The sequence below is a fragment of the Salvelinus namaycush genome, chromosome 23 (genome assembly GCF_016432855.1).
Source record: "Salvelinus namaycush isolate Seneca chromosome 23, SaNama_1.0, whole genome shotgun sequence".
Taxonomy (NCBI): Eukaryota; Metazoa; Chordata; class Actinopteri; order Salmoniformes; family Salmonidae; genus Salvelinus; species Salvelinus namaycush.
Genome location: NC_052329.1, coordinates 23,388,739 through 23,507,331, shown reverse-complemented (window position 1 = coordinate 23,507,331; position 118,593 = coordinate 23,388,739). Strand labels below are relative to the sequence as shown.

General features: G+C 43.3%; 2 protein-coding genes across 2 annotated transcripts; both read right to left on the bottom strand.

Moving 5' to 3' along the window:
- Positions 1-3,670: 3,670 nt before the first annotated feature.
- Positions 3,671-79,291, bottom strand: LOC120018206 (nectin-3-like protein). Its single transcript, XM_038961277.1, has 7 exons — positions 79,168-79,291; positions 34,350-34,697; positions 27,213-27,397; positions 20,790-20,904; positions 17,478-17,595; positions 17,081-17,232; positions 3,671-7,209 (listed from the first exon to the last, which is right to left on the bottom strand). The coding sequence occupies exons 1-7, from the start codon at positions 79,259-79,261 to the stop codon at positions 6,545-6,547; spliced, it is 1,677 nt and encodes a 558-aa protein (XP_038817205.1). The 5' UTR covers positions 79,262-79,291; the 3' UTR covers positions 3,671-6,544.
- A 34,221-nt stretch (positions 79,292-113,512) lies between these two features.
- LOC120018205 (diablo homolog, mitochondrial-like) lies at positions 113,513-116,434 on the bottom strand. Its single transcript, XM_038961276.1, has 6 exons — positions 116,070-116,434; positions 115,782-115,914; positions 115,532-115,657; positions 115,248-115,358; positions 114,827-114,923; positions 113,513-114,167 (listed from the first exon to the last, which is right to left on the bottom strand). The coding sequence occupies exons 1-6, from the start codon at positions 116,195-116,197 to the stop codon at positions 113,965-113,967; spliced, it is 798 nt and encodes a 265-aa protein (XP_038817204.1). The 5' UTR covers positions 116,198-116,434; the 3' UTR covers positions 113,513-113,964.
- Between the last annotated feature and the right edge of the window lie 2,159 nt (positions 116,435-118,593).

Sequence of the window (118,593 nt, the reverse complement as noted above, 5' to 3'; positions counted from 1 at the left end):
GCTCCAGCATTGGAGAACAATGCCGGGGGATGTGGGGGTCTTGTTGTCACGTCCCAGTGCGATGGCTGCCCACCCATTCTGATCACAGCCCCTTGCATGCCATGAGCCCAATTAGAAGTTGCTTAATCCCTCCTATGTGAAAGCATGCAGCTCTCTGCCCCTGCCTGCATTCATTGTAGCATGTCAATGTTTTTGTGTTGAAGTAGCTTTTTCATAGCCTGGTCCCAGATATTTTGTTCTCTTGCCAACTCCATTGTTGTCATTGGCATGACAATGAGTTGGCATGATAGCACAAACAAACTGGCACTCAGGCTAGCTATTGCAGGCATGGGATGTAGAGATGCATAGTGGTGGATTTTATCAAAGGGGCATTTGGCCCATGGCTGTCATAAGACCCTGATCTACAGACCTATGGTTTCCAAAGACAGTTCTGACCATACTGCACATCCTCTGGACTCTGAGAATAGAGTAGACACAATATGCCTGAAGTAGATTATTGTAGTACTGTCCTCGGAGGGATACTGTAAGCTCCAATCACTCTCCACCGTCTCTTTACAACTTTCTGACTCAGTGGGAAAGAGACAAACACAGCTATCTTCTGATCCAGCAGAGAGCGAGAGCAGGCTGGGAACTGCACAGCTATGGTAGCGTATAATCTGTAAAAGGCCCTCAGTCTGAACTGATCTCAAGGAACAATGTAGTTCATCAATGAAACCTTCATTGTCCTTGCTCCCAGTCTCAGAGTAGGTGCTCAGTACAAAGGGGCTTTTGTTTTGCTGTCCTTACTCAGTCTTTTCCCAAATGCAAGCCTTTATCCGAAAACAATTAATATCCACCAATTCATTAAAACAAAAAAAGGCTACTTCTTTCTTTCCTAAATTGCCCTGTTCATTTCGCGGTAATTGTTAAATGAACGCAATAAGTTTCACTCATGCAAATTACTTAATGTACTCCACATCTAGCCACGTCTGATTTCAAAAGGTAAAAAGGGACTAAGGGAGGATAGAAACTTATGGGCAAGGAGTCATACAATAGAGACTGCATGTTTCCAGGTTTACATAATGTCTGCCAAACACGTAAAGAAGGAGAGATGTCAGTTTTATAGAGGAGAGGAAAATGGTGAAAAACAAAGGCTTCAGAAGTATACCCTAAACCATCTTCATGGCCTGGCCTGCTGTATGGAATGCACTGAACCGAGTCGCCGTGGAGACAGCACTCCACTGCTGATGTAAGGAGAACCTCGTCTGTCGACCCGCTTCTCTCAGAGGTGGAGTGTGTTAATCTGGGACTGTGAGGCTCCTCTTTCCAAACTGGGCAGTATGATCAGATCACGACACCCATCTGACAGACAGCAGAGAGTTGTTTCTCACTCTGCCATGACATAGTATCTCTGCTGTTGGTGTTCTGCAGTCCGCAGTTCTCATTACAGCACACCAATGAGAGCTGGCCCGGCCGGCGATGGCCACGTGACAAAATATTTGTTGTAACTCAAATCAAATCAAATCAAATGTTATTTGTCACATACACATGGTTATCAGATGTTAATGTGAGTGTAGCGAAATGCTTGTGCTTCTAGTTCCGACAATGCAGTAATAACCAACGAGTAATCTAACCTAACAATTCCACAACTACTACCTTATACACACAAGTGTAAAGGAATGAAGAATATGTACATAAAGATATATAACTGCTCTGCACTCTCCCACCATCTACAGCATTTCGTTATTTGTCAGCTTTGGCCTTTGATGTTCTCTCCTTTGTGCTCGGGTCGTGTTCATTAGCTAATAATTGTTGGGTTGTTTATTTGAAGGCAGTGGAGGGATAGACGCAGAGACTGGAAGTTGCCTTCTCTCTACTCTTATCTAAATGATTGGGAGCCAAATCCAGTCCAAAAAAACCCGAGAAACCTGGCCTTTGATCTGCTTTCATTATTGGCTACTGGTAAATTTCAAGATATCCTGCAGCATGACAAAATAACACACAGCACATCTAAGCAAACAAACCGCCCTTTTTTCTACCAGCATAGTTGCAATGGACTATTAGAAACCACCGCATGGCAAGACTCAAACATTGGGTGGGGTCTACCAAGAATATTGAAAGTGTTGACTGCTGTTTTACAAGGTAACAAAAGCAAAACACATTTGCCGACAGATTCATTAAGTGTGAAAAAACACAAACCAAGACAGCTGCGGAGATGCAAGAGAGAGAGAGACAAAGAGCAACTGAAGCCCACCAACAGAGCTATTTACTCCTGCAGCCTGCACAAACACGCAGATAGTAACAGTGATGAATTAGGCCGGGGTTATCCCAGTTAGGCAATGTGACGGTAATAGAGAGCGGTACAGGGTGTGTTTGGGCCACTGTTACCAGTCAAGTGATGAAAGCAGAGAAAGGCTGTGGACCAAATGGCTCCTTATTCCGTATGTAGTGAGCCCTGGTCAAAAGCAGTGTACTATACAGGGAATAGGGTGCCATTTGGGACACACACCAAGACTGTAAGAGGGAAGATTTCAGCCTGACATGCCAGAGAAGATTAGGGATCTGGTTTCTCTCCTCTCTCTCTCTTTACCTGGGATGGAGGGAAGTGAGTGTCACTCTGGCTTCATTGAATAACAGACAATGATACTCTTCATGCCACCTCCAGAAGCAGGTTAACACAGAGGATTAGATACCAACACTTAGAGGAAGAAGAGGCCAAACTGGGGAGTATAGAAACTTATGGGCGATTAAGTAACAAAGGGGCCCTTTAGTGAACATCACGCAGTTTGATAGGATACATTTCTTTTTTCAACTCAAGTCTAACCAGTCATTTAATATGGTAAATAAAAGTGGGATATAAACACATTATACAATTTCCTATTGGTGCAGAGGAAAAGCCCGCCCTGAAACATCATGCAATAAGGCTTTATTTTTACGCCAAATCAAGACCAACAAAATAATGCGACTCGTCTTGCAGCAATCACTCAAGACCTCATTGGTGACAAATGGGCTTGGAGACAGGTTAATGTCAATAGATACAAGAGGAAAACCTGCTAGGACTGTGGGTGGTCAGCAAACAAACTCAACCACCTATCCCAGTACAGGTGTGATCCATTTGTCCATCACAAAGGCAGCGGGTGGGTCTATTCTCTATGTCAGTGATGGAGAGGGTGCTGACTGGGACAGGAGAGAGGTGATGGGTCAGTAACTGATCACCACAGGTGTGGAGGCTGCTGAGGGTGACAGAGATAGATGGGTTAAGGTCTGAGTGAGGGGAACACCTTTGTCCCTAGTTTTTTTCTTGGCCCATAAAGTGTCATCTGATTGCATTGGAAGATGCTGAACTGTGTCCCCCAAATGGCACCCTATTCCCTATATAGTGCATTACTTTTGACCCGAGCCCATTGGGCCTCCACCCTTCTCTTCTGTCCCATAGAGCACTGGTCAAAAGTAGTGGACTATATAGGGAATAGGGTGCCATTTGGGACACAAAATGCAGCCTCTTCCAATGCAATCAGATGACACGTTATGGGCCAAGAAACAAAAAGATTAGTAGGAAAACAAAACACCTGTTCTTATATCCATAAAGCGTATTTGTTCCTGATATGTGATTTGAGGTTAAAGAAGATATTGCAGACTATCACTGCAAAAGAGGTATGAATATAAACCTATGGGACAACACAGTTCAGTATGATTCAGATAAGATGCTCTTTTATTACAAACAGAGAACAATTATCTATCCCTTGTTTCCAATGTGATTTTTGACAAACCAATTAATAGCACAATGGCAACAAAATAATTAGTCAAACCTTTGAGAACTAATATCTTGTAAAATGAAGTGAAAGAGGAAAACTCCCCAGTACTAACAGACTAGTGCTCGTATTTTAAATGACCTTCAAATAATCGAAATGCTCTGTGACAATTTCAGACAAAAAATACATTTTTTTTAATAAAGAATAATAAAAAAACAGCCAGCATATTTACAAAACAATAATATTGACTATGATTCTGGCCTGCTTAGTACTAACAAAGTACTACCCATGTAATTTTCCAGTGAAATACAATTTTTAGGTACATTGCAACTTGAGCTGCTACAAGAGCTGCTACAAGAGTCTGTGTGTATAAGGCTAAACAATTCACCTTAAGTCAACTACGCTGGTTTAAAAACAAGCAACAAAATCATAAATATTACAAAGAAAGACATAAGGCACCAACCTTTCTCTCCAGAGGCATTCAGGACTTAAAATCAACACATGAATCAAATGTCTTCCCGACAATCAGGCTGATATCATCACACATAAAAACCATGAACATATATACATAAGCAGAAGAATAAACAATAAAGGATTCAAACGAAAGGAAGGCAGTATAGGCACAACAATAACTTAATCTCTTCCCCTTCCAAACATGGTCAACTTGAAAACAAAAGCTTTGCCAAAAAAATAAAAAATAAAAAAAGAATTTCATTAGACATTCAATCACTTTCTTCTACTCCAAATGAAATGACATGTCAAAGACCAGCCTGTATTTGAACAAATGTTCAAAATAGGGAGTAAGACCAAGCTAACCTCATATTGTGTGTACAGACAGACAGTAAAAGACATGAGAATGTATCCCTGCATTGTATTTAGCCTACGTGCCCACAACCCCTGGGGGTGGATGTCTGAGCAGTAGCTAAGTTAAGAAAAGTTTTCAGAGGGGCTCTGTTCATTTTAGTCAGGCACACGCTGGAAGCCTTGAATCAAACAGATAAAAAACGTGAGTGTGCTTGCATACACAGATGCTCTACACATCACTGAGGTCAAACATTTGCGATGTCCATCCAAGGAAGAGAAGTTAATTAAAAAGCTAAAACTTTGAGGTGAGGGCTGGGCTTTGAACATGGCAGGGTTGGAGTGGTCTAGGCAGTAGGCAGCATGTGGTGTGTGTGTGTGATATGCAAGTGTTTTATAAACCACCAAAGGGTTGGGAGCAAAAAATAATAAGGATCAAATTAAAAAGAGTGTGCCCTCAATCTGCAAAACCCCACAAGGAGAAACAAAGCAACCTCAGGCAAAAACCAAGCCCCACCAAGCCCCATCTGGAAATGCCACAGGGAGATTACCACCTCTTTAACCCCCTCCTCCAACAGTCAGTGTATACATAAATGCTCTCCACCCCCTGACCCGTTGACTGAAGAGATCGCTTTCCTTTAATGGCAAGGCTTTAGAGAGGCCACTTTGATCCTTTAGTTTCTCAGGTAGAATGAAGCAGCCGGCTGAGAAGGAACAGGAAATGCTAGGTCAATACAAGCTAATGGTGATGAGACCATTGGTGATGTCAACCCTTTAGTAGCATTAACATCATGGTCAGTGTCCCAAATAGCACCATATTCCCTATATAGTGCACTACTTATGACCAGGGCTCATATGGCTCTGTTCAAAAGTACTGCACTACGTAAGGAATAGGGTGCCATTTGGGACACAGACCATGTCATGGTGCCTGGTTGTGTACTGGAAAAAATCCATCACAGATCACAATGACACACACTGTACCAGGTTCCACTCCTATCAGCCAAAAACAAGAAGAAGTGGTCACCAACACTGGACAATTGAGGAGTAGAAAAACATTGCCTGGTCCGATGAATCTCGGGTTCCTATTGCGTCATGCTGATAGCGGAGTCAGGACTAGATGGGTGTACCTAATAAACTGGCCACTGAGTGTATAGGGAATAGGGTGCCAGTTGGGACACAATGCTAAAGAACATGTCCAATAAACTGTCCTAAATAGATGCAAAGCTTGAGATTTGTTCCTCCGATGTGCCTAATGGAGTCCTGTCACGTCCCATAGTCCTGACAATATCACTGTACATCCTGCTCACATCAACATGTGGATATGTTCTATTGTCATCTAGAACCATAAACTTGTCAAATTGTCATATTGTTGAATCCTTTTCCCTTTCACATAACAGTTTCAGCACTCAAATATAACAATCTGATTTAGGTGTTCTCAACAGCAAGAAGCAACCAGAATTGCACCTTTATGAAAAAGTCATATGATTACAGGCAAGCAATAAAGTGTACATTTTGGGGGAAATGTCATTGAATATGAGGGGTTTGAATTGATGCAACATAGTTCAGAATGTTAAAAAAGGACAGAAATATTTCACTAATGAGGGCTAAAATGCCAGACAGGTGTTTACATACATAAAAGCAGAAAGACACAAATGTGAACTGCTCACATCTGTTGAAACAACGTAGTACAGAGAAACCCTTGCCAAATGAACCCTAGTTCTAAAGTTAAGCCGATAATGACAGCAGATTACTGCCATTCCCAGCCTGCGATCATCTGTTGAGATGCCACGACGTTATAACACACTCCATATGGAAGTCATATAGAAGTCCTTAGGGTCAGTGGTTAGAGTCAGAGCACAAAAATGAACCGGGAATGTTCATTCTTGTCTATTAGAGTCTGTTTATTGAATTGATATAAATTCTCTATAATATATCTATTTTAACGCTTGTTAAATTATTGTCTCACCAAGTCTTTTTGAGCCAAAAGGTATTTTCCAGCTCCCCTAGAGCTCTCAGACATACCACTCCCTGCGTGAGATCACAGACCCATCCATGTGGGACACATATTCGCTGTCTGTGCCGTTGTCAAAGCAGTCCTCCGGCAGGTAGGGAGAGCCGTTGGTCACTGTGGGGGTGTGAACGGGCAGCCCTCTGGGGTGGTGGATGGTGTTTTGGTTCTCAGCAGGGAAGTAGCTGCCCTCCCGGAGGCCCCTGTGGCCGTCGCCCCAATCATCCCTGTCCTGGATGTCGTTAGGGTAAATTATGTCCCCTCCCAGTCCCGGCTTGGGTTTCAGCTCCTGGCTGCCCTTGTAGGTAGAGTTCTGCCCGTCCCCGTAGACCTCCTGCAGCTCGTGGGGCTGGAGCACGTCCAGCTGGGACTCCTTCTGCATGTCGGAGGGGCCCAGGTACTGCTTGGTGTAGTAGTCCCCCCTGAAGGTCCTCCGCTGGCGCATGAAGCAGGCTCCGGCCAGGATCAGCAGCAGCACCAGGAACAGGACCCCACCCACAGCCCCGCCCACTATGGTACCCAGGCTGCTGTCTGACTGGGAGGACAGAGTGGGTGAGGTGGAGTGGCCGCTCGCTCCTCGACGCTTGTTGGGGGCCGTGCTGGTGTCACTAGTGTCCAGGAAGAGGGGAGTAGAGGTTGTGGCGACTGGTGCCGTGGTGGGGGGAGGATCTGATGGATGGATAGAGGATGGGTGTGTGAGAGAGAGAGGAGGGGGGGCAGAGATGAGGGTTTATGGAGGGAGGGAATGGCATGACAGAGAAGAAAAAAAACAATGTCAGTTAATAATGTCTTTAGTATGAATCTGACAGGTGACACAGTATAATCATTGAATACAGAACAAATAGAATACACAAATGTTTATATCCTGTGAAAATAACATTTAGAAAATGAAAGTTCACAAAAAAGCTTTAGTCTTAATTGAAATTCTATCACGGAACCCAAACTGGCTAGGCGCGTGCTCCATCATGCATAAATGTATTTTGTCCCCCCACACCAAACGCGATCACGACATGCAGGTTAAAATATCAAAACAAACTCTGAACCTATTATATTAATTTGGGGACAGGTCGAAAAGCATTAAACATTTATGGCAATTTAGCTAGCTAGCTTGCACTTGCTAGCTAATTTGTCCTATTTAGCTAGCTTGCTGTTGCTAGCTAATTTGTCCTGGGATATAAACATTGAGTTGTTAGTTTACCTGAAATGCACAAGGTCCTTTACTCCACCAATTAATCCACACATAAAACGGTCAACCGAATCGTTTCTAGTCATCTCTCCTCCTTCCAGGCCTTTTCTTCTCTTGACTTTATATTGCGATTGGCAACTTTCATTGGCGCGCGCGAGCAGTGTGGGTGCAATAATTGAATAATATAGATTTCTACATTTATTTTGCAACTCTGTAACACTGTTGTTTTGAAAGAGCATATGAATTAAATTATTAAAGTGTCTGGACAAATACCAAAGGCTCTGTAAAGGAGTGAGGCTCTGGTAGAAAGTCAAGAGAAAAAGGAGATTTAAGAGGGTCAGACCAGAGTGTGTGTGGGTGTGTGTGTGTGTGTGTGAGATTAGTTAATCTCCTCTCTCTGGGAAGTCATGTGAGAAGATTAAACCGTGTGTGATCGATGTGAGGTTCGGCCTCTGATTTGTCCTTCAGTGGTTAATTACTGTGATGACACCCAGAGACAGAGAGAGAAAGAAACAAAGACAGAGACAGAGACATCATTACAACACTGTATATAGACAAAATGACATTTGAAATGCCTTTATTGTTTTGGAACTTTTGTGAATGTAATGTTTACTATTAATTTGTCATTGTTTATTTCATTTTTGTTTATTATCTATTTCACTTGCTTTGGCAATGTAAACATATGTTTCCCATGCCAATAAAACCCCTTGAATTGAAATGAGAGACAGAGAGAGAGAGATAGAGAGAGAGGGGGTTACTGTGTCTGAATATTGACCTCTCTTCAGGACAAAAAGCAGCCTGACCCTGTTTCTCTAGAAACATCAAGAGCCTGACTACAAAGAAGCAATAAAAGCTGCACTAGGACTGCTTTGTATCTTCACTTAACACTGGAGTCTAAGCTGCACTAGGACTGCTTTGTATCTCCACAACACTGGAGTCTAAGCTGCACTAGGACTGCTTTGTATCTCCACTTAACACTGGAGTCTAAGCTGCACTAGGACTGCTTTGTATCTCCACTTAACACTGGAGTCTAAGCTGCACTAGGACTGCTTTGTATCTCCACTTAACACTGGAGTCTAAGCTGCACTAGGACTGCTTTGTATCTCCACTTAACACTGGAGTCTAAGCTGCACTAGGACTGCTTTGTATCTCCACTTAACACTGGAGTCTAAGCTGCACTAGGACTGCTTTGTATCTCCACTTAACACTGGAGTCTAAGCTGCACTAGGACTGTTTTGTATCTCCACTTAACACTGGAGTCTAAGCTGCACTAGGACTGTTTTGTATCTCCACTTAACACTGGAGTCTAAGCTGCACTAGGACTGCTTTGTATCTCCACTTAACACTGAACACACTCCTTCCAGTTCTCTGCTGCCAATGACTGGAACAAACTGCAAAAATCTCTGAAGCTGGAGACTCTTATCTCCCTCACTAGCTTTAAGCACCAGCTGTCAGAGCAGCTCACAGATCATTGCACCTGTACATAGCTCATCTGTAAATAGACCATCCAATCTACCTCATCCCCATACTGTATTTATTTATTTATCTTGCTCCTTTGCACCCCAGTATCTCAACTTGCACATTAATCTTCTGCACATCCTACCATTCCAGTGTTTAATTGCTATATTGTAATTACTTTGCCACCATGGCCTATTTATTGCCTTACCTCTCTTATCCTACCTCATTTGCACATGCTGTATATAGATTTTTCTACTGTATTATTGATTGTATGTTTGTTTATTCCATGTGTAACTCTGTGTTGTTGTATGTGTCGAACTGCTTTGCTTTATCTTGGCCAGGTCGCAGTTGCAAATGAGAACTTGTTCTCAACTAGCCTACCTGGTTAAATAAAGGTGAAATAAAAAATAAATAAACTGAAGTCTAAGCTGCACTAGGACTGCTTTGTATCTCCACTTAACACTGGAATCTAAGCTACAACTGATCAAATGCAACCAGGATGGCAGCAAGCATAGCCTTTAGCTAATTACATCTTGGCTGCAATTTACCTGACTTAGCAAGAATCTAACTAACCTGCAATTGTAAAGCAGTGACTAAGAGACCAGTGATAATGTAAAGAGGGAGAAGGGGGAGGAGAGAGGCAGCTCAAGGTCAGTGAGCTGATCTATAACGCCTCCTCCTTAGCCTTAGACAACCACCTCCAACCTCCCCAGCTGGATCTCCTCATATCAAATCACATTTTATTTGTCACATGATTCATAAACAACAGATGAAATGCCTACTTACGGGTCCTTCCCAACAATCCAAATAAAAAAATAGAAACACAAGGAATAAATACACAATGAGTAACGATAACCTAGCTATATACATGGGGTACCAGTACAGAGTCAATGTGCAGGGGTACGAGGTTATAGGAAATGATGGCGGGAAAATTATGTACAAAAAAAGTTTATCTCAGCGAAAAAATAAAGAAAATTAGCAGAATTGGTCAGGAGCACGTAAGACGGCTGCTATCCACTGCAGAGCCATCTCATCCTGGTAGCTAGAGAGGGACATGGTGTATGATGGGGAGCACTGAGCACCAGGGGACAATATAGGCACAATATACACCCTCCATGGTCGAAGGTAATGCACTGTATAGGGGATAGGGTGCCATTTGGGACACATCTCCTGCAGCCCACCATGTAGGACACTGTGGAAACACCACTGTGTATCTGAGACAGCCACGAAGGAGAAGGGCGGGGATGAAACATGCTCTGGCTGCCTGCTACTGTGGCTTAGGTCTGAATGCATCCATGTCCACATGGGCTCAGAGTGAGAGAAGCGGCATATGCCGGACTCCTCCATGTTGTTGGCTTGGAGGCCAAATTGCTCAGTGCAAGTTCTTCCTAGACAGGGTGTCAACCAAGCTTTAGACTTTGTCCCAAATGGCACCCTATTCCCTGGAGTCCTGCTTGCTCGAAAACTATGTGTGCGCCTCTATGGGTCCTGGTCAAAAGTAGTGCACTATATAGGGAACAGGGTATAATTTGGGGCGTACACATAGTTTTCGAACGAGCAAGACCGGTCTAAACCCGGCCTACTCACAGATGAAGACTGACCACCTGCTTTAGTTTGAGGCTCCTCCAGCCTGCTCTCCCTCTCAGTGAGAAATCAGAGAGATTGTGTGCCAGGGGAGAATGTGTCCAAGAGTAGGAGTCATTATGTTAGAATATAGATTAGAAGGAAAGGGGAAATTAAAATACAAGGGGAGCACAGTTCTCATGCTCCATACATAAAGAATAATAGAGAAGCCAAACATGAAAAGAAAGGAGGGAGATGAGAGGAGGGAGACGAGAAGAGGGAGACGAGAAGAGGATTTTTTATTTTATTATTTAACCTTTATTTAACTAGGCAAGTCAGTTAAGAACACATTCTTATTTACAATGACAGCCTACCAAAAGGCAGAAGGCATCCTGCGGGGACGGGGTCTGGGATTAAACATTTAAAATAAATAAATATAGGACAAAACACACATCATGACGAGACAACACAACACTACATAAAGAGAGACCTAAGACAAAACAGCAAGGCAGCAACACATGATAACACAGCATGGTAGCAACACAACATAACAACATGGTAGCAACACAACATGGTAGTAGCACAAAACATGGTACAAACATTATTGGGCACAGACAACAGCACAAAGGGCAAGAAGGTAGAGACAACAATACATCACACAAAGCAGCCACAACTGTCAGTAAGAGTGTCCAGGACTGAGTCTTTGAATGAAGAGATTGAGATAAAACTGTTCAGTTTTAGGGCCCTATGAAATCTGTTTTTCCCCCTCCAAATTACATTTTATTTATCCCAAATTCCGTTTTTTCCATTTTTCTGAATTCTGTGTTTTACAATTTACGCTAATTGTATCATCAGAAAGAGTGTAATAATGTGAATGAATAAAACGTCAACAATTTAATAAGATATAACAGTACATTTGTAATGATGCAACACAACATTGCACTATTTTTTATCAAGGAAAATGCTTCAATTCAGTGTTTCATTATAAATGAAAAAAGTAATGCAAGAATCTAGACAACAATGCAGCAACCTTCTCCTCCATTTCCAGCTGGCTGAGGATGTTTGTGACTGCCTGGGATGATGACTTTTCTGCCAACAAAAACTCTGTACAGATGAACATGCTCTGCATGGTACTTCACTGCCTCACACCAGCTATTCCATCGGGTGCTCACTGCTTCAGGAGGAGCCTTGACCTGCACAAACTCCTTCACAATGAGGAAGCTCACCTATCTTCTCTTTCTGACAGGCTTCTTGAAGAAGACAGATCTCATCCATGTCACAAGTGATGCAACTTCAGAGAAATATTTGTAGCGCTGCCAGGTCTCACCCACCAGATTGATGACATGGTAGAGACAAGTTACATGGACACTGTTGGGCATCACTCCTTTCAGAACCTCCTTGTATGCCTTCAGGCAGTAGGAGTCATTATCTGTGACCACTGCCCAGGCATCATTCAGGTTCAGATTGTTGCTGTGGAGGGAGGCTAGTGCCTTGCAAAAGTATTCATCCCCCTTGGCGGTTTTCCTATTTTGTTGCATTACAACCTTTAATTTAAATGGATTTGATTTGGATTTCATGTAATGGACATAGACAAAATAGTCCAAATTGGTGAAGTGAAATTTGTGGTGTGTATTCACTCCCTAAATAAGATCTACTGCAACCAATTTCCTTCAGAAGTCACATAATTAGTTAAATAAAGTCCACCTGTGTGCAATCTAACTGTCACATGATCTGCCACATGATCTCAGTATATATACACCTGTTCTGAAAGGCCCCAGAGTCTGCAACACCACTAAGCAAGAAGCACCACCAAGCAAGCGGCACCATGAAGACCAAGGAGCTCTCCAAACAGGTCAGGGACAAAGTTGTGGAGAAGAACCGATCAGGGTTGGGTTATAAAAAAATATCTGAAACCTTGAACATCCCACGGAGCACTGTTAAATCCATTATTAAAACATGGAAAGAATACAATAAACCTGCCAAGAGAGGGCCGCCGACCAAAACTTACGGACCAAGCAAGGAGGGCATTAACCAGAGAGGCAACAAAGAGACCAAAGATAACCCTGAAGGAGCTACAAAGCTCCACAGCAGAGATTGGCGTATCTGTCCATAGAACCACTTTAAGCCGTACACTCCACAGAGCTCGGCTTTACGGAAGTGGCCAGAAAAAAGCCATTGCTAAAAGAAAAAAATAAGCAAACACATTTGGTGTTCGCCAAAAGGCATGTGGGAGACTCCCCAAACATATGGAAGAAGGTACTCTGGTCAGATGAAACTAAAATTGATCTTTTTTGCTATGTCTGGCACAAACCCAACACCTCTCATCACCTCCGAAAACACCATCCCCACTGTGAAACATGGTTGTGGCAGCATCATGCTGTGGGGTTGTTTTTCATCGGCAGGGACTGGTAAACTGGTCAGAATTTAAGGAATGATGGATTCAGTCTTCCAGAGATTTGAGACTGGGACGGAGGTTCACCTTCCAGCAGGACAACAACACAAAGCATACTGCTAAAGCAACACTGGAGTGGTTTAAGGGGAAACATTTAAATGTCTTGGAAGCCCAGACCTCAATCCAATTGAGAATCTGTGGTATGACTTAAAGATTGCTGTACACCAGCGGAACCCATCCAACTTGAAGGAGCTGGAGCAGTTTTGCCTTGAAGAATGGGCAGAAATCCCCGTGGCTAGATGTGCCAAGCTTATAGAGACATACCCCAAGAGACTTTCAGCTGTAATTGCTGCAAAAAGTGGCTCTACAAAGTATTGACTTAGGGAGGGGTGAATAGTTATGCACACTCAAGTTTTCTGTTTTTTTGTCTTATTTGTTGTTTGTTTCACAAAAAAATAAATAATTGTATCTTCAAAGTGGTAGGCATGTTGTTTAAATCAAATGATACAAACCCCCACAAAATCGATTTTAATTCCAGGTTGTAAGGCAACAAAATAGGAAAAATGCCAAGGGGGTGAATACTTTCGCAAGCCACTGTATAGCTGGGAAAACATTGAGTAGTTGCATCTGTCCATGAAAATGACATCCACCAGAAAGTACTGGTTTTCAACGCCTGCAATGAAAGATAAGGAACAACTTTAATTATGTTTTAACCTAAAAGAATTTTGTGACAAAATAAGTGTTATTTAAATTAAGTGTAAGCACAATATAGATACTGCGATAGTTAGCTAGATGGAGAGGCAGACGGCTGCTGACATTATGCATTGCTATATTTCACCATGATAGCTTGTCGTTTGGAATATCACAATTTGCATGCGGACAATTCACATTGCAGAATGTAAATGTAGTCTATTGCAACGGTATATTAATAGACTGTCAATTTAAGTTAACTCACCAATAACGATGTTAGAACGCTGCAATCCCTTGCATCTGTTGTCTCGTCAACAACCACCGTAAACCTCTTCCCACGGATCTTCAGTAGAACGGCAGTCATATGTTGGTCGAACACACGGGGCAGGTGAGTTTGACGGAGGCTGCTCTCATTTTCTGGTAACTCTCCTCCCTGTTTGCAATGCTTCACTAGAAACGGCCGTAGCTTTCTTAGCTTTTCTAAGGGGATGTCAGACTCGGCGCACACAGCCACACAGTCCTGAATAAATTATCGTATTGAATCTGCTGATGCACTTGCACTAGTAATTGTCGTTTGAAAAGGCATGCTCTGGCTAACAGGCTGACCACACCGCTCGCGTCGCATGCGTGAGCGTTGCAAAATAAATGTAGAAATCTTTGTTATTCAATTATTGCACCCACACTGCTCGTGCGTTTCATCTTCTCACATGACTTCCCAGAGAAAGGGGAATAACTAATCTCACACACACACACATACACACACATACACGCACACACACTGGTCTGACCCTCTTAAATCTCCCTTTTCTCTTGACTTTCTACCAGAGCCTCACTCCTTTACAGAGCCTTTGGTATTTGTCCAGACACTTTACTTATTTAATTCATATGCTCTTTCAAAACAACAGTGTTACAGAGTTGCAAAATAAATGTAGAAATCTATATTATTCAATTATTGCACCCACACTGCTCGCGTGCGCCAACGAGCGTCTGCGTTGCCAAGAGCTAAAATAGAAGTCAGTTCTATTTCTGACACAGATCGCGCTGCAAGTCCTGCCTCTCCCATCTCCTCATTGGTTTATAGAAGCAGGTACCCACGTGCCATCTCCTCATTGGTTATACCCACGTGGGTGACTGAAAGACAAATGAGGTCAGTGGCGGTAATGCACCTAATTTACGAAAGTTGCCAATCGCAGTATAAAGTCAAGAGAAGAAAAGGCCTGGAAGGAGGAGAGATGACTAGAAACGATTCGGTTGATCGTTTTATGTGTGGATTAATTGGTGGAGTAAAGGACCTTGTGCATTTCAGGTAAAATAACAACTCAATGTTTATATCCCAGGACAAATTAGCTAGCAACAGCAAGCTAGCTAAATAGGACAAATTAGCTAGCAACAGCAAGCTAGCTAGCTAAAATTGCCATAAATGTTTAATGCTTTTCGACCTGTCCCCAAATTAATATAATTGGTTCAGAGTTTGTTTTGATATTTTAACCTGCATGTCGTGATCGCTTTTGGTGTGGTGGGACAAAATAAATGTATGCACGATGGCGCACGCGCGTAGCCTGTTTGGGTTCCGTGTAACACGGTGCTTTTCCCTGTTCTTCACATGGGCTTCAGACTTTAAGTGGTTGTCACACGTATTTTTACGGGTCCAATCAATAGTATGTTGACAGAATTTGCAAAACAGCTTATCGCCTGACTCATAATAGTCCATTGGGTTTTGCTCTGCTCTGAATATAGGGGTCAGGGTCGATTTTTTTTGTTTTGTTGACGAATTGGCGCCTCTTCGACATGTTTCTCAAAGTGACAGCCAAGTTGTGAGGTGACGTAAGGTTCCCACGCACGATCGACCAACCCCCCCCCCCCCCCCCCCAAACACCCCAATCGAAAATGGAATTATTACTCGCCTACTCGTCTGTAATTTTACAATTATGAAATAATTTAAGTTACTACAATAATCAGCCAAACTATGTAAATTCTGCAATATTCCAAGTTTTACAGTTGATTCCATTTTTATTACCAAATTCCGTGATTCCGTCCGCATTTTCCTTATCGCGGAAATCATAGGGCCCTACAGTTTGAGCGTTTGTTGCAGCTCGTTCCAGTCGCTAGCTGCAGCGAACTGAAAAGAGGAGCGACCCATGGATGTGTGTGCTTTGGGGATCTATAACAGAATGTGACTGGCAGAACAGGTGTTATATGTGGAGGATGTGGGTTGCAGTAGATATCTCAGATAGGGGGAAGTGAGGCCTAAGAGGGTTTTATAAATAAGCATCAACCAGTGGGTCTTGCGACAGGTATACAGAGATGACCAGTTTACAAAGGAGTATAGAGTGCAGTGATGTGTCCTATAAGGATCATTGGTGGCAAATCTGATGGCCAAATGGTGAAGAACATCTCGCCGCTCGAGAGCACCCTTACCTGCCAATTATTAAATTATTAGTCTCCGTAATCTAGCATGGGTAGGATGGTCATCTGAATCAGGGTTAGTTTGGCAGCTGGGGTGAAAGAAGAGCGATTACGATAGAGGAAACCAAGTCTACATTTAACTTTAGCCTGCAGCTTTCATATGTGCTGAGAGGTGGAGGAGGGAGACGAGAGGAGGGAGAGAGAGGAGAGGAGGGAGCGGGGATGGGGAAACTGCTGGCTGTGTGTTCTACAAGCAGTGCTCGCTTGCATCAGAACAGCCTGGTACTGTAGCCAAGTGAGGCCAAATTTAGAAAAACAATGTTTATAGAGCTTTGGGGGGGGGTCCGCTGTCTGTTTTGCGAGTCAGTCATTAATTAATGTGTATTCAATTAAAGTAAATATCATTAGTCATCTCTTGATGAGTGGAACGGAAACAACATCCAGCTCTTACAGCAGAGCATGGAGCACACATGCCCTTTTACGGGGTGGGAACATACTAGCGTCTGTTACTGTATCTGTGTGTTATTCATCGTGTCCAACCCTGAAAAATTACCTTGGACAACAAACAAGAGAAACAAAAAAGGGCAAATTGCTGCACACTGTGCTCCCATTGACAAGTAGGCATATTGTTGCATATTAGTGCATACTGTGTTCCTAAAAACAAAGGGTGAAACAGTCACTCTCTAATGATATCACAGATATCTAATGTTGCCAAAACCACAACAATTTTAACGTTTGGTGTTGCTCTTTTCTCCTCTGGTGTCTGAAATGTGTGCAAATGGAGACAGGCCCTGTTTAATCTCATGGTGGGCCTGAAGGGTTTAACCAAGGCCATACTTTCTCACCTTGTATCCAAACATGAACGTCCTGACCGCGTGGACCGATGTCATTGGACACCTCACACCTGTACAGTCCAGAGTCATTTCTCTCCAGAGGACGAGTGAAAGTAAAAGTGTTGTTCACTATATCCACACCGTCAGGCATCGGCCCATCCAACCTGTTAAGAAAGGAGATCATATATAAACACAGGGATACAAACATTGCTGGATATTACTAGCCAGCAATGATCACAGTAGTGGTACGTCCGAAATGGCACCCTATTCTCATTATAGTGCCCTACTATGTGCCCTGGTCAAAAGTAGCAAACTACATAGGGAATGGGGTGCTATTTGTGACACGGCCAGTGTATGGCATGTTGTGGGGTGTAGTGGGTGGGTAAGCTGCTAGCTAGAGGACCCTGACCTGGTCCAGGAGAAGTGGTGGGCAGGTGGGTTGGCTTTGGCTCCACAGTCCAGCTTCACATTGTCCTGACCAACAAACCAGTTCTGGTCATATCCCACCACCGTCACCTCAGGAGCAACTGGAAAAGAAGCACAATCCTATTATAATTATTATAATTATTATTTGTTACTTAGCTACTTTGTAATAAAGTAGACTAGGGTACATACCATGTAGGCCTATTGTATAAGATACACTATGATCAGGATCCTTTAATAACACAACTGACCAAGAATATTTGTTCATTACAAAACAAGAGATTCATAAAAAACTTTTTTTTAAATGCTCTAGTGTGCATTGTACACAATAGCCAATGTGCTCCCTTGTAGCACAGCGATGACAAATTAGCTTTCGCCCCAGGGGGAAAAAGCAAGCAATATAAGAACAAAACAACTGATAATCAAAATGAAAAAGCAGAGGAAAAGGATTCTACAGCACAGGGGTTTTGTTGGATGAGAGAGAGAGAGAGAGAGAGAGAGAGAGAGAGAGAGAGAGAGAGAGAGAGAGAGAGAGAGAGAGAGAGAGAGAGAGAGAGAGAGAGAGAGAGAGAGAGAGAGAGAGAGAGAGAGAGAGAGAGAGAGAGAGAGAGAGAGAGAGAGAGAGAGAGAGAGAGAGAGAGAGAGAGAGAGAGAGAGAGAGAGAGAGAGAGAGAGAGGCTACATCAGACAGGTCAAAATGAGGAGATACCAGAGTCACCACCAGCAACAAACAGAACAGAGAGAAAGAACCAGAGGTTCCAGAGGTAGAGGTAGGACAGATGCCACTGACTGTACTGTAATACATGTAGTAAACAATGACTCTGGTATCCAATTTCCCCCTTTGACTTTTGAAGAGTGAGCAGGCAGAACGTATTACAGTACAAAGCCACAGGGAACAAGACGTTATGAATGCGTCCTGTTGACCTTTGCACTTTGTTTGTGGAGAAATTGTGCTTCTTTGGCACTTAAAATCCACCGCCTCTGCATTTGACATGATTTATTGAGTTCCAAAGCCTTTCTCTTCCTGTATTAACCTCGCCTTTCTGCATCTCCACCCTTCTGCACCCACCTCTCTTGCCCCTGCTGCTGCTGCTGCTGCTGCTGCTGCTTGATCAATATTTCATAAAACGCCTTCATTAACCTGCACTCACATAGTCCAAACAGATACTATACACTATTCATCAGTTCAGGTTGCCAAGGAAGCATGCATCAATGATTATAAAATTAAGATGACTCTTTAATGGCCCTTTTATGAGGAAACGAGGGAAGATGGGGAGTCGGTCCGGTCTCTGAGCATACTGCACTGTAAAACAGGCTATTGACATGACAGGTTATAGATCAGATACAGACAGCAGCCCTTCACTAATACATGTGGCAGTTGTCTAAATCTTTATGTAGTCAGAGAGCGCATGCTGAAACATGAGCAGCAGCTGTCTCTGAGACAAGACAAATCATCTACCATAAAGCCCACCTATCAGCACAGCAACCCCTCTCAAACAGAACACAAAGATAGCGAGCTACCCCTCTCCTTGTCATAGTGGCACACAGCTCTATATACAGTGCATTCAGAAAGAATTCAGACCCCTTGACTTTTTCCACATTTTGATACGTTACAGCCTTATTCTAAAATTGATTAAATTGTTTTTCCCCCCTCATCTACACACAATACCCCATAATGACAAGGGAAAAACACGATCAGACATTTTTGCAACTGTATTTAATTTTTTTAATGAAATAACACATTTACTTAAGCACCTTTTGCGGCGATTACAGACTCGAGTCTTCTTGGGTATGATGCTACAAGCTTGGCACACCTGTATTTGGGGAGTTTCTCCCATTCTTCTCTGCAGATCCTCTCAAGCTTTGTCAGGTTGGATGGGGAGTGTCGCTGCACAGCTATTTTCAGGTCTCTCCAGAGATGTTAGATCGGGTTCAAGTCTGGTCTCTGGCTGGGCCACTCAAGGACATTCAGAGGCTTTTCCCGAAGCCACTTCTGCATTGTCTTGGCTGTGTGCTTAGGTTTGTTGTCCTGTTGGAAGGTGAACGTTCACCACAGTCTGAGGTCCTGGAGCAGGTTTTCATCAAAGATCTCTCTGTACTTTACTTTGTTCATCTTTTCCTCGATCCTGGCCAATCTCCCAGTCCCTGCCGCTGAAAAATATCCCTACAGCATGATGCTGCCACCACCATCCTTCACATTAGGGATGGTGCCAGGTTTCCTCCAGACATGACGCTTGGTATTCAGGCCAAAGAGTTCAATCCTGGTTTCAACAGACCAGAGAATCAGAGAATGTTTCTCATGGTCTGAGTCCTTTAGGCGACTTTTGGCAAACTCCAACCTGGCTGTCATGTGCCTTTTACTGAGCAGTGGCTTTCGTCTGGCCACTCTACCATAAAGGCCTGATTGGTGGAGTGCTGCAGAGATGGTTGTCCTTCTGGAAGGTTCTCCCATCTCCACAGAGGAACTCTGGAGATCTGTCAGAGTGACCATCGGGTTCTTGGTCACATCCCTGACCAAGGCCCTTCTCCCCCGATTGCTCAGTTTGGCCGGGCAGCCAGCTTTAAAAAGAGTCTTGGTGGTTCCAAACTTTATCCATTTAAGAATGATGGAGGCCACTGTCTTCTTCGGGACCTTCAACGCTGCAGAAATGTTTTGGTATCCTACCCCAGATCTGTGCCTTGACACAATCTTGTCTCGGAGCTCTACAGACAATTCCTTCCACCTCATGGCTTGGTTTTTGCTCTGACATCCACTATGAACTGTGGGACCTTATATAGACAGGTGTGTGCCTTTCCAAATCATGTCCAGTCAATTAAACTTACCACAGGTGAACTCCAATTAAGTTGTAGAAACATCTCAAGGATGATCAATGGAAACAAGATGCACCTGAGCTCACTTTCGAGTGTCATTGCAAAGGGTCTGATAATACTTATGTAAATAAGGTAGTTCTGTTTTTTATTTTTAATACATTTGCTAAAATTTCTAAAAACATGTTTTCGCTTTGTCATTATGGGGTATTGTGTGTAGATTGATGAGGGACATTTTTTATTTAATCAATTTTAGAATAACAAAATGTGGAAAAAGTCAAGGGGTCTGAATACCTTCCGAATGCACTGTACTAATCACGTAAAAGGTGATCTAATTGTTCCATTTCAATGACCCTACTGCTCTGCTGTCCTATCCGCCTGGTCCCCCCAAACACCGTCATTGTAAATACAAATTTGTTCTCAACTGACTTGCCAACTAGGCAATAAATAAATAAATAAAGGTTAAATAAAAGAAATGTAAAACACTCACACTGCACATTGAGCACGTAGGGTATCCTGAACTCAGTCTGCAGGGCTGGGTGGCGCACCACGCAGGTGAGCGTGTGGCCCTGGGAGTGTCTCCGTGGCTCCAACACGTAGCGCACCTGGGTGGTGGAGGCGACATGTTGTTAGACGTGTAAATATTTAAGCATGTTTAAAGAGTGTTTGTGTGAGCTTTGCATGCCTGCTTCATGATCTATATACAGTACCAGTCAAAAGTTTGGACACACTTACTCATTCAAGGGTTTTTCTTTATTTTCTACATTGTAGAATAATAGTGAAGACGTCAAAACTATGAAATAACACATATGGAATCATGTAGTAACCAAAAAAGTGTTAAACAAATCAACATATATTTTAGATTCTACAAAGTAGCCACCCTTTGCCTTGATGACAGTTTTGCACACTCTTGGTATTCTCTCAACCAGCTTTACCTGGAATGCTTTCCCAACAGTCTTGAAGGAGTTCCCACATATGCTGAGCACTTCTTGGCTGCTTTTCCTTCACTATGTGGTCCAACTCATCCCAAACCATCTTAATTGGGTTGAGGTCGGGTGATTGTGAAGGCCAGGTCATCTGATGCAGCACTGCATCACTGTCCTTCTTGGTCAAATAGCCCTTACACAGCCTGGAGGTGTGTTTTGGGTCATTGTCCTGTTGAAAAACAAATGATAGTCCCACTAAGCGCAAACCAGATGGGATGGCATGTTGATGCAGAGTGCTGTGGTAGGCCTGCTGGTTAAGTGTGCCTTGAATTCTAAATAAATCATTGACAGTGTCACCAGGGAAGCACCCCCCCCCCCCCCCACACCATCACACCTCCTCCTCCATGTCTCATGGTGGGAATCACACAAGGGGAGATCATCCGTTCACCTACTCTGCGTCTTCAGACCATTGGACAGATTTCCACCGGTCTAATGTCCATTGCTTGTGTTTCTTGGCCCAAGCAAGTCTCCTCTTCGTGTTGGTGTCCTTTATTAGTGGTTTCTTTGTAGCAATTCGACCATGAAAGCCTGATTTATGCAGTCTCCTCTGAACAGTTGATGTTGAGATGTGTATTTTACTTGAACTCTGTGAAGCATTTATTTTGGCTGCAATTTCTAAGGCTGGTAACTCATGAACTTATCCTCTGCAGCAGAGGTAACTCTGGATCTTCCTTTCCTGTGGCGGTCCTCATGAGAGCCAATTTCATCATAGAGCTTGATGGTTTTTGCGACTGCACTTGAAGAAACTTTTAAAGTTCTTGAAATTTTCCGCATTGACTGACCTTCATGTCTTAACCCTTGTGTTGTCTTAAGGGTCTTAAGAGAAAACTCCTTAAATTATAATTTTTCAACTTGAAATTTGATGATGTTTCCTAGTGTTCATTTTTTTTGTCCAGGTGGAACAAGAGAACAATGATTTAGAAGAGGAGGAGGTATCTAAAGAAGAAGATGGGGAAGAATACAACCCAGAGCACGATGCATCATCTTCAGATGAAGAAAAATCCCCCAAGCGGAAAGAGAGACATTTTTGTCAAAGAGCAGCAAAATAACATGGTCCTTGTCACCATATGACAACCAGGGCAGGATGGCGGCACAACATGTCATAAGAATGACCCCAGGGCCCACTTGACATGCAGTTGCCCAGGACATCGCCTCAACATTCTACATGTTCATCACACCAGCCATCAAAAAAATCATCCTGGAGACAACTGGAAAAGGATGGATGAGATTGACCTGCGTGCCTACATAGGGCTCCTAATCTTGGCGGGTGTGTATAGGTCACAAGGCTACATGTAGTCTCTGGGATGCAGAGAGTGGAAGGGCAATTTTCCATTCCACGATGCCACTGAAAGTCTACCACACTTTCTCAAGAATGCTACGATTTGATACCCGTGAGTAAAGACCTGCAAGGCATTCAGAGGTAAAACATTTTTTCAAATCTGCTATGTAAGTGATTTTCACTGTTAATTGTATTATGTATTGCTGTAATATCATGTATTTATGTGATTGTTTTCTGTGACACTGATACTAATTACTGATAGTAATCTCTTTTGTCAAAAGGTCGCTGTCCTTTCCGGCAGTATATGCCCAGAAAGCCAGCAAAGTATGGCATCAAGATATGGGTGGCCTGTGATGCACAATCCAGCTACCCTTAGAAGATGCAAGTCTACACAGGGAAGCTGACCAGTGGAGGCCCGGAGAAGAACCAGGGGATGCGGGTTGTGCTTGATGTGACAGATGAACTGAGGGGGCACAATGTCACGTGTAACAATTTCTTCACCTCTGATGAGCTCAGCCAGCAGCTCCTGAAGAGGAAGATCACCATGGTTGGCGCAGTTAGAAAGAACAAGCCTCTCTCCCCCTTGCACTCCTCGCAACAAGGGGGAGAGAGGCCTTCTCATCAAAGTTTGCCTTTACCCTCACCACCACTCTAGTTTCTTACCTCCCAAAGAGGAACAATAATGTGGTCCTCCTGAGCACACTGCACAAAACGGCTGAGATCAGTGATCGCGAGGACAGGAAGCCAGCCATCATCCTGGACTACAACCACAACAAAGGAGGCGTGGACAACCTGGACAAGGTGATTGGAACTTACAGCTGCAGGAGGATGACTGCCCGCTGGCCCCTGGTCATCTTCCATAACATCATTGATGTGTAAATGCCTTCATGATATTGAACAAGATCAACCCTACCTGGATGCCTGATAAGCGGAACAAGAGGAGGGTGTTCCTGGAGCAGCTGGGAAAGACACTTGTAACCCCACACATTCAAAGAAGGGAGCGCCTCCCCCGCACAGCAGCCTCTGCAGCGTTTGTGAAAGCTGTTCAGGGGGCTGACTCTTGTCCTGATCCACCTGAGGCTGCAGCTGGTGCAGGCAAGAGGAGGAGATGCCAATTATTCCCCCCCAAAGAAGGACTGTAAAACAAATACTATGTCCTGCACATGTGAGAAATACATCTGCAAAGTCCATGCACACACACTTGCATACTGTCCTACATGTGCTAATTAGAGTTTATTGATTTATGTTCTTCACGTTTTTGTTTTGTATCTATTATCTTATTTTATTCTTATTTATTGTTGTTGTTTATACACCTTGTGGATAGGGGCAATGGTTAAAAAAATGGGAGAAGACTAGTATTTTGTAGTTGAATTCCTCATTGTACAGTATATAAGAATATATCACTATGTTGCCAAAAAAGTTCAAGACTGTTATTATTTCCCTTCAATAAAATGCATTCAAAACTACTTTCTGCTACTTTCTTAGGCTATACAAGTGCTATCTATTGCTAAAAATGTATGTTTACACCTACGCAGTACCTTTAGCAATAAAGGAAAAGAAAACAATTATGACAGGTGTGTTGTAATAAAAACGAGTGGTGTCCACTGATTAAATGCAATCTTTCTGCATTGTGAAGAGGGAAAACCCAGATATTCACAAAGTTTGTGATGAATGACAGGTTGTTTCTTCATGCAAAATAGATTGGGGTTTAAAATTCAATTAAGCTGCTTTATTTTTGGTGTAGGGGAGTATACAGAATGTTAAGACTATACAATGTTAAAGTAATGATAGACTGTCGTTTTGCTTTGCTTATTTGAGCTGTTCTTGCCATAATATGGACTTGGTCTTTTACCAAATAGGGCTATCTTCTGTATACCACCCCCTACCTTGTCACAACTAGGGCTGCTGCGGTGACCGTATTACCGCCACACCGGCAGTCACAATTCATGAAGGCAGTCAAATTCCACATGACCATTTAGTCATGGTAATTAGGCTTCTCCAAGCTCTGATGCTGCTGCTGCTGGTCATTAGTAGTCTACCAAACTTACTAACTGCCTGGTACTCAGCACTCTTTTGTCCCTCTAATTACTCTGACATCAAATCTTTTTAAAATCTAATCAAACCCTTCATGAGAGCCCATGAACTCATGTTGCTTAACATTTCTTTAGGCTATGCAATTGCGGGAGATGGCCGCTATTAAAAAGAGGAGGATTCCCTCAGCTTTCTATAGGCTAGGCCTACTATATTTACTTCTCAACTCTCCTAATATTAAGCACATTGCTTATATTTACAACAGGAGTATAGCCTACCAGGCTGGCATGAAAATAAACCAAGGGGAAAAGCGTCCTCCATTCGCTATTTAAGTGCATAGATGACATTTATTTTTTCCCGGGTGCCCGTTTTGGTACAGGTGCATGATAATGGTCCATTCTAAATCAAAACAAATGTCACACATATATTATTTAGTATATGTAAAGACAAGAATAAATCAAGAATAGTCTGATATTAATATTAGCCTATCACTTGTGAATTATATATTATCACTTGTGAATGATGCCCAGCATAAGAAACAATGCCTTTTTTTGCGACTTGTTCGAATGATAGTCGCACACCTCATGTAGCCTAGCCCATAGGCCTATATGTTTTAATAAGGTTTGTATCACAACTAAAGTGTCCAAATAACTTCTTAAAGTTAAGCACATTAATCCGCTTTACAACTGGCATATATAGCCAGCGTGTGAGTTTCAAGTTTGGGGAAGATCATTTTCACAATAAAGATTGCATAATGCATAAATGCATTTGCGGTCACTTTTGATAATGGTGTTTTCCGCTAATGAAACATTTGCGCTTATAGCCTTCTATAATGTGCGCACTGCTGCGCTTATAATGTGAAGAAATAGCCTAATAGTTTATCAACATTTTAAGCTAAATATTCTGATCTGTTGCATCAGCCACACTGCATAAAAAAGTTTTGGGGATGCTAGTGGTTGTATTCATTTGGGATCTATCGCATCCCACTGTCCCAGACTATGTATGGATTATTTATTTCTCGCACAGAATAGAATAGGTCGACTTTTGTATTATGGGGGAGAGTAGACTGAAATAGGCTAGTGCTTTAGCTGTTCGTTAGGCCTACTCATCTTGTCGACACTTCTTCCAATATCTTCAATTTGCACCTCGGAATTGGATAAGGAAGCACGCAGTTGCGTCCCTGATGTGTCTGTCTTCACTTGTAGCCTGTGAGAAAGACCCGATCACGTGCCGGAGAGCTGTGTGAGTGATAGATGCTTCGGATTGCGCAGCACACTCAGGGAGAAGGGCACAACGCAGCACTCCGGGCTGCAAAAGGCTTTAATTTTTTTAGGGTGCATTACGGCCACAAAGGGGATGCCGCTGTGAAATTCGAGGCATTATCAAGTGGTTGTCAAATGATGAATTAGAGACTATTGGAGTGTGTACAGCCTGCACAAAAAAACAAAGTTGAGCTCATGCCTTTCAAGCAACGTTTTTCAAATCACCATTTGTCTCATCGTGCAGCTTTACAATGTATAAAAAATCTACACATATAGGCCAAACTTTGTAGAATAACTAAAGTTACATGAATAACTCTAAATTAAGCATATAGGAGTACCTATGTCTTTGTTAACTGCTCAACACAGAATAGCCGCACCTGCACACTCCCTCAAATCACTTGGAAAAAATATTTCTATCAATTGTATTCTTCATACTATATAATAATGCCACGGAATTATAAGCAAATCTTGTCTGCTAAATGAACTAGTGTAGCCCACAGCCATTTGGCATAGCCACATCAGGACCTAACATAAGGACAACTCAGAGTATGCTATTCTTTTCTTCTGAAATAGACTACATTTTCTTCATATCATGCTTCTTTAGGCCTATCTAAAATAAATAATGGATTTATTGTGAAGGTGTAGGCTATACTACATGGATTTATTAGACTTTTTAAAATGGCTTGCAGGCGTGGAAGCCAGGAGAAGCTAAATGTGTTTATGTTAATTAACGCTCAATTACCGTGAGGCCGACAGTTATTTGCTTGACAATCACCGACTGAGAATTTCGCGACCGCCACAGCCCTAGTCACAACACAACTGATTGGCTCAAACGCATTAAGAAGGAAAGAAATTCCACAAATTAACTTTTCACAAGGCACACCTGTTAATTGAAATGCATTCCAGATGACTACCTTGTGAATCTGGTTGAGAGAGTGCCAAGAGCGTGCAAAGCTGTCATCAAGGCAAAGGGTCGCTACTTTGAAGAATCTTAACACTTTTTTGGTTACTACATGATTCCATAAGTGTTATTTCATAGTTATGATGTCTTCACTATTATTCTACAATGTAGAACAAACTCTGGAATGAGTAGGTGTGTCCAAACCTTTGACTGGTACTGTACATATACTGTATATACACCCCATGAGGAGGTTGATTGTGTGTGAGACCATGGCTGTGTCCCAAATGGCACCCTATTCCCTTTATATTTTGCACTACTTTTGACCAGGGCCCAAGGGCAAAACTGACCAAAACTGACCTTAGTCAAAAGTAGTGCACTATGTAGGGAATAAGTTGCCGTTTGAAACACGGTACTGTGGTGTAATGTCAAAGCAGTAGCTCTGTTCTGTTTGTACCTGCGTGGTGGAGGTGCCGTTGGGCTCGTCCTGCGTCTGGACCTCAGAGCGGCCAAACAGCTCAGTCTCCCAGGACACCTCGGCTGCAGGTCGGCCGCGCTCTGCTATGCAGGTGGCCGCCACCGATTCATTACCACCATCCACCAGGGCCGTAGAGCCGGCGGAGACGTAGACCTTGGGCTCCACTAGGGGAGAGAGAGATAAGATTAAAAAACTATAATGTTCCCAATGAGGCAATTCATTTAGCGGCATAGAAAATATACTGTACATACAGACAAAAAACATTGAGAGAGAGAGAAAGAGAGAGAGAGAGATGGAGTGGGAGAGAGAGGAAAAGGGGCTCGCGGAGAGATGACAAAACAGAATAGATTACAAAATGAGTATTGATATTTTGTATATGATGATGAATAAATAATGTGCATCATAAAACAGGGACGGGGATATGGACAGAGAGCAGGAAGTGGCCACGGGACACTCATACACTCTCCTGCCAGACACAGTATACTGATTTCCTGCATTTCACAGATATCTATTAAAAATTGATGAGCCAAGCCATCGGATACTATAGGAGCACTTTGGAGGGAACTCAACTCTTTTTATTGTTATTGTGCTGGAGATGGAGACGTCTGTGAGAGATGTTTCTGTGTTCGTGAAAGGAATATTACTGTGCAGCATCGACCAAGACATTTCTATTAGAGTGACTTTTGGAGCATCTCCATGAAGCTGTTTGAATTATATTCTCTTCCTACTAAACCAAAACAATGGATTTTGTGTTGTAAATGCTGTACTTTCAAACTGGCTTGCTAATACGGTTCATAATGACTTAGAAAAACAGTTTAACACAGAGCAATGTCAGACATAATACTCCGTGCTGTTGTGTGTGTCTGTGTTTCATTGTGTGGTGTCCAGTCCTGAACTGGGGAGTTGGGTTGCTGTTAATGTGTGCTGCTATTCAGTGCTTTAGAGCTAGGGTTATGTTACACTGGCTTCCTGTGAGGATGCTGAGTTACTGTGGGTTGAGACATCAGTCGTGACACAGATTTCTCTCAATAGAGCAGCATAAACAGATCCATGTAAACGGACAGTGACCGCTGTAACATAGCACTCTACCTGTTTCACAGAGCACTACTTTCACTGTTCTAGTGCACCGACAGACATAATACTAAAGATAAAAATAATTCATATTTATCCCGAGAGTCCAAGGAAATACCGCAAAGAAATACCGCAAAAATCAGAAGTGCCCATTTAAAGGGTTTAAAACCAAGATAAGGTCACTATGCCAAGGTTCTCCTCAAATAAGAGCAAATGAAACTGATATTTAGTAACTATCTTTGATCAGCAATGACATTGTTGTGAATTGCAAAACAGGCCGTCCATAAATTCAAAGCGTTATCCTGTTCCTCAATTAAGCGCATTTCACAGAGCACACCCAGAGTATAGCGTTGTTGAATCATACAAACTTTGTGACAGTAGTCAAACAAAAGTCAAATGACCAAAGTTGCTAAACTTGCTAGATAACCTCCTTTTAACGAATGACGGAATATCTCCTATATTTGGCAAAATCTAGTTTATGATTATACAGATAGCAGATCAACTCATGAATAACGGGGAGATGAAGAGTGGAAATATTTTCAATATCAAGGTACGTATCTTAACAGGGATCAACTCTTGTTTTAAAATATCGATATCTACTCTCATATCGTTTGTTGATAACACATTCTCTACCGAAGCGCTCACTTGGCTAGCAAGTACGAGACTGCGCAGAGAAGAGGGGGAAACATTATAGCGGTATTTTGACATGCATAGGAGAAAGATGTGCTTTGATAATGCAACCTACAGAATACAGAATAAAGTTACGAATTTTCATGCGAGACAGGAGTCAGGACTTTTTAGTAGGATTGGGACTGGATAGGAAAATAGCCTAGGCTCTCGGACAGGAGAAGATAGAAATTTCCCTCGTGCCTCTGAATTGATAACAGGCTTCATGTCTGTGACAGAGATGCCTATGTAGTGAATTGTGCCTAGGCCTACCAAATTTGTGACTGTCTGAAGAGTCACAATGACTGCTCAAAGAGACACAAATTATTTTATAGGATATACTGTAGGCGTTTCCTGTAGGGTTTATTAACTGCGTTCGCGTCTGCAGTACCGCAATGCCAATTATGCGTGTGCTTTGAATTTATGGCAACTTTGTGTGAAGTAAATACGCTAGGCTAAAGGCTTTCATGCGTCAACCTGTTTGGATAATGTGCAATTCCATTTTTTTGCTAATCTGGTGCTGCGCATGTTGTGTATTTTGTGGAATTTCATTAGCACAATTCCACAGGTTCAGGAGAGGGAGAGAGGCTAGAAAGCACTACTCCACTTCCCAAATTGGCTCTAGTGTTTAAATCTATGATTCAGAGAGCTGTCAGGCTGCCTTTCTTTTCCATCATTACTCATCTGAATCGTTTGCCTGGCTACCCAGATTCCTTGCTCCGGCCAACCGCTACGCCACACCCACGGACGTTAGTTTCTTCTCTGCAAGGAGTCTGGATCTGAGTACCTCCCCGACCCTTCACCGAACGCAAACACATTTGGGACAGTCTGATTGGTCCAGAAACCAATGTGTTGGGCCAGAGCCAGAACACACGTGGGTAAAGCAGTGGTTTGAAAATGTGGCATTGGCTTTGATACTCAGATTGGTTAGAGACAACTTTATTTTGTACAACGCCCCTCCTGCCCCTTGTCACCACAAACAACTTCAATGAAGGTAGTCTCAGACTAAAGTTTGTAGCGAATGACAGAGCAGCAGAATAATTTAGTGTCAGTTGTCAGGCTACTGAATCTCCCCTACCCTGCTCTCTCTTTGCCATGTCCATTTCTCCCCCCCCCCCTCTTTCTCTCTGTCCGTGGTCTCCTTCTCTCCTTGCAGAGGGCACGGCACTAACACTAACAGCTGCTGGACTTCATTTCACAGTGACACTGTGGCATGTGGGTCACACATACAGATCCTCCAGACAAGGCCATCGCCCCCAGACATCTGCCGTACCCCTCCTCACAGTGAAACGACACCCCAGAGACTCCCTCTTCTAAAAATATACCTGTGTCTCCTACGCCCGGGCATCATGCAGCCATCTCAGTCAACCTGCTCATATTGTGCCCCACACACTCATCTAATCAACACTCCCCCCTCCCCACCCCACTGACTGACCGCACACAGTAGCTCTGTTGTGTTAAGGTGGCATCCTGGCACCCCATAGCCCACCCCCCTATCCCCTTCCCTCCAGTGTAACCAAATCAGGGGTACGTGCTAATTTGGAGAGGCTGTCGGGAAGGGAGGTGGTTCAGATCTATCTTGTTGAGTGCAGAGGGTAATGATTTTCCGTCAGACAGGCAGAGAGCAGGCATTGGGAGCCGTGTTGGCCCTGTCCCACCCACGCACTGCCCAGTTCCGCTATGCTCCCATGAACGCGTAGGGCTGGGCGGTATACCTTATTTTCCGATATACTGGTGTCACGACTTCGGCCAAAGTTGATGCCTTGTTGATGCCTCTCCTTGTTTGGGTGGTGTTCGGCGGTCGAAGTCACCGGTCTTCTAGCCATCGCCGATCCATTTGTCATTTTTCCATTTGTTTTGTCTCATTTTTCCACACACCTGGTTTTCATTTCCCAATTACTGGTCATGTATTTAACCCTCTGTTTCCCCCATGTCTTTGTGTGTGATTGTTATTTTGTTCAGATCGGTATGTTCCGGCTGGTTTGTATCGGGTGCTGTTTATCACCCATGTTTTTGTGGCAACCGTTCTTTTAGCACTTTGTAAATTGTTTACTTTGTGCTGTCGAGTAAAGTGCGTTGTTTCACTCATCTCTGCTCTCCTGCGCCTGACTTTCTACACCAGTTACACCCACCAGCCTGACAACTGGTATTGATGCACGAACCAGTTTGGGTTTTTACTTTACCTTCTATAACGGTATTTGAATGTTTGGTTTGTTAAATGTGATACAGTGTATAACATCAATTTTTATAGTTTACTTCGCTTCTTGAGTCATCTCTCTCCACGCCGCTTTCCACGCTAGCCCCGCCCCGTCACTCAAGGAGCGCATTTGTTGTTCCTCGAACACGAGACAGACACTTGCGTTCAGTCTGAATGGTCAATGCAGCACATGCAAAAAAGTTGATGAAAACAATGCAGTTTTCACTTTGCTTCTTAATATAAATCCACTAGCGTTATATAATTATACTATTTGTTTGTGTTTCTTACATATGCAAACAGCTAGATTGTATTTTCTTAGCAAGTTGGGCCGAAATCTTGTTAGCCACTAATGCTAATCGCTAGTTAGTTGTTTAGCTAGCTAATAAATGTAATGAGTCAGAGCAAACAGAGTGATACAGCCTGATAATACCAGTGATGGTGTAGACCTAAATCAGCATGTTGTTTGTGCAGCAAATGGTCTACCCATACAGGTTCCTTCTTCACCACCTGCTAACCATGAGTATGTGACCAATAACATTTGATTTGATTTTATAAATCAAAGAGGAATAGGCAAAGCATGAATATGTTAGCTACATGAAGTAGCTGTAACCAAATCAGGGGGACGTGTAATTTCATTTTCTTTACATTGAGTTTACCACCCACTTTGGGTTGCATGGAGTAGCTAAGAGAAAACATTAAATGTAGCCAAAGATTATAGGGTTCCTACCCTGTCACAATAACTCCTCCCTGGCATTTTCATTCATTGTCATGTCAAACAACACTATTCAAAGTGCCCACTACTATATTATAACTATAGAATTAGAATAATCAGTCTATTTTCATGATTCCAACAGTTCACCGAAGTGTTTTGCTCTAAATCTCAAGTCAAATCGCAATTGCAACATTTGGTTAAAATTAAGGACAAGATTGTTTGCCCATATCGTACAGCCCTACATGGAAGTGTGGAAATTATGTCAAATTAGTGCAGAAAATGCAGAAATGAAATGAAAATGCTGCAAATTATTTTTGGTTGAACTGAATAGTATAAAACAATCAGAATGGAGAAAGACCCATTGAAATCACTTAGAATGTATGTGCTGCCCCCCTAGGGTCACACACTACACAAAGCAAATAAAGATCTTTAGTTATTCAAAAACATTTAAAAAATGTATACTGTGATATGATATTTTGGCCATATCAACCAGCCCTATGAGAGCGCAGCTGACAAAGCCAGCCAACCAGGACTACAGTTCAACTGTAAGGCTAGTGGTCAAACCATGCAGTATCTCCACAGTTTTGACATATCAATCAGTACACTTAAGAATAATTACAATTATCACCAATCTCTGCATTTATGGGGCTCATTGGATGATCAAGTAAATCATAGAGAATGGATATTTTGATTATCTAATGAAACAACTTCTAACAATAAAACATACAAATTTAATTTGACCCTCAACAATTGAACAAGTCTTGCCATGGCACTGCACTGCTGCGAGGTTATGTTCTCTTTAGTTTTTATGACTCAGCTGAAAAGAGAAGATGTTATTGCTCCACATCAAATGCATGTCATGGACAGTAAAACATGGCTATCAGTGAGTCATACAGAGAGATCTGGGCCTGAGTAGAAGACCGCTTATGGTTTGATGATACAATAACTCAGAAAGTTAAAGTGGAACTGGGCCAGACTGTGGAGTTTGCCGCAATGTCAGGCCTAGTATCATCAGTTGACATTTTCATTAATGCAGCTTTTTTAAGTGTTGTCTTGTTTTCTCTTAGAAGTCTTAGCAGAAACTCAGTCTCTTAGAAAACTGCATAAGGTTTCTCACTTCCTTGTCAGCAATAACAATCCCAAACAAAAGGTCATTCTAATTCTCAGAGTTTCGGTGGTGGTGTATTATTCCTTTGCCATTGTTTACAGGTGGGGGCTTGAGGCTCAAGTAGCAAAGCTCCTCCTACCATTAAAATGTAACCCTTTGCCTTTTGTAAGGTTAGGAGGAAGGGGGTGGGAGAGAGAGACAGAATGAGAAAGAGAGAATGGGGGGGTGGGGGGGGGTTTCATTACCTGAATGTACACTGCACTCCTCTTATAAGATTCAAATCTGTCCCAGACTATTACATTCTTACAACCGTTGTTGAAAGGGAAGCTATGAGCGTTTTGTTTTTATATCAGTGATTATTCTCAGAAGAGGAGTGTACCCACTCACAGTGTTAAGATATAAAACACCCCCAATAAACAACAACACAGAGTAAAGGAAGGCGGGTGGAAGCCCAGGTTGCGTCCCAAATTACCCTATTCCCCATGGCCCCTGGTCAAAAGCAGTGCACTAGAGAAGACCGTGCCATTTGGGACACAGCAAGACTAAAGGTAGATGTGGGCTAATGGAAGGCTGTGGAGGCCCAGACACTGAGTCGAGGCAGGCAGCCTCCTGTCACAGCAGCACTTAATGTAGCCCTCATTAGTCATCAGAGCCAGCCTGAGGCCGAGTGTCAAATGGCACCCTATTCCCTATATTGTGCACTACTTTCACCAGTCAAAAGTAGTGCACTACATATGGCATAGGGTGCTATTTGGGACTCAGTCTCAGGAGAGATACACATGAATCCTGGCTGGCTGCAGCTTTCATCACCGTCCACAATCCAATCAACCATTATAGGGGTGGAAACACATGCTGACCGCACAACAATCCTTAAAGTTCACTCTCAGTAAGGTGCTACTTTATAATGTGTCCATACGAGTTGGAACCTTTACGTGTGGATTTGTTTATATTAAGTCAGTAAATCTATGTGGCATTTGGCTCCTACAGTAATAAGGCTAGCTGTATGAATATTTATCAAGTCTGAACTGACCTCCTATAATTCATGGGGATAATGAGAACATTTTCTGAGAAAGGACATTCAGGTAAAATGGAGCTGGTGCTGTATGCTTCTACAGTACAAAAAGTAACTGTATCTTTATGGTGGACGCCAAGTGTCTGTGTCCCAAATGACAGCCTATTCCCCAATTAGAGCACTACTTTTGACTAGGGCCCATTGGGGCTGCATCAAAAATGGCACCCTATTTCCTCTATAGTGCACTACTTTTGACCAGAGCCCAATGCGGGCCCTGGTCAATAGTAGTGCACTATAAAGGGAATAAGGTAAATTGACCAAGTCCGAAGCAGTTTAAGAGTTCCACATACCTAGTATATTGACGGTGGTGGATGCCTGCGTGTTGCCCAGTGGGAAAGTCGCCACTTTACACGTGTAAGACCCGATGTCCTGAAATCCCACGCCTTCCAGGACGATGGTGGCATCGTGCACGGAGGGGTTCAGGAAGGACAGGCGCCTGGCGTAGTCTGGAGAGATGGAGATGCCAAACTGGGGGTTGAAAACGGCCAGGGTGATGGTGCCTGAGGGCAGGCGACGCTCCCAGGAGCTCTGGGTGAGGCTGAGGTTGGTGCCCACCTCCACCCTGCAGCCCAGAGTAATGTTCTTCCCCAGCACAGCACTCACCCTCTCTGGGACCAGCACCTCGTTACTGCACACACCTATAGACAGGGGGAAGGGGAGAGACACAGTTACTTAGATATAGACACAGTTACAGGAGAGATCCATGTTGAGAACAGTCATAAAAATAAAAACTGTAATCAGGACTGAACCTCAGTCAAAAAGGAGAACATGGGCTTCTTTTCAACTTTTATCTTTCATGCTTTTATTCAGAAACGACAGCCCCTTCCAAACCATAGAAACCAAACCGCCTTGACGAGTTAGGCCTACATTATGAAACATACTATATCACGTCACTTCCCTCTCATGTTACTCTTCCCATGGGAATGGGCTGACCGGACTTCTTTCTGGAACAACTAGTCTTGCCGTGTGTTTGTGATATTAAGGTGGTATTTCAACAGTGTAACAACGGATGGGCTTTTAGCTTTATGATGAGGTTTATCAGGGAGATGTGTCTGAGTCTGGAACCCCTCAATGTGTGTTCACTCCTAATGAGCAACACACACCGCAACACACAGCAACAGACATTTAGCCTCCCTTTTCACCACAGGACGTCCTCACTGTCACTGCTGCTAATTGTTAGAGCACCTTGCCATATAAAGTAAAAGCATTATAAAGAAAAAAACTTTCTGGAAGAAGATGAAACATAAAAAGCAATTTGATGTTTTTTTACTGTTTTTAAAAGGCCCTTTCATGTCTATGCATGTAGGGAGTTATTTTCAGCTTGCTGTAACATGTAAAATGTGGGTTTTTCATGGGGGCTGGCTAGTTCAGATGCTGTGATTGAGTAAAGGTGCAGAAAGCCAATAAGGAGAGAGGATGAGCAGTGAGCACATTATTATGACAGGCTGTATCACAACCGGCTGTGATTGGGAGTCCCATAGAGCGGTGCACAATTGGCCCAGCGTCGTCCGGGTTTGGCCGGTGTAGGTTGTCATTGTAAATAAGAATTTGTTCTTAACTGACTTGCCTAGTTAAATAAAGGTTAAATAAATATTTATTTTTTAAAACAGTGGGAATCAGCTGCTTCAATGGACGGAAAAGAGGCAATGAAGCCTAACATGATTCAGAAGTATTGTGTTCCTCTACTTTTTGTTTTCCTTTGATTGGAAAGTAGAAGCTGCATGATACAAGCCTACTAGGCTAATTTGATTTATAGTAGATAGGAAGCTAGTCTGTCTAGGGGGTGTACTAAAACATCAAGCTGCCTCCCGCTACAGAAACAGAAGATACCGGTAGGCGCCTCCTGCCCTATGGACTATTCTGGCTCGAACAAGGCTTATACAGTAGGCCTACTTCCTACTAGATAGGCCTAACACCTCGTGCTGGATGTTTGCAATAACTAGCTAGTCTAACCATTTAAGAAATTGAGCAATACATGCCTACTGTAACATTTAGAAGCACCACAGGCAGCAAACTCTGAATGAATCACTAGCCTACAACTTGAGGGAAATGAATTTGAACTTGAAACACATCTTAAATTACAGGTTAGTCCAATCCCTAGAATCATGGGCAAAATATATTCCAACCAAGAAAGACCAGAGTCAAATGTCTCTAAACATAATAACACAAATGAGTCATTGATACCCACATACTGTATAAATTTAAACATTAAGTTCATATGAACTTTTACAACCCTGTCGTCTATATTGAATTGTTGGGGGCACACCTCGTTGTAAATCTTGCACTAGCCTTCATGTTTTTGCATGAATTGAATGCCATTCAAAAGAACATTCAGTGTAAGGTCTGAGTTTTCTTAACGCAATTTAAAGTTATATTTGGGAGATCTAAATTTCCACCTACCAATGTGTGTGGAGTAAGCTAATATAAGCGGCCTACTGGCTGATGCTTTAGGGTCCTTGACATGAATATGAGAGGGAAACCACAGCTACGCTATCCTGGCTAAGAGGGAATATAGGCTCTCCCTGCTCCCTTGCCTCCCCTGTAATTTCAGGGATCACATGTATATGTGCGCGCACACACACACACCCCCACACTAGGGCTGTCCCAGACTAAAACAAATCTTGGTCGACCAAGAGTCGTCTGTTCTTTCGACCAATCGATTGGTCTAATTTTAAAATGTTTCTTTTTCCATGTATAGACACATCCTATGTGTTTTAATCATAACAAAAAAAATGCACTGAGCTTGTCTGATGCTTTAAGCAAACTGTTTGATGAAATAATTAAGTCACAGAAATGACTAGAGGGACACAGACCGCAATTGATTTGAATGTGCCGGGCCCGACTCAGACTTACTGCGATGTGTTAAAAAATATATACAGCGAGTGACTGTGACTAGAACCCTTTGGCTCTCTCTCCACCCTTCTGCAATGACCACCACAGAACACCAACAGTGTGTATTGCGTGATATCCAACTGTGTTGCTGGAGCTGCAACATACAGTGCATTCAGAAAGTATCAGACCCCTTCTCTTTTTCCACACTTTGTTACGTTACAGCCTTATTCTAAAATAGATCTCACACATTTTTTTCTCATAAATCTACACACAATTTAAAAACTGAAAAATCATACTTACATAAGTATTCAGACCCTTTACTCAGTACTTGTTGAAGCATCCTTTGCAGCGATTACAGCCTCAAGTCTTCTTTGGTACACCTGTATTTGGGGAGTTTCTCCCATTCTTCTCTGCAGATCCTCTCAAGCTCTGTCAGGTTGGACGGGGAGCGTCGCTGCACAGCTATTTTCAGGTCTCTCCAGAGATGTTCGATCAGGTTCAAGTCCGGGCTCTGGCTGGGCCACTCAAGGACATTCAGAGACCTGTCACTAAGCCACTCATGCGTTGTCTTGGCTGTGTGCTTAGGGTCGTTGTCCTGTTGGAAGGTGAACTCTCGCCCTAGTCTGAGGTTCTGAGCACTCTGGAGCAGGTTTTCATCAAGGATCTCTCTGTACTTTGCTCCGTTCATCTTTCCCTCGATCCTGCCTAGTCTCCCAGTCCCTGCTGCTGAAAAACATCCCCACAGCATAATGCTGCCACCACCATGATGCTGCCACCACCATGCTTCACTGTAGGGATGGTGCCACATTTCCTCCAGACGTGAGGCATGGCATTCAGGCTACAGAGTTCAATCTTGGTTTCATCAGACCAGAGAATTTTGTTTCTCATAATCTGATAGTCCTTTAGATGCCTTTTGGCAAACTCTAAGCGGGCTGTCATGTGCCTTTTACTGAGGAGTGGCTTCCGTCTCCGACTCTACCATAAAGGCCTGATTGGTGGAGTGCTGCAGAGATGGTTGTCCATCTCCACAGAGGTTCTCCCAACTCCACAGAGGAACTCTGGAGATCTGTCAGAGCGACCATCGGGTTCTTGGTCACCTCCCTGACCAAGGCCCTTCTCCCCCGATTGCTCAGTTTGGCCGGGCAACCAGCTCTAGGAAAAGTCTTTGTGGTTCAAAACGCTTCCATTTAAGAATGATGGAGGCCACAGTCTTCTTGGAGACCTTCAATGCTGCAGACATTTTTTGATACCCTTCCCCAGATCTGTCTCGGAGCCCTATGGACAATTCCTTTGATCTCATGGCTTGGTTTTCCCCCTGAAATGCACTGTCAAACATCTCAAGGTTGATGAATGGAAACAGGATACACCTGAACTCAATTTTTGAGTCTCATAACAAAGGGTCTGAATACTTTTTTATAGAAAAAAAATGTGGGGGTACTTTTTACCCCTTTTTCTACCAGTTACAGTCTTGTCCCTTCACTGCAACTCACGTACGGACTCAGGAGAGGCAAAGGTCGAGAGCCATGCGTCCTCCGAAACAGGACCCCGCCAAGCTGCACTGCTTCTTGACACACTGCTTGCTTAATCCAGAACCACCAATGTGTACAGGAAACACTGTACAGCTGGCCACAAGGAGTCGCTAGAGCGCGATGGGACAAGGACATCCCAGCCGGCAAAACCCTCCCCTAACCCGGACGACGCTGGGCCAATTGTGAGCCGCCTCATGGGTCTCCCGGTCGGCTGCGACACAGAACGGGATTGAACCCGGATCTGTAGGGAAGCCTCTAGCACTGCGACGCAGTGCCTTAGACCGCTCTGCCACTCGGGAGGGCCAAGGGTCTGAATTCTTATGTAAATAAGGCATTTCTGTTAGTTTTTTTTATAAATCTGCAAACATTTCTAAAAAACTTTTTTTGCTTGGTCATTTTGGAGTATTATGTGTAGATTGATGAAAAAATATATAATTGTGGGATCCATTTTAGAATAAGGCTTCAACGTAACAAAATATGTAAAAAGTCAAGGGGTCTGGATTCTTTCCCGAATGCACTGTATAGCATATCATAATCAAATCAATATATTGGTTATAACAAACTCTGAACACCGTAACACGTGACAGCAAAATGGATGCAGATGACGTGACAAATAAACTCGAAACGGGGGAATGTTTACTGGTTGCTCAGGAGGTAAAGGGGAAGTCAGATGTGTGGAATAAATGTGACTAGTTATGGAAAATACTGGAGATCAACAAAAAGAAAGCAAGGAGCAAGCTCTGCCTGCATATTATGTGTGCCAAATAGGTGCTGTATAGATTACAATATAATTTTTCTGACTGTTTGGAACAATGTAAACAACACTAAATAAATTATAAAACAACACTAAATAAATTATAAGCATACCAGAGTCTGTCGTACGTACGTTTTTTGTTGTACAGCCTTTATTACAGCAAAGACTAAAAACAGTCACATTCAATTGTGAATAACATTTCTGAATATGAACGTTTTAGGCCTATTTACTGTTTACGCTAATATTTCAATGGTCTCCATGTTATTTTATTTTAAAGCTAAAATGCTTGATTGCATTTCAAATCATGAATGACGCTTATGTTATGTGATGACATTGAACAAATAAATTATTGATTGATACAGTAGCCTATATACAATTGAAGTCGGAAGTTTACATACACTTAGGTTGGAGTCATTAAATGTGTTTATCAACTACTCTACAAATTTCTTGTTAACAAACTATAGTTTTGGCAAGCCGGTTAGGACATCTACTTTGTTCATGACACAAGTAATTTTCCCAACAATTGTTTACAGACAGATTATTTCACTTATAATTCACTGTATCACAATTCCAGTGGGTCAGAAGTTTACATACACTAAGTTGACTGTGCCTTTAAACAGCTTGGAAAATTCCAGAAAATGATGTCATGGCTTTAGAAGCTTCTGATAGGCTAAATGACACCATTTGAGTCAATTGGAGGTGTACCTGTGGATATATTTCAAGGCCTACCTTCAAACTCAGTGCCTCTTTGCTTGACATCATGGGAAAATCAAAAGAAATCAGCCAAGATCTCAGAAAAAGAATTGTAGACCTCCACAAGTCTGGTTCATCCTTGGGAGCAATTTCCAAACACCTGAAGGTACCACGTTCATCTGTACAAACAATAGTATGCAAGTATAAACAGCATGGGAACCCCTCAGCCGTCATACCACTCAGGAAGGAGACACGTTCTATCTCCTAGAGATGAACGTACTTTGGTGCAAAAAGTGCAAACCAATCCCAGAACAGCAAAGGACCTTGTGAAGATGCTGGAGGAAACAGGTACAAAAGTATCTATATCCACAGTAAAACGAGTCCTATATCGACATAACCTGAAAGGCCGCTCAGCAAGGAAGAAGCCACTGCTCCAAAACCACCATAAAAAAAGCCAGACTACGGTTTGCCACTGCACATGGGCACAAAGATCGTACTTTTTGGAGAAATGTCCTCTGGTCTGATGAAACAAAAATAGAACTGTTTGGCCATAATAACCATCGTTATGTTTGGAGGAAAAAGGGGGAGGCTTGCAAGCCGAAGAACACCATCCCAACAGTGAAGAACGGGGGTGGCAGCATCATGTTGGGGGGTGCTTTGCTGCAGGAGGGACTGGTGCACTTCACAAACTAGATGGCATCATGAGGAGGAAATGTATGTAAATATATTGAAGCAATATCTCAAGACTCAGGAAGTTAAAGCATGGTCGCAAATGGGTCTTCCAAATGGACAATGACCTCAAGCATACTTCCAAAGTTGTGGCAAAATGGCTTCAGGACAACAAAGTCAAGGTATTGGAGTGTCCATCACAAAGCCCTGACCTCAATCCTATAGAAAATTTGTGGGCAGAACTGAAAAAGCGTGTGTGAGCAAGGAGGCCTACAAAACCTGACTCAGTTACACCATCTCTGTCAGGAGGAATGGGCCAAAATTCACCCAACTTATTGTGGGAAGCTTGTGGAAGGCTACCCGAAACGTTTGACCCAAGTTAAACAATTTAAAGGCAATGCTACCAAATACTTATTGAGTGTATGTACACTTCGGACCCACTGGGAATGTGATGAAAGGAATAAAAGCTGAAATAAATCCGTCTCTCTACTTATTTTTGACATTTCACATTCTTAAAATAAAGTGGTGATCCTAACTAACCTAAGACAGTGAATTTTTACTAGGATTAAATGTCAGGAATTGTTAAAAACTGAGTTTAAATGTATTTGGCTAAGGTGTATGTAAACTTCTGACTTCAACTGTAGGTATTGAAATATAGGCCTAAGTAAGTTACGTATTAAGACTAACAAAGATGCGGTCTTAGGCCTAGAGCTCGATGGTAGTTATACAAGGCTGCTATACTAAGGCTACTAATGATAATGACATTAAAAATTATTATAATGATGATCATAATAGTAATAATAACCAGAAGGAGATCAAGGAAAAAGGAGGGTTATTATTATTATAAATATAATTTCTGACAATTTGGAACAGTGTAAACACTAAATTAATTATAAATAATACCAGAGGCTCGTCTAACGGGGAAAAAAGTGTGAAGTCTTTATTACAGCATAGCAAAGATTAAAAACAGCCGAATTTGTGAAATCGTTTATCCGACATGTGGTTGCGTGAGGCTTGGTGTAGTAGTCAGTAGGCTATTAAACAAACACTCAAACAGGCAACAGAAGCAGGATCTGTCTTGTTTCTGTAGATATACTGTACCAGTCAAAGGTTTGGACACACCTACTCATTCAATGGTTTTTCTTTATTTTTACTGTTTTCTACATTGTAGAATAATAGTGAAGACATCAAAACTATAAAATAACACATATGTAATCATGTACTAACCAAAAAAGTGTTAATTCAAAATATATTTTAGATTCTTCAAAGTAGCCACCCTTTGCATTGATGACAGCTTTGCACACTCTTGGCATTCTCTCAACCAGCTTCATGAGGTAGCAACACGGTCTAGGAAAAGGCGTCAATTCAACAGCGCACTGATGTGTTTCAGAATCGAGGACAGCGACCACTATCCAACGCGGGAGAAAGCGCATTTGTATATTATATTTATTTGTGCTGCACCATTGTTCTTACATAATATAGCTTAACCATATACAATTTCAGTAGCGCATGTCTTAGACTGATGGACTGTGCCATCCCCACGGCCTCCTCAATGGATCAGACCACTCAAACAGGCGCGAATCAGACAGGTGTCTTGTTCACCGTGATTTATTTATTTTTTGCTACTGCTTGACGAAAGAAATCTCAGTCGACCAACAGCCTATCGACCAAACAATCGACAAGTCGACTAAATTGGGTCAGCCCTAGTACATGCACACGCACACACACACACACTCTTTCCACTATGAAAACTGGGGGTGAGTGTGTGAGCAATCTGAGAATGTGTGTATGATTCAGGGATTTTTTTAAGGTAGAAGATATGTGAATCATATAGCAAGCCTAGCTGGTGAGGGGTTTGTAAGAGCTTTCCATGGCCGAATAGATGTGTGTGTATTGCAACGCATTGAGTTGTGTTGTGCTTTGTTTGTTTAGCGTCAGTGTGCCGTGCGGTCACAGTATCCTCTGTGTCTATTGGTGTGGTTGAGTGTCAGGGTCAGTGTATGCTATGCAGCCACTCAGAACACTGAGCCGGGACAACAGCTGCTCCTGCACTCTGACTATCCCTGGGACCAACGCACCCGGAACGCCATGTGCTTCTACTGGCCTACCTACCATAACAACGTCTCACACACACACACACACACACACACACACACACACACACACACACACACACACACACACACACACACACACACACACACACACACACACACACACACACACACACACACACACACACACGACACACACGAGCAGGAGCTATACATAGCCATGAAAACACAAGCTACTGTAACATGGGAATACATCAGTCAAAATAGACAGGAGGACAGGACGGTAATAAAAAGAAAATACAGCTTTTTCTGTGCAGCAGTAGCAGGAGAGGGAATACACTGACATGCTTGGCATGTGTGACAAGCATGTTGATCCAGGCACAGGCATGACACACGTCTCAGACTGACTGAGACTGGGCCACTACGCTCCGCTAGGCTAGCAGCATGCCCCACATACTGTACCTGCCACACAGTGCCACCATTCCTACATGCATAGCTAGGCTACTACAACAAGCAATCAGCAAGACAGTCAGTGTGTCTGTCTGCCTCTGGGACTGCCTCTGAAATAGGACCCAATTCAATTCCCTATATAGTGCACTACTTTTGACCAGAGCCCTATATAGGGAAATGGTGACATTTGGGACACCCCCCTAGTCCAAGCAAACATCAAGGCAGTGTGTCTGTTGGTTTCAGCCTCTGGGTCTAGGCCTGTCAAAGCACACAGGGAAACTAGACTCCATCCATGTTTGTTTTACAGAACAGCATTTAGCATTTAGTGCTGTGCCCACCACCCTCCTCCACCCCCACCACCACAGGAGAGGAGTGAGACAGATGGCTTCTGCCTGGGACACCTATACTACAGCCAGGAGAGTGTGGCCGGCTAGGTTGTCTCCCATTTATAGTCCACTACTTTAATTGACAAGAGCCCTATGGGCCCTGCACTATATAGGAAATAGGGTGCCATTTGGGACACAACAGGAGTGTGGCAGGCAACTTGGGAGTCCCTGGCTCAGAACGCACTGTAGATGAAGGCCCGCAATCAAAACAAATAATACAACTATGAAATGGAATCTGAAAAAACTGGAGGTAAGAAAATGGGAACAGGGCGTTAAACAAAACAAGGCATGCTGTTCCACCAGGGAGGGAGAGAACCTTTAAAAACAATGAGGCATCCCTCTGGACCGGACTGGAGCCACTGTAGGCTGCACTATGTCCCTAATGGCACCCTCTGCCCTATGTAGTGCACTACTTTTGACCAGGGCCCATAGGGGCACTATATAGGGATTTGGGGACGCATCCATTGTCTCAGTCCAATCCACTGCCTCTCTATAAAGACACAATCTGTTCACTGTTCTATTCTAGGAGAAGTAAGCTACTTTTTATTTCAGATCTCACTCAAAACAAAACCATGCTCTTCATTCCTAGGCCTATGTTGTTATGCCTTACTTACAGTTGATATTTTACTGCATTCTGCACCTCACCAATTTTTTTCTAGTTTTTGATTATCCTCTGTTCCTTAACGTAGGAAAATAATAAATCACCTAGCTCTGTTGCCACCCTCCTAAATTATGTGGTTTCTATTGGTTTCAATGGAATGTTTTGGAGTTTACAGCCCTGAATTTGCCTGACCAAGGAAAAAGACTAGGGGAAACACTGAAGCCTTCATGCATGGTAGTAGTCCTGGAATCAAATGAACAAGATGACTAAGGGAATGAGGCCCAAACAATCAATTGATGATTGTTATGACAACTAACATATTATGAGGACTCTCTCAGAGAATAGCCTAAACCTACTAAAGACAGGAGATTACAAAGACAGAGGAAGCAGAACTAAAATTGATATTAGGTCCCTATATGGATGGAAACCCTGAGAACCCATCAGGCAGGGCAGCAATGAACTCATGAAAAGGATATGCTATGCTGGCCCTTTGAAGCACGCTTTCTGTTTGTTTCTCTCCTTCCTGACGCCATTAATTGTGACAAGCTGCTCTGAACGAAGACGCTGTAATGGTAAATCAAAACCTTCCAGTTTGCTTGGCAACCAACTCAAACATTGCACACTGGCCACTTGATGAGCCAAAATCCCCCACCCATCCACCCAGAGTTGACACGGCCTCAATCTTCCCCAAAGAACCTGCATGTTCCCTGGGTTGTAGTCCTCTCCTCTCCACAGTCTGGTCTGGAGGAAGCAAGAGACTGCACAGAGATAGAGACACAAAGCTACAGTACAAACATGAGCAATGGGATAAACACACCACGTAGATGTGGGCAAACTCCATGAATCGATTAGCATGTCAAGTAACATTCACGCAGGACAACACTAGATCTAAAGACCTTACAGTTGAGGAATGCAGACAAATGAGATCTGTGCAGAAGGGAGTGTTGTTAGTACAAAAACTAAACAGAACTAATGTGTAATGTGAGGAGACAAAGAAAGAAAGAAAGGCTATATACAAAGGAAATTATGGAAGAGTTGGGTTAAGATTTGAGAAGAAGAGAGGCAACAGAGACGTTGTCAGGCAGTGAGGTAGAGTGGAGGAGAGGAGAACAAGGTCATGGCTGCAGTCAGGCAGTGAGGTAGAGTGGAGGAGAGGAGAACAAGGTCATGGCTGCAGTCAGGCAGTGAGGTAGAGTGGAGGAGAGGAGAACAAGGTCATGGCTGCAGTCAGGCAGTGAGGTAGAGTGGAGGAGAGGAGAACAAGGTCATGGCTGCAGTCAGGCAGTGAGGTAGAGTGGAGAAGAGGAGAACAAGGTCATGGCTGCAGTCAGGCAGTGAGGTAGAGTGGTGGAGAGGAGAACAAGGTCATGGCTGCAGTCAGGCAGTGAGGTAGAGTGGAGGAGAGGAGAACAAGGTCATGGCTGCAGTCAGGCAGTGAGGTAGAGTGGTGGAGAGGAGAACAAGGTCATGGCTGCAGTCAGGCAGTGAGGTAGAGTGGAGGAGAGGAGAACAAGGTCATGGCTGCAGTCAGGCAGTGAGGTAGAGTGGAGGAGAGGAGAACAAGGTCATGGCTGCAGTCAGGCAGTGAGGTAGAGTGGAGAAGAGGAGAACAAGGTCATGGCTGCAGTCAGGCAGTGAGGTAGAGTGGAGGAGAGGAGAACAAGGTCATGGCTGCAGTCAGGCAGTGAGGTAGAGTGGAGGAGAGGAGAACAAGGTCATGGCTGCAGTCAGGCAGTGAGGTAGAGTGGTGGAGAGGAGAACAAGGTCATGGCTGCAGTCAGGCAGTGAGGTAGAGTGGTGGAGAGGAGAACAAGGTCATGGCTGCAGTCAGGCAGTGAGGTAGAGTGGTGGAGAGGAGAACAAGGTCATGGCTGCAGTCAGGCAGTGAGGTAGAGTGGTGGAGAGGAGAACAAGGTCATGGCTGCAGTCAGGCAGTGAGGTAGAGTGGTGGAGAGGAGAACAAGGTCATGGCTGCAGTCAGGCAGTGAGGTAGAGTAGAGGAGAGGAGAACAAGGTCATGGCTGCAGTCAGGCAGTGAGGTAGAGTGGAGGAGAGGAGAGGAGAACAAGGTCATGGCTGCAGTCAGGCAGTGAGGTAGAGTGGTGGAGAGGAGAACAAGGTCATGGCTGCAGTCAGGCAGTGAGGTAGAGTGGAGAAGAGGAGAACAAGGTCATGGCTGCAGTCAGGCAGTGAGGTAGAGTGGAGAAGAGGAGAACAAGGTCATGGCTGCAGTCAGGCAGTGAGGTAGAGTGGTGGAGAGGAGAACAAGGTCATGGCTGCAGTCAGGCAGTGAGGTAGAGTGGAGGAGAGGAGAACAAGGTCATGGCTGCAGTCAGGCAGTGAGGTAGAGTGGAGGAGAGGAGAACAAGGTCATGGCTGCAGTCAGGCAGTGAAGTAGAGTGGAGGAGAGGAGAACAAGGTCATGGCTGCAGTCAGGCAGTGAGGTAGAGTGGAGGAGAGGAGAACAAGGTCATGGCTGCAGTCAGTCAGGCAGTGAAGTAGAGTGGAGGAGAGGAGAACAAGGTCATGGCTGCAGTCAGGCAGTGAGGTAGAGTGGTGGAGAGGAGAACAAGGCCATGGCTGCAGTCAGGCAGTGAAGTAGAGTGGAGGAGAGGAGAACAAGGTCATGGCTGCAGTCAGGCAGTGAGTCAGAGTGGAGCAGAACAAGGTCATGGCTGTGCATGGAGTAACAGGCAGGGTACACAATGACAGTGAGGACTCAGACACAGACAGACACACGCACACACACACACACACACACACACACACACACACACACACACACACACACACACACACACACACACACACACACACACACACACACACACACACACACACACACACACACACACGCTAGGCTAAATAGCAATGTCAGAATTACAACTCATGTCGTTAACTCATCCAATAGGATTTGCATTTAGAACACATTGTGATGATGAGTACAGCAGTACAGGAAGGTGTTACCAGTTTGATGTTAGAACATGCTGTAGGCCTGCATACATTTTATGATGCGTTAACAGGTTTTATTCAAGCTGGTGGTACAAGCTCTACAAGAGAATGGAGAGAGTGGAGGAGTAAACAAACACAAGTTGAGCCCTTGGAAGGTAGTGATCTGCCTGATTCTCCTTTTAAGTGTAACCTGGTTGCCATCATGCAAGCCGGGACAAAGGTAGGCCAGTTCTGCTGGGACAAAGACATGCCAACTCCCTGACCAAAATGGCTGACATTTATCCGATCATAAGAAGGTTCATGTCCATTCTAGTATTCTAATTCCTAATTCTATGCCTACCCCCACATTGTTTCCTTTGGGAGAGGTGTCCTCACATTACTGATGAATAACCCACGCAAATAGAGACTGACAATTTAAGTTCTTAAATCAATTGAATTGATTTAAGAACAACAATTAGCAGCCATTGAGCTGAGCTGCTCTACGGTCCTGATTGAATTTGTCCTCCCAATAATCTGTATGCACACACACACACACACACACACACACACACACACACACACACACACACACACACACACACACACACACACACACACACACACACACACACACACACACACACACACACACACACACACACACACACACACACACCACACTTCACACTCCCTGAGAGATGACTAGAGGATGAAAAGGAGAGCAGGGTAGGGGAGTACTCAAGTTGGGCGCTCCCTCCCTCACATGTTTGATGAAACGCAAGACAGTTTAGTGAAGGCCCAGTAGTAACAATAGTTTAGCTCAAACAACAGAGAGACAGATTAATTACAGTTTTTTACAATCACTTTGGCACTAATTTTGGGAACCTTGATGTCATTTTTCAAAACTCTAGACACAAAACTCAACCAATGATCAAAATGCACATTTTTCAAAACTCTTAACACTTTTTCCAATTGCTTGGATACAATACACATAAAGTTAAGATAATTTGTTCATTGAACTAAAATCACCTGTTCAAAATGACACAACTTAACCTCAAAGTATTACCATTTCAAAATACAATTCACACATTACATCTGAGATTACTGTCTATTCATTTCATTACAATTATCTAACTATCAATTGATACAACTGATCAAAATGATAAGTAACTGTTGCATTACTCTTAATGCATAGTTTTATGGAAACTGACTAACAATATTCCATGTTTAGATCATGAAAGTTTCAGGATAACGAGATCCATTGACACCAATTACCGTGGAACATGAACCAATTGGACTACATTATCTATGGATGTAATATTTCATCATCATTCTTTATCAGACACTGTTTCTATGGTCCCATGTACCACTTTTCCAGACCATGTTTTCAGATTTGACATTACTGTACACTCACCGGCCACTTTATTAGGTACACCTATCTAGTACTGGGTAGGACCCCCCAGCCTCCACAACAGCCTGAATTATTCACGGTGTTGTACGTTAAGAGATGCCCTTCTGCACACCACTGTTTTAAAAAGCTGTTATTTGAGCATTTGTGGCCTTTCTGTTAGCTTGAATGAGTCTGGACATTCTCCTCTGACCTCTCTCATTAACAAGGTGTTTTGCCCACAGAACTGCCGCTCACTGAATGTGTTTTGTTTATCGCACCATTCTCTGTAAACTCTAGAGACTGTAGTGCGTAAAAATCCCTGTTTCTGAGATGTTGGAATCACCATGTGTGGCATCAACATTCATATCACGGTCAAAGTTGCTTAGATTACGCATCTTGCCCATTCTAATGTTTGGTGGAACAACATCTAAAGCTATCTACTCTATATACTCTATATATTGAGTTGCAGGCAGCCACATGATTCGCTGTTCGAATGTAACCTTCTTTTATGAGCTAAATCAGGTCTGTAGAGCTGATGGCATGACCTATGTCATTGTGTAGGATAATGTCAGGTTCCACCATGCTCAAGCATAGTTTCAGGCCCATCCACAATTTACCACCCTGTACTTACCCCCATACTCTCCTTTCCTTAACCCGATTGAGTCATTTTTCTCCACATGGAGGTGGAAGGTATATATGATAGGCGCCCTCATGAACAAGCCACCCTTCTCCAGGCCATGGATGACGCATGCAATGACATCACGGCAGACCAGTGTCAGGCCTGGATTCGCCATGCCCGAAGATTCTTCCCAAGATGTTTGGCTAATGAAAACATCCATTGTGATGTAGATGAGAACCTGTGGCCAAATCCACAAGACAGTGTTGATGGAAATATAGAAGTACAGTAATCAATCTTTTGTTTTGCTTTCTACAGTAAGCCAGGTGAGGAACACTGCAGTTGACCTTTAACTGTTTTTTCTTTTTTTGTAGCTAATTATTTTTGCTTTGATTCAAAGAAACCTATGTTGTGATTTTATTGTATTTCATCAATAAATTTTATATTTTGTTCAATGATTCCACTGTGTCTGTAGTATTCTCTCTACTAGTCATTTTACAGTGATGTATTTACGTGTAGTAGCATAATGAAACATGTATCACATATTTTGTACTACAATATTTAATGATTGTACGAACAACTACACAGTGAAACTATCGTTATCTTGTGTGTGGGTGATCTAAATGAATGTTCCTATGGTATTTCATGATAAATAAGTTATTTGAACCAATGATTCTGCAAGTGCAAGGTTTCTTTAAAGATATGAATGCACAATGCTATGTTTTGAACATTGGACAGCCTGTGTTACAAGTGATGACCGTTTTGAGTTTTGTGTCTAGAGTTTTGAAAAATGACCACAAGGTTCTGAAATTAGTGCCAAAGTGATTGTTAAAAACTATAATGAATTCAGACAACGAATGTGAGAACTGAGAATGCTCTACTGGCAAATAAATAACTTCCACAACCGGATACCCTCTGTCTGGCAGTGACTTATTAACCAAGGCACAGAGCTTTCACGATTAATCACTAGCTTTGAGAAGCTTTCCAGTATACTCACTCAATTCTTAGAGTACAGAATTGGCAGACAGTTGTCATACATTTACCACAGCTTTTTCAAACATCATCCAATTCACCCTTTATCTTGTTTCCGTCATTCTATAATCATTTTTCATGTCCCTCAGACATAGGCCCTACACTAGGCCTAGTGCTGGAACACCAGGTGGTCACAAACAGTCACGATTATTTATTGTAGTGAAGGTAAGAAATGTGGTACCACAAACATGGGAAAGGAAGTAAATGGGACAATACAGGACAACATTTGTTTAAAACAAACAATTTGCTTACTGTTGAAAAGATAAGGTAGAACGATGCACATTCTAAAATGGTGACATCAATGCACTGTTGTCAGGGCATGAGTGTGAAGCAAACTGTTCCCACTGCTCATCTACACGACTCAAGAGGTGGAAAGACGTTTACACTTAGAATCTGCCTAAATGGCTGACATGCTTTTGGGAAAATCTTTACCTGAAGTTTCCAGTTTCCACCACCCTCAAGTCTCTCCATGGAATGAGAGGTAGAAAAGTGGGAGATAATCACTTATCTCTAAGGGTGATTTACTGCCGTCGGCTTTCTTTCTAATCCGCGCCTCTTAAAATATTGCACACTCAGGAGACTCAATGGCTATTGAGTAGGCTTGGGCAGTATACTGTATATCCTGTATCCCTGGGTATTTGAAAAAAAACACGTGATGGTTTTTCAATACCGTCAAAACTAAAGGTCGACCGATTATGATTTTTCAATGCCGATACCGATACCGATTATTGGAGGACCAAAAAAAGCCGATACCGATTAATCGGTATATTTTTTTTATTTGTAATAATGACAATTACAACAATACTGAATTAACACTTTTATTTTAACTTAATATAATACATCAATCAAATCAATTTAGCCTCAAATAAATAATGAAACATGTTCAATTTGGTTTAAATAATGCAAAAACAAAGTGTTGGAGAAGAAAGTAAAAGTGCAATATGTGCCATGTAAAAAAGCTAACGTTTAAGTTCCTTGCTCAGAACATATGAAAGCCGGTGGTTCCTTTTAACATGAATCTTCAATATTCCCAGGTAAGAAGTTTTAAGTTGAGGTTATTATAGGAATTATAGGACTTTTTCTCTCTATACCATTTGTATTTCATATACTTTTGACTATTGGATGTTCTTATAGGCACTATAGTATTGCCAGTGTAACAGTATAGCCTCCGTCCCTCTCCTCGCCCCTACCTGGGCTCGAACCAGGAACACATCGACAACATCGAGCAAGGGGAACAACTACTCCAAGTCTCAGAGCGAGTGACGTCACCGATTGAAACGCTATTAGCGCGCACCCCGCTAACTAGCTAGCCATTTCACATCGGTTACACCAGCCTAATTTCGGGAGTTGATAGGCTTGAAGTCATAAACAGCTCAATGCTTGAAGCATTGCGAAGAGCTGCTGGCAAAACGCACTAAAGTGCTGTTTGAATGAATGCTTACGAGCCTGCTGCTGCCTACCATCGCTCAGTCAGACTGCTCTATCAAATATCAAATCATAGACTTAATTATAACATAATAAACACACAGAAATAAGATCCTTTGGTCATTAATATGGTAGAATCTGGAAACTATAATTTCGAAAACAAAACGTTTATTCTTTCAGTGAAATACGGAACCGTTACTTATTTTATCTAACGGGTGGCATCCATAAGTCTAAATATTCCTGTTACATTGCACAACCTTCAATGTTATGTCATAATTACGAGCAACGAGCCAGGCGGCCCAAACTGTTGCATATACCCTGACTCTGCGTGCAATGAACGCAAGAGAAGTGACACAATTTCACCTGGTTAATATTGCCTGCTAACCTGGATTTCTTTTAGCTAAATATGCAGGTTTAAAAATATATACTTCTGTGTATTGATTTTAAGAAAGGCATTGATGTTTATGGTTAGGTACAGTCGTGCAACGATTGTGCTTTTATCGCAAATGCGCTTTTGTTAAATCATGCCCCGTTTGGCGAAGTTGGCTGTCTTTGTTAGGAAGAAATAGTCTTCACACAGTTCGCAACGAGCCAGGCGGCCCAAACTGCTGCATATACCCTGACTCTGTTGCAAGAGAAGTGACACAATTACCCTAGTTAAAATAAATTCATGTTAGCAGGCAATATTAACTAAATATGCAGGTTAAAAAATATATACTTGTGTATTGATTTTAAGAAAGGCATGGATGTTTATAGTTAGGTACACTGTTACGTCCGTCGTTAGAATGAGACCAAGGTGCAGCGTGGTAGGCGTACATCTTTCTTTTATTAAAAATGACACACAAAAAAATATATATATAAACGAACGTAAAGTTCTGCAGGGCTAACAGCAACTGTGCAAAAACAAGATCCCACAACTGAAGGTGGGGAAAAAGGGATCCCCAATCAGAGACAACGATAGACAGCTGCCTCTGATTGGGAACCATATGTCACGAATCCCGCTTCCTGAGTCTGGGTTTGCCTGTGTGTCTGTCCTGGAGTGTGTTTCAGGTGTCCTGGAACGCACCCTGTCTGGTTGCCGGGCGAATTAGCTCATTGGGAGATTGATTTCACCCGCACCTGTTTCCCGTCAGTAATCTGCACACCTGTCCTGATCATCATCTCTACCCTTCAAAAGCTCTGACCTGACTTCCATTCCCTGCCGGATCGTTAGCCATGAACAGTATGTTGTGCCTGAGTACCAGACTCCAGTTGGATAGAATTTGTTTTGTTGTTTTCATTTACGTATTGCTTGCCTTGAACTTACCTCCGTTTGTTTTGTCTTCAGTTACTCACCTGGATCATTCACTCCATTCCCGCCTGGTTGACAGAGGATTCTGCTACTACATTGGATTCACCTATTTCCTCTCATCTACTCACCACCGCTGCCCGCTACGCCATCTGGATATATCTACCTTTTCACATTTCACTGTAAATAAATACTCACCTTCTTCCTACGCTCCTTGTCCTGGTCTGCTTCTGGGTTCGATCTTGAAAGATCGTGACACCATACCCGGCCAACAAAGAAATATACAAACTAGAATGCCCACCCAAATCACACCCTGACCTAACCAAATAGAGAAATAAAAAGGCTCTCTAAGGTCAAGGCGTGACATACACGTTGGAGCAACGACAGTGCTTTTTCGCGAATGCGCACCGCATCGATTATATGCAACGCAGGACACGCTAGATAAACCAGTAATATCATCAACCATGTGTAGTTAACTAGTGATTATGATTGATTGATTGTTTTTTATAAGATAAGTTTAATGCTAGCTAGCAACTTACCTTGGCTTCTTACTGCATTCGCGTAACAGGCAGGCTCCTCGTGGAGTGCAATGTAAGGCAGGTGGTTAGAGCGTTGGACTAGTTAACCGTAAGGTTGCAAGATTAAATCCCTGAGCTGACAAGGTAAAAATGTCGTTCTGCCCCTGAACAAGGCAGTTAACCCACTGTTCCTAGGCCGTCATTGAAAATAAGAATGTGTTCTTAACTGACTTGCCTAGTTAAATAAAGGTGTAAAAAAAAATATATAAAGATTTCCGATTGTTATGAAAAAATTAAAATCGGCCCTAATTAATTGGCCATTCCGATTAATCGGTCGACCTCTAGTCAAAACTATTAAATTGAAGTTTTTCAATTAAATTTGAATATTTGTAGATCCTTTTTAAGTTAAGACCTTTAGTCAACTTCTGCAATACGTTAGAGGAGATAAAGCAGATTGTGTTCTTAATTTCAGCTGTCACATTGAGCCAGTCAAGTGTTTGTTTGTAAATAGCACAACGGGAGATGAAGGGAGCTCGTGAGTCCATAGCGTTCTATATCTATCAGCGTCTCTGGTGTGCGGTGCACATGAGGTGATGAAGTTACAGTTGAAGTTGGAAGTTTACATACACCTTAGCCAAATACATTTAAACTCAGTTTTTCACAATTCCTGACATTTAATCCGAGCAAAAATTCCCTGCCTTAGGTCAGTTAGGATCACCACTTTACTTTAAGAATGTGAAAAGTCAGAATAATAGTAGAGAGAATGATTTATTTCAGCTTTTATTTCTTTCATCACATTCCCAGTGGGAAAGACATTTACATACACTCAATTAGTATTTGGTAGCATTGCCTTTAAATTGTTTAACTTGGGTCAAACATTTCAGGTAGCCTTCCACTAGCTTCCCACAATAAGTTGGGTGAATTTTGGCCCATTCCTCCTGACAGAGCTGGTGTAACCGAGTCAGGTTTTGTAGGCCTCCTTGCTCGCACATGCTTTTCCAGTTCTACCCACACATGTTCTATAGGATTGAGGTCAGGGCTTTGTGATGGCCACTCCAATACATTAACTTTGTTGTCCTGAAGCCATTTTGCCACAACTTTGGAAGTATGCTTAGGGTCATTGTCCATTTGGAAGATCCATTTGCGACCAAGCTTTAACTTTTACCGCCTCTCAACCCCGGATCCGGGATCACCCCCCACCCCCCCCACACTGATTAGCATCGCTAGCATAGCGTCACAATTAAATAGTAGCATCTAAATATCATTAAATCACAAGTCCAAGACACCAAATGAAAGATACAGATCTTGTGAATAAAGCCACCATTTCAGATTTTTTAAATGTTTTACAGGGAAGACAAAATATGTAAATCTATTAGCTAACCACGTTAGCAAAAGACACCACTTTTCTAACTCCATCAGTTTCTTACTCCATCAGGTGCTATCACCAATTCGGCCAAATAAAGATATTGATAGCCACTAACCAAGAAAAAACCTCATCAGATGACAGTCTGATAACATATTTATTGTATAGGATAGGTTTTGTTAGAAAAATGTGCATATTTCAGGTATAAATCATAGTTTACAATTGCACCCACCATCACAACTCGACTAGAATAAATACAGAGAGCAACGTGTATTACCTAATTACTAATCATAAAACATTTCTTAAAAATACACAGCTCACAGCAATGGAAAGACACAGATCTTGTGAATTCAGACAATATTTCAGATGTTCTAAGTGTTTTACAGCGAAAACACAATAAATCGTTATATTAGCATACCACATGTGCAAACGTTACCAGAGCATTGATTCAAGCCAAAGAGAGCGATAACGTAATCATCGCCAAAATATATTAATTTTTTCACTAACCTTCTCAGAATTCTTCCGATGACACTCCTGTAACATCATATTACAACATACATATAGAGTTTGTTCGAAAATGTGCATATTTAGCCACAAAAAAACGTGGTTATACAATGACAATACTAGCAAAACTAGCCTGAAAATGTCGGGCGCCATATTTGACAGTGATCTTGTCTCATGAAAAACTATTCATAAACTTGACTAAAAAAATATAAGTTGGACAGCTATCGAAAGACAAATTAGTTCTTAATGCAATCGCTGAATTACATTTCTAAAATTATCCTTACTGTGCAATACAGGGTTCGCCAAGCGAAGCTATACCAAAGAAAATGGCGGAATATGCGTTTAACATTTTTCGACAGAACAACGATTTATCATCTTAAATATTTCTTACTATGAGGTGATCTTCCATCAGAATCTTGGGCAATGTATCCTTTCTTGGGTCTAATCTTCTTTTGGTCGAAAGATGTCCTCTTGCCCCGTCGAAATGGCCAATTACGTTCACCATGCACTCGAAAAGTGCCCAGCTCCTCAAAGTGCATCACACAGAAATGCCATAAAATCGCCCTAAACGGATATAAATTGCTATAAAACGGTTCAAATTAACTACCTTATGATGTTTTTAACACCTATAACGAGTAAAAACATGACCGGAGAAATATTACTGGCTAAACAACAGCTTGGAAGGAGGCAAGTCCGATGTCCATCGTGCGTCAGGCGCAGGCAGGAAAAGAAAGCTACTTCCGGTCTTTGGTGTTTTATAGAGGCCCTGATTGCGCAATCGACTCCATTCAAAGCGTCACCACGTACTGACATCCAGAGGAAGACGTAGGCAGTGTTTGTTTCTCCATAGCATTTACAGGGACTTTACAACCGACCTGGGAACAGGGGCCAAGATTTCTGAAATCTCACTCCCTGTCATGAAAAGTGCTGTAGAAGGAGTTCTGTTTCACTCAGAGACAAAATTCCAACGGCTATAGAAACTAGAGAGTGTTTTCTATCCAATAATAACAATAATATGCATATTGTACGAGCAAGAATTGAGTACTAGGCAGTTTAATCTGTAGAGCAAATTATGCTAATGCGAAACAGCACCCCCTATAGTGGCAAGAAGTTAACTGTTGCTTCAATATATCCACATAATTTTCCTCCCTCATGATGCCATCTAGTTTTGTGAAGTGCACCAGTCCCTCCTGTAGCAAAGCCCCCCCCACAACATGATGTTGCCACCCCCGTGCTTCACAGTTGGGATGGTGTTCTTCGGCTTGCAAGCATCCCCTTTTTCCTCCAAACATAATGATGGGTATTATGGCCAAACAGTTCTATTTTCTTTTCATCAGACCAGAGGACATTTCTCCAAAAATTACGATCTTTGTCCCCATGTGCAGTTGTAAACTGTAGTCTGGCTTTTTATGGTGGTTTTGGAGCAGTGGCTTCTTCCTTGCTGAGCGTCCTTTCAGGTTATGTCGATATATGACTCGTTTTACTGTGGATATAGACACTTTTGTACCTGATTTCTCCAGCATCTTCACAAGGTCCTTTGCTGTTGTTCTGGGATTGATTTGCACTTTTCGCACCACAGTACGTTCATCTCAGACACAAGAGGTATGTGGCAGGGTCTACAGTCAATCACGGATTACAAAAAGAAAACCAGCCCCCGTCGCGGACCAGGATGTCTTGCTCCCAGACAGACTAAATAACTTTTTTGCTCGCTTTGAGGACAATACAGTGCCACTGACACGGCCCGCTACCAAAACCTGCGGGCTCTCCTTCACTGCAGCCGAGGTGAGTAAAACATTTAAACGTGTTAACCCTCGCAAGGCTGCAGGCCCAGACGGCATTCCCAGCCGCGTCCTCAGAGCATGCACAGACCAGCTGGCTGGTGTGTTTAAGGACATATTCAATCAATCCTTATCCCAGTCTGCTGTTCCCACATGCTTCAAGAGGGCCACCATTGTTCCTGTTCCCAAGAAAGCTAAGGTAACTGAGCTAAACGACTACCGCCCCGTAGCACTCACTTCCATCATCATGAAGTGCTTTGAGAGACTAGTCAAGGACCATATCACCTCCACCCTACCTGACACCCTAGACCCACTCCAATTTGCTTACAGACCCAATAGGTCCACAGACGACGCAATCGCAACCACACTGCACACTGCCCTAACCCATCTGGACAAGAGGAATACCTATGTGAGAATGCTGTTCATCGACTACAGCTCAGCATTTAACACCCTAGTACCCTCCAAACTCGTCATCAAGCTCGAGACCCTGGGTCTCGACCCCGCCCTGTGCAACTGGGTCCTGGACTTCCTGACGGGCCGCCCCCAGGTGGTGAGGGTAGGTAACAACATCTCCACCCCGCTGATCCTCAACACTGGGGCCCCACAAGGGTGCGTTCTGAGCCCTCTCCTGTACTCCCTGTTCACCCACGACTGCGTGGCCATGCACGCCTCCAACTCAATCATCAAGTTTGCGGACGACACTACAGTGGTAGGCTTGATTACCAACAACGACGAGACGGCCTACAGGGAGGAGGTGAGGGCCCTCGGAGTGTGGTGTCAGGAAAATAACCTCAGACTCAACGTCAACAAAACAAAGGAGATGATTGTGGACTTCAGGAAACAGCAGAGGGAGCACCCCCCTATCCACATCGACGGGACAGTAGTGGAGAAGGTGGAAAGCTTTAAGTTCCTCGGTGTACACATCACGGACAAACTGAATTGGTCCACCCACACAGACAGCGTTGTGAAGAAGGCGCAGCAGCGCCTCTTCAACCTCAGGAGGCTGAAGAAATTCGGCTTGTCACCAAAAGCACTCACAAACTTCTACAGATGCACAATCGAGAGCATCCTGTCGGGTTGTATCACCGCCTGGTACGGCAACTGCTCCGCCCACAACCGTAAGGCTCTCCAGAGGGTAGTGAGGTCTGCACAACGCATCACCGGGGGCAAACTACCTGCCCTCCAGGACACCTACACCACCCGATGTCACAGGAAGGCCATAGAGATCATCAAGGACAACAACCACCCAAGCCACTGCCTGTTCACCCCGCTATCATCCAGAAGGCGAGGTCAGTATAGGTGCATCAAAGCAGGGACCGAGAGACTGATTAACAGCTTCTATCTCAAGGCCATCAGACTGTTAAACAGCCACCACTAACATTTAGTGGCCTCTGCCAACATACTGACTCAACTCCAGCCACTTTAATAATGGGAATTGATGGAAATTATGTAAAAATGTATCACTAGCCACTTTAAACAATGCCACTTAATATAGTGTTTACATACCCTACATTACTCATCTCATATGTATATGTATATACTGTACTGTATATCATCTACTGCATCTTGCCATCTTTATGTAATACATGTATCACTAGCCACTTTAAACTATGCCACTTTATGTTTACATACCCTACATTACTCATCTCATATGTATAGACTGTACACTATACCATCTACTGCATCTTGCCTATGCCGTTCTGTACCATCACTCATTCATATATCTTTATGTACATATTCTTTATCCCTTTACACTTGTGTGTATAAGGTAGTAGTTGTGGAATTGTTAGGTTAGATTACTTGTTGGTTATTACTGCATTGTCGGAACTAGAAGCACAAGCATTTCGCTACACTCGCATTAACATCTGCTAACCATGTGTATGTGACAAATAAAATTTGATTTGATCTCTAGGAGACAGAACGCATCTCCTTCCTGAGCGGTATGACGGCTGCGTGGTCCCATGGTGTTTATACTTGCTTACTATTGTTTGTACAGATGAACGTGGTACCTTCAGGCGTTTGGAAATTGCTCCCAAGGATGACTTGTGGAGGTCACCATTTTTTTTCTGAGGTCTTGGCTGATTTCTTTTGATTTTCCCATGATGTCAAGCAAAGAGGCACTGAGTTTGAAGGTAGGCCTTGAAATACATCCACAGGTACATCTCCAATTGACTCAAATGATGCCAATTAGCCTATCAGAAGCTTCTAAAGTCATGACATCATTTTCTGGAATTTTCCAAGCTGTTTAAAGGCACAGTCAACTTAGTGTATGTAAACTTCTGACCCACTGGAATTGTGATACAGTGAATTATAAGTGAAATAATCTGTCTGTAAACAATTGTTGGAATAATTACTTAATTAAGCTGATGTCCTAACCGACTTGCCAAAACTATAGTTTGTTAACAAGAAATTATGGAGTGGTTGAAAAACGAGTTTCAATGACTCCAACCTAAGTGTATTTAAACTTCCGACTTCAACTGTACATTCATGATTTCTTATTCCAAACGGGCGTTGGTTTGTGTGCAAGCTATATGAATAATGTGAGAATACTTCTGAAATGTATCGACGATAAGTGTTTCTTTCCCTATCTCTTTCTCTCCATGTCGTTGTGTAAAAAGCCATATTGCAAAAGTCTGCTAGGGACCTTTGTTTCATGTAGTAAGTGTGTATGTTTATTCCGTGTTATTATTTAGTCAGCTAGTAAATAAATAATTAAACCAATTTGTGTAGTACTGAATCATGAGTAAGGCTGGGGTTTTTGCAGGGTACAACTGTTCAGAATGATGATATGATAAGAGGTCATGATTAATACGTTGACTGTTTTATGGATGTGATAGGTAAAGATCTTGAGAGTTTAATTCGGGAGATGGTAACTCTTTAAACAACCTCTTCCGTGGTGCCCCAAATTCCTAATGAGTTAATTGTTACATGATTAATTTAAATTGGGTAACAATTAAACATAGTTAGTGGATTAAATACATCATCACATTAATGAAAGTAAAGTCACGACAGTTGTATTGCTGCTTTTATGGCGATGTCTTTATCCAAGGTCATATTACATTTACATTTAAGTCATTTAGCAGACGCTCTTATCCAGAGCGACTTACAAGTACATACATTCATACTTTTTTTTGTACTGGCCCCCCATGGGAATCGAACCCACAACCCTGGCGTTGCAAGCGCCATGCTCTACCAACTGAGCCACACAGGGCCTATCTGTGCAGTGTGAAAAAGACATTCGGCCCAACACTAACTGTAATCTGCATCCTTCCTTCCTTGCATTGTAACTTGGAGAGGGTGTTTTTCAGCCAGTTAATTCATGGCAGAAACAATCACACTCTGGCAGGCAGGCCTTTCAGAGGGGCAGGCTGACTCTTTTAGAACCACATTCCCAGTTGGTCCTCTCCAGGATTCTTGGATGGGTCCCAAATGGCACCCTATTCCCTTTATAGTTCACTACTATTGACCAGGGCCGTAGGGTGCTGGTCAGAAGTAGTGCTCTATAAAGAATAGGGTGCCATTTAAGACACTGTCCTTTTCTCCTTCCTCCCCCAGAGCACCCCGCCTGACTGCAACCCCTCTCAGTCTGTCACATTTAATTAAAGATCAGCGCTTAAACAGAAAACAGAAATCAATAGTGTTAGTGTACATAGTGTCAGGATGGGTTGCAACCTCTCGACACAGTGGACAATAACTATACTCTCTAGGATCTGTGAAGAACGATGTCTGCCAGTGTCCTTAAGCAAACCAATACATCCCTGCAGTACTCAGCAGTCTAGGTCGTGTGTTATGGTTGGTTGCAGGGAGAATGTGGGACATGTTGATGAAAATATGCAGTCACAGGGATATGAGTATTAGCCTAATTCAATTCCTCAAAGAAAACTCTAGCACAACACAAAATATAATATATATAGTAAAGAAACACTTAGCATCTTGGAAGCTCCAAATTAGGACTAAAGGGATGGCAGTTGAGGGGAGTGAAAGGAAGGGAAGAACTGAAGAAGGACGACTCATGGTCTAGGGGTTCACACTCCGGTGTTTCTCAGCATGTTGTGTGAATAATATGGGCTAATTTGGTATCTGCAGTGTCATAGGGTTAGGCTATGTTATCACTCCAAAGGGTGTTGAGCTGTCCCCGTTACAGGCCTTTCGTACATTGGTGGTAGGCCTACATCTTCCAGTAAATGTACAACTAGTTTCAACACAAGGCATGAGTTGTAAGCCTAATATGCCAGGCTTAGCTGACACACAGACTGACTATTTGTGGAAGTTGGGTTTTCCTTTTCAGAATCAGAAACTCAGGAGCTGACATTACTAAGGCCTGGAAACATTCTCTCTCCACCCCAAACTCAGTCAGACAACCATGAAATTCTTGGGCTAATGCATTGTAATGACATATGCGACAACCAGAAAATGTAATTGCGTCTATTCAGTCAGTCTTTGGAGACAAGTGCTTTATGATTTGTTTTTGATACATTTAACTGAATCTATAACTGAATCATTCCTAAACATCACATTACAGAGTCATGACAAGACAAAGGTGTGGTAAGCTGAGCTATTTTTGGGCTGTAATTCACAGATGTTGTCAAACTCATTACAATCCAGCCGATCATGTAGGCTTCCATACCACAGACTGAACACTATACCAAACAAGCATCTCCCATCCCACTACGCGCTGTGTCAACAGTTGGGTGAAGGAGTAGAGCCGAGTGGTATGCTGTTCATTCCAGCAGTCGCTCTGGATGCATCGCAAATGGCAAACTATTTTTCCTATATAGTGCACTACTTTTGACCAGAGCCACATGGTCCTGGTCAAAAGTAGTGCACTATAGTGTTAGTGAACTGTTTTGGATACAGTCTCTCTGACAATGCTCAAGTGTAAATCCAGCAGTGAGCCGTGCCTAGAAACACACACAGATACAGACGGATGACACTCCAGGCGACAGTATACTATCTGAGCTAACAAGGGCTGGGCACTGGACTTCCTTCCAAAACTCACAACACACAAGAGTCTCTTTTGAAGGACTAGGTACTTTCTCTGGTTCACAACCTAAGTTAAAAAATCACAACCTCAACTCCACTAACAATTACACAGACAGAAATAGACTGAAATACATCAAGCCAGAGTCTTAGGGAGATAGGTGGGGACTCACTGTCTGGGAGACTGAGGCCTATACAAATCCCAGCAGATAGTAATTAGTTAATGTGAAAAAACAAAAACTCATCCACATCCTCAACTAAATACTGTTACTGTAGTTTCATTAATTTCTCACAGTTTCCTACATGCCACAGAGACCCTGGAGGAAATGGGATTGTTTTTCTTCTGGCTTTAAGATGATTCCCAGGGATTTTTCTTGCCCTTTTCAGATTTCTTAAACTGTTTGCCTGTATTTTAGTTAGCAGTAGCTAACAAACTCCTTCAAAAATCAGTAATCTAGCGGTCCTGACTAGAGGTCGACCGATTATGATTTTTCAACGCCGATACCGATACCGATTATTGGAGGACGAAAAAAGTCGATACCGATTAATCGGCCGATTTTTTTTATTTTTTTTATTGAAAATATATTTATATATATATATATCATACACACACACACATTTTTGTAATAATGACAATTGCAACAATACTGAATGTACAATGAACACTTTTATTTTAACTTAATATAATACATAAATACACACACACACAAACACAGACACACAAACACAAACACAAACACAGACACACACACACACACACACATACACACACACACACACACACACACACACACACACACACACACACACACACACACACACACACACACACACACACACACACACACACACACACACACACACAGCTCTGAAGTGACAATGATACTGAAGAGTCTGCTTAGGAAACAAATACTCTCAACTGTTTGAATAAAATAGAGTTTAAGTTACCTGTGATGAATGTTGAAAACAAAAACTGTAATTTCTATATGCAGGAAATCCTATTTTAATAATGGGCATGGTAAGAATTGACGACCAAAGTGCGAGTCATAATTCCCATGACAGCTTCTAGCTAAATCTGAAAAGTGGTTCCTTCATTTATTCCATAGGAAATTTTTAGATTCAATTCAAATAAGGTATGTGTTTCGTGTAGGCTTACACCACCTTGCCAATTTTATAACTGCGTAGATATCCATAGGACAAGGTAACTCTGATCAATATTGGCTAAATATAAGCGAAGATCATTTTTTTTGTAGAGTGGATTTATGAAAATATGTTGACAAACGTTACCTTATCCTAGTGAGATTTACACAGGTATCAAAACGTCGAGGCGGTTTAAGCCTGCACGAAACACAGACCTTATTTGAAGTAGATCAAGACATTCTCTATGGAAGACATGAACGGTAAAATAACGAAGGAACCCCTTTCAAGTTCAGCCGCAAGTTATTACAGGAATTATAACGCGTCGACTATTTCTCTCTAAACCATATACCTTTGGCTAATCCGGAAACTATCACCTCGAAAACAACAAGTTTATTCCGTTCCGTATTTTATCTAACGGGTAGCATCCATGAGTCTAAATATTCCTGTTACATTGCACAACCTTCAATGTTATGTCATAATTACGTAAAATTCGGTCAAATTAGTTCGCAAAGAGCCAGGCGGCCCAAACTGTTGCATATACCCTGACTCTGCGTGCAATGAACGCAAGAGAAATGACACAATTTCACCTGGTTAATATTGCCTGCTAACCTGGATTTTTTTTAGCTAAATATGCAGGTTTAAAAATATATACTTGTGTATTGATTTTAAGAAAGGCATTGATGTTTATGGTTAAGTACACAATGACAGTCATTGATTGATTGTTTTTTATAAGATAAGTTTAATGCTAGCTAGCAACTTACCTTAGCTTACTTCCTTTGCGTAACAGGCAGGCTCCTCGTGGAGTGCAATGTAATCAGGTGTTAGAGCATTGGACTAGTTAACTGCAAGGTTGCAAGATTGGATCCCCCGAGCTGACAAGGTTAAAAATCTGTCTGCTGTTCCTAGGCCGTCATTGAAAATAAGAATGTGTTCTTAACTGACTTGCCTAGTTAAATAAAGATTAAATAAAGGTGTAAAAAAAAAATATATATATATTTTTTTTTAATCGGCTAATCGGCGCCCAAAAATACCGATTTCCGATTGTTATGAAAACTTGAAATCGATTAAAACCATTCCGATTAATCGGTCGACCTCTAGTCCTGACATTACTTCAGTCTAAACTGCTACATGACGACGATGGAGTCAGTCATATTTCAGACAACATCAGAACGGAAACACGTGGGAGAGTCGTAGAGTCTGAAGACATGCGATGGGGACACAGAAGGGAAAGAGATCTCAAATAGAATGAAAACATTATGATTCAATCTTATGGGGATGCAAACACTTTGGATAATGAGCGTGGCCTTTGTATTTGAGAGAGACAATTCCTGTGATGCTGTGAATACTGATTTTGTTTAAAATATTTATGAGCCAGGGGGTTTCCGTTATTTGGACGAGGGATACCCATGTGACAATGGATATCCATGTTCATTATGCTACGTACATACTCAGATCCCACCTTCCTTCTCATCTCCATCTCTATGGGTGTGTTCCAAGTGGCAACATACTGTCCATTCCCTATACTCCCTCCAGAGGGTTCCGGTCAAAAGTAGTGTACTATAGGGAACAGGGTGTAATTTGGGACACACACCATCTCTATCTTTACTACATTATGTGCATTCCTTCTCCCAGCAACTGTATGCTAAACTGAACACTTGAGAGCTATGTCATCTGTCTCTGTGTAACATCTATATAAAAAAAACACAAAGGACAGATTCTAGTCCTTTTATCCATCTCAAAGTAACACAAACATCAACAAGGCTACACAAGTGTCTCACCAATTACTTTAATCAATGGTACATAGGCTATATACAGGATGTATTGCATTTATATAGGATATGCTTATACCTCAAACGTGTTACTTTGTTATACAAGAAATTACAAAATTATTCAAAAACAGAATACAGGGTTTGGAGGTAGAAAGATTTGCTTTCGCTCCTTCCTAATTGAAGCCTTTCAGCATGGTGATTTCAGCAGAGGAATGGGTCCTGAGAGATTTGATCTGTATTTGTGACAAGCTATAGGCAAAACATTTTTTTTTTAATGATCGCTTAAATTCACAGGCCTATTAACGATGTCTGCCTTTGCAGTGCCTGGCTATAATTAGAAAATGGTCTTTAAGAATCTTGGCAATGGGGAGGGATTAGTGAGCGAGCACAATGTTGCAATCGTTCCCATGCCCCAGAGTCTTCTTTTGGTCAGTCAGCTTGAGGAAGAGCAGGAAAACAAGTCCGTCATCTGATTTGTGTCTATAACCAAAATACAATCTGTTTAAATTTACTAGTTCAATATCAAAAAGGATGTAATTAAACCATGTCCACGCTTGTGTAGACAACATCAGGTAATAGGCTACTTTATTTCTCTTCAGGTCCTACAGTAAATCCATTATTTTGACAACTCTATCGTAAGGGACAACAGGAGCATTCCTCTTGTGTGGAGGGAGGCAGGGAGCAGTCTTTTCCCTCATTGTAGTTGACAAGCATCCTCTAACTGAGACACAGATCACAAAATATATTGTTTCCTAACAGTCCAAGAAAATAGTTCATCTGTATATTTCCTTGAGAATGCCTTGATAATTTAGGCTAGAAATATAGGATATAATACCAGGCTTGATGGGCTGCATGCAGGCCATTGCTTTAGAGAAATTATTCTTAATAAGGGGATGCTTCTAGTGAAGCTATGAACTTGTTTAAACTTAGAAAGTAAATGGTTGATATAGATCATCATTTTACTTAATGTCACGCCCTGAGTTTGACGGTTGTAGCCATCAATTGTCCCATTAACAACCACCCTTATTAGCAAACCTATTTCAAATCAAATGTATTTATATAGCCCTTCTTACATCAGCTGATATCTCAAAGTGCTGTACAGAAACCCAGCCTAAAACCCCAAACAGCAAGCAATGCAGGTGTAGAAGCACGGTGGCTAGGAAAAACTCCCTAGAAAGGCCAAAACCTAGGAAGAAACCTAGAGAGGAACCAGGCTATGAGGGGTGGCCAGTCCTCTTCTGGCTGTGCCGGGTGGAGATTATAACAGAACATGGCCAAGATGTTCAAATGTTCATAAATTACCAGCATGGTCAAATAATAATAATCACAGTAGTTGTCGAGGGTGCAGCAAGTCAGCACCTCAGGAGTACATGTCAGTTGGCTTTTCATAGCCGATCATTAAGAGTATCTCTACCGCTCCTGCAGTCTCTAGAGAGTTTCAAACTCTGGTTTCATTTCAAACTTCACATTTCTCTAGTATAAGCTACTTATCGTAATGAACAATATCAGCTGAATGCCTGCAATAAGTGATCGATATGGTCGGTGTCAACTTTCGGTTTATCGTCCCAGCTCCATTGCAGTGCACAGTACTGTGCCAATCATTTGACGAAGACCCAGTTTGGGGTTGAAACATTGTCCTATTAAACACGTAGGGAGCATTACACCAGTATACAGATTTACTTTTTGTTCTGCGTCAATCATTCCTGGTGCTCTGGCTGTTCTCAAACAGTCTACATCACTGCCCATGTCAGCAATCAGCACAAACAATTGTGGAGGAAGGGAAACCAAACACAACAAAAACAAATCCAGTGAACTGTGTGTGCTCCAGTGCCCCGTAAAAGCAAAGGTTTGGTCAGCGTGGCATCCTACCAGAAGGCGTGTACTTGCTAGCCACTCTGACTCTCTCCCTCATGCTCTCTTCGTCTCACCCTTTTCCTCCTCCAGATTAGTGCAGTAATCTGTCTTGATACACTGAACCACCCACTTAGTTAGAACAGTTAGGATTGCTATGATTTGCTTATTCTGCAATTTTTTTTAAGGAGAGATGTGTAACCACCATCGCTCGGGACACATATTAAACAATCAAAACTGTCTGGACTAAAACACGCCCAGAATGACAAGTGTCTATTTATTGTCCTAATCCTTCCCAGCCAAACGCTTACTACTCCTCCCATTCACAGATGGTACTATTGTCCTTTCTTCCCTTTAGTTCTCCTTGTCTCCTTGACTTTGTTTAGGGTGATTCGTGGATAAGCCTAATTAGAAATATAACAGCATTCCTTTTTAAACTTTAAATAGAACTGGCCAGTTGTTTTGTTCCCTTGCTTTCACAATTCAAAGAGTAAAGTCACAATAAAAACCACAGCTAACTGACAATCATGTCGTAAGACAGCAGAGCAATCATCTATCATCCATCTCCCCAACTGCTTGTAAAGAGTAGCCTAGTTGGGTTGTTGACATGTGGACCAATTTCATCAACACAATGACAGTCACAGAAGCCTCAGTCTGCACCCCATGTCACCATCAAAGCCTGTCAGATTATATTCAAACTCAAAGCAGCACGAGGATCCATCCAGCTTTTTTGTCACATAAGCCTCACTGTGAGCTGGGAATGAACGCAGAAAAGGAGACCAGGTTTGCGCTGGTCAAAAGTAGTGCACTTTATAGGGAATAGGGTGCCATTTGGGATGCAATGCAGTCTAGAGATGTCTGGTGAGTGGTGAGTTGAAAGTACCTACAGAGCCAAAGAGGGATGTGAATAGACCGCTAGCCTAGCTGGGATAGCCTAGCTGGGATTGCCTAGCTGGGATTGCCTAGCTGGGATTGCCTAGCTTGGAGAAGTAAACTAGGAAAGTAAAAGTTGGCAGAGCCCCAGTTGGGACATGGTGGTCTGAAATCCCACTAGAGACATAGCTGCTGTATATCTTAAACAAGCGGCTGGGTCGCTCTGAAAGCCAAATCAATTACTCCATGTTAGTGGACAAGGTCTTTTGGCTGCCTCACAGTGCCTGGGTTTGGGTGTCTGACATCATTTGAGACACGTAGGCTTCAGGCTTGTGATCTGGGGCCCGGGAGGGAGGATTTAAGCCTTGTGCCATTCTTATGATCTACCTCGCTTTTCATCACTGGTGGTCAACGACCAGGCAGAAAGTAGTCCTATAAGTCAGGCTACTTGAAAGGTATTCAGCTGAGAAATTCCTCAGTGGTAGTGATGGGGGACGAAAATGCTCTTTGTCAAATTCAGCAGTGGTGACAGGACTTGAAGAGCGAATGTCCATCACATGCACAGCATAGCTTGACCATCTGGCAAATTTTGCACTAATTACAAATTACAACCAAATGTACACTAGAATCCAAAGTTTCACACAAGGCCAGATTTCCTTGTAATTGTGATCCAAGCTCAGAATGTCAGAGAAGGGCAATAGTAAATAGCATTTGAATAGGTATTTCCTAAGTAAGACATTCTGACAGGCATCATTCACCATGTAGGCCTAGACTCAAGGATGGATTATAAAAGTAATGAGTCAGACTAAGCTCACAAGTAGTCCTAGGATAAAGCACTTGGTAACAGTGCCTCCATGATCAGCCTCAGTCCAATATGCTTTTCACCATGATAGTGCAGCAACAGTGAACATGACCATGCAACTCAGTCTGCACCAGGGTTTCTGTTATGAAAATGTGGCGCCGGACATTTGACTGGCAGCATTTTTTATTTACCGGACCCATATGCTGTTACATTCCCCAGCAAGAAAAACAAAAATGTCGCTCAAAAACAAGAGGGAACTAACAAAAAGTCACTGAACAACAACCAAAAAGAAACGATTTTAGGAAGGGTTCTGAAAGACACTTGGCGTCCACTGAAAGTTGACTAGCAGTGTTACGCTCGTCGATGGAAGGAGTAGACCAAGGTGCAGCGTGGTAAGCGTACATCTTTCTTTATTTGTTGAACAACAAAAAAACAACAAAAGATAAACGAACGTAACGTTCTGCAGGCTACACAGTAACTGTACAAAAACAAGATCCCACAAACTAAGGTGGGGAAAAAGGCTGCCTAAGTATGATCCCCAATCAGAGACAACGATAAACAGCTGCCTCTGATTGGGAACCATACCCGGCCAACAAAGAAATATACAAACTAGAATGCCCACCCAAATCACACCCTGACCTAACCAAATAGAGAAATAAAAAGGCTCTCTAAGGTCAGGGCGTGACAAGCAGCAACAACTGGAACCTAAAAGATGCCCACAATGAGTGTCCACTAAATTTGCCCAAGAAGAGTCAAAAAAGAAAAACCCACACCAAACGTAAAAGATAGGAAGCAAACCAAAAAGATGGAGCAAAATGAAATTAGGGAAATTAGAAAAAGGAATGTTTTTCTAGAAATCAAATCTACAAATCTACTACTCTTAAATAGCTCCTGGGCCAGCACAGGTGAAACACCTTCCCACTAACGAGATGGCAACCAGCACAGGTGTAACACATACTGACTAACGAGTTGACAAAAATATGTGCGCCCTACGTGCTAACGAGCTATACGTGCTAAGGTCCAACCTCAAAACATAAATGGAAAAACCAAAACCTGTAACAATGCATTGGGTGAGTAACCTGACTGGGGCATCCACCCACGGTGCTCAGAATGACAGTAATCACATTTAGATTATGGTAATTCATCTTAACAGAACACGCAAGTCGAGGATGCAATGACATGCGTCCTTACCGCACACTTTGAAGATGTTAGAATAACTGTCCACATTTACTTTTCCTCAGCCAACAAGACGAGTAAAGAACAGCAAAATCACTAGCCTATGCATAGGAGGTGCTTCAGTTTTAAGTTTGGGGAAGTACATTTTAACCATAAAAATGCACCTTTATAATAAGCATTCCATGCATCATCGCATTTGCAGACTTACTATTTGTAATGTGATGAGTAGATTGGATAGTCATAATTTAGGCTAAATTACAGGGAAGCCTACTCTGCCGACCCTGATCAATAAAAACGACATTGTCCATATAATAAGCCTACGTTAAGGGGAGACAAATAGAATATGACATCGATCTAAACTGGAGGAGGAATGATTGTCCAAAAACAAACTTTTAAGTGGCACTGACCCAACAATGATAAAGAGTGAATATGCGCAGTGCGCACTCACCGGGGATACGGCCGATGCTCTCCTCTGGTGCCAATAAGATAGGAATAGGGTGCCATTTGGGGGAGACTGAAATTGTACTCTGTACCCTGCTACTCCGACAGCTTTGCTCCCAAGATAGCTCCCTCCACATGGCAGTCCCCTGTTAAAAAATTCCAGTGTAACTACAAAGAGAGAGAGGAGCGCTGCAAACAAACAAGCTCTTTGTGTAATGTCCTTGGTGACAGGGACGAGGACACAGTAGCTCCCTGTTTGATTCACATGGCCCACCGAGGCTCCAGTACCTACCTGTGAGCTATAAGATGGCGCCAAAAGGGATGGCTGCCGTTGTACGAGCTCCTGCTACTCTGTGTGTTTTTTTCGCGTTGTTTGTAACTTTTTTTGTACATAATGTTTCTGCCACCTTCTCCTATGACCGAAAAGAGCTTCTGTACATCAGAACAGCGATTACTCACCTTGGATTGGACAAAGATTTTTTCTTTAATGAATCGGAGGCTAAATATTTACAGCTCCTCCCGGACCAGGCCCAAATTCCCGTCATACGCATGAAGAAGAGACACCGATACAGGGTGCACAGATTCGGGTGCTTGATGAGAATTCATTGGTGAGTGGATAATCCGCCTATACCATCCGTCCTACTGGCGAACGTGCAATCACTAGAGAATAAACTGGATGAGCTCCGTTCGAGACTATCCTACCAACGGGACATTCAAAACTGTAATATCTTATGTTTAACCAAGTCATGGCTGAACGAGGACATGGATAATATGCAGGTGGCTGGGGGTTTCGTGCATCGGCAAGACAGAACAGCAACCTCCGGTAAGACGAGGGGTGGTGGTCTGTGTCTATTTGTCAACAACAGCTGATGCGCAATCTATAATATTAAGGAAGTCTTAAGGTTTTGCTCACCAGAGTACCTCATGATAAGCTGTAGATCACACTATTTACCGAGAGAGTTTTCATCTATATTTTTAGTAGCTGTCTATTTACCACCACAAACCGATACAGGCACTCAAAGAGCTGTATAAGGCCAAAAGCAAACAAGAGAATACTCACCCAGAAGTGGCACTCCTAGTGGCCGGAGATTTTAATGCAGGAAAACTTAAATCCGTTGTACCTCATTTCTATCAGCATGTCACTCTTGCAACCAGAGCAAAAACATTTTTGACCACATTCACTCCACACAAAGCTTTCCCTCACCCTCCATTTGGCAAATCTGACCATAATTCTATCCTCCTGATTCCTGCTTACAAGCAAAAACAGGAAGTACCAGTGACTCGCTCAATATGGAAGTGGTCTGATTACGCGGATGCTAAGCTACAGATCTGTTTTGCTAGCACAAACTGGATTATGTTCTGGGATTCATCCGATGGCATTGAGGAGTATACCACATAGTCACCGGCTTCATCAATAAGTGTATCGATGACTTTGTCTCCACAGTGACCATATCCCAACCAGAAGCCAATGATTACATGCAACATCTGCACTGAGCTAAAGACTAGAGCTGCCGCTTTCAAGGAGCAGGACACTAATCTGGATGCTTATAAGAAATCCCGCTATGCCCTCCGACGAACCCTCAAACAGGCAAAGCGTCAATACAGGGCTACGATTGAATCCTACTGCACTGGCTCTGACGACTATGTGATCACGCTCTCCGTAGCCGATGTGAGTAAGACCTTTAAACAGGTCAACATTCACAAGGCCGCAGGTCCAGACGGATTACCAGGGTGCGTACTCAGAGCATGCGAAGTCCAACTGGCAAGTGGCTTCAGACATTTTCAACCTCTCCCTGACCGAGTCTGTAATACCTACATGTTTCAAGCAGTCCACCATAGTCTCTGTGCCCAAGAACACCAAGGTAACCTGCCTAAATGATTATCGCCCTCTAGCACCCACGTCTGTAGCCATGAAGATCTTTAAAAGGCTGGTCATGGCTCACATCAACACCATCAACCCAGAAACCCTAGACCCACTACAATTTGCATACCACCCCAACAGAACCACAGATGACGCAATCTCCATTGCACTCCATACCGCCCTTTCCCACCTGGGCAAAAGGAACACCTACGTGAGAATGCTGTTCATTGACTGCAGCTCAGAAATCAACACCATAGTGCCCTCAAAGATCATTGCTAAGCTAAGGACCCTGAGACTAAGCACCTCCCTCTGCAACTGGATCCTGGACTTCCTGGTGGGCCGCCCACAGGTGGTAAGGGTAGGCAACAACACATCTGTCACACGCTGATTCTCAACACGGGGGCCCTCAGGGGTACGTGCTTAGTCCCCTTCTGTACTCCCTGTTCACCCACGACTGTGTGGCCATGCACGACTCCTATAACATCATTAAGTTTGCCAACGACACAACGGTGGTAGGCCTGATCACCGACAATGATGAGACAGCCTACATGAGGAGGTCAGAGACACTGCCAGGACAACAACCTCTCCCTCAACGTGAACAAGGCAAAAGAGCTGATCATGGACTACAGGAAAGAGGGGTCCGAACACACCCCCATTCACATCGACAGGGCTGTAGTGGAGTGGGTCGAGAGCTTCAAGTTCCTTGGCAGTCCACATCACTAACAAATATCATGGTCCAAACACACCAAGACAGTCGTGAAGAGGGCACGACAATACCTATTCCCCCTCAGGAGACTGAAAAGATTTGTTATGGGCCTTCAGATCCTCATAAAGTTATACAGCTGCACCACTGAAAGCGTCTTGACTGGTTGCATCACCGCTTGGTATGGCAACTACTCGGCATCCGACCGCAAGGTGCTACAGAGGGTCGTGCGTATGGCCCAGTACATCACTGGTGCCAAGCTTCCTGCCATCCAGGACCTCTATACCAGGCGATGTCAGAGGAAGGCCCTAAAAATTGTCAAAGACTCCAGCCACCCTAGTCATAAACTGTTCTCTTTGCTACCTCACGGCAAGTGGTACCAGAGCACCAAGTCTAGATCCAAAAGGCTCCTTAACTTCTTTGATATAGGATGAATTGCAAAAGGCTCCTTAACTTCTTTTCACTTTTGGATGAATTGTGTGCCCATAGTGAACTGCCTCCTACTCTGTCCCAGATGCTAATATATGCATATTATTATTACTATTGGATAGAAAACACTCTGAAGTTTCTAAAACTGTTTGAATGATGTCTGTGAGTATAACAGAACTCATATGGCAGGCAAAAACCTGAGAAAAAATCCAAACAGGAAGTGAGAATTCTGAGACTGGTCGATGTTAAAGTCATCGCCTATTCAATTCCCTGTAATATATGGATCAGTTTGCACTTCCTACGCCTTCCACTAGATGTCAACAGTCTGTAGAACGCTGAATGAAGCCTCTAGTGTGATGTGGGGCTGGATGGGAGGTGTTTCAGTCATTGGTCTGGCAGATTGCCAGTTCTTGCTCACGCGCTTTCCTCATGATATCGCCTTGCGTTCCATTACTTATACAGACATGAAGGAATGCTCCGGTTGGAACGTTATTGGATATATATGATAACAACATCCTGAAGATTGATTCTCTACTAAGTTTGACCAGTTTATTCGACTTGTAATATAACTTTTTAAAGTTTTCGTCCGACGTTTGCCTGCAAAAGCTAGCAAAAGTAGCTAATTGGACATAAGTAATGGACATTATCGAACAAAACAACGATTTATTGTGGAACTAGGATTCCTGGCAGTGCATTCTGATGAACATAATCAAAGGTAAGGGAATATTTATGATGTAATTTCGTATTTCTGTTGACTCCAACATGGAGGAGAAATGTTGTTAAATCTGAGCACTGTCTCAGATAATTGCATGGTGTGCTTTTTACGTAAAGTTTTTTTTAAACCTGACACAGCGGTTGCATTAAGAATAAGTGTATCTTTAATTCTGTGTAAAACATGTATCTTTCATCAAAGTTTATGATGAGTATTTCTGTTATTTGACGTGGCTCTCTCTCACTCCGGATATTTTAGAGGCATTTCTGAACATGGCGCCAATGTAAACCGAGATTTGTGGATATAAATATGCACATTATCGAACAAAACATAAATGTATTGTGTAACATGATGTCCTATGAGTGTCATCTGATGAAGATCATCAAAGGTTAGTGATTAATTTTATCTCTATTTTTGCTTTTTGTGACTACTATCTTTTGCTGGGAAAATGGCTGTGTTTTTCTGTGGCTATGTACTGAGCTAACATAATTGTTTGGTGTGCTTTCCCCGTCAATCCTTTTTTAAATCAGACACGTTGGCTGGATTCACAACATGTGTAGCTTTAATTTGGTGTCTTTCATGTGTGATTTCATGAAAGATTGATTTTTATAGTAATATATTTGAATTTGGCGCACTACATTTTTTCTGGATTTTGGCCAAGTGGGACGCTAACGTCCCACCTATCCCAGAGAAGTTAACAACTTCTACCCCCAAGCCATTAGACTGCTAAACAGTTCATCTAATGGCTACCCAGACTATTTGCATTGACCCCCTTTTTTACGATGCTGTTATTCGCTGCTTATTATCTATACATAGTCACTTTACCCCTACCTACGTGTACATACATATTTACCTCGACTAACCTGTATGCCTGCACATTGACTCAGTACCAGTGACTCCTGTATATTGTTATTTTATGGTGTTACTTATTTAGATTTTTCTTATTTTAGTTCATTTCATGAATATTTTAGAAAATATTTTCTCACTTTGTTTTTTAAATTCTGCACTGTTGGTTAAGGGCTTGTAGTTTAAGAAATTCACAGTAAGGTCTACACATGTTGCATGTGACAAATAAAATTAGATTTGTTTTGGTTTAGCTAGGACTATAGGGGAGATAAGAGTATGATTCAAATGGTAATTTATTCGCTTGGGATACATACTACCTAAACTGTCACTCTAGGAGCTGATTACTTGCGGAAATCAGGAAGAAGCTAGCCTACTTTTTGTTGATTGAACTTTGATGGTCTCCCAGCTGATGTGCTTATGATGTTTGAAAAGTGTAGCTTTTTATCCCAGAATAAAAGTATTTTTACTTTTGGCATTTAGGCTTTGTCATAAGTGTGAGGGTTATTAGCATGTGGAAATCAAATCACTGCAAACAAAGGTCTGTTGTACGTTAAAAAGCACTGTCTCCTTAAATCACATACATCAACAGAGCATGTCTGCAGGAGTTACCAAGGTCTACGTGACAGAGTTAACACTGCATGTGTGTGGGTTCATTACAACTGACAGTTGAGTGAGTGAAAGGTAGAGTGAGTGGTGAAAAAGGAGCCGCACTAGTTTCCCATAACCCATGAGCTCCTATCCTAGAGGGACTACTCTGCTGACTGTGCACATCCTGTCTACCCTGCTCCACTCTTTAATACCTCACTGTTATACCACAATGCCCCATTTGCATCAGGTGCGTGCTGTGATCTGCTCTCCAGGTGGAAAAACTAAATTCCTGACAGCGGTAGGCAAAATAGTTTTTGAAGGTTGCCTCTATTCATTCACAGTATGGTCATTAACTGTGACGAATATCTGGAAGCCATTTATGCCACCCACTTATAGCTATGAAAGACTCAAAGAAGAAATGGCAACACTTAGGTTGCCCGTGTGCCATCATGTTGCCTAGTTACTTTGCATGAAACTACAGGTAAATAAGACCTACATGAAATAGCCTAATGGTTGAATTGTAAGTTAAAAACTTAGCCTCGTTACTGTGTAGTTAGCCTAGTGCACACCACAAAATGAAGATGTAGGCCAACTAGTTTAATGGAATCTTTACAACTTTATAGTGACTGAAGCATTCAGATTGACTTTGATCATTCCAGAACAACAGAGTGCTTCGAATCTAGCAGAAAAAAACATCACATCAGAACAGTATAGCCTACTTCCTAAAGCTATATTAAACAGCAGCATGTTATAAAATAAACGAATCAAATATCATGTCACTGAAACGGATACCGATTCTTTTCTAAAAGGAAAATAGAGCTCTGGAAGAAGTGCTGTGTCACAGCCTAACAGGCAGCAGCATTGCTTACCGGTAGAGCCATGTTCACGAGCGGACGTCCCATGATGCCAGGGCTGGAGGTCACTCTGTTACATTCGCTAATGGACTACTACTCTAGTACTGGCCAGGGTGCTGCTGTACAGCCTGCATGGCTACGACTGCGTCCCAAATGGTGCCCATAGGGCTGGTCTAAAGTAGTGCACTATAGGGAATAGAGTGCCATTTGGGAAGTATGGCTACCTCTGTTCTGACAGTCTGTCAGGGGTGGAGGGTGGGCGCTCAGTAGCCTCAGTGGCCACAGCTAGCCTGCTCCCCACACAGCCAGCCTGCTCCCCCCACAGGCCAGCCTGCTCCCCACACAGCCAGCCTACTCCACACACAGCCAGCCTACTCCACACAGCCAGCCTGCTCCACACAGCCAGCCTGCTCTCCAAACAGCAAGCCGTCAGCCGCCACTTCCCACAATAAAGCACAACACTCATCTGCTGATGAGCCTTCCTTCAAAAGAGCCTTTTAATGTGACTGGGTGATTTCAGACCGAATCTGCTGCTGCCTCACAAGTGAGATTAAGAGAGGATCAGATGGGATACAACAGCTGCTCATCATAGATGTGCACCCCAAACACAGCTTCTTTTGAAGCCTTGTATAGCTAAGCTTACCAATAGCAATTATAATGTCTTGCTTTTCCAAAATATAGCATGGCCAGAGTTGATGTGTCGTGTGCAGACTTATTGAAATTGTTTCAAAATAGTTTGGGTGGCTCTGAAGACTTTGTCCAATAAGAGGAAGAAAAATAATGGTAATTTATTAGTAACATAGAGACTAATACAGAACATCAGTAATGGTGCCTTTTTGTAGGCACTAACGGAGGCTAACTCTGCCATGGCTCGTTGGCCAAAGCCTATGGGGAAATTAATGGGGTTGTTGACGGGTTTTTGGTTAAAAAACGAAAATAAGGTATTCGGTAACACAGGCTTAGGATATCTTATACTTGTTGTTCTATGAGATAATCTTCATCAGCTAACATCACTGTGAATTTTGAAGCATTTACGTAATCAAAACAAGCACATAACGCACATAAAGGCTTCATAATTCATAAAGGTCATGTTACCTGACTGACATTATCTCATAGAACAAAAACGTATAAGATCTCCGAAGCCTGTGTTAACCTCAGACCTTATTTTAATTTATCCCAGAACCTCATTCTTTCCCCATTAATGGCCAACGAACCAGAGCTAGAAAATGCTAACTCATTTCTGGTTTTTAGGACTACAAACTGGCGAGCTCGATAGTGTGATGTCCTCCAACTTCAAAGTCACAACAAGCTAAAGGCCAAACTGATGCTGTAGTACGGTGCATTAGACCTGTTCTTTGCATGTCTTTTTTCAAATCTATTTTCATCTTGAGCCTGTAATTTAGGTGGCTCCATTACTACATTATTTATTTATATTGCGAAGGAACCACACAGCCCTGAAAAAAGAAATCACCAAACTACGGTCTTCAATTACAGACCTCAGAGTATGGTGGAACCACGCCTGTGACTGTCCCCTCCCCTCCTCAGTCGACATCGGTCTTACTACACTGGGTGCACTGAAAATGACACATTCAGGGAATTTCGCCTACCCTCCATCTCTATCAAATCTGCCCTTCTTAAAATCCCCCACAGTCCATAGAAGAATCCCTAGCACACTGTCCAACACTAGTCTACACACTACATCATGTTTTACAACAAAAATATAGCTCCTAAGCATCTACTGTCTGACCGGCAAGATTTATGAACCCCATAAATAATGTGGTCGTAAAGAGAGTGAGAAAGATGGCATACATGCAGGTGTGGGTGTGTGTGTGTGGGGAAGGGGAAGGGGAAGGGGAGTTATTACCAATCTAGGCTATAATGGGGTCATATCAGATTTCTAAAACAACAATAATACAGATCAGTGATTTACTGTTATTTGCTCTGGTTAATGATCTGCCCTGGTTCATCTTTTACTATAATAAAATAGTACAGTATGTGTTGTGTCCTGCTATGAGTATGAGGTATAGTATAGGATCTGTCCCAAATTACACCCTATTCCCTATATTGTGCATTATCTTTGATCAGAGCTCTATGGGTCCTGGTCAAAGAAGTGCACTATAAATGGAATAGTGTGCAATTTGGGACATATCCATAGAGAGGGGTATAGTATGCCTCCCTCCCCAGCTGCTCTCTTTGTGACAGCGAGACTGGAAGGTGCTCTGGAATGGAGCCCAACTGCAGATCAATACTTCTAGACTTTCAGCTGCAGTGCTTTTCCTCCTTCCTCTCTCAGTCACTGAAATGTCTTCATTTCTCCTGCCACTACACACACCCAGCCTTAAGAGGCTCCTCTTCTCTCCCCTGCTTGCCTCTCCTCTCTGCCTTACATGTTCTATTCCATTTATTTATACATTTTTCAAACTTTGCAACCTTTGTAGTGGAACTACCTCCTTTTCCTCTAGCAGCTGCATATGCACTGACAGGTGGCATGGGATTTAGGAAATTAAAGTCTGTATTATTAGGAGATTAATGTGAGGTTAAATCGATACAAGTCATTTAGGATTTCATGATTCCAGTAATTTGCTAAATCACTTTCAACCTCGATATCAATGAAACATGATACCGTGGCTAAATCTTCAGTGGGGAATCTCTCTCTCTCAGACATTTTTTTCTTAAAACTTTGTTGCTATTCAAATCACTGCTTGGTCTGTCATTCCACTCATGAAAAAATAGAAACATCAAAACCCATTAAAGCCCACAACAAACGAAATGGTCTGACACCTAGTTAGTTTTTAGCACACTATATCAGATAGCTTCCCTTTGTTGTAGCAAGCTAAGAAACGTTAGTTACGGTCAGCCACATAATAGATCTCAAGCAACATTTATGTCGTTTCAATGGCACATCTCGATTCGAAAGATGCCGGGGGAAAAGTGAACTTCATTGCATTTGTTAGAAATAATGTACCTAATGGAGAAAATACTAGAACGTTAACTAGCCTTAGTTTCATACTCTAACTGAGGGAATATTAGCTAACTTACCAGAGACAATTCAGGCCAAAAACCTATTCGTCCCAACAAAACCGCTAACTCGCGAGTATGCACAGCACAGCACCGCACTCAGGTCGCTCCCATTCTATGGACCATAGAATTAGCATTCCCGTTAGCATAGCCAGCTACTTTACCACGTACAGTAGCTACAGTACAACTTCAATATCCAGAATTCTAAAATACATTCGTAAATAGATAAATTAAATGAAACTGATAACTTACAGGTAAACCCATATATGAGAAGCAAAACTGTAGAAGCTTGCAGTCCATTGAGCGGCAGACTCTTGTGATAATCGAGTAGCAATCTTTTCGCCATGATCTCCCCGGTGTACTTTCTCTCCGCCTCGCTCCACTTCTACGTCTGTTCTACCGCAGATTGCTTGCTTGCTTCTCTAGCAACTCCTCTCTATAGCGACTGCCCGGGCAGATGAGCTGTACCACTTCTGGGACTGACAGGGGCTCTCACACACCTTTATCCGTAAACGAATTCCTTTTTTTATGCAACTTGTAAATACATGCATTAATTGTACAGTGTATAGCTAAGTAGTTTTAATGTGTCAAGACTTTATAGGGCCTTATTAGACTTAAACCCCCTATTATCGACTAATGAGTACATTAAATTGAAATGGTGCACTGCAAATTATGTTATATCAGTTTTCCATTCAGGAATATCCCTAATATTATTTCACAATTAGGCATGTTTTTGTGGTAATACATTCCTAGGGCATTTCATTTCTATCAGTTGTGTAATGGAGTCGATCCTATGTCAGTGATCACTTTGAGAATGTTTCCTTGTCTGACAGACATTAATAAAATTAACATTTAAGAGAGGTCAAGACCTGAGTCAAGATCCTTTAAAAAGTGTTAATTAAGTCTAAACACCGGTGTTGGGATGGTTTACAGCCCCTTTGAAGAAAAAACAGCAGGTTTGGACTTAACGTTCCCTCCAACCAAATAACATAGCACCATTGCCAGGTTACCACAACATTAACACTAAAGTCTCCATTTGAATGGGGTCTGATGATCTTCAAATCAATGAGAATGATGGTTATATGACATATACCCCACTTGTCCTGAAAATGAATGTTGGGCTACCACCCGCCTTTACTACCTCCATATTTCAGGAGGTGTTGCTGAAAACAACGTTTCTGTGGCATTTCCTTGTCTGTTTTCCTGTGTGCATTCCTGTGTTGTAAAAAGACCAATACCTAGAAAGTGGCAAATCCAAATGTTTGTCAGTGAACACCAGTTGTTTGGCTAATAAAGAACAAGCAACCCCTAATGATTCCTAGTCATATAAGCAAAATAGTTTGGATACTTATATTGAGAGAACAACATCAGCAAGTCATTGCTTCATAGCTGTGGGCTACAGTTATAAACAATCACATAATTATTTCAGACCGACATATACCCAGACAGCTGTAACTGAAAAATATCTGTTCTCTTAGATTTTCTCTTAAGATATGATATTTAAACAGATAAACAAACAGAAAACACAGAACTTTCCAATATGTGTGTCATGAAATAGGTGACTTCATTCCTTTCTTATTTACCTTTCTATTTCAGTGTGGAGGGACATCCTCATTAATTCCCTCAGGGAGACAGACTCTAACCCTGCAGGTTCCCCTCATCTACTGCAATATTTAACCCAGTCCCACAGCATCTCTCCACCATAGTGCCACCACAACCAATCCTAGCTGTGATTAAAGCCTGACCCACACTGTGTCTGCGTCTTGAATGGCACCCTATTCCCGATACAGTGCAATACTTTTGAACAGAGCCATATGGGCCCTGGTCAAAAGTAGTGCACTATGTAGGGGACGCAGCTTGTGTGGGACGAAGTCTGTGTCTCTCCCCTCTATGCACCCTTGGCTGTGTTATTTATATCTTCAAAAGTGATACATCCCCCAGGTGAAAGTGGTGCCATTTACCCTAATCAATCACCTCGCCAGACCACTTCAGAAATGAATTGTATCTTATGTTAATGTTGCTCAGTGCAATGGAAAGACTTAAAAAATAAGCTTGTTGATGGGATTATTAATCAAATCATTTAATTCTGTTTCATTTTATACTAAGGCTATAGGATCTGGTAGTGGTTTAGCACAGATCTGGTCAGAATATGGGACCATTGGTAGCATAGTACTTACCATAATAATAAGGAATTCCTGTGCTAGAATCTAATGGTTTATTGAGCCTTTATGGTGTGTGACCTTGGTAACAGTGGTGACTCACTGAGAGACCTTTAGAACCCTCTAAACATTTAGTCTGATTGTGTTATTACAATTCCTCCCTGGCAGACAGGGCTGTATTGGCACCACCTCCCCCTGTGACCAGTAGGTGCACGTCCACAGGCTGTTGCCTGGGGCATTTGGTTTTACAGTCTGTGAAAACAGCCTTTGTTAAACTTGACATTCCTCCCCAGTCAGTCACATTAGAGACTGCTAGAGAGCCAGCTACACGTTGTCCCTTCTCCTGCCAAGGTATGGCCATCTAAGAGCAGCCTGGGGAGGATGGAGGTCATCCCAGTGCTGACGCGACACAATCCTGTTTACAGCTTGAGTGGGGCCTCCCCTATAATGAACTCTCTCTGCGGCTTAACTTGACCTTAGGGGACGTGGGGGAACACAATTAGACTAATATACCTCAGTCACTTTACGGATGTGCATTCTCACAGATTATCACTCAAAGCATCTCTTAATGTACAGTTGAAGTCAGAAGTTTACATACACCTTAGCCAAATACATTTAAACTCAGTATTTCACAATTCCTGACATTTAATCCTTGTAAAAATGATCTGTCTTAGGTCAGTTAGGATCACCACTATATTTTAAGAATGTGAAATGTCAGAATAATAGCAGAGAGTGTAACGGCTGTCGTAATCCTCCTCCTCGGACGAGGAGGAGAGGCGAGAAGGATCAGACCAATATGCAGAGTGGAAAGTGGTCATATTTTAATGAACAATAACTGAACACTTCAACATACAAAACAACAAACGTGACAAAACCGAAAACAGTCCCGTGTGGTACGAACACTGACACGAGATACAAACACCCACAAAAACCATGTGAATCACAGGCTGCCTAAGTATGATTCTCAATCAGGGACAACGATTGACAGCTGTCTCTGATTGAGAATCATACCCGGCCGAACACAAACAACCCAACATAGAAAATAACACCTCGACAACCCACCCCAACTCACGCCCTGACCAACTAAATAAACACAAGAAAAAGGAAAAACAGGTCAGGAACGTGACATAACCCCCCCCTTAAGGTGCGAACTCCGGGCGCACCAGCATAAAGTCTAGGGGAGGGTCTGGGTGGGCGTCTGTCCACGGTGGCGGCTCTGGCACTGGTCGTGGTCCCCACCCCACCATAGTCAAACCCCGCTTCCTTGGCCTCCTCCCGATGGCCACCCTCCATGTCAATCCCACTCTACCAAAGGGCAGCACCGGACTGAGGGGCAGCACCGGACTGAGGGGCAGCACCGGACTGAGGGGCAACACCGGAATGAGGGGCGGATCCTGGCTGGCTGGCTCTGGCGGATCCTGGCTGGCTGGCTCTGGCGGATCCTGGCTGGCTGGCTCTGGCGGATCCTGGCTGGCTGGCTCTGGCGGATCCTGGCTGGCTGGCTCTGGCGGATCCTGGCTGGCTGGCTCTGGCGGATCCTGACTGGCTGGCTCTGGCGGATCCTGACTGGCTGGCTCTGGCAGCTCCTGACTGGCTGGCTCTGGCAGCTCCTGGCTGGCTGGCTCTGGCAGCTCCTGGCTGGCTGGCTCTGGCAGCTCCTGGCTGGCTGGCTCTGGCAGCTCCTGGCTGGCTGGCTCTGGCAGCTCCTGGCTGGACGGCTCTGGCAGCTCCTGGCTGGACGGCTCTGGCTGGTCCTGGCTGGACGGCTCTGGCTGGTCCTGGCTGGACGGCTCTGGCTGGTCCTGGCTGGACGGCTCTGGCTGGTCCTGGCTGGACGGCTCTGAAGGCTCAGTACAGACGGGCAGCTCTGGGAAGGCAGGCAGTTCAGACAGCGCTGGGAAGGCAGGCAGTTCAGACACTGGCTGCGCTGGAGAGGAGGAAAGCTCTGACAGCGCTGGACAGGTGGGAGCAGCTGGAGAGAGAACCCGGAGAGACAGCCTGGTGCGGGGGGCTGCCACCGGTGGACTGCTACGTGGAGGTGGCACCGGGTATACCGGACCGTGAAGGAGGACACGCGCTCTTGAGCACCGAGCCTCCCCAACCCTACCAGGTTGAATGGTCCCCGTAGCCCTGCCAGTGCGGCGAGGTGGAATAGCCCGCACTGGGCTATGCTGGCGAACCGGGGACACCATCTGTAAGGCTGGTGCCATGTATGCCGGCCCGAGGAGACGTACTGGAGGCCAGATATGTTGGGCCGGCTTCATGGCACCCGGCTCGATGCCCAACCTAGCCCTACCAGTGCGGCGAGGTGGAATAGCCCGCACTGGGCTAAGCACGCGTACTGGGGACACCGTGCGCTTTACCGCATAACACGGTGTCTGACCAGTACGACGCCCTCTCACTCCACGGTAAGCACGGGGAGTTGGCTCAGGTATCCTACCCGGCTTTGCCACACTCCTCGTGTGCCCCCCCAAGAAATGTTTGGGTCTGACTCTCGGGCTCCCAACCGCGTCGCCGCGCTGCCTCCTCATACCAGCGCCTCTCTGCCTTCGCTGCCTCCAGCTCCGCCTTGGGACGGCGATATTCCCCTGGCTGAGCCCAGGGTCCTTTGCCGTCCAGGATCTCCTCCCAAGTCCACGAGTCCTGTGTTTTCTTCCACTGCTGTTGCCGCCCTTCTCCACTCCGCTTGGTCCTTTGGTGGTGGGTGTTTCTGTAACGGCTGTCGTAATCCTCCTCCTCGGACGAGGAGGAGAGGCGAGAAGGATCAGACCAATATGCAGAGTGGAAAGTGGTCATATTTTAATGAACAATAACTGAACACTTCAACATACAAAACAACAAACGTGACAAAACCGAAAACAGTCCCGTGTGGTACGAACACTGACACGAGATACAAACACCCACAAAAACCACGTGAATCACAGGCTGCCTAAGTATGATTCTCAATCAGGGACAACGATTGACAGCTGTCTCTGATTGAGAATCATACCCGGCCGAACACAAACAACCCAACATAGAAAATAACACCTCGACAACCCACCCCAACTCACGCCCTGACCAACTAAATAAACACAAGAAAAGGGAAAAACAGGTCAGGAACGTGACAGAGAGAATGATTAACTTCAGGTTTTATTTCTTTCATCACATTCCCAGTGGGTCAGAAGTTTACACACACTCAATTAGTATTTGGTAGCATTGCCTTTAAATTGTTTAACTTGGGTCAAACATTTCGGGTAGCCTTCCACAACCTTCCCACAATAAGTTGGGTGAATTTTGGCCCATTCCTCAGAGCTGGTGTAACTGAGTCAGGTTTGTAGGCCTCCTTGCTCTCACACACTTTTTCAGTTCTGGCCACAAATTGTCTATGGGATTGAGGTCAGAGCTTTGTGATGTTATTGTCATTTGCCATTGTCCATTTGGAAGACCCATTTGCGACCAAGCTTTAACTTCCTGACTGATGTCTTGAGATGTTGCTTCAATATATCCACATAATTTTCCTCCCTCATGATGCCATCTAGTTTGTGAAGTGCACCAGTCCCTCCTGTAGCAAAGCACCCCCACAACATGATGCTGCCACCCCCATGCTTCACGGTTGGGATGGTGTTCTTCGGCTTGCAAGCTTCCCCCTTTTTCCTCCAAACATAACGATGGTCATTATGGGCAAACAGTTCTATTTTTGTTTTATCAGACCAGAGGACATTTCTCTAAAAAGTACGATCTTTGTCCCCATGTGCAGTTGCAAACCGTAGTCTGGCTTTTTTATGGCGGTTTTGGAGCAGTGGCTTCTTCCTTGCTGAGCGGCCTTTCAGGTTATGTCGATATAGGACTTGTTTACTGTGGATACAGATACTTTTGTACCTGTTTCCTCCAGCATCTTCACAAGGGCCTTTGCTGTTGTTCTGGGATTGATTTGCAATTTTTGCACCGAAGTATGTTCATCTCTAGGAGACAGAGCGCATCTCCTTCCTGAGCCGTATGACGGCTGCGTGGTCCCATGCTGTTTATACTTGCGTACTATTGTTTGTACAGATGAACGTGGTACCTTCAGGCATTTGGAAATTGCTCCCAAGGATGAACCAGACTTGTGGGGGTCTACAATTTTTTTCTGAGGTCTTGGCTGATTTATTTTGATTTTCACATGATGTCAAGCAAAGAGGCACTGAATTTGAAGGTAGGCCTTGAAATACATCCACAGGTACACCTCCAATTGACTCAAATGATGTCAATTAGCCTATCAGAAGCTTCTGAAGCCATGCCATCATTTTCTGGAATTGTCCTAGCTGTTTAAAGGCACAGTCAACTTAGTGTATGTAAACTTCTGACCCACTGGAATTGTGATACAGTGAATTATAAGTGAAATAATCTGTCTGTAAACAATTGTTGTAAAAATTACTTGTGTCATGCACAAAGATGATGTCCTAACCAACTTGCCAAAATTATAGTTGTCACGCGGGACTAGGTGGGTGAAGGAATCAGACGCAGAGAGAGATCCACTTGGAAAAAATATTCCTTTTAGTAATGCACAAAAAATGATAAGCCCAAACATCCAGGGCGCAGAGGACAACTTGATAACCCAAAACACACACACGTAACATAAAGACAATCCCGCACAAAACAAGGGCGGGTCTACCTACTAAATATAGGGAAGCTCATTTACGAAAACAACAGAAACACAGGTGAAACTAATAAGACAAAACAAACAGACAAACGAAAAAGGGATCGGTGGCGGCTAGTAGGACGGTGACGACGACCGCCGAGCACCGCCCGAACAGGCAGGGGAGCCAACTTCGGCGGAAGTCGTGACAGTACCCCCCTCCTGACGCGTGGCTCCCGCAGCGCGCCGCCACCGGCCTCGAGGACGACCCGGAGGGCGAGGTGCCGGGCGATCCGGGTGGAGGCGGTGGAAGTCTCTCAGTAGAGAAGGATCCAAAATGTCCCCCACCGGAACCCAGCATCTCTCCTCCGGACCGTACCCCTCCCAGTCCACGAGGTACTGTAGGCCCCTCACCCGGCGTCTCGAGTCCAGAATGCCACGTACTGTGTACGCCGGGGACCCCTCCAGAGGGGGCGGAGGGACCTCAGGCACCTCACCTTCTTGCAGGGGACCAGCCACCACCGGCCTGAGGAGAGACACATGAAACGAGGGGTTAATACGGTAATACCTAGGAAGTTGTAACCTATAACACACCTCGTTTATTCTCCTCAGGACTTTAAACGGCCCCACACACTGTGGCCCCAGCTTCCGACAGGGCAGGCGGAGAGGCAGGTTTCGGGTCGAGAGCCAGACCCTGTCCCCCGGTGTGAACACGGGGGCCTCACTGCGGTGCTGGTCAGCGCTCCTCTTCTGCCGTTGTCCCGCTAACCTTAGCGATTCCTGGACGGCTTTCCAGGTGTCCTTGGAGCGCTGTACCCATTCCTCTACCGCAGGAGCCTCGGTCTGGCTCTGATGCCATGGGGCCAGGACCGGCTGGTAACCTAACACACACTCAAACGGGGACATGTTCGTTGAGGAGTGGCGGAGGGAGTTCTGAGCGAGCTCAGCCCAAGGAACATACCTCGCCCACTCACCAGGCCGGTCCCGGCAATATGACCGCAGAAACCTGCCCACATCCTGGTTTACGCGCTCCACCTGCCCATTACTCTCGGGGTGAAAACCCGAGGTCAAGCTGACCGAGACCCCCAGTCTCTCCATAAACGCCCTCCAAACTCTGGACGTGAATTGGGGGCCCCGATCAGAAACGATGTCCTCAGGCACCCCATAGTGCCGGAAGACATGGGTAAACAAGGCCTCCGCAGTCTGGAGGGCCGTAGGGAGACCGGGCAACGGGATGAGATGGCAGGACTTAGAAAACCGATCCACAACGACCAGGATCGTAGTACTTCCCTGGGACGGGGGAAGATCGGTAAGAAAGTCCACCGATAAGTGTGTCCACGGCCGTTGTGGAACGGGGAGGGGCTGTAACTTCCCTCTAGGCAAGTGCCGAGGAGCCTTGCTCTGAGCGCACACCGAGCAGGAGGAGACATAAAATCTCACGTCCTTAGCCAACGTGGGCCACCAGTATCTCCCTCTAAGACGCCGCACTGTCCTCTCGATGCCAGGATGACCCGAGGAGGGGAGAGTATGAGCCCAACGGATTAGCTTATCCCGGACCCCCCCCCCCGGCACGTACTGAGCCCCCGCTGGACAGTTAGGGGGGGCCCGCTCTAACCGTGAGGCTCTCTCTATCTCCGCGTCCACCTCCCATACCACCGGTGCCACGAGACATGAAGGTGGAATGATGGAAGTTGGCTCAACGGACCGCTCCTCGGTATCATAGAGGCGGGACAGCGCGTCGGCTTTGGTGTTTTGGGAGCCTGGTCGGTACGAGATGGTGAACTGAAACCGGGTGAAAAAAATGGCCCATCTAGCCTGACGCGGATTTAGTCTCCTCGCTGCCCAGATGTACTCGAGATTACGATGGTCAGTCCAGAATGTCTCAAGCCAATGTCTCCACACCTTCAGAGCCTTGACTACAGCTAACAACTCCCGGTCCCCCACGTCATAGTTTCGCTCCGCCGGACCGAGCTTCCTCGAAAAGAAGGCACAAGGGCGGAGCTTGGGTGGTACGCCCGAGCGCTGGGATAGCACGGCCCCGACCCCCGCCTTGGACGCGTCCACCTCCACTATGAACGCTAAAGAGGGGTCCGGATGCGCCAACACGGGCGCATTGGTGAACAGCTCCTTCAGACGACTGAAAGCTCTGTCCGCCTCTGCTGACCAACGCAAGCGCACCGGTCCTCCCTTCAGCAGTGAGGTAATGGGAGCAGCCACCTGACCAAAACCCCGGATAAACCTCCGGTAGTAATTGGCAAACCCTAAAAACCGCTGCACCTCTTTCACCGTGGTCGGAGTCGGCCAATTACGCACGGCTGTAACGCGGTCATCCTCCATCACCACCCCGGAGGTGGAAATACGATAACCCAGGAAGGAAACGGCCTGTTTGAAGAACTCACATTTCTCCGCCTTGCAATACAGGTCATGCTCCAGCAGTCGCCCAAGTACCTTACGCACCAGAGACACATGCGCCGCGCGTGTGGCAGAGTAGATCAAGATGTCATCGATGTACACTACCACTCCCTGCCCGAGCAGGTCTCGGAGAATCTCATCTACGAAGGATTGAAAGACAGCTGGAGCATTTTTCAACCCATATGGCATGACGCAGTACTCATAATGGCCAGATGTAGTACTAAATGCGGTTTTCCACTCATCTCCTCCCCGGATACGCACCAGATTATACGCACTCCTCAGGTCCAATTTTGTGAAGAAGCGCGCCCCGTGAAATGATTCCACCGCCGTAGCGATGAGAGGTAGTGGGTAACTAAACCCCACTGTGATGGAATTTAGACCTCGATAATCAATGCACGGGCGTAAACCGCCATCTTTCTTCTTCACAAAAAAGAAGCTCGAGGAGACAGGTGATGCGGAGGGCCGAATGTATCCCTGTCCCAGTGATTCAGTAACATATGTCTCCATAGCTACTGTCTCCTCCTGGGATAAAGGATACACGTGACTCCTAGGAAGTGCAGCGTTCTCCAGGAGGTCTATCGCGCAGTCCCCTCTACGATGGGGTGGTAATTGGGTCGCCTTCTTTTTACTGAAGGCGATAGCCAAATCGGCATATTCAGAGGGAATGCGCACGGTGGAAACCTGGTCTGGACTCTCCACCGTAGTCGCACCAACGGCAACACCTATGCACCTGCCTGAACACTCCTCTGACCACCCCTTAAGAGCCCCCTGTCGCCAGGAAATCACCGGGTTGTGCTGAGCTAGCCAGGGAATTCCCAACACCACTGGAAACGCAGGTGAGTCGATAAGGAACAGATGACTACCCTGCGTTACCATGTCCAGTGGTACCGTGGCCTCCCTGACCATTCCTGACCCTAATGGTCGGCTATCTAAGGAGTGCACGGGGAAAGGTAGGTCTAACGACACAAGGGGAATCCCTAGCCTTAACGCGAGCCCCCGATCTATGAAATTCCCAGCTGCGCCTGAATCGACTAGCGCCTTATGCTGTAGAGAGGAAGAAAACCCGGGGAAAGAGGTTAACACATACATATGACCGACAGGAAGCTCTGGGTAAGTCTGGTGCTGACTCACCTGGGGTGATCGAGTAGTGCTCCGCCTGCCCTCCCGACTCCCAGACGAGTTCCACCAGCACCGGTCGGCCGTGTGCCCTCGCCGACCACAACTGGTGCAGGAGGACACTCCTCCTCCGGTCCCCCTCGATGCTGCCCCCCCTAACTCCATAGGGATAGGAGCAGGAGGGCTGGGAGGTGGAAACGACAGGACCTGTTCCGAACGCCCGCGGGCAGCCAGCAGGTTGTCGAGACGGATGGCCATGTCAATGAGTTCATCCAGCGTGAGGGTGGTGTCCCGACACGCTAGCTCCCTGCGGACGTCCTCCCTAAGGCTACATCGGAAATGGTCTATTAAGGCCCTGTCGTTCCACCCTGCTCCTGCGGCCAAGGTCCTGAACTCCAGGGCAAAGTCCTGTGTGCTCCTCGTCTCCTGACGCAGGTGGAACAGCCGTTCCAGGGTAATGGGTAATGATCCCTGGAGAACTCAGGGTAATGATCCCTCGCCGAGTCTGGGCCATTCCACACTGCGTTGGCCCACTCGAGAGCTCGTCCAGTCAGACAGGAGACGAGGGCGCTCACGCTCTCCTCTCCGGAGGGAGTAGGACGAACGGTCGCCAGGTAAAGTTCCAGTTGGAGAAGGAAACCCTGACACCCAGCCGCCGTTCCATCATACTCCCGTGGGAGCGCCAGCCGAAGAGCCCCGGAGCCGGATGCGGTAGCAGGAACAGGAGGTGCTGGAGGAGGGGGTGCTGGAGATGAGGTGGGAAGGCCACTCCTCTCCCATCGATCCATCCTCTCCATCATTTGGTCCATAGCTGACCCAATCCTGTGGAGAACACTGGTATGATGGAGGACCCTTTCCTCCATCGATGGGAGAGGAGATGCGGCTGCTCCTGCTGATTCCATTTGTTTTGGTGCGGGATTCTGTCACGCGGGACTAGGTGGGTGAAGGAATCAGACGCAGAGAGAGATCCACTTGGAAAAAATATTCCTTTTAGTAATGCACAAAAAATGATAAGCCCAAACATCCAGGGCGCAGAGGACAACTTGATAACCCAAAACACACACACGTAACATAAAGACAATCCCGCACAAAACAAGGGCGGGTCTACCTACTAAATATAGGGAAGCTCATTTATGAAAACAACAGAAACACAGGTGAAACTAATAAGACAAAACAAACAGACAAACGAAAAAGTGATCGGTGGCGGCTAGTAGGACGGTGACGACGACCACCGAGCACCGCCCGAACAGGCAGGGGAGCCAACTTCGGCGGAAGTCGTGACAATAGTTTGTTAACAAGAAATTTGTGGAGTGGTTGAAAAACGAGTTTCAATGACTCCAACCTCAGTGTTTGTAAACTTCCGACTTCAACTGTATGTGTAAACTGTACTCTATACTATTCTACGGTATCTTAGTCACTTTAATTGGGTGTAAATATTGCATCACACATCTCATTTGTATATACTGTACTCTATACTATGCCACTATCTTTGTCTAATGCCGCTCTGACATATATTCTCAATCTATTCCTTACTTAGATGTACGTGTATTTTGGGTATATGTGGTGAAACTGTTAGATATTACTTGTTAGATATTACTGCACTGTCGGAGCTAGAACCACAAGCATTTCACTACACACTCAATAACATCTGCTAAACACGTGTATGTGACCAATAAAATTTGATTTGATTTGACACTTGGAAGATCTCTGCTAAGAACTGCGGTCCATTGTCTCAAACTACCGTCTCCATGACTCTGTTGCGGGCAAAGGCCTCTTTTACAGCTCTGAAGGTGGCCTCCGCCGAAGTCACTCTCATTTCAGCTACCTCAATGTATTTGGAAAAGTAGTCAACAATCAGCAGGTATATTTTATTGTTCCACTCAAACAGGTCCATTCCCACCTTTTGCCACGGTCGTTCAGCAGCTGAGGTAAGTATGAGCGGCTGTACTGTGTTCTGTGTTTTTGACAGATTTCACACCTGTTAACTACTTGTCGAATCTGGGCTGATATATCTGGCCACCACACTGATTACTTGGCCCTTGCTTGGCACTTTAAGATTCCTTGATGTCCTTCATGGATCTTTTGAAGTATTTCACCTGAGTGTCTGTGGTATTACGAGTCTTTCTCCTTTCAGAAGAAGGTCACCTGCCATGCGAATCTCCGCCCTGACATGCCAGAAATGTGCCACGTCTGTTTGCAGCTTGAGTTTGTCCGGCTATTCGGTAAGGCAGTATTGTTGAACTTTTTTGCAGGTTTTGTCGACTTGTTGTGCTTCTGTGATCTGTTATACTTGAGCCTCTGTAGCGGCTAGTGAGAAAACAATGGTATCCACGTACACTTGGACTTCTTTTTCTAGTTCTTTTTCTGTATATGGTGCATCACGCAGCGATGCCCTCGACAGCGTATCTGCAGTGATGAGATTCTTTCCTGGCACATGGACGATGTTGTATGTGAGTCTCAGAAGTCGCAGTCGAAATCGTAGGACCCTGGGAAGCAGTTGATCTAGGGCTCTGGAACCTAGCAACGGTACCAGGGGTTTGTGGTCAGTTTGTAGTGTGAGGCCATGAAGGCCATGAAGTTAAGTGGTCAGTCTTTCACACGCACACGTGGCTGCTAAGGCCTCTTTCTCAATCTGTGCATAGCGCTTCTGTGTGTCAGTCATTCCTCTTGAGATGTATGTAACAGGTCTCCAAGTGTTGTCAGTCTGTTTCTGAGTCAGCACCGCACCTATGCCGTATGGCGATGAGTCTGCTGCAACCGTTGTCTACACCGTGCACGAGTACTGAGCGAGCGCTTTTGGAGAACTCAGTTCCTCATTGAGCTTTTGAAAAGCAATCTTTTGGGGATGCCCCCAGCACCGCTCGATCTTCTCTCGCCTCAGCTCATTCAATGGCATGCTGTATGTAACCAGAAACGTAGCAAGGTAGTTTGCCATGCCCATTAGTCGGTGAACACCCGCTGCACACATCAGGCATTTCCCTGATTGCCTTGATTTTGTTGGGATCTGGCTCCAGTCCTGAGGCAGAAACCCTGTGACCCAAACTTAAACATTTCACTGAGTGTGAGACCAGAAGTACTTTGTGAAGACTCTTGTCGTGTTCTTGTCTGTCACATCCAAACACCAGAATGTCGTCAGCGTGGCACACAACACCCTTGATGTTCTCAAATATTTGAAATGCCAAATGGCAATCTGTTGAAGTGGTACCTCCCAAACGGTGTGATGAAGGTAATGAGTGGGTGAGACTCTGGTGCGAGCGGGATTTGCCAAAATCCAGATTGAGCATCCAGCTTCATGAAGACTTTTGCATTTGTCAACATTGTGAGTGTCTCGTCTACCGCTGGAAGAATGAGACACTCTTTTATCACTGATTCATTCAGGGGTGTGAGGTCAACACACACTCTGATGTCTCCATTCGCTTTTGGGAAGACCACCATTCTGAGCACCATTCTGTCACTGTCACTTTGGTTATGACATCCATTTTCTCCATCCTGACTAGCTCTCCATATACAGTCGTGGCCAAAAGTTTTGAGAATGACACAAATATTCATTTCCACAATTTGCTTCAGTGTCTTTAGATATTTTTTGTCAGATGTTACTATGGAATACTGAAGTATAATTACAAGTATTTCATAAGTGTCAAAGGCTTTTATTGACAATTACATGAAGTTGATGTAAAGAGTCAATATTTGCAGTGTTGACCCTTCTTTTTCAAGACCTCTGCAATCCGCCCTGGCATGCTGTCAATTAACTTCTGGGCCACATCCTGACTGATGGCAGCCCATTCTTGCATAATCAATGCTTGGAGTTTGTCAGAATTTGTGGGGTTTTGTTTGTCCACCCGCCTCTTGAGGATTGACCACAAGTTCTCAATGAGATTAAGGTCTGGGGAGTTTCCTGGCCATGGACCCAAAATATCGATGTTTTGTTCCCTGAGCCACTTAGTTATCACTTTGCCTTATGGCAAGGTGCTCCATCATGCTGGAAAAGGCATTGTTCGTCACCAAACTGTTCCTGGATGGTTGGGAGAAGTTGCTCTCGGAGGATGTGTTGGTACCACTCTTTATTCATGGCTGTGTTCTTAGGCAAAATTGTGAGTGAGCCCACTCCCTTGGCTGAGAAGCAACCCCACACGTGAATGGTCTCAGGATGCTTTACTGTTGGCATGACACAGGACTGATGGTAGTGCTCACCTTGTCTTCTCCAGACAAGCTTTTTCCCGGATGCCTCAAACAATCGGAAAGGGGATTCATCAGAGAAAATGACTTTACCCCAGTCCTCAGCAGTCCAATCCCTGTACCTTTTGCAGTATATCAGTCTGTCCCTGATGTTTTTCCTGGAGAGAAGTGGCTTCTTTGCTGCCCTTCTTGACACCAGCCCATCCTCCAAAAGTCTTCGCCTCACTGTGCGTGCAAATGCAATCACATCTGCCTGCTGCCATTCCTGAGCAGGCTCTGTACTGGTGGTGCCCCGATCCTGCAGCTGAATCAACTTTAGGAGACGGTCCTGGCGCTTGCTGGACTTTCTTGGGCGCCCTGAAGCCTTCTTCACAACAATTGAACCGCTCTCCTTGAAGTTCTTGATGATCCAATAAATGGTTGATTTAGGTGCAATCTTACTGGCAGCAATATCCTTGCCTGTGAAGCCATTTTTGTGCAAAGCAATGATGACAGCATGTGTTTCCTTGCAGGTAACCATGGTTGACAGAGGAAGAACAATGATTCCAAGCACCACCCTCCTTTTGAAGCTTCCAGTCTGTTATTCGAACTCAATCAGCATGACAGAGTGATCTCCAGCCTTGTCCTCGTCAACACTCACACCTGTGTTAACGAGAGAATCACTGACATGTTGTCAGCTGGTCCTTTTGTGGCAGGTCTGAAATGCAGTGGAAATGTTTTTTGGGGATTGAGTTCATTTGCATGGCAAAGAGGGACTTTGCAATTAATTGCAATTCATCTGATCACTCTTCATAACATTCTGGAGTATATGCAAATTGCCATCATACAAACTGAGGCAGCAGACTTTGTGAAAATTAATATTTGTGTCATTCTCAAAACTATTGGCCACGACTGTACTTTTTCTCTCATGGGGAGCGGAACACGTTGTGGTGTTGAAAGAGCACATGGTGTGGTTCCATCTTTGAGCTTTATCTTGTATGACTCTTGGAGTTTTCCCAGTCCATGAAAGATGGACAGATAGACGATGGTGAAGTCTGTCTCTGGCTGTGTCACTTCTTCGATTCTGTGCACTAACTGTAGGGCCTCTATGGCTGGTAGGCCTAGGAATTGTTGTCAGTCCTGCTACAATGTACACCAGTCCTTCCATCCATGTTCTCGTCCTCCTCTTCACATTTTGCATCCCTTTTCACTTGGATTGCCATATGTTTCATGTTTTACCTTTTGTATGTTGTTTGTGCACTTTGTTGGAATTTTCTCCCTTTATTCCATTTTGCTTTTATGGCGTCCACATTTGTAGTGGTTTTTCCTCCTATTGCATTGCTGTGCAGTAATGTTTGTTGCTTCTTTACAGTTTCACTTTGTCTGACTTTTTGAATAGCTTTTGCCAGTGTTAAGTCTGAGTCAACTGAAGCTGTTCTGGCAGCCTCCTGTCTTTTATTCCAACCACAATTTTGTCTCTTATAAGTTCTTCTTTGAGCTCTCCGAAGTTACAATCCTCAGCTGCTTGTGTACATCTGTGATGAATGCCTCTGCACTCTCTCCCTCATCTTGACATCTCATGTTGAATTGTGCTGTCTCAAAAATAACATTATCTTTCCTACACAGTGCTGCTCAAATGCTCCTGTTACAGCATCATACTTCTTTTTTTCTGCATCAGTCAATGGCAATACTTCCAAAATATAATCAGCGGCATCCCCCATAGCATATAAAAGAGTTCACCTGATATTCCTCTGGTTTTGTATTCAGCCCTGATGCCAGAGGAAACTTGGCCAATCTGCTTTGTTTGAGAAGTCAAAGGGCTCTGTATGAGTTATATGTACAGCTTTATTTTAAATGTATTTTGCTTTATTACTTTTTACAAATTTATTATTATTGCTTGCAGATAAACTTTTCCTCCTTGCGGTTTTTTCCCTTCTGTCTGTCCCTGTGTTGCTCCACGAGGGCCCGGCGTTGCCTAGCAACTAAGAACCCACACCATGCTCCACACACACCGTAGGCTGATGGACAGACACGCTGGCTAGCTAAGGTCGGGGAAGCCTAGCAGCAGCATCACGATGTCATTCATTTGCACAATGTGTCTGGTCCACTTTCACTTGTAGATGTCCACACTGACCGAGGATGACATTCGGTAGCTAGTTTTAGCAGACACAGTGGCGATCAACATCAGCTTTTTCCACTTCTGACACCAGATAAGAATACAGAGCCATAGTGTTAGCTTTAGACAACTGTTTAGTAAGTTAACACCGGATATCGTTACAGAGCATTATGGGTACTGTAGTACAATCATGCTACAGTAGCCGGCTTGTGACGCGACGTTCTTTTTCTCAACGCAGTTAAGCCAAAACCACGCCCCCGGCGTTCTACTACGCCCCCATTGGCTAGCTAGCGTTGTCTCGCTCACAGGCGATCAGTGCAGAAACAGTGATCTTCCAAGTTAAGGATGGAAAGTATAATTTAACAATTAGCTGCCTACCGCAATGCAGGCCTATTATTATCATGTTTGGTAACATTTGCCCATGTTTTTATTTTCAGAGTTTTAATGAGTTGTTAAAGTTTCTCAGAGAACTCTGCTGAATTCCCTCAATTGAAGGTCAGCTAAGTTAACTTAGGCTACTTAACGTTACTAGCTCGGTATTTGAAGTTATATTATCATTAGTAGTCTATTATCAGGTAAAAATCATATGCTTATTATTCATAATTTCTCAAATATGTATTAACTAATCATTCAGTCGAATACGCTATGCGTTTCAATCTTGAAATACAAGGGCACATTTCGGGACTTCCGGACTTGGAGAGCACTCAAAGCGTTGGTTTTGGCTTAACTGCGTTGGGAAAAAGAAAGACGCACTTGTGACAGTGTCTAAGGTTCAGGGCAGGGTATTTGATTTATTTTACCTTTATTTAACTAGGCAAGTCAGTTTTTTAGGGGATAGGGGGCAGCATTTTCACTTTTGGATGAATAGCGTGCCAATAGTGAACTGCCTCCTACTCTGTCCCAGATGCTAATATATGCATATTATTATTAGTATTGGATAGAAAACACTCTGAAGTTTCTAAAACTGTTTGAATGATGTCTGTGAGTATAACAGAACTCATATGGCAGGCGAAAACCTGAGAAAAATCCAACCAGGAAGTGGGATATCTGAGGTTTGTAGTTTTTCAAAGCTTGGCCTACCGAATACACAGTGTCTATGGAGTCAAGTTGCACTTCCTACGGCTTCCACTAGATGTCAACCGTCTTTAGAAACTGGTTTGAGGATTCTACTATAAAGGAGGGGCTCATGAGACCTGTTTGAGTCAGTGGTCTGGCAGAGGGTCTCAGGCTCGTGACGCGCACTCCCGACAGAGTTAGCTCTCATTCCAGTGCTTTTCTTCAGACATAGAAATTCTCCGGTTGGAAACTTATTGATGTTTTATGTTAAAAATATCCTAAAGATTGATTCCATACATCGTTTGACTTGTTTCTATGACCTGTAATGGAACTTTTCGAGTTTTTGTCTGGACGAAGTGCTCGCGCCTCATGAAGATGGATTACTGGGCTGAACACGCTAACAACAAGTGGCTATTTGGACATAAATGATGGACTTTATGGAACAAATCAGTCATTTATTGTCGAACTGGGATTCCTGGGAGTGCCTTCTGATGAAGATCATCAAAGGTAAGTGTATATTTATAGTGTTATTTCTAACTTCTGTTGACTCCAAAATGGCGGATATTTCTCTGGCTGGATTGGGCTCTGAGCGCCGTTCTCAGATTATGCTTTTTCCGTAACGTTTTTTTGAAATCTGACACAGCGGTTGCATTAAGGAGTAGTCTATCTTTAATTCTGTGAATAACACTTGTATCTTTTATCGATGTTTATTATGAGTATTTCTGCAAAATCACCGGATGTTTTGGAATCAAAACATTACTGCACGTAACGCGCCAATGTAAACTGAGATTTTTGGATATAATATGCACATTATCGACCAAAACATACATGTATTGTGTAACATGATGTCCTATGAGTGTCATCTGATGAAGATCCTCAAAGGTTAGTGATTAATTTCATCTATATTTCTGCTTTTTGTGACTCCTATCTTTGGCTGGAAAAATGGCTGTGTTTTTTTGACTTGGTGGTGATCTAACATAATCATATGTTGTGCTTTTGCTGTAAAGCATTTTTGAAATCGGACACGATGGGTAGATAAACGTCTTGTTAATCTTTAATTTGCTGTATTGGACTTGTTAATGTGTGAAAGTTACATATTTCAAAAAAATATTTTTGAATTTCATTCAGCGGAATGTGTTCGAGGGGTTCCGCTAGCGGAAAGAGAAGAACAAATTCTTATTTACAATGACGGCCTACCAAAAGGCAAAATGCCTCCTGCGGGGACGGGGGCTGGGATTAAAACAAATATATATATATATATATATATATATATATGAATATATACAGTGGGGAGAACAAGTATTTGATACACTGCCGATTTTGCAGGTTTTCCTACTTACAAAGCATGTAGAGGTCTGTAATTTTTATCATAGGTACACTTCAACTGTGAGAGACGGAATCTAAAAAATAAAATAAAAATCCAGAAAATCACATTGTATGATTTTTAAGTAATTAATTTGCATTTTATTGCATGACATAAGTATTTGATACATCAGAAAAACAGAACTTAATATTTGGTACAGAAACCTTTGTTTGCAATTACAGAGATCATACGTTTCCTGTAGTTCTTGACCAGGTTTGCACACACTGCAGCAGGGATTTTGGCCCACTCCTCCATACAGACCTTCTCCAGATCCTTCAGGTTTCGGGGCTGTCGCTGGGCAATACGGACTTTCAGCTCCCTCCAAAGATTTTCTATTGGGTTCAGGTCTGGAGACTGGCTAGGCCACTCCAGGACCTTGAGATGCTTCTTACGGAGCCACTCCTTAGTTGCCCTGGTTGTGTGTTTCGGGTCGTTGTCATGCTGGAAAACCCAGCCACGACCCATCTTCAATGCTCTTACTGAGGAAAGGAGGTTGTTGGCCAAGATCTCGCGATACATGGCCCCATCCATCCTCCCCTCAATACGGTGCAGTCGTCCTGTCCCCTTTGCAGAAAAGTATCCCCAAAGAATGATGTTTCCACCTCCATGCTTCACGGTTGGGATGGTGTTCTTGGGGTTGTACTCATCCTTCTTCTTCCTCCAAACATGGCGAGTGGAGTTTAGACCAAAAAGCTCTATTTTTGTCTCATCAGACCACATGACCTTCTCCCATTCCTCCTCTGGATCATCCAGATGGCCATTGGCAAACTTCAGACGGGCCTGGACATGCGCTGGCTTGAGCAGGGGGACCTTGCGTGCGCTGCAGGATTTTAACGACATAGTGTGTTACTAATGGTTTTCTTTGAGACTGTGGTCCCAGCTCTCTTCAGGTCATTGACCAGGTCCTGCCGTGTAGTTCTGGGCTGTTCCTTCAACTTCCTCATGATCATTGATGCCCCAAGAGGTGAGATCTTGCATGGAGCCCTAGACCGAGGGTGATTGACCGTCATCTTGAACTTCTTCCATTTTCTAATAATTGCGCCAACAGTTGTTGCCTTCTCACCAAGCTGCTTGCCTATTGTCCTGTAGCCCATCCCAGCCTCGTGCAGGTCTACAATTTTAGCCCTGATGTCCTTACACAGCTCTCTGGTCTTGGCCATTGTGGAGAGGTTGGAGTCTGTTTGATTGAGTGTGTGGACAGGTGTCTTTTATACAGGTAACGAGTTCAAACAGGTGCAGTTAATACAGGTAATGAGTGGAGAACAGGAGGGCTTCTTAAAGAAAAACTAACAGGTCTGTGAGAGCCGGAATTCTTACTGGTTGGTAGGTGATCAAATACTTATGTCATGCAATAAAATGCAAATGAATTACTTAAAAATCATACAATGTGATTTTCTGTATTTTTGTTTTAGATTCCGTCTCTCACAGTTGAAGTGTACCTATGATACAAATTACAGACCTCTACATGCTTTGTAAGTAGGAAAACCTGCAAAATCGGCAGTGTATCAAATACTTGTTCTCCCCACTGTATATAGGACAAAACACTCATCACGACAAGAGAGTCACGACAAGAGAGACAACACGACATAAAGAGAGACCTAAGATAACAACATAGCAAGGCAGAAACACATGACAACACAGCATGGTAGCAACCAAACATAACAACAACATGGTAGCAACACAACACGGTAGCAGCACAAAACATGGTACAAACATTATTGGGCACAGACAACAGCACAAAGGACAAGAAGGTAGAGACACCAATACATCACACAAAGCAGCCACAACTGTCAGTAAGAGTGTCCATGATTGAGTATTTGAATGAAGAGATTGAGATAAAACTGTCCAGTTTGAGTGTTTGTTGCAGCTCGTTCCAGTCGCTAGCTGCAGCGAACTGAAAAGAGGAGTGACCCAGGGAAGTGTGTGCTTTGGGGACCTTAAACAGAATGTGACTGGCAGAACGGGTGTTTTATGTGGAGGATGAGGGCTTCAGTAGATATTTCAGATAGGGGGGAGTGAGGCCTAACAGGGTTTTATAAATAAGCATCAACCAGTGTGTCTTGCGACGGGTAAACGGAGATGACCAGTTTACAGAGGAGTATAGAGTGCAGTGATGTGTCCTATAAGGAGCATTGGTGGCCGAATCTGATGGCCGAATGGTAAAGAACATCTAGCCGCTCAAGAGCACCCTTACCTGCCAATCTATAAATTACGTCTCCGTAATATAGCATGGGTAGGATGGCCATCTGAATCAGGGTTAGTTTGGCAGCTGGGGTGAAAGAGGCACAAAAACGATAGCGGAAACCAAGTCTAGATTTAACTTTAGCCTGCAGCTTTGATAGGTGTTGAGAGAAGGACAGTGTACCGTCTAGCCATACTCCCAAGTACTTGTATGAGGTGACTACCTCAAGCTCTTAACCCTCAGAGGTAGTAATCACACCTGTGGGGAGAGGGGGATTCTTCTTACCAAACCACATGACCTTTGTTTTGGAGGTGTTCAGAACAAGGTTAAGGGTAGAGAAAGCTTGTTGGACACTAAGAAATCTTTGTTGTAGAGCATTTAACACAAAATCCGGGGAGGGGCCAGCTGATTATAAGACCATATTATCTGCATATGAATGGATCAGAGAGCTTCCTACTGCCTGAGCTATGTTGTTGATGTAAATTGAGAAGAGTGTGGTGCCTAGGATCAAGCCTTGGGGTACTCCCTTGGTGACAGGCAGTGGCTGAGACAGCAGATTTTCTGACTTTATACACTGCACTCTTTGAGAGAGGTAGTTAGCTAACCAGGCTAAAGACCCCTCAGACACTCCAATACTGCTTAGCCGGCCCACAAGAATGGAATGGTCTACCGTATCAAAAGCTTTGGCCAAGTCAATAAAAATAGCAGCACAATATTGTTTAGAATCAAGGGCAATGGTGACATCATTGAGGACCTTTAAGGTTGCAGTGACACATCCATAACCTGAGCGGAAACCAGATTGCATACCCGAGAGAATACTATAGACATCAAGAAATCCAGTCAGTTGATTATTGACAAGTTTTTCCAACACAGAAAGGAGAGACAGGTTTAAAAGGTTGGAGATAGGCTTGGCGATGATAGGGTTAGCAACCTTAAAGAAGAAAGGGTCTAAACCATCTGACCCAGATATTTTTTGGAGAACAAGTTTAAGGAGCTCCTTTAGCATCTCGGACTCAGTGACTTCCTGCAGGGAGAAACTTTGTAGCTGGGGGAAAAGAGGGAGAAGCATCGGGGATAGTCACATTAGAAGGGGTGGGAGATGAGGAAATGTTGTACGGGCAAGGAGGCATGGCTGAGTCAAAGAGGAATCCTGACTTAATGAAGTGGTGATTAAAGAGCTCAGCCATGTGCTTCTTGTCAGTAACAACCACATCATCAACATTAAGGGACATGGGCAACTGTGAGGAGGAGGGTTTATTCTCCAGGTCTTTAACCGTTTTACAGAACTTCTTGGGGTTAGACCCACAGAGAGAAAACTGCTCCTTAAAGTAACTAACTTTGGTCTTCCGGATAGCCTGAGTGCACTTATTTCTCATTTGCTTGAATGAGAGCCAATCAGCCTGAGTATGCGTGTACCGAGCCTTTCGCCAAATGCAATTCTTGAGAAGGTCCATGCATCCCACCATTAGCTCTGACAAATTGAAAACCCTAGTCATTGGCGACTCCATTACCCGCAGTATTAGACTTAAAACGAATCATCCAGCGATCATACACTGTTTACCAGGGGGCAGGGCTACCGACGTTAAGGCTAATCTGAAGATGGTGCTGGCTAAAGCTAAAACTGGCGAGTGTAGAGAGTATAGAGATATTGTTATCCACGTCAGCACCAACGATGTTAGGATGAAACAGTCAGAGGTCACCAAGCGCAACATAGCTTCAGCGTGTAAATCAGCTAGAAAGATGTGTCGGCGTCAAGTAATTGTCTCTGGCCCCCTCCCAGTTAGGGGGAGTGATGAGCTCTACAGCAGAGTCTCACAACTCAATCGCTGGTTGAAACTGTTTTCTGCCCCTCCCAAAAGATAGAATTTGTAGATAATTGGCCCTCTTTCTGGGACTCACCCACAAACAGGACCAAGCCTGGCCTGCTGAGGAGTGACGGACTCCATCCTAGCTGGAGGGGTGCTCTCATCTTATCTACCAACATAGACAGGGCTCTAACTCCTCTAGCTCCACAATGAAATAGGGTGCAGGCCAGGCAGCAGGCTTTTAGCCAGCCTGCCAGCTTAGTCTGCCAGTCTGCCACTAGCACAATCAGTGTAGTCAGCTCAGCTATTGTCACGTTCTGACCTTTATTTTCCTTTGTTTTGTCTTTAGTTAGTATGGTCAGGGCGTGAGTTGGGGTGGGCAGTCTATGTTATGTGTTTCTATGTTTAGGTTTGTCAATTGGCCTGATATGGTTCTCAATCAGAGACAGGTGTTTTGCATTGTCTCTGATTGGGAACCATATTTAGGTTCCCTGTTTTCACTGTTGGTTTGTGGGTGTTTGTTTCCTGTGTCTGTGTTCGTGCCACACGGGACTGTTTCGGTTAGGTTACTTTGTTATTTTGTAATGTTTGTCGTGTTCAGTTAATTATATTAAAACATGGACACTTACCACTCTGCGTCTTGGTCCGATCCCTGCTACACCTCCTCTTCAGACGAAGAGGAGGAAATCAGCCGTTACAGCTATCCCCATTGAGACCGTGTCTGTGCCTCGACCTAGGTTGGGCAAAACTAAACATGGCGGTGTTCACCTTAGCAATCTCACTAGGATAAAGACCTCCTCCATTCCTGCCATTATTGAAAGAGATCGTGATACCTCACATCTCAAAATAGGGCTACTTAATGTTAGATCCCTCACTTCAAAGGCAGTTATAGTCAATGAACTAATCATTGATCATAATCTTGATGTGATTGGCCTGACTGAAACATGGCTTAAGCCTGATGAATTTACTGTGTTAAATGAGGCCTCACCTCCTGGTTCAACTAGTGACCATATCCCCCGTGCATCCCGCAAAGGCGGAGGTGTTGCTAACATTTACGATAGCAAATTTCAATTTACAAAAATTAATGGCGTTTTCGTCTTTTGAGCTTCTAGTCATGAAATCTATGCAGCCTACTCAATCACTTTTTATAGCTACTGTTTACAGGCCTCCTGGGCCATATACAGCATTCCTCACTGAGTTCCCTGAATTCCTATCGGACCTTGTAGTCATAGCAGATAATATTCACATCTTTGGTGATTTTAATATTCACATGGAAAAGTCCACAGACCCACTCCAAAAGGCTTTTGCAGCCATCATCGACTCAGTGGGTTTTGTCCAACATGTCTCTGGACCTACTCACTGTCACAGTCATACTCTGGACCTAGTTTTGTCCCATGGAATATTGTGGATCTTAATGTTTTTCCTCATAATCCTGGACTATCGGACTACCATTTTATTACGTTTGCAATCGCAACAAATAATCTGCTCAGACCCCAACCAAGGAGCATCAAAAGTCGTACTCTAAATTCTCAGACAACACAAAGATTCCTTGATGCCCTTCCAGACTCCCTCTGCCTACCCAAGGACGTCAGAGGACAAAAATCAGTTAACCGCCTAACTAAGGAACTCAATTTAACCTTGCGCAATACCCTAGATGCAGTTGCACCCCTAAAAACTAAAAACATTTGTCATAAGAAACTAGCTCCCTGGTATACAGAAAATACCCGAGCTCTGAAGCAAGCTTCCAGAAAACTGGAACGGAAATGGCGCCACACCAAACTGGAAGTCTTCCGACTAGCTTGGAAAGACAGTACCGTGCAGTATCGAAGAGCCCTCACTGCTGCTCGATCATCCTATTTTTCCAACTTAAAAACCTCTAACGCCTACCAAACCCGGATCCGGGATCCCCCCCATCACAAAAGCTGACTAGCATAGCCTAGCCTAAAGCCACAGGGATATCATATAATAAAATGTTCATGAAATCACAAGTCCAAGACACCAAATGAAAGATACACATCTTGTGAATAAAGCCATCATTTCTGATTTTTAAAATGTTTTACAGGGAAGACAAAATATGTAAATCTATTAGCTAACCACGTTAGCAAAAGACACCACTTCCATACTCCACCATTTTCTTACTGCATCAGTAGCTATCACAAATTCGACCAAATAAAGATATAAATAGCCACTAACCAAGAAACAACCTCATCAGATGACAGTCTGATAACATATTTATTGTATAGCATAGGTTTTGTTAGAAAAATGTGCATATTTCAGGTATAAATCATAGTTTACCATTGCAGCCTCATCACAACTCTCACTAAAATGACTAGAATAACTACAGAGACCATCGTGTATTAGCTAATTACTCATCATAAAACATTTCTTAAAAATACACAGCGTGCAGCAGATGAAAGACACAGATCTTGTGAATCAAGACAATATTTCAGATTTTCTAAGTGTTTTACAGCGAAAACACAATATAGCGTTATATTAGCTTAGCACAATAGCGAACATTACAACAGCATTGATTCAAGGCAAAAATAGCTATAACGTATAAACCACCAAAATATATTAATTTTTTCACTAACCTTCTCAGAATTCTTCAGATGACAGTCCTGTAACATCATATTACACAATGCATATAGAGTTTGTTCGAAAATGTGCATATTTAGCGGCACAATTCGTGGTTATACAACGTGATTAGTGGCCAAAACTTCAAGCAATCTGTCGGGCGCCATCTTGGAGAGGAACCTAATCTAATCCATAACTAATAATAAACTTGACTAAAAAAATACAGGTTGGACAGCAATTGAAAGACAAATTAGTTCTTAATGCAATCGCTGGGTTACAATTTTAAAATTAACGTTACTTCAAGCATACAGCGTGCGCTAAAGCGAGATGCACCGAAAAACATGGCGGAATAATTATTTGTCAACATAAATACGAATTAATACATTAAAAATTGCTTACTATTTGCCGAGCTTCCATCAGAATCTTGGGAAAGGCGTCCTTTGTCCAAAAGAATCGTTGCTAGGTTGTATTATGTCGTCTTCCACTTTGCAATTAGCAGTAAACATTAGCTTGAGAGAGAGAGCTACCCAACTTTCTACAGCGCCAAGAAAATAAATACCCGAAAATCGCAATATACTGACATAAACTGATATAATTTGGTTCAAAATAACAAGATTATGATGTCTTTAAAGCCTATATCGAATAAAAACACAGCCGGAAATGTCTGAGATCTATAACCGATGTTTCCAAAACAACGTTCCAATGTCCTGAGTGCGCCAGAGCGAAGGAGAAAAGAAAGATCCACCTCGTTCCCAATCAATTTATAGACTTCCTGAACTGCCTAGAGACTCCATTTCAAGGCCCTCTATTCGCTGAGACCCAGGGGAAGGCGTATGCAGTGCATCTCAACCAATAGAAGACAGGCAGGGTTAAACACAGGTCTCAGAGCAGATTGGAAAATTTGCCATTCTCACACAGACATAGGAAAAGTGCTCTAAGTCCAGTTCTGTTTCACCCACAGACATAATTCAAACGGTTTTAGAAACTAGAGAGTGTTTTCTATCCAATAGTAATAATAATATGCATATTGTACGAGCAAGAATTGAGTACGAGGCAGTTTAATTTGGATACGAATTTGTGCTATGTCGAAATGGCACCCCCCTAGTGGCAAGAAGTTTTAATTGAGGAAAATAAGAACAATCCGAAATTTCTTTTTGATACTGTCGCAAAGCTAACTAAAAAGCAGCATTCCCCAAGAGAGGATGGCTTTCACTTCAGCAGTGATAAATTCATGAACTTCTTTGAGGAAAAGATCATGATCATTAGATAGCAAATTACGGACTCCACTTTAAATCTGCGTATTCCTCCAAAGCTAAGTTGTCCTGAGTCTGCACAACTCTGCCAGGACCTAGGATAAAGGGAGACACTCAAGTGTTTTAGTACTATATCTCTTGACACATTGATGAAAATAATCATGGCCTCTAAACCTTCAAGCTGCATACTGGACCCTATTCCAACTAAACTACTGAAAGAGCTGCTTCCTGTGCTTGGCCCTCCTATGTTGAACATAATAAACGGCTCTCTATCCACCGGATGTGTACCAAACTCACTAAAAGTGGCAGTAATAAAGCCTCTCTTGAAAAAGCCAAACCTTGACCCAGAAAATATAAAAAAACTATTGGCCTATATCGAATCTTCCATTCCTCTCAATTTTTTTTGAAAAAGCTGTTGCGCAGCAACTCACTGCCTTCCTGAAGACAAACAATGTATACGAAATGCTTCAGTCTGGTTTTAGACCCCATCATAGCACTGAGACTGCACTTGTGAAGGTGGTAAATTACCGAGGCTCTGCATCTATCCATTGATCACCACATTCTTTTGGAGAGATTGGAAACCCAAATTGGTCTACATGGACAAGTTCTGGCCTGGTTTAGATCTTATCTGTCAGAAAGATATCAGTTTGTCTCTGTGAATGGTTTGTCCTCTGACAATCAACTGTAAACGGTGTTCCTCAAGGTTCCGTTTTAGGACCATTATTGTTTTCACTATATATTTTACCTCTTGGGGATGTCATTCGAAAACATAATGTTAACTTTCACTGCCATGCGGATGACACACAGTTGTACATTTCAATGAAACATGGTGAAGCCCCAAAATTGCCCTCGCTAGAAGCCTGTGTTTCAGACATAAGGAAGTGGATGGCTGCAAACTTTCTACTTTTAAACTCGGACAAAACAGAGATGCTTGTTCTAGGTCCCAAGAAACAAAGAGATCTTCTGTTGAATCTGACAATTAATCTTGATGGTTGTAAAGTCATCTCAAATAAAACTGTGAAGGACCTCGGCGTTACTCTGGACCCTGATCTCTCTTTTGACGAACATATCAAGACTGTTTCAAGGACAGCTTTTTTCCATCTACGTAACATTGCAAAAATCAGAAACTTTCTGTCCAAAAATGATGCAGAAAAATTAATCGAAGCTTTTGTTACTTCTAGGTTAGACTACTGCAATGCTCTACTTTCCGGCTACCCGGATAAAGCACTAAATAAACTTCAGTTAGTGCTAAATACGGCTGCTAGAATCCTGACTAGAACCAAAAAATTTGATCATATTACTCCAGTGCTAGCCTCCCTACACTGGCTTCCTGTTAAGGCAAGGGCTGATCTCAAGGTTTTACTGCTAACCTACAAAGCATTACATGGGCTTGCTCCTACCTATCTTTCTGATTTGGTCCTGCCGTACATACCTACACGTACGCTACGGTCACAAGACGCAGGCCTCCTAATTGTCCCTATAATTTCTAAGCAAACAGCTGGAGGCATGGCTTTCTCCTATAGAGCTCCATGGTCTGCCTACCCATGTGAGAGACGCAGACTCGGTCTCAACTTTTAAGTCTTTACTGAAGACTCATCTCTTCAGTGGGTCATATGATTGAGTGTAGTCTGGCCCAGGAGTGTGAAGGTGAACGGAAAAGCTCTGGAGCAACGAACCGCCCTTGCTGTCTCTGCCTGGCCGGTTCCCCTCTCTCCACTGGGATTCTCTGCTTCTAACCTTATTACAGGGGCTGAGTCACTGGCTTACTGGTGCTCTTTCATGCCGTCCCTAAGAGGGGTGCGTCACTTGAGTGGGTTGAGTCACTGACGTGATCTTCCTGTCTGGGTTGGCGCCCCCCCTTGGGTTGTGCCGTGGCGGAGATCTTTGTGGGCTATACTCGGCCTTGTCTCAGGATGGTAAGTTGGTGGTTGAAGATATCCCTCTAGTGGTGTGGGGGCTGTGCTTTGGAAAAGTGGGTGGGGTTATATCCTGCCTGTTTGGCCCTGTCCGGGGGTATCATCGGATGGGGCCACAGTGTCTCCTGACCCCTCCTGTCTCAGCCTCCAGTATTTATGCTGCAGTAGTTTATGTGTCGGGGGCTAGGGTCAGTTTGTTATATCTGGAGTACTTCTCCTGTCTTATCCGGTGTCCTGTGTGAATTTAAGTATGCTTTCTCTAATTCTCTCTTTCTCTCTTTCGTTCTTTCTCTCTCTCGGAGGACCTGAGTCCTAGGTCCATTCCTCAGGACTACCTGGCATGATGACTCCTTGCTGTCCCCAGTCCACCTGGCAGTGCTGCTGCTCCAGTTTCAACTGTTCTGCCTGCGGCTATGGAACCCTGACCTGTTCACCGAACGTGCTACCTGTCCCAGACCTGCTGTTTTCAACTCTCTAGAGACAGCAGGAGCGGTAGAGATACTCTTAATGATCGGCTATGAAAAGCCAACTGACATTTACTCCTGAGGTGCCCACCTGTTGCACCCTCGACAACCACTGTGATTATTATTATTTGACCCTGCTGGTCATCTATGAACATTTGAACATCTTGGCCATGTTCTGTTATAATCTCCACCCAGCACAGCCAGAAGAGGACTGGCCACCCCTCATAGCCTGGTTCCTCTCTAGGTTTCTTCCTAGGTTTTGGCCTTTCTAGGGAGTTTTTCCTAGCCCCCGTGCTTCTACACCTGCATTGCTTGCTGTTTGGGGTTTTAGGCTGGGTTTCTGTACAGCACTTTGAAATATCAGCTGATGTAAGAAGGGCTATATAAATACATTTGATTTGATTTGATCTTCAACAGAGGGGATCAAGCTGATTATATACCATTTTACAGAGGCCAGTTCATGAAGGAAGGCTTGCTCATTAAAGTTTTTTTAGCAAGCGTCTAAGACAAATCAGGACAGGTCTTTTCACTGAACAGCCATTACGAACACAGGCTGTAAAATAGTGATCACTAAGGTCATTACAGAAAACACCAGACTGATACCTATCAGGATTATTTGTGAGGATAACATCGAGGAGAGTAGCCTTTTCTTGGTGTTTGCAGTCATACCTTGTGGGATTGGTAATAATCTGAGGAAGATTTAAGGAGTCCCATTGCTTTAGGACTTGGTCAGGTGGTTTAAGCATGTCCCAGTTTAGGTCACCTAGCAGGACAAATTCAGACTTAGTGTAAGGGGCCAGGAGAGAGCTTAGGGCAGGTAGGGTACAGGCCGGTGCTGATGGAGGACGATAGCACCCAGCAACAGTCAACAAAGAGCTATTTGAAAGTGTCATGCTTAAAACCAGACAATCAAATTGTTTGGAGACAAACTTGGTGGAGACAACCGAGCACTGAAGGTGATCCTTGGTAAAGATTGCCACTCCCCCACCTTTGCAAGATCTGTCTTGCCGAAAAGGTTATAACCAGAAAAGTTAACATCTGTATTCAAAACACTCTTCCTTAACCACGTCTCAGTAATGACCAACACATTTGGATTGGAGCTGTGAACCCACACTTTCAATTAATCCATTTTAGGTAATAAGCTTCTAGTGTTAATGTGCAGAAAACCCAGGCTTTTACGAGAGCAGAAATCAGTGAGGCAGATATCAGAGCACAAGTCAGAATTGGGGCTAGCAAAAGTAGATGGGCCAGGGTGTACATGCTGGGCTAGTGGTGACTGTTTAACAGTCTAATGGCCTGGAGATAGAAGCTGTTTATCAGTCTCTCGGTCCAAACTTGGATGCGAACCGCCCTTGTACTGTCTCCACCTTCTAGATCAGGGGTACTCAACTCTACTCTACAAGGTCCGGAGCCTGCTGGTTTTCTGTTCTATCTGATAATTAGTTGCGCACACCTGGTTTCCCAGGTCTAAATCAGTCCCTGGTTAGATGGGAACAATGAAAAAAGGCAGTGAAACTGGCTTCAAGGTCCAGAGTTGAGTTTGAGGGTTCTAGATGGTAGTGGGGTGAACAGGCCGTGCCTAATGTCCTTGATGATATTTTTGGCCTTCCTGTGACATCGGGTGCTGTAGATGTCCTGGTGGGCAGGCAGTGTGCCCCCGATGATGCATTGGGCTGACAGCTGTCATGACGTTGCCCTGTTGGGTGAGATTTATGACCCCCCCATAAATACCTTTCCCCCTTTTCTCTCCACTCTACAGAATGGACTCTTGGGAAGCCCTTTGTTAACATAGAGAGAGTATGGTAACATCAAAAGGTTGGGGAATGGAACAATATTTCCCTTTTTCAGCCAGTTGAAAGTGTCCATTGGTACTTAAAGAATATGATGTCAGATCAGTTGTTGTCTGGGACATTATATCTGATGATAGGACAACATAAATTGTATCTTTGAAAGTTTACACATTGTAGTTATCAGAGTCACATGGAAGTGTTGTTCACTTGGCCACGTCCAAGTGAACAGACATTGGTTGAGAACTGTGAAACACGCCCTTCTCTCCCACAGTACAAAAGCCCGTTGACGGAAGTCAAACTCAGTTCCCGATGACGTGAGGACTGGTGTCAACTACAACCTAACGAAATTAACATTTAGTTCCAGAAATGTCAGGACTGCTGTCCTAACGTTTAAAAGGGTGAATTTCAACGTGAAGGTGATGATCACCTCGCTGGAATGGTAAATTCCGACTAGACCAGCCAGAATACAGCGCGAGCTGATTATGGCAACTTGGTAGGAACTTCGAACGATTATTCACTAAAGAAGATGTGATACCACCTAGACGTCGAGTTATCAGCTGTAAACGTACACTGTAAACTGTAAATGACAATCTCAGAAGAACGACAGGGTACTTTAACGTATCCACTCTACAACACTACGACCAGAAAGATTCTTCAAAGGACAATGGCGATCTCTGCTGGGTAAACCAGTCTTCTATCTTCGACCCATCTATCGAAGCGCAGCTCAGAGTAAATATATATATCTTGCATTTTCCTCTTCCGAATGGGTGTTTTTTAGAATGCATAAGATTCTGTATTTACTGTAGCATAGCTTCTCATGGTCCGATAGAGATTCAATCCCTTTGTCCCTCAGTCTTCCCGCTCTTTCATTCAAACCCAACCCTCTTCCTTTGTGTAACCAGCCATCATATCGGGTTAGCCCACTAGGGGCTTTTCGTGACATGATTAGTAATCGATGTGTGATCTATTCTGTGTATATATATGTCATTCTGTGTGATTGTTTAGTAAATAAATAATGAAGCCAATTTGTATATTGCTGATTCAACTCATTAGCTAGGGTTCGTGCAGATAACCAAGTACTTACGACAATCCGAATGAGACCGGTCGAGGTGGCAATTAATAATTGATTGCAATTGATATAAAAGATCTTCAGATCTTTAAGAGTGGATTCGGGAGATAACCACTATATATAAATGAATGCTTCCGTGGTGCCCCAGGTTATTAATGGTTTAATTATTGCATGGTTTAATTCAATCACGTAATCAATTAATCGTTAGATAATGTCACAGCCTGATCTGTTTCACCTGTGTTTGTGATTGATTAGGTTCCCTGTTTGTCTGTTGCCAGTTCCTCTTGTCTTGTCAAGTCAACCAGTGTGCTTTTCCATGCTCCTGTTTTTCCTTATCTCTGTTTTTCTAGTCCTCCTGTTTTTTAACCTTGCCTGCCTTTACTCTGAACCCGCCTGCCTGACCATTCTGCCTGCCCTGACCTCAAGCCTGCCTGCCACGCTGTACGTCCTTGACTCTGACCTGGTTTATGATCTTTTGCCTGTCCACGACCTTTTTCTTGCCTGCCCCTTGGATTATAATAAATATCCAAGACCTCCCATAAATAACCATCTACCTCCCGTGTCTGCATCTGGGTCTCGCCCTGTGCCTTTATAGGTAAACGATTTGATAAAATAGCATGTCATATAACTTAATCAGTCAGAGACACGACACAGTACTACCCTCTGGAGAGTCCTGAGATTGCGGACGGTGCAGTTGCCATACATTGCGGCAATACAGCCGGACAGGATGCTCTCGATGGTGCATTTGAGGTCTTAGGGGTCTTAGGAGCCAAGACGGATTTCTTCAGCCTCCTGAGGTTGAAGAGGCGCTGTTGCACCTTCTTTACCTTGCTGTTGGTGTGGTGGCAAAGAAAATATATTGACTTACTAGGATTTTTAAAAGACAAACTAAGTTTCTGTTTTGTCTGCTTGGACTCGAGATAAGTATATTGTAGTTGGTTTAATATTTTTGCAGGCAGTCATGTTCTTTTGATGAAAGTATTTGCAATTTTGACAGTATAATATAGTTTTGATGAATGTATTTAGTGTTTTGCAAAAGGCCACAGAGTTCTGTGTCTTGTGGACTCTGTTTTGAAAATTGACAACATTGTTCCAAAAAATGCTCATACCCGATTGAGCAAAACTGTAGTACTGGAATTCCAGGTTTGATTGAATTGAGCCTTTTTATTGTATTTTATAATGGATTTAGACCGCCATCTACATTTACAACACAATATTACACATGGAGGTCAAACAGTAAAGAACACACAGAGCATGTTGTACAGTTATCTATTGTTAGGGATTTTCTGTTTCAGTTCCATTTGATTCCATAAAACCTCATACAGATTACAAAATCCATACAATTACCACACAATGAGAGACAAAGTAAAACACTAAAAGTCTATACAAATATATGTAATAAAAATTCACAAAGCAATCCGTAAAGCTGCTCAAACGTTTCACGAAGTCCGAAGAGTTATTTCAAAGTCCAGTGAGTTTTGCTTTGAACTCCTGTCCACATCATGAACTTTGACAGATGACATCATTTGTCTTCAGCTCATTCACATGTCCCCCAAACCTTCTGTGGGTCTAATGGACAACAAATTCCTCTCATAGATTGAGACATTTCCTTTCTCTTCTGTTCTTTCACCAAAAACAACAGTACCAGACACATGATCACTGGTTTGCCTTATTTTCAAGGTAATATTAAAAACTAAATTAACATGTCAAATTAACAAACGGACCTAAAAGAGAAGCCAATACAAGTATCAACCTGTTTTCTAAACCCATTGACCTCATAGCTTAATGTTGTTTTGTGTTGTCAGAGCCTCTGGTTTAGCTGACATGGTGGATTGGGTGATGACAGGAGGAGTTAGCAAAATAGACTAAAAGCTGTGAGGAGTAAATGTGTGCGGATTATTAGCAAAGAAAAAGTGTAGAGTGAAAGGGCAGATATAAATAACAAAGACATGGTACTTGGATCTGCCCCTCTAAGACAAATTTAGATTTTCTCTCTTTTAGTAAACCTGAGAAAATAGTGAGGAAGAAAACTGCACTTTGCCATCAACTACTAGATGTGCATATAAAAAACTTTTACAACACACAAAATGAACTTCTTGGCATAAAAAGTACTTGAAACTCTGAAAACATTTGGCACCTTGTTTAGATTGGTCAATGAATGTCTCAAGACGTAATAGACTGGCGTCACTGGTTTTATGCAGAGTTTAGAGGGACAAACAGCCCACTTTTGTAAACAGAATATCCCCAAGAGGACCACAGTGGTATTTCTCTCTCCAGGTTGGCACAGACACAGTTCCCAACTATGACATCTAGTCTCACCCACAATTAACAGTAAAGAAGAAAAATCCTTACTGCCAAATACCACATTTTTACAGATCTCACACTGACTCTCAGGCAACCCCATAGCACACAAATAAACATGAACTTCCTTCTCATTAAAAGTTAGACAAATGTTGCATTTTTTATTCTTCAGCTAAATTGTTTCATAACTTTTATTAAAATCTATAATGACAAGTATATTCATTCTGAGAATTTCCTATAAACCAAAAGAAACAGAATCCAATCCAAACAGCTATGAAAAATATACTTTTTATTATAAAGTTAGTTCATTTACATATCATAAAATACAAATAAGCAAATGCAACCATACCTGTACTGCTATGTTGACCATAGTCCATACATTTCACTCAGGACACCCTGATTGTCAATTATTATTTTCAGTTTAAAGACTTGAAGTTGACATTCAAATAAATATAATTTTTAGTGTTAGTGTGGATTATAGTAAGTGCATGAAACTAATCAACTCAAATGTAAGTCACAATTTTAGCTTTATAAACAAGGAATCATGACATTCCATCCACAAAAAGAATCACTTGTGTCATTCAATTCGCCACTAAATCCTCTACATGTTTTTTGTTTATCATAATTTAATATAAAACAACTCCTGAACTTCCCAAATGGTGGACTTGTTGAGCATCTAAACCACAATAAACTACTCAAACTTGTTTTACTCTCAGGATTATTCTTAGTCTTCTCTGAGGTATGCCTCATGCACGTCATCACCACCCCTCTCTATGAAGGAGGCATACTCCGCCATCCTCTGGATATCCTCGGCCTGGATCTCAGCCAGCTTCCTCTCAGCATCCACAGATATCTGCCGGACCTCCTCCACCTGAACCTTGGCCACATGCAAATTGGTCTTGGCTGTGATGGATGCATGCTCAGCTCCTGGGAAACAAACAAGATGGTGGTCTTTTAGTCATTTCACCATTACAGAGAAAAGGGGCCAAAGATGAAACCTTCAATCCATGGTAATACTGAGTGACATTGAGCAGGTACCCCTGTCCATCATCTATTGTGCTGCATCATGGGAATTAGAGTACATGGTGACCTGGAGTTTTAGTTCTTTACCATCAAAGCCCTATTGACAAACAGCTACTGATCCATACATTCGCCAAAGTGAGAGACTGACAGCTCTTGAAAGAGGGTGCACAAACAGCAAACTACAAAGTAGTGAAACGGAGATACACAAAACAAACAATGGGGGCCTTACTCAGAGCTAGCAGGTTTATTACTGCACTGATAGGTTAATGTCTGTATCAGAATCACAGTGCTGACTGAGGACAGTCATGGGGAGCAGGGAGCATCAGGTACTACACCACACTAACACTAGCTTGTGTATGCATGTATCATTGTTGTGCAATTCAAGGTTGTGGTTCAGTTCTTTTTAGTGAAACAGGTTGTATTGGTTTATTCGGATCCCATTAGCTTTTGCCAAAGCAGCAGCTATTCTTCCTGGGGTACACACAAAAACATAAAACACGACAAGTAACAAAACACTGATAGACAACAGTCACACACATTTTTAACACAACCTTTTCACATACCAGTGTTGTACGCTTCCTCAGCTGCCATTTCACACAGGTTGACAGCATTAATCCAGTTTGACTCAAAGCGGTTGCATTCATCTAGTCTGCCACCAACCTGCCAGAACAGAGAGAGAGAGAGAAACCCATCAGAACATTTTATTACTTTCTTGAGAGGTTTATAGAGCTCAAACCGTATTTACTTTTAGAACATAAATGATAAACATTGATGAAAGGCAAATAGGAGTGACTAAAGCATTTACTATGTGAGATTGTGATAAGGTAAATCAACATTTCTTTGGAAATAAACAAGACACCCTAAAGACAGCTTTTCCAGATGACTGGATACAAATATTCATATTTTTTGAAAGATTACTTTGCAAGACAACAGTGTATTTTTGGTGTATTTGAGTACACATTTCATTCACTACCATTCACCTACCTCAACACGTTGACCAACAATCACTTGCCAAATGGCATCCTGCTCAGCAGTGGAGACTTTTCCCAGTGAAGCCAGATATCTCCTCTGGAGGGCGATGAGGGTATGGAGAGCCTGAGGACAACGCAAACACATGGTCAAAAACATGAAGGGTCATTTAGGTAACATGATGCCATTGGCTTACTGGTTAAATTCACATTTGATATTTCAAATGGCTAGAATTATCACACTGTTCAGCTTAGCATGAATGATATCAAAAATCCACTATGATTGCTTCAGGTACTTACTTTGGCATATTGTGTGATGGAGTCTATGAGAGCTTGAGTGGTCTGGGAGAGGTAAGTGTTTGCACTGTCTGTAACCATAGAGGATGCTCTTCGGATCAGGGATTCATGAGAGAGGTTCTCCACTTGCTGGATAGAGAAACAGAAAAGTTTAATACAAGAGTTGAAAGGGGGATTTTTATGATTCATGCATGTATCTGATGTCAGCCTTATTCAAGTTGTTCAGCACAGAGAAAGAGAAAAGGTCCTGTACCAGCAGGAAGGGGACAGCGCTCAGCCCACTCCCAACACTCAAAGAGGCCAAGCTCGTTCTGGTAACATCCGTGAAACGCACAAGCCTCTGACGCGAGGGCTTCCTACTGTTGAGGACACTCGCTGCTGTGCTCCTGCAAGGTAATGAAAGAAAACAACAGCGCTGACATTAGCAAGCTATAGTGGTTAAAGCAAATCGATATTTATCTTAGACGAAACTGTATCTGTTTGCATACGAATATAATTCATTAGGTTGCAATGATGTAGTTCTTATTATAAAGTTATTTACCTGAAGAAATTGAGACAAGCAACGCTTCTTCTGAGCGCGGCCATATTGGTCCGGAGCAAAAGGAAGTCATGCCGACTTTGTAGAAGTGTCCCAGTAGCACAAGCAGAGCATTGTCTAATAGCTTGCATTTTACTTGTAATGTAGTTTATTACTATTCAACTTAAATAAGATATATAAGGTTACTTTTGTGATGTATTAATGTCTCAAGAAATTGTTTTTAAACCAAAAATTCCTTTTCCAGAATGATTTACCTTAGAAAGTATGTATCTGTCGCCACCTATTGGTAAAAAAGAGTCAAACGCGTATGCTGTATTCCTGCTATAGTCTTGTATTCTTTTGCACAACTGTGCTTTCTGAATCCTGTAGACTCCCAGGGGTATTTATAAGGCCACAGAACAAGCAGCCTCCCACCACACAGATGTATTGATTCCTGAAATGTGCCAACTAGACATTGCCTGAAGGTCCAGGAGGGGACCTATTACGCACATACTACGTAAGCATAAGGTTATGTAAATTGAACTCATCGGTCCCCTTAGAGGTTTCTTTCTGGCAAACATATATTTCAATATCAGCTTCAATAGTTACTTTATTGATTAATTTACTGATGAATCAGTGTCCCTCCAATTAAACTTAATGACAGGCAGTTCATCCCAAAATTAGTCAGACATTCACATCAAAAGTGATCTAATGTTGATAAGAGTCCATGTTCCCCCACTACATCTGTCGTGTAGATCTAGCTATACAGTATGTCAGACCCAAATAAATGGTAAAGTTATAGGCACCATATAATTGAATGGTAGTTTGAGCTACACATATCCACAACATGGTGCTCCCAACTACAGGCTGATCCTGACCACAACCATTATGTGTGGCCAAAGGATTTGGTATGTAGTGACAATGAATATTATACTGGTTTTCAAAAGCCAGAGACAAAGGAAAACCTTAGAGGCTGGAATACTATAAGGAGAGTAATCTTGTTTGTGTTTGTGATATTTTCTAATTTGCTAAATTAAATTGGAGTGCCTCTTTGGTCTTATTCTGGTCAATAGTTTGATCTACAATGTGTGTAGATCAAACTATTGAGAAATGATCTGACTAAACTCAACAATAATAATAAGAAATTGTATAATGATGCCAAGATCAATGATATAAAGAATGATGGGGGAAAAAAACTTTGGAGTACTTGGAAATTATGGGCAGAAAGACAAACTTAACTCTATAATTTCATCGAATCAGATGACTTATTCATCACAAAACCATTTGATGTTGCCAATTATTTTAATCAATCAATAATGACAAACCTCTTGGTATTGACAACTTAAATGAAATGCTACTGAGGATGGTAGCTGACTCTATAGCCACTCCTATCTGTCATATCTTTAATCTGAGCCTAGAGAAAAGTATCTGTCCTCAGGCCTAGAGGGAAGCCAAAGTCATTCCGCTACCCAAGAATAGTAAAGAAGCCTTTAATGGTTCTAACAGCCAACCTATCTGCTTGCTGCCAGCTCTTAGAAAACTGTTGGAAAAAATGGTGTTTGAGCAAATACACTTTTATTTCTCTGTAAACAAATTAACAACAGACTTTCAGCATGCTTATAGAGAAGGGCAATGAACATGTATTGCACTGAGACAAATGACTTATGATTGGTTGAAATAAATTATTTTAGATGTCAGTGCAGCCTTTGATATTATTTACCATGCATGTATTGCACTGAGACAAATGACTTATGATTGGTTGAAATAAATTATTTTAGATGTCAGTGCAGCCTTTGATATTATTTACCATGCATGTATTGCACTGAGACAAATGACTTATGATTGGTTGAAATAAATTATTTTAGATGTCAGTGCAGCCTTTGATATTATTTACCATAACCGTAATACCATAACATAATACATGTTGTTGAAAAAACATATGTGTTCTGGCTTTTCAGCATCTGCCATGTTGTGGATTCAGATAGTATTCACACCCCTTTACTTTTTCCACATGTTTTTGTGTTACAGCCGGAATTTAAAATTGATTCAATTGAGATGTTGTGTCACTGGCCTACACACAATACCTCATAAAAAATTGTTTTTAAACTAATTTATTAAAACTGAAAAGCTGAAATGTCTTGAGTCAATAAGTATTAAACCCCTTTGTTATGGCAAGCCTAAATAAGTTCAGGAGTAAACATTTGTTTCACAAGTCACATAATAAGTTGCATGGTCTCCCTCTGTGTGTGATAATAGTGTTAAACATGATTTTGGAATGACTACGTCATCTCTGTACCAAACACATACAATTATCTGTAAGGTCCCTCAGGAGAGCAGTGAATTTCAAACAGATTCAACATATTGTACTCTACTGTACTCTACAGAATAACATTTTACTGTACTGTACTGTATGACATTAAACTGTACCGTACTGTACTCTACCGAATAAACCTCTACTGTCCTTTACCATACTAAACTCTACTGTGCTCTACTGTACTGAACTGTGCCATACTGTACTGTGCTGTTCAAACTTGTGAAACAGCTTAGA

Bases quoted from the DNA above. Each gene is read 5' to 3' on its own strand.
- LOC120018205 (XM_038961276.1), bottom strand. From the start codon at position 116,197: ATGCAAGCTATTAGACAATGCTCTGCTTGTGCTACTGGGACACTTCTA. The intron at 115,359-115,531 runs GTAAGTACCTGA...CGTTGTCCTCAG, and splicing joins CCATCACACAATATGCCAAA to GCTCTCCATACCCTCATCGC. The intron at 114,924-115,247 runs GTAGGTGAATGG...CTGTTCTGGCAG, and splicing joins TTGTTGGTCAACGTGTTGAG to GTTGGTGGCAGACTAGATGA.
- LOC120018206 (XM_038961277.1), bottom strand. From the start codon at position 79,261: ATGGCGAAAAGATTGCTACTCGATTATCACAAGAGTCTGCCGCTCAAT. The intron at 27,398-34,349 runs GTATGTGGAACT...TCTCTCCCCTAG, and splicing joins CACCACCGTCAATATACTAG to TGGAGCCCAAGGTCTACGTC. The intron at 17,596-20,789 runs GTGAGTGTTTTA...CTTCTTTTCCAG, and splicing joins CTACGTGCTCAATGTGCAGT to TTGCTCCTGAGGTGACGGTG.